The sequence below is a fragment of the Abramis brama genome, assembly GCF_963993115.1.
Source record: "Abramis brama genome assembly, chromosome: 16".
Lineage (NCBI taxonomy): Eukaryota > Metazoa > Chordata > Actinopteri > Cypriniformes > Leuciscidae > Abramis > Abramis brama.
The window spans coordinates 29,736,532-29,880,710 of NC_139978.1; the positions used below are offsets into that span (position 1 = coordinate 29,736,532).

The 144,179-nt window shown below is 37.0% G+C and overlaps 6 protein-coding genes and 3 long non-coding RNA genes across 16 annotated transcripts; 5 read left to right on the forward strand and 4 right to left on the reverse strand.

Annotated features, from left to right (window-relative positions):
• The first annotated feature begins 9,331 nt into the window (after window positions 1–9,331).
• On the forward strand, window positions 9,332–17,240 carry LOC311065989 (N-acetyllactosaminide beta-1,3-N-acetylglucosaminyltransferase 3-like). Its single transcript, XM_084086913.1, has 2 exons — window positions 9,332–9,421; window positions 14,704–17,240. The coding sequence occupies exons 1-2, from the start codon at window positions 9,406–9,408 to the stop codon at window positions 15,864–15,866; spliced, it is 1,179 nt and encodes a 392-aa protein (XP_083943039.1). The 5' UTR covers window positions 9,332–9,405; the 3' UTR covers window positions 15,867–17,240.
• A 3,375-nt stretch (window positions 17,241–20,615) lies between these two features.
• Window positions 20,616–22,540, reverse strand: LOC311098239. Its single transcript, XR_014609421.1, has 2 exons — window positions 21,292–22,540; window positions 20,616–21,163 (listed from the first exon to the last, which is right to left on the reverse strand). It is a non-coding gene; the product is annotated as an uncharacterized lncRNA (long non-coding RNA).
• Window positions 22,541–26,755: 4,215 nt separating this feature from the next.
• On the forward strand, window positions 26,756–34,194 carry LOC311098356 (N-acetyllactosaminide beta-1,3-N-acetylglucosaminyltransferase 3-like). The gene is made up of 3 exons (XM_084138512.1): window positions 26,756–26,926; window positions 31,835–31,897; window positions 31,988–34,194. The coding sequence occupies exon 3, from the start codon at window positions 31,996–31,998 to the stop codon at window positions 33,148–33,150; it is 1,155 nt and encodes a 384-aa protein (XP_083994638.1). The 5' UTR covers window positions 26,756–26,926; window positions 31,835–31,897; window positions 31,988–31,995; the 3' UTR covers window positions 33,151–34,194.
• Window positions 34,195–46,181: 11,987 nt separating this feature from the next.
• On the forward strand, window positions 46,182–51,481 carry LOC311098240. 3 transcript variants are annotated; one of them, XR_014609422.1, is made up of 5 exons: window positions 46,182–46,550; window positions 46,815–47,003; window positions 47,410–47,485; window positions 49,589–49,654; window positions 50,710–51,481. It is a non-coding gene; the product is annotated as an uncharacterized lncRNA (long non-coding RNA). The 3 variants fall into 3 exon arrangements; XR_014609424.1 differs by having other exon boundaries at window positions 46,196–46,550; window positions 46,811–47,003; XR_014609423.1 differs by having other exon boundaries at window positions 46,196–47,003.
• Window positions 51,482–53,082: 1,601 nt separating this feature from the next.
• LOC311065790 lies at window positions 53,083–56,572 on the reverse strand. 2 transcript variants are annotated; one of them, XR_014602976.1, is made up of 8 exons: window positions 56,530–56,572; window positions 56,361–56,433; window positions 56,206–56,278; window positions 56,048–56,094; window positions 55,609–55,699; window positions 55,418–55,516; window positions 55,078–55,201; window positions 53,083–53,489 (listed from the first exon to the last, which is right to left on the reverse strand). It is a non-coding gene; the product is annotated as an uncharacterized lncRNA (long non-coding RNA). The 2 variants fall into 2 exon arrangements; XR_014602977.1 differs by having other exon boundaries at window positions 56,361–56,429; window positions 56,530–56,571.
• Window positions 56,573–68,474: 11,902 nt separating this feature from the next.
• On the forward strand, window positions 68,475–75,102 carry LOC311065917 (uncharacterized protein). 2 transcript variants are annotated; one of them, XR_014602993.1, is made up of 8 exons: window positions 68,475–68,624; window positions 72,817–72,951; window positions 73,030–73,113; window positions 73,192–73,280; window positions 73,366–73,468; window positions 73,552–74,112; window positions 74,314–74,498; window positions 74,574–75,102. XR_014602993.1 is itself a non-coding variant. In XM_084086770.1 (7 exons), the coding sequence occupies exons 1-7, from the start codon at window positions 68,598–68,600 to the stop codon at window positions 73,859–73,861; spliced, it is 663 nt and encodes a 220-aa protein (XP_083942896.1). In that variant the 5' UTR covers window positions 68,475–68,597; the 3' UTR covers window positions 73,862–73,919. The 2 variants fall into 2 exon arrangements, 1 of the variants encoding a protein (XP_083942896.1); XM_084086770.1 differs by lacking the exons at window positions 74,314–74,498; window positions 74,574–75,102 and having other exon boundaries at window positions 73,552–73,679; window positions 73,765–73,919.
• Window positions 75,103–95,329: 20,227 nt separating this feature from the next.
• On the reverse strand, window positions 95,330–117,277 carry jak3 (Janus kinase 3 (a protein tyrosine kinase, leukocyte)). 3 transcript variants are annotated; one of them, XM_084086764.1, is made up of 25 exons: window positions 117,158–117,277; window positions 112,915–113,124; window positions 112,481–112,598; window positions 110,257–110,374; window positions 109,909–110,054; window positions 109,472–109,772; window positions 108,201–108,323; window positions 107,837–107,994; window positions 107,634–107,745; window positions 106,603–106,783; window positions 106,253–106,377; window positions 105,555–105,686; window positions 104,609–104,696; window positions 104,259–104,383; window positions 103,143–103,281; window positions 102,369–102,517; window positions 102,036–102,186; window positions 101,235–101,368; window positions 100,602–100,791; window positions 100,389–100,513; window positions 100,114–100,286; window positions 98,546–98,663; window positions 98,232–98,345; window positions 96,937–97,096; window positions 95,330–95,809 (listed from the first exon to the last, which is right to left on the reverse strand). In XM_084086764.1, the coding sequence occupies exons 2-24, from the start codon at window positions 113,099–113,101 to the stop codon at window positions 96,977–96,979; spliced, it is 3,327 nt and encodes a 1,108-aa protein (XP_083942890.1). In that variant the 5' UTR covers window positions 113,102–113,124; window positions 117,158–117,277; the 3' UTR covers window positions 95,330–95,809; window positions 96,937–96,976. The 3 variants fall into 3 exon arrangements, with proteins under 3 accessions (XP_083942890.1, XP_083942888.1, XP_083942889.1); XM_084086762.1 differs by having other exon boundaries at window positions 107,571–107,745; XM_084086763.1 differs by lacking the exon at window positions 117,158–117,277 and having other exon boundaries at window positions 107,571–107,745; window positions 112,915–113,142.
• A 423-nt stretch (window positions 117,278–117,700) lies between these two features.
• On the reverse strand, window positions 117,701–126,049 carry slc5a5 (solute carrier family 5 member 5). 2 transcript variants are annotated; one of them, XM_084086766.1, is made up of 17 exons: window positions 126,025–126,049; window positions 125,316–125,464; window positions 123,504–123,924; window positions 123,061–123,126; window positions 122,764–122,815; window positions 122,569–122,636; window positions 122,091–122,245; window positions 121,873–122,013; window positions 121,571–121,700; window positions 121,379–121,467; window positions 121,191–121,303; window positions 120,467–120,537; window positions 120,281–120,367; window positions 119,982–120,184; window positions 119,755–119,849; window positions 119,019–119,104; window positions 117,701–118,743 (listed from the first exon to the last, which is right to left on the reverse strand). In XM_084086766.1, the coding sequence occupies exons 3-17, from the start codon at window positions 123,855–123,857 to the stop codon at window positions 118,693–118,695; spliced, it is 1,761 nt and encodes a 586-aa protein (XP_083942892.1). In that variant the 5' UTR covers window positions 123,858–123,924; window positions 125,316–125,464; window positions 126,025–126,049; the 3' UTR covers window positions 117,701–118,692. The 2 variants fall into 2 exon arrangements, with proteins under 2 accessions (XP_083942892.1, XP_083942893.1); XM_084086767.1 differs by lacking the exon at window positions 125,316–125,464.
• ccdc124 (coiled-coil domain containing 124) lies at window positions 125,338–136,037 on the forward strand. The gene is made up of 5 exons (XM_084086773.1): window positions 125,338–125,429; window positions 126,605–126,776; window positions 132,089–132,281; window positions 133,194–133,299; window positions 135,080–136,037. The coding sequence occupies exons 2-5, from the start codon at window positions 126,618–126,620 to the stop codon at window positions 135,279–135,281; spliced, it is 660 nt and encodes a 219-aa protein (XP_083942899.1). The 5' UTR covers window positions 125,338–125,429; window positions 126,605–126,617; the 3' UTR covers window positions 135,282–136,037.
• The last annotated feature ends 8,142 nt before the right edge of the window (window positions 136,038–144,179 follow it).

Genomic DNA, 144,179 nt, shown 5'->3' on the forward strand with positions numbered 1-144,179 from the left:
CATTTACATCAACCTGCATAAATACGCCGTCAAGCACCATCATAACTATGCCAAACCTATGGGCGGCAATGTAGGGGAAAGGATAAAGCCATGCAGCCAATCAGAATCGACAACAACGAATAACACGAGTGACTTCCTAGGGCGCTCACACAAGGGGCTAATCCAGCACCCGGAAAGCGTACCTTCCCTGGGGACCGCCATTGGTTAGCAAGCCATCATCTGCTGTTGGCATTCCATTGACTCCTATTCATTTTGGCGTCACTTTGACAGCGAATAACTTTACATCTGAGGCGTTTAAAGTCTCTATTTATCCGTTGTTTATTTCTAAAGAAACACGACAATGTATAAAAGGCTCCCATTACCTTGTATCTTACGTTATGACCCCGCAGAAACAAACAACGCGACTCTCTGTCGCACAGTAGAGAAATTACTGTATAGACAGGAGGAGAAGCTCAGAGGCAATCGGGGAGACGTGGAGGCATAAAGTCCGATAAAGTCAAGGGAGAAGCCCATAGAGAGTCATAAAGTTGCTCCTGCTCCTAGCTCATGGACAGCTCCTACTCACGCTTTCCGTCTCTGCAAGATTCGGAAGGGAATGATTCAGATTTCTCTTGGCACAGCTACTAGAAGACTTACAACTGTCAGACAGGTTGCTCACGTCACATCTACGTTGTCAAGCTCAGTTTGAGGCTGCGCAGTACGCTCAGCCATCAGGAAGTGAGTGCTTCTAATTGACTTCACTTTTCTCCGTTGAAGTCTATGGGGTCGCTGTGTCCATTTCTTTTACTGCCTATGCGCGCACATGACGTTAAGCATTTTCTGGCGCATAATGTGACGTTTGAGAACCTAAAACCCCATTTTCTGTGATTAAAAACGGGATTTTCGTGTAAATGAGAGGCCAAACCGCAGGGAAATATCTGCGTCTTATCTTCGTGTAAATGGGGTCTAAGCAGTTTTTGCAACCAGCTACATATTTTAAATCAATTGAAAGTACCCAGCTGCAACAGTCGCGCTTGGCCAATGACGTTCAAACATGGGAAAAAAGGGTGGGCACTAACGCCATATAAACCACCGCTGACGTCATTGCATTAGAACCTTTTTCCTTCATGACACCTGTCTACTTGAGCCTGCATTTGTCTTTGATCAACGCCTCCTCAAAGTGGATTATTACTCGTACTAGTGGCCCCGCTCTGGCAGAACAAGTGTTGGTTCCCAGGGATGGTGCAGCTGCTGGCAACAGTCCTTTGGCCAATTCCACTAAGAAGGGACCTCCTTTCCTAAGCGGAAGGGACGATCTGGCACTTTCAATCAGTCCCACCGGCCAATCAGTTGGAAGGAACGGCCTAATTGTGAAGTTCCTCCACCTCCCCCACTTCCAATTCCATCATGGAATCTATCCACAGTCCTTAGGGTGCTTCGAGACCCTCTGTTCAATCACTTCTGATGGCTGAACTCCAACCCTTTACAATTAAGACTGCCCTGCTGCTAGCCTAGTCAAGCGAGTCGGCGACCTGAAGCCGCTCTCAGTGGACGTGTCTTGTCTTGAGTTTGGACTCAATGACAGTAAAGTCATCCTTAAACCAAGGCTCAGGTCATAATGCTCTCTGCTCTTCCTGCTTCTGAGATTGTCATTACATCTACTCCAGGCAGTTTATATGAAGAGTATATTGAGCACTCTAGCCAGTTCTGTGAGTGAAGCATATTGAAAGGGAATGTTTCGGTTCCCTGAGATAACGGGAACGAGCATTGTATAGCTGGCCGTTGATTTCCGTCAATTGCAGGGTTCCCGCCTGTCCTTATGTCTTAAATTCACTTTTCATAATTTTAAGGTCGTAAATATCTCAAATAGTGTAATAAATGTCTTAATTTCAGATGAGGTGTATTCACCTTGTGGAGCCAAAGCATGTTCCATTCTGCACTATAAGCATTCTGTAATCACTCTGCTCCGAGCCACTCCGGGTCTTCCATTCCTGCTCACGGAAAAACTGCTCCGTGTTCACTCCATTTGAAGTTATTCTAATATGTTTATTTTTTATATCATGGACATCTGAATTTATAATACTATATGTATCATTTGTAACGACTGAGACAAATCAGATACAAGCATTTATTATAGTTTAACAAATAATATTTAAAACTCACTCTGGGATCTGTGGTCCCATCCCCCCCAACAAGGGCAAGAAGGTCTTAGTTACCATGACCACGATCAGATAAGTTGGTTTTATTGCTGTTATAAATATGGTCACGTGGTCGAGACAGAGACAATGGGGAAGACAGAAACAGACTTTAAAACAGACTTTGCTGCATTAATCTGATCTATAAATGAACATGCATCCCATAAAATTGTGTGAATACTGTGTATTTTATGATAGAACCAACGATCAATGTAACCTCACCTATACCATGTTTGATCTCTATAAATTAGTACTTTGAAGATCAAAATAATTGTGTACATGATATGCCGATAGCAGCGCAACATATTAGTATTACAAGAATCTTAGTTTCTTCATCAGAAACCAATCCAGCTGCACATGCAAATGAGCATGCTTAAAACAAAGATTCATAAATCAACCACAGAGGAATTTTCCCGCTTGGAAATTCCACCCTTCAGGGGCCTTTCAACATCTTCTTTCAATGCATAAGAAGTCCATCGCAACTCCCACCATTTGCTTTGCGTGTCCTCTCTGGCCCAGGGCCGGCAGGCCACAATCTGCACTCCAGCCAGAGCAGAGTCAAATACCATACAAGTTCATCATATCTTCTTCATCCAACGGAGAAGAAAATGATTGCAACTTCAATGCTTGACACTCAAAGGAAACATCAACATCCATGATCTTCAAGAAATGTGTCCGCTGCAAATGCCATGCAAGCATACATTTAATGAGGTACTCTGAAAATGATAAGCTGATGGTTCTTTTCATAGTTAAATGGATATTTCCCATAGTTCCATTTCCTGCTCCCGATTCCATTCTGTCACTCACCCTTTTACCCATGTATGTATGTATGTATGTGTTTAGATTGGTTATGTTTGTGATTTAGTTAATAAAACTTGTGCACAATACATATTTGGTTCTGATTCTCTGCTTGCAACAAAGTTTACTTTATGATTTAGATTTTGACTACAGGTTCTTAGTAGTACTGTACAGTAAGAAAGACATTTCCCTTCCCCGGAAACTAATATTTCTTAGAATTAATAAACAATTCACGCTGAGTGTTCATGGGACGAACAAGTAGGTTGATTGTAATATTAATTTTACTACATTAAGTTAATTATATTAACTGATCCAAATATTCATAATCAATTATAACCAGTTATACGGATTACATAAGAGATTAGTCTTTCTATTCGTTTTGAATTGTTTTGCTTAAAAGTAGACATTTCAAGCTATATATATATATCTATCATGCCTGTGAAGTGGCCTATAGAGAGCCTAAGTCCCTCCCCTCCTGTAAAGGACTCTATTTTGTGAAGTTAGGTGGAAGGCTAGTCCACTACGGAACTCTGGCAAGAAGTGTGACAGGAGACAGAAGATTGTTAACTGTTTATCTCTTCAGAATGTGTCAATATACAGTGAGGAAAATAAGTATTTGAACACCCTGCTATTTTGCAAGTTCTCCCACTTAGAAATCATGGAGGGGTCTGAAATTGTCATCGTAGGTGCATGTCCACTGTGAGAGACATAATCTAAAAAAAAAATCCAGAAATCACAATGTATGATTTTTAACTATTTATTTGTATGATACAGCTGCAAATAAGTATTTGAACACCTGAGAAAATCAATGTTAATATTTGGTACAGTAGCCTTTGTTTGCAATTACAGAGGTCAAACGTTTCCTGTAGTTTTTCACTAGGTTTGCACACACTGCAGGAGGGATTTTGGCCCACTCCTCCACACAGATCTTCTCTAGATCAGTCAGGTTTCTGGGCTGTCGCTGAGAAACACGGAGTTTGAGCTCCCTCCAAAGATTCTCTATTGGGTTTAGGTCTGGAGACTGGCTAGGCCACGCCAGAACCTTGATATGCTTCTTACAGAGCCACTCCTTGGTTATCCTGGCTGTGTGCTTCGGGTCATTGTCATGTTGGAAGGCCCAGCCTCGACCCATGGCCTTAATGCTCTAACTGAGGGAAGGAGGTTGTTCCCCAAAATCTCGCAATACATGGCCCGGTCATCCTCTCCTTAATACAGTGCAGTCGACCTGTCCCATGTGCAGAAAAACACCCCCAAAGCATGATGCTACCACCCCCATGCTTCACAGTAGGGATGGTGTTCTTGGGATGGTACTCATCATTCTTCTTCCTCCAAACACGTTTAGTGGAATTATGACCAAAAAGTTCTATTTTGGTCTCATCTGACCACATGACTTTCTCCCATGACTCCTCGTGAATCATCCAAATGGTCATTGGCAAACTTAAGACGGGCCTTGACATGTGCTGGTTTAAGCAGGGGAACCTTCCGTGCCATGCATGATTTCAAACCATGACGTCTTAGTGTATTACCAACAGTAACCTTGGAAACGGTGGTCCCAGCTCTTTTCAGGTCATTGACCAGCTCCTCCCGTGTAGTTCTGGGCTGATTTCTCACCTTTCTTAGGATCATTGAGACCCCACGAGGTGAGATCTTGCATGGAGCCCCAGTCCAAGGGAGATTGACAGTCATGTTTAGCTTCTTCCATTTTCTAATGATTGCTCCAACAGTGGACCTTTTTTCACCAAGCTGCTTGGCAATTTCCCCGTAGCCCTTTCCAGCCTTGTGGAGGTGTACAATTTTGTCTCTAGTGTCTTTGGACAGCTCTTTGGTCTTGGCCATGTTAGTAGTTGGATTCTTACTGATTGTATGGGGTGGACAGGTGTCTTTATGCAGCTAACGACCTCAAACAGGTGCATCTAATTTAGGATAATAAATGGAGTGGAGGTGGACATTTTAAAGGCAGACTAACAGGTCTTTGAGGGTCAGAATTCTAGCTGATAGACAGGTGTTCAAATACTTATTTGCAGCTGTATCATACAAATAAATAGTTAAAAAATCATATATTGTGATTTCTGGATTTTTTTTTTTTCGATTATGTCTCTCACAGTGGACATGCACCTACGATGAAAATTTCAGACCCCTCCATGATTTCCAAGTGGGAGAACTTGCAAAATAGCAGGGTGTTCAAATACTTATTTTCCTCACTGTACATGTCCAGCATTATACAGCTATTAGCCATAACTGAGGTGGTAGAATGTGGTTTAGTCTGAAATAAACAAATAAATATATATAAGAATATAAATGAATACAGTAAACAAAGATTCACCTCAGTATACATCATCCATACATGTTTATATTGTCCACAGTGCGGCAAATAGCGCTAAACATATGCACGTGAATTACACTGGCATCACTCGCCTCCGAACACATTAATCACCACATAATAACAACAAGCGGATATACAGCTGCGACATGAAAGTGTTAATATATCACGATATAAGAGCTAAATATAAGGATAAATTAACTTACATTTATGCACGCACATTTACCACTCGTAGAAAATGGCGGCAGAAACGAAACTGAGAGAAAACCATAGACCGTATATAAACTGGACACAGCGACCCCATTGGATTCAACGGAGACGAGTGAAGTCAATTAGAAGCTTTCACTTCCTGATGGCTGAGCGTACTGTGCAGACTCAAACTGAGCTTGATGACGTAGATGTGACGTGAGTAACCCGTCTGTCTTCTAGTAGCTGTGACGAGAAATCTGAATCATTCCCTTCCGAAACTTGCAGAGACGGAGAGTGTGAGTAGGAGGTGTCCATGAGTTAGGAGCAGGAGAAACTTTTAGTAGGTATTCTGATTAATTACTTTGTCATTTTGCCTCCATGTCCCCCCGATTGCTCGCGAGCTTCTCCTCCTGTCCATACGGTAATTTCCTACTGTGTGACAGAGAGTCGCGTGGTTATGACGCAATCGTTAGCCTATTTTTACAAAAATTGCTTCTACGGGGCCATAACGTAAGCTACAAGGTAATGGAGCCTTTTATACATTGTCGTGTTTCTTTAGAAATAAATAATGGACAAATGGAGTCTTTAAACGCCTCAGATGTAAAGTTATTCGCTGTCAAAGTGACGCCAAAATGAATGGGAGTCAATGGGATGCTAACAGCAGGTGGGGGTCCGCTAGCCAATGGCGGCGCCCGGGGGTGGTACGGAAATCGAGCGCTCAATTACCCCCCTGGAGAAAACTGAAACCGATCTGGCGGAATGCACGTCAGCGCGCTGTACGTGCGTAACAGCGTAATACACATTAAAGGGCTACCCACATAGATATCATATATAAACGCTAGATGTCTTGTGCGCGCTGCTGGCCAATGGAGGTCGATGTCCGCACGTGGCGGCCATCTTGCCACAGACAGCTCGCTCACTCGTTTAATGGTGCATGTACTTTTAAATAACCATAACTTGCTAAATTTTCTACCGATTTTCAAACGGTTTGGTTTGTTATAAACGTCAGAGATGTAGTTATGACACTGCATAAATACACTGCATACATATGAATAATTATAACATACATGTTCAAGCATTCGTTTGTAAATCCGTCAAGATTTCAGCGAGATGCCTGTCTGTGCCTGTGTCACCTGCCTGTGACAAGATGGCCGAACGGTGATGCCGGTGATAAGTGACTGCGCCATAAGACATCTAGCGTTTATATATGATATCTATGGCTACCCATACCAAATGAATAAGGAATTTAGTACACCTCCGCTTCCGGCTCATGGGACCTTATTTCGGAAAAAATATGTATGGTAGGCCTAGTCAATGGCGAGAGACAACTTATCTTTTTATTCCATCTGAACTGTGCCCGAATTACACATATGATGTTTGTCAATTTATCTTTTAAATTGACAAACATCATATGTGTAATTCGGGCACAGTTCAGACGGAATAAAAAGATAAGTTGTCTCTCTTTATGAAATTATGAAAGTCAAGAAAGTCGCAGTTTGTCATAAAACAGGGGCCGGTTGCACCAGCTGTGCGTAAGTTATAACTTAGCCTAGTTTTGACATAAATGGACACTAAGTTACGACTTGCGCACTTCTAAATATTTTTGCGTTGCACCATTAAACTTAGTTGAAGCGTAACTCTACGTATAAACTAAATATTTACGGCAGCCTCCGATCAGGAGTAACGGATGGAATAAAATATCAGACAGACTGAACTGCATCAATAAGCTCTTCTCTTACCTGACAGACTTCAATTATTTAGACATATATGATTATGCTGAAATTTACACTCGCTTACATTTTAAGAGAGAGAACATTATGTGAAAAGATTACTTTGTTAGCGGCTATCTTTACACGAACCCATCCTAAACAGCACACCTGTGTGCATCGGTCCATGTTGTGCATGTCAAATATCAGTCATAATCAGTAAATGTAATTTCTTATGTTTTTTGTATCAATATTTATTTATTGATCCTTATTCATTTCATTTCAAATACAGTTTCTGAATGTTATTTACATATAAAAACACTTATGCTATTCATGATCAAGTATCGTATTTAATGGAAACTTATTTTTACCGTTAGTAACGTGAGGCAAAAGAATGAAGGATAAACTGAAATTCACAGCATTTCAACACAACATCTGCTCACGTATTTGAAGGCTGCTATTGGATCATCGAGGCTAAACGTCATATTATGCGACTACGCATTACTTTACGGAGACCTACTAGCTACGACCTACTAGCTACGTTCTGCCTTACGAACAAATGGTGCAACGGAATAAAGTTCAGAGTTAGTTACAAACTAGCTAGTAGTTACTAAGCCTCTAGTGTGGACTTTACATTCCAATTTAAGAAAGAACTTACGAACGGCTGGTGCAACCCTACCCAGAAGAGTAACATTTAGTTTTATGTGAAAATCGCTCAATGAACTACATCTCTCGTCTCGCACTACGTCACCATCCGTTGCTCCGTATGCACTGCAGTCTGGTACAAAACACTCAGGCATGACGGCGTAACGTTACGATTATAACGTAAGAAGACTATAGAAAAAATGGCAGACGTTAGCTTCAGTAAAGTTAGCTTCATTCATTGAGAGAAAAGGTATGACGTCACGTGCGCTTTTTGGGTTTGTAGTCTTTGTAATTATACGTATTTTCACAGTCTTATACCTCAACAGTTTTACATCAAACTGCGACTTTCTTGACTTTAAAATGTATCTTTTAAATTGACAAACATCATATGTGTAATTCGGGGCACAATTCAAACGAGATCAAAATATTTGTTGTCTCTCACCACTGACTACCATACAATATTTTTCCGATATAAGGTCCCATGGTGGTCAACCGGAAGGGGAGGGACTTAGGCTCTCTATACGATGAGACGAGCTCCAGTTCACGTGCACTGTAATATCGCGCTGGTCCTGCATGTCCTGATTATATTGTCTGCTATTTGCTTCTTTTTTTATTTGCAACCTATTTGCAATTGGTTGATGAAACATCAATTAAAATTAAGATTCAATTTCTACAAAATGAAATTCACTTGGAAGGCTTAGAAAGGCTTTATACAAAACTAAACTTAATGAAGTGGTCAAAATCATGTCTGACCCACTCCATATGTCTCCCGATATATATTGCGCTATTTTACTCATGCTGTTCACTTTTCATAATCAACATAGATACAATTAAAAAATAACATTATATTATTTATTTATAATGGCTAGGTTATAAACAGATATTATATTATGTATAGTTTGTGATATTAGCTCACTTTTCGGCAAAAGCTCTGCTGGCTTTTATTATTTGAGAAATAAAAACTTGTGTTAAAGTTATGCAAATGGTTAATTATTTGTATGATTAATTGCAAAGAGTCAAGTCAAGTAAAGTTTAGATTGTTTTTAGCCATTAGATTGAAAAAAAATGATGTGTAAATAATAGAAATACAGTTCAAAATGGCCTTTCTTTAAATGCAAATGTAAGGTAAAGCATGTGGCCACTCCTAATTACAAGACGAAGATAAAATGCTCTTAAACTGGATGTGTGACAGGCAGTGTTGGGAAAGTTCACTTTCTACATGAACTAGTTCAAAGTTCAGTTCACAAATTTTAAAATGAACTAGTTCAGTTCATAGTTCATACTCAAAATTTTGAACTAAGTTCACAGTTCCAAAAATGAACTAGTTCATAGTTCTTTTTTTCCATGTTGCTGCGAGATATTATTTTTCAAAATGATTGCCACGGCCCATATACCACAGACAATTATTTTATCAGTTTTAACACTGAAGCTATGCGTCAGAGTTTTCCCATCCATCCTCACCGACCTTGTCATACTCGTTTTTCATACGACGCCTCCTTGCTGCTTTTTGATTTGTAACGTAAGTGATGAGTCGTTCATGAACGATCCATTCATTGCGTCTGTAACGTGACAAATGAAAGACTCGGAAGGTAAAGTAATTATTTATGTTCCCTGTAAACGATTTTTGACTGCATTATAATGATTTCTTAATTCAGAATATGATCAAGATTGCGTAGGTGGATGTGTTCTGGGAATTTGCCAGTTAACAGTAGCCTATAACATTTAAAGCCCCTTATGCTTAAATGAACGAAATGACTCGAAAAAAGATTTGTTCATTTTGATGAACGAGATCGAACAAGAGAGTCAGTAGACACTGGTGGCTGGTCGTAGACACTTTCGCCTGGAAGGCTCTATAGAAATCTGGCACTTTATTGAACGAAGTTGAACTGAGAGAGCGTGGCGTTCACAGACACCAGAATGAACGAGTGATGAACACTGGTGACAGGCTGTGGAATGGGGTTTAATTGCCTAAGGAAAATTTTTCAGTCAAAATATATTTTTCTTTAACCCCTGGATTCAATGCTTGTTCCAGTTTTCTCAGGGAACCAGGGTTAGATTAGTAACTTAAAAGTTCTTAGTAACTGGTTGAGGTAGGGTTAGGATGCTTATTTTGATGCTTATTTTGCTCTTGTGTTAGGTAGCAAGCACGTGCTATGTCAAACATGATGTTTCTTTTATTTGCAGCTACTCAACTGGTAACATGTAGCAGTAGCCTACTTTTATAGTAAATTTGTTGCTAAGCCCAAAGAGTCTGTCCTGTAACATGTCATGTCATGCAACGCGTTTCATTCATGAATCTTTACATGAGTTTTGAAAAAAGTGAAAGGTCCACAAACTATATCAGCTTTGTTATAGTTTCTTTTAAACTACTGATTCTGACCTGGTTTTGCTTAAGGACCCAGATTTTATATTTTATGGCAAAACACAATTGAATATAGTAGCCTATATAAAAGTAAACAAAAATGTCCATAAAACTGATCAGTGAAATGGATTTTATAAAATACTAAATGATTAACATTGACAGGCTGAAAAGGAAAAAAGATCATTTTGTATAGGCAGCACATCAGGTTTTGAGACACTGCTTATCTTTAGGCTAAACCACATTCCTCTATGACGGCAGTATAGCTAGAGGCTCCACAGTTTATTTCCTCATTAACCCTCATGTGGTGTTCATGTCATTTTTGACTGGAGAAGATTTTCTTTTTCCTGAAAATACTAGTTAATGTTATCGCATTGAACTGAAACTTAGTGACTTTGTTCACAGAGACTATAACAACTTGTCCAAATTTTTATTTATTTATTTTTACTTTTTTTGTGTTGTTTTTTTCACCTTGTTACACCTATGGTGTTCCCTGTCAAAAATGACAGGCCTACACAAAATAGCTTATAAATCCCTTGTTATGCTATATTATCCCCAAAAATTGGATTCAATCTTTTTATCAACTTGTTTTCTTTCAATTAGGACTGGTTTTGTATTCAATTTTCAAACAGTTTAATTGTAGGAGTCATTTATCCGAGCTTATGCACCTCAGTTTTTGAGTGAAAAAAGCATTATTTGTTAATAATTTTGGCAATATTGAGAAAAATATGAAAATAAATTGCACTGTTGATCACACTAGTCTACTTTAATGTTTAACCAGGAAATTTCTTTTGAAATGCTTTTATTTTGTACAAAATGACACAGAGTCACACTTGTGGTGTTCCCGGTCAAAAATGACGAGCCTACACAAAATAGCTTATAAATCACTTGTTATGCTATATTATCACCCAATATTGGATTCAATCTTTTTGTCAACTTGTTCTCTTTCAATTAGGACTGGTTTTATATTTCTATTTGCATCTGATTAATCGTAGGCCTCATTTATTTGAGAGTAGGCATCTAATTTTTTTAGTAAAAAAAAACATTATTTTTGAATAATTTTGGAAATTTTAAATAAAATCTGAAGAAAATTGGCACTGTTGATCACACTAGTCTACTTTAATTTTTCACCAGGAATTTTGTTTTGAAAAACTTTTATTTTGTACAATATGGCACAGAGTTACACTTGTGGTGTTCCACTGGGCCATTGAGGGCCATTGTGGGCCATTGTTTCAATCCAATGCACAATGACCAATGCATCCAATGAATGGAACAACACAAAATATGTATCATTTTAAAGCTTAGAATCTCAGCTTTTTAATGTTTAGATACTTTGATCAACTCCTAAGGACTGCTGAGTTATCACTCTAAAACTGAGTGTACCCCCTGCAAGCGCCACCTAGCTGCGAAATAAATAATCATAATATTTTTCAAAACTATTACCTTGATCAACTTAAAATAGGTGTCATTTGAAAGCTTAGAGTCTGAAATTTACAATTAATGTAGCCAATTTGATAAACTCCTAAGTAGTGCCGAGTTATTTGCTGATAATTAGAAGAAAAAAAAAAATCATAATTTATAAACTACTTTTTTGTATTACATTCAGCAATATGTCAAATACATCATACAGCTCAGATAGTCCTGTGTCATATGTCATTTGAAAGGTCTCAATGAGTAGAATACAACAAGCATAATTGTTTCAGGCTTTTTACTAAACTTGAGCTAGGTTTTTCTAAAAGAAGCCCTTCAAGAGACCCATGTGTAAACCATGTATGGATTCTGAATTTTAGATACATTTCCGCTCGTAACTTCATGAAACATGCTCCGATTGTGGAAAATGACACATCATTATTTACAGCAGATGCTTACAATTAAAATGAGTCCATACTCAATATAATCCATCACTCAGAACTAAAGATATTCCTCATGGAGTTCTAACACAAAAAAATACCACGACAGCTCTCGACCTGTGGTTAGAAGCATAGTTTCTAGTTTGCATGACATGTGGACTTAATAAATCCTCATCTTGAGCAAAATAAGCAAGCTGACATTCAGTACAGCTTGTCTTTTATTTAGAATACATACAAATGTTATTTACGTCTTTTAGTTTGTCAAGAGATTTAAAGCAGCGCCCCCCCTAGCGCCCTCAATTGGCCAGCCGCCCCTGGCTGTATCCGAAATCGCATTCTCTCTTGTGTTGGTAGGCTTATATATTTTGAATAAGTAATTTCTTCACAACCGCTAAAAAAGTATGCTCTAGTAGTGCGAGTGTTTTTAGTTAGTGATGGGAAATTTCCTGGTTGACACAAATACACCCAGACTGTGTTGAGAGAACTGTAGCGTTTGCTTCTAGAACCCTTACAGCGGCCGAAAGGAAATACTCTACGGTTGAGAAAGAGGCGTTGGCTTGTGTCTGGGCCGTAGAAAAGTGGCGGCCATATTTGTGGGGTCGACACTTTACGCTAAGAACTGATCATTGTGCGTTCACTAGACTATTGGCAACCAAAGGCATTGGCTGGGCCGGTATGCGGGTCGCCCGGTGGTCGGCACGCTTGCTTTGCTACACATATGATGTGATCTAACGATCCAGGCTGCCATTACCGACAGGAAAGTGAAGTTCACTTAATTTATTAGTATTTAGTTTCAATATTACTTTAGCTCTACGCTTAGTCTGACTCCAATTTCAAATGGTAATCAAATTTAGATTGTGTTTCTTATTAGAAAATAACCATAAATATTATGACTTAATTTAGATCTTTAATTATTCTGAGTATCCCATACTTTCAATTATTCATTCATTAAGGGACCCGATGCTGCACAGAGTCTGGATCTCACAGACAGGGACGGACTGACAATCTGTGCGTTCTGGAAAAGTCCAGAACAGCCGTCCAACCGAGGGCCGTCGGCACAAAAAAAAAAAAAAAAAGAGTAATAAAGCAATATGAACAGCGAACAGCAGGGGCACTAATATGATCACTTATATGCTACGTGTAAAAACAACAACTGAGGAAGAAGAGTCTGCCTAGCCACTGACAGAAAGTTAGTTTTATAAGGCTGCGCTTTTAAATTTGCTTACATTATATTTGAATAGCAGTGGTCTCCAACGTGGTGCCTGTGAGTTGCCCGCTAAACACATTTACTTGCCGTCACAACTTGCCGTCGGGGCTCCAGACTTCGAATAAATGGTATAGCTTAATTTTGCGACCTTTTCAACTAAAAGTTTCAAGTTGAACTTTTGCCTCTACAAAATTACCCAACTCTCTTTGATTATACGCTGTCATTTGCGTTGTGTATGAGAAACATCAAATGGCAAACGCAGACACAGTATTGCCAGTCTAATCTTGGTCAGAGGGTGCAGGGTTTGCTAATACCTCTTTAGTTGGTTGCCTACTGCTCACTCATACAAAAAAGTGTAGTTTATTTAGCCATTTCCGTACAACTTGCCAAGTCATTGATAGACAGAAATCAAAAGGTCTTCAAATGACGTGCCTACTGCTCCGTTCATATGCGCCTTTAGTTTGACCTATCCTGGACACAGATCTGCGGTAGCACCAGCCTCCTCATAATCTACTAAAATAATGATTTCAGAATACTTCAGAATAAATCAAGATGTAATATTTATTTGTCAGGTAAAAAATTATCATGCCAATTACACAAGTAAATGATTAAAAGACGTAAAAGACGTTAAAGACATAAATGGGCACTAAGATACAACTTACGCAGTACTAAATATTTTTGCGTTGCACCATTAAACTTAGTTGAAGCGTAACTCTATATATATATAAACTAAATATTTACAGAAGCCTCTGATCAGGAGTAGGCTAACGGTTGGAATAAAATATCAGACAGACTGAACTGCATCAATAAGCTCTTCTTTTACCTGGCAGACTTCAATTCTTTAGATATATATGATAATGCTGACATTTTCACTCGCTTACATTTTAAGAGAGAGAACATTATGTGAATAGATTACTTTGTTAGCCGCTCATCAATACGAACCCTTCCTACAGTATGTGCATCTGTCCCATTGGTCCCTGTTGTGCATATCAAATAAAATCAGTCATAATCAATAAATGAAGTCGAGCTTAGGATAGAGAAACATAGTATTTATAGTCATATGGATAATCACTTGATGCCTTTCCCACAAGTTTCGATTAGGTTAACAGAACAGAAAATTGTATCAGACCATGGTATTCTGTTCTTTCTGCAAATTAGTTAATTTAAAGTCATTATCTTTGACACATTGAGGCTGATTTTTTTGACAGGACTTCACTGCAACAGAACATGAAAACTACATCCACACAGGGCACAGAGCACTGATACAACTTCTAGACATGATTCACTGTAGTAGTTTAACAACAGAGAGCAGAATTTAAATTTTTAGCTGAATATCTCTTTCATTAATTCAGTTTCATGGACAGCCTTGAATTAATATTTTGTAATTAGGTCTGAAAAGTCCTTGTTGAGAGAATGTTTGTTAATACTGTGAATTGTGTCTCTTTTCCTAAACAGGTGTGAAGATGAGAAAGAAAAATGCAGAGACAATAGTATTAATTCTCACCGGTGTTGTGTGTCTTTTCATTATTATGAACAAAAATGACACTGAAGACGACGTGATATCAAATAGCAAAGACACATATGAGATGCTCCGTCATCAAATCCATTTGCCCAGATCCAAAATTTTCCAGCCTTTGTCTTCACGTTGTCAGCAGAATATGTCGGCTTATACTGTGACTGGATTTTCTACTCTGCCAGGTCATATCCAAGATTTCCTGCTTTACCGACACTGTAGGAATTTTCCCATGCTGCTCGACCTGCCTAATAAGTGTGGCGGACCCCTGAACTCTGCAGATGTCTTCCTTCTGCTGGTCATCAAGAGTTCTCCCGAAAACTACGACCGGCGAGAAGTCCTGCGGAAAACATGGGCTAAGGAACGACTGCACAAAGGTGTGTGGATCCGTAGAGTCTTCATAATCGGAACAACTAAAACTGGCTTCGAGAAGCGCAGGTTGAATAAGTTATTGAAGCTGGAGAACAATGAGAACGAGGACATTTTACAGTGGGACTTCAATGATTCATTCTTTAACCTCACACTGAAGCAGATCCTTTTCTTAGAGTGGATGGAAAGATGGTGCCCACAGGCTAGATTTCTCTTAAACGGGGACGATGACATCTTTGCCAATACGTTTAACATGGTTGAGTATCTTCAAGGTCAAGAGGACAATGATGGAAGTAAACATCTCTTTACCGGGCACCTCATCCAGAACGTAGGGCCTATTAGACGCTCTTCAAGTAAATACTTTGTCCCGGTGCAGGTTCAGGAGTCTGAGAGCTATCCTCCTTACTGTGGTGGAGGAGGCTTTCTTCTCTCAGGCTTCACGGCCAGAACAATCTATAACATGTCTCACTCTATAATTCTACTGCCCATTGATGATGTTTACATGGGAATGTGTTTGGAAAAGGCTGGCCTCAAACCTACATCCCACTTTGGTGTAAGAACCGCTGGTCTGCATGTCCCAGCTGAGAACGTTGACAAATTTCACCCTTGCTATTACAGAGAAATCATTTTAGTCCACAGATTTCTGCCGCACATGATTTTTGTGATGTGGGATGAAATACAAAACCCACATTTGCAATGTGGAAAGACAAATTCCTCTCTTCAGGGAAGCCCGTAAACAAAAGAAAGGGAAGCATAATTGCTAGAATTGATGTAATCAAAGAATTAACTTTTTTTCTACACCATGTTTTACCATGTCACTTCTCAAGAAAATGATTTGGTGTATTGTGTTGCACTTTAACGGAAATGAAAAGGGTGGTTGATTACTTTCTCAGCAAAAGAAGTTGGTTTTTATTCTTTCTTTTAAATAATTAGAGAGTGCTTATGGAGATCTATAATCTATATCTTTCCTTTTTTAAATCTAAGTGCATGAAGTGGCGTTCACTTGCACACAGTCTATGCATTAAATGATTGCTGCAAAAACAAATTAAGTAATTTGCAAAAAAAGTATAATTAAATAATAATTATAATTAAAAGTATAATAATTTCCATCATTTCAGTTCTTTTGAATCAAAGTGGTTCGCAAATTCAGATGGTTCATCTGAATTATTCATTTCATGAATCACAAATCTGGAACGCAAAATTCACTGGACCACGTGCAAGAAGTTCAGTAAGCTTTAATGTGTGTTTTCAAATTATGACAAATTATTTTGATAGGCTACGTTTTGACATGATAAAGTTTGTTAATTTGACAACTCTCCTGTTCTCTAGAAATGTTTGTATTAAAAAAGGCGAATACCAAGAGTATTGTAGTAAAGAAAAGAAAGAAAACGTCTTTTTCTTACTTAACCTGTTAAGTTGCAATCCCACTTTTGAAAAATCCCCAGAAATGACATACCCAAACTGAAACAGATACAGTTCATGAACCCTTTGTACTAAAAGCACAAGTATGATCTCGTTTGAAAGCTGACACCTGGCAGTTTATTGTAAATGTAGAATTAATTATTGTCATAATGACAAAAATTGTTATAAATAGCTTCAAAGTTTTGTAAAGTTATTAGAAATTATTTTTTATGAAACATCCTCATGAAAATAAAATTGAAGTTGGCACTGGAGCAATCTAGAAATGCACTACAGCTAAAGCCACATGTCTAACCATTTTATGTTTAAAATCTGAAGATAATAAGTCCAAAACTCTGTATTTAGTTAAATGTTTTTCAAGACCATGTCAAATGACTTTATTTTGATTTGACGCTAAAATGCTACTGATGTTTATTGTCATCTTCTAACCATCTATCCAGTATATTGTCTTTATTGTTTTGTGGTGCAAACGAGCCCCATTCAGTCTCAGTCTCCCCCTGCACACATTCACACCTCTCCAGCATGGTTATGGCTCTAAATATGCATTTCTTTTGTCTGCATTATAGTTACTAACGACTGGCTATTCACAGGCTATTCATATGGTTTCAGTCCCTAATTTCTTTTCTCAAAGTTCACCTCACATTTTAAACTGTATCAAATGCATTTCTTGAATAAAGAAACATTTCAGTAAGCATTCAAAAAATAATAAAAGTATAACTTCTAGGTGGCAGGTGCACCTAGGGCTAGCTAGCATGTTAGCTTAGCACACCATCAATACACGACAATTTATGAGATTAAAACCCATGTTTGTGCTACAAACTTACTTTATAAAGCAAATCGAGTATTTTAAATAATCTTCTGTGATCTAATTTGGCTTCAGATAAAAAAATCAGACAGAAAATATACTATTGGATAGTGTTCTGCACAATGTTAGTCTATATAGATTAGCATTACATTATAAATATAATCTATTATTATGAAAATACCTGGCATGGCTTGAAAAACACAGGTAACTCAAATATCATTGCAAACATGTTTATTGTCTTCAAAACGTCTGTATCTGCATGTTACAGCGCAATCTCTTGTTAGCTTAGTGTGTATCAGTCATAGATATCATATGGGTCATTCCTGGTATGCGGTGACATTTTGGCTTCATAAGTGTTGGAAAAAAAAGTACATGATTTTCATGTTTTTAGCATTCTACCAAAATAGTGACATGTTTACCTATAAGGAATACATATTGGTCAGGGACTCAAAAAATAATAATTATGGGTAGATTGTTCAGACACTGTCCATGGAAATATTCCACCCTGTTAGGGACATATACATAGTTATCACAACATGTTAATAATGTAAATGTTAAACAATAATGAACTTTTCTTGGGTAGTATATGTCCCTTATGCCATCTTATAAATTTTTTTTCTTCTTGAAACAAGCAAAACAATTTTTGATGAATAGTATATGTCTTGTTTATTAAAAACAGGTACTTTTTGTGCCCATTTTTGCAAATAGTATGGTAAATAATAATAAAAAATTTGGCTCAAAAACATATATTATGCTGTTCGTGCTCCTCACCTCACAAAATAAAACAGAAGTATACCAAACATTTAACAGTGCTGTCAAATTATTATTTAAAATGACTTGTCTAACAGGGTGGAAAGGAGCATAACAGGGTGGAACGGAATATAACAGGGTGGAACACCAGTGTTAAAAGGTTCAGTGTATGAGCTTTTTGTCATTGTCCTGCATGGTTTGCCATCAGTAATGTTTGGAACTGCACCTATATAATACTGTTTCAAAACAATAAAATAAAATTAAAATCCAAATTTCCTTTGGGGGAGGGACACAAAAAATAACTATGTGGTTCCTTATCACAATCAATCATGGTGGCAAAACAATTCTCTCTTCAGATGGCTAGAGAAATATTTACAAATTAGAGAAGACAGACATAATAAATTACATTTTTATTTATTTATGTCTGATTAAAAAATAAAGATACTATAATTAATTTGAATTAACTAGATTAACAAACATATACAAAATTCTATTAGAATTTCCACCCTGTTAGTTTCACATTCCACCCTGTTAGGTTTATAGACCTAACAGGGTGGAATCTAACAGGGTGGAAAATTCTGAGCTAAGTTAGTCATAGCTCTTTGAGTGATTAACATTTAGCTAGCTAACCTTCTACAGATGAACAGAACTTTTATAACTATATCAGATTTGTTTTTAATTTTTTTTGATAGGACAAACATTCTCAATAACATAGCCTAACAGGGTGGAACATAAGGGTGGGACAAGCAGGATAACATTTCAAAAACTAAAAATAAAGTTAGGAGTGAGAGTTGAAGCTTTCCTCAGTTTGTACAGTTGAATTCCAGCGGGAAAAATAAATGATGTCACTTCTTGAAAATGGTCTCAATGAAATTGCAGTCAGATTTGGAAGGCAGAAAAGTACATACTAACAGGGTGGAAGATGACTTCAGGGATGCAGTAATTGAAGAACATTTAAAGAAAAAGACTTAAATTTTCACATGATTTATATGTATGATTAGAGGCAGTTTAGCCTAGTCAATAACATAATTTAAAAATATTTTGAGGTTTTTGCCATTTCATGGTTTATATTTTTTGCAGAAGTTGATTACTGTGCACTGAGGACATGATAAAATTGAATGCATACATCAATTAAAATTGTGTAAAATACAAAATAGTATTTTTAATGTCTATTATCTCTGTTTAAATGGTAAAGAATATTTAAATCTACAATTTAAGCCATTTATTATAAATATGTGACTCATTTTAGAGAAAATATGAGTAAATAAATCATTGGGACAGGAAAGTCACCGCATACCAGGAATGACCCATATATAAACACTAGGGCTGCGTTCCAAACCGCATACTCAATGAGTAGGTACTTAATTTCAATAAGTACTTACTTAACGAGCGCTAAAAGAGTAGGTACTTTATAGCCAGATCTCGTTGAGTATGAATGCGAACCGGACATCTGCCATGTTTACGTTATCATGTGACCTACGACGCGTTATCACACGCGCAACAACTTAAAAGATTCGAACGGACACGTTTAATTAATCTATCTGTAAATATCTTGATATTGCTTAAACTTGCTCATTTTGTGGTCTTTTTGAAGAAACTGCTGCCCATTTATTTTGTGAATACATTTAGGGTTGATTTAAGTTCTTATATTTAACCCTACTAATGTGACCCACCGTTTTATCCTTAACGATATTATTTATTTTTATTACGAAATCCCAAAATTGTCATCTCTTGAATATGTTGTTAATTTTATTTTATTTAATATCCAAACATTTTCATCCACAAGCCAAAGTGGCTCACTGCTTTATGTATTCCTCTTTTTCTTGTTGAAGTTAACTCTCGTTTCATCCCTCAGGCCTATAAATAACAAAACAAAAAAAGCTTTTTTTTTAAATGTATTATAATGAATTATTTAAGAATATATAAAGATATTCAACCTTGTAGGTTCTTTATCCTGTGTAAAAAATCTCATATATGTATGCAAACCCATAATATATATATATATATATATATATATATATACCTCACAACATCAGTAACTCGACAGCCCTACCTAAAATGGTTTTCCTCAGCGTTTGTAATGTCTGCACAAAGGGCAGCTGTGCGAAGATTCGCCTTTGGAGAAAACTGTTGATTTTGTACTCGAAAAATTTAAGTATCATTAATATTAAAAATTAATATTACCCCAGAATGAATTGCATTGCTATCCCACCCCAAAACATAAAATAATAACAAAGATAAATGCTAACCAATACTTAATTATATTACTTTTTACTGAAAATGATTTCAATAAAACAAACAAAATGTAATGTATATCATATGACATAGCTATGCATGATTGAATACACTCTAGATGTGTATATAATGAACATATCTACATTTTCTTTCAAACAATTAAATAAAACATTAATTAAATAATTATATTTTATTTACTGACAACAATGAGAAATATTAATAAATTAGTAAAAGAATGAATGAAAGTCACCATCACACAATAAACAAATGCATAAGTCAACACATGAAACAAAGCTTTATTCAAACTACAATCATGTATGTAGGCTACAGGCGCTGAACCCCACATCCTTCTGCCATCTCAACACAGCGGTTCCCATTCTGCGGCTTTATTCTGATGACTCAGCTGACCGCCAGAGGTGAGCCGTTCCCTCGTGTCGGAGGTTGTTGCGTGATGTGTTGTGCTTCACAATCTGAGGCAATAAGAGCAGGTGGAGTGATGGAGGGTCTCGTAAGGGCAGGTGGAGTGATGGAGGGTCTCGTAAGAGCAGGTGGAGTGATGGAGGGTCTCGTAAGGGCAGGTGGAGTGATGGAGGGTCTCATCCATGGCACCGTTTCCAGGATTCAGCTCTGGGCTCCTCATCCTCAGTGCTCACACCAGCCTGCTGCCATTTCAGATCCTACAAAATGCACAAACATAACACAAAAGCAGTAATTTTAACCGCACAATGTCATTTGATTTCAGTATTATTTAGAAGACAAAAAGTTTTTTTTCCACAAATGCCGCCATCATCTTTCCTTGCAGGTCCTGCTCCACCACAAAAGATCTGCAGCAAATGCACAGAAATCAAGAATCAGAAAGGTGCTGTAATAGCTCTGTTTGAAATTACAATAATTAAAATAAACTACAACTTAAGATTTAAATAGTTGTTATTCATTTCTGTAGTATACTCACTCAAAGCCTTCATCAGCCACTCTCCACCAGATCAACACACATCTGTTCATCTGACCCTGTAACATCCAGACAAGATCCACGTTACCTCTGTGATTTATGAACTCAACACTACATTTACATGTTGAGGTTGTTTTAACTTTTTATCCAACATAAATGTTCCTCAATTTATCAACTACTAATGGACAAATAAAATAGATAACTTATGTTTAACGTTAGTTACTTTATAGATTTGTTCTACATAATAGCACACATTCATCACTCAGATGTCTATTTCATGTTGTGATATTTCAAGATTTTCCTGTCAGATGTAAATAGACATTTAAAATAAGCGTCTTTAAGATGTATATGGCTTATGTAAATCCACTTTAGAGACGTAACTTACGTGTCTTTACTGGAGCTCCCCTGTTACCTAACGTTATACATAATAAAACGTGTTTTTACAGCAAAATCACAACTATACTATACTGTGTAACGTCTTTACACCTTCAACAATTCAACAGTTTACTCTACAGTAGTTCAACACATGCAATTTTAACAAAAGGAACCGTGTTTACTCACATTTGAAAGCACCCGCGTCGCTGATCTCTGCGATATTTGATAATGACGTTTGCTCTCGCGTGGCCTCCTGGGATAGAAGAGTATCCATCGGTTGAGCACTCGAAAATCTGGCCGGAAGCAGTAAGCCATCCGGGAACTTCTCGCCTACTCTTTTATGAGTACTGATGTTTCGAACGTACTGCTTCCTTCACGTACTGTTTTCGCCTACTATATAGTAGGAAAGTAGGCATATTCGAACGCACTTAAGTCCGAATCTCGCGATAATTAGTACGTCACCCAGGTAATTCTCGCCTACTCTTTTGGATTCGTACATACTTTTTCGCTCGCCTACTCTTTTTCCCATACTAAATAGTAGGGAAGTATGCGGTTTGGAACGCAGCATAGATGTCTTATGGCGCAGTCACTTCCGGCATCACCGTTCGGCCATCTTGTCACAGGCAGGCTTAATGTAAAGTGAATGATCAGCACGCACACAAATCCTCTTATCTCGCTGAAATCTGGACGGATTTACAAACGGTTTGGTTTCTTACAAACGTTATTAACGTGGCGATAATTCCGAATGCTTGAACATGTAAGTTATAATTTTTCATATGTATGCAGTGTATGTATGCAGTGTCATAGCTACATCTCTGACGTTTATAATAAACCAAACCGTTTGAAAATCGGTTGAAAATTGAGCAAGTTATGGTTATTTAAAAGTACATGCACCATTAAACAAGTGAGCGAGCTGCCTGTGGCATGATGGCCGCCAATGTGCTGACGTCGACCTCCATTGGCCAGCAGCGCGCACGAGACATCTAGTGTTTATCTATAGGCTTGTTTGAGATGCGCCTTGCCTCGCCTGAAATGTGTGCGAGAGTAGGCGGCTGCAGTGAAGGGAGGAGTGAAAAAAGCGCAGGCAAGCCGGACAGATCTCTCTTCTCGCAGTGGATCTGACACCTGCGAGATCAAAGATGGATATCGCGGGATTCACCCACGTGCACAGTGTTGCTAATAAACTGGATGTAATTCAAGTTCTGTTGCTTTTATATGAAAATAAATAATGAACAAGACACCCAAAGTACTTGTTATTTAATTCCATTCCAAATACATGTTTATCAATATTTTTTTCTTTAATACAGACATATGTGTTTTTATTTATTTTATTTTATTTTATAAAAAAATGAATTGCATAACCCAAAGAGATCGCACTGTCAGATAGTTTGGGAATATTCACACATAACATATACACATAAAACATGATTAGAGTTTTAAAATCAAACATTTTAAAAGAGAACAATACATCACAGTTGTTTAAACCAATGAGCATTAAGCTGTGTCGTCAGCAAGTCGTTTCCCATCGTGCTTTTGATCAGCGCAGTCAGTGGAGAGCAACTGCGCTCGACTGCAGAATCCGACACGTGCGCCTTGCGCTCGCGAAAGATTTTTGACATACGTCAGCATGACATCAGAGCAAGGCGGACCGCACTCGGACACATTTCTAACCGGCATGCATCTCGCGCTGATCACCGGTGATCGATTCTGCGCAGATTTTGCCCATCTCAAACAAGCCTTATGATATCTATGGTATCAGTGACGTCCTGAATGTCACATGATTATGGCACTTCTTCATGTTCTATATAATGGACTATTTTTGTGCAACTTTGCAGTGCAAAACCGCCAAAACTTGATTCTGAGATCGCATGCAATGCGCAGCTCCGCAAAAGAATTACGTATAAACAATACTGTATGCTTAACTAAATGAATTGCATGATTTATATATAAATAAATAAATATATATATATATATATATATATATATATATATATATATATATATATATATATATATATATATACTTACACACAACTGCATATTGTAATTTGAATAAATAAAACTACTAACACAAAAATAACATATTGAAAGGTCTGCTGCTGGAGACTTGCCATTGGCTGTTGTATTTGAATAATTAATGAGGTAGGTCTTTGCAAGGTTTGGGTGCTGTTTTGGGATGTTTTAAGTCATTTATGAATATAATTATATTTCAATTTACGTTCTGTGTAATAATGCGTTGAATAATGAATTTTCTGAATCATTTCTGAAGATAATGTGTTATGCATTTCTAGTGTTACCGTTGTAGGGATTACTTACTGTTCCTGTGAGCTAAGTTCTGCTGACACCTCTTGATTAGAGAGTGAAATTGATCACAATCGCAGACATTTAATATAGTTAAAAAGTTAAATGTAAGTTTCTTTTATTGTCCTGTGCATAATATATAGGGGGGCCCAATAAGTCATTTGGGGGGGCACTACCCTTACTAAATAAGGTTAGTATTAGATGTGTTGGGATTATTCTAATTTAATTCATTCATGGTCTCATACTTTTTCTTGACTTTCAAAAAGCTTTTGATTCCATAGAACACAAATTTCTTTTTCGCACTCTAGAGTTATTTGGATTCGTTAAATCATTTATTGATATAGAGATATTAACATCTCAGTGATCGTTAACTTTGATACGTCCAAAAGATTTGACATCCATCGTGGAGTCAGACAGGTCTGTCCAATCTCCCCGTTTTTATTTCTTTTAGCCACTGAACTACTTTGTCTGAGGTCTGAGGTTAATCAACCAAAATTAAAGTTTGATAGGAATTTCTATATTTGATCGTGAGTCTAAAATTGCACAGTTAGATGACGACACCACAATATTCTTGGAGGATAAAAAACAGTTACCTAATGCTCTGGAACTGGTGGAACAATTTTCATGTGCTTCGGGTCTAAAACGTAACATTTCGAAATGTGAAATTATCTCAATTCATGATATAGATGAGACATCATTGGAGGGGATCCCAGTTAAAAACTGTGTAAAATATTTAGGTAGGCTATCCATATCACTAAAAATCCAGTTACCAGACCTCTTTTAAACTTTTCTGATAAAATGACAAAAACTAAAAACGTCTTTAACAACTGGCTTCAGAGAGATCTTTCCTTTTATCTAAGGTGGAAGGGTTCTCTCGCTTTGTATACCCTGCTCTCTCTCTGTTTATCAATGATAAAGATAAGGGAAATTAACAAAATATTTTGGGATTTCATTTGGAAAAATAGGCCTCACAAATTGAAAAGAGAAGTACTCTCTAATTCCAGAGGTGAAGGTGGTCTTGATTTTTTTGGATTTTGCTGATACTATAAACACCTTTAAAGTAAACTGGCTGAAAAGATGCCTTGTGAATCCCGTGTCGTTATGGTTTTTCATTCCTAATAATATCTTCAACAAACTCGGTGGCCTGTCTTTCCTATTAAAGTGTAACTTATTACCTAGCAAGTTACCCATTTCCTTATCTAACTTTCATCAGCAATGCCTTCTCTCGTGGAAATTGTGTTTTGTCCATAGCTTTTCCCCCCACAAAGTTCTCCTTTGGAATAACGCGGATATAACCGTTAGAAATAAGTCTCTCTTTTTTCCTAGATGGTTTAACAATTTTTGATGCATTATGATGATTTATTCAAAGATATGACTTAACCTTGTTGTTATGCTTTTCTTTTTTTTAATGTATAATTACATAATGTGCTGTATGCAAATCCAGGATATTTATTTATTTTTATTCTTTTCTTTTTTTTTCGTATCATTGTTTGTTCATTGTAAGAGATGCAACCTTGCTTCACTTCCCTGAGCTTGTAATTATGTGTAAGTTAATAAAAAAAATAATAATAATATTTTGTTGGTAGAACCAGTTTGCAACAATTATTAGTTAACACTAATTTGACAACACTCCGGAAAAAAATAAATAAAAAATGTTGTAAATACTGTCTTGCCAGGACTTTTACATGCTTTTTTACATGCAATTTCTACAAAACGAAATTCACTTTAAAGAAAGGTTTTATACAAAACAAAACTTAATGAAGTGGTCAAAATCATGTCTGACCCACTCCATATGTCTCCTGATGTACATATTGCGCTATGCTGTTCACTTTTCATATAATCAACAAATCAAATAAAAAAATAACATTATATTATTTATTTAGAATGGCTAGGTTAAAAAACAGATATTATATTATGTATAGTTTGTGATATTAGCTCACTTTTCGGCAAAAGCTCTGTTGGCTTTTATTATTTGAGAAATAAAAACTTGTGTTAAAGTTATGCAAATGGTTAATTATTTGTATGACTACATCACGAGTCAAGTCTTTAGATTGATTTTAGCCATTAGATTGAAAACATTGACGTGTAAATAATAGAAACGCAGTTGGCCTTTCTTTAAATGCAAAAGTTCTTTGAGTATTTCATTTGTGAAGGTCAAGTATGTAGCCTACTCACTACTATAATTACAAGAAGAAAAACTGCTCTTAAACTGGATGTGTGACAGGCTGTGGAATGGGGTTTGGCTGAGGAAAATCTTTCAGTCAAAAGATATATTTTTTTGCTTTAACCCCTGGTTCTTAGTTACTGGTTGAGGTACAATTTAGACCATATCTTGCTTATTTTGCTCTTTTGTTAGGTAGCTAAGCATGTGCCATGTCAAACATGTAACATGTAATTTTGTAGTAAATTTGTTGCTAAGCCCAAAGAGTCTGTCCTGTAACATGTCATGCAACATGTTTCATTCATGAATCTTTACATGAGTTTTTAAAAAAGTGAAAGGTCCACAAACTATATCAGCTTTGTTATAGTTTGTTTTAGACTATGGTTCTCAGTTCTGACCTGGTTTTGCTTAAGGACCCAGATTTTATAGCCTATTTTATGGCAAAACACAATTGAATATAGTAGCCTACAAAAGTAAAATGTGCTTAAAACTGATCAGTGAAATGGATTTGATAAAATACTAAACGATTAACATTGACAGGCTAAAAAGGAAAAATTATAATTTTGTTAGGTAGGCAGCAGATCAGGTTTTGAGACACTGCTTCTTTAGGCTAAACCACATTCCTCTAGAGACAGCAGTATAGCTAGAGGCTCCACAGTTTATTTCCTCATTAAGATGAGAGAGTTTCAGCAGTGAATACAGGGATGGTTGTTAAAGCGTACAGTATTTCGACATAAACAGAAACAGTAGCAAATGTTAGGCAACTTTTGACGTCATCCGAAGAAGCTAATTAACGGTCAGGTAAGATAAAAAAAAAACTAAATTTACTTTTGTTGTTTTTTTCAAAGATAGGTAAAAATATCAATGTTTTAATTTTAAATGCGTTTAAATGATTTTGGGTTTTGACCGTTGCTCTTAGAAAATTAAACTAATGCGACGACAAGATGTGCTGCGTAGTCTAGGCTCTTTTGTAGACATTATGATGATTCTTAAGCAATAGCCTACGTTGCGATCGTATGGATCGTAGGCTAGATCGTGTGCTGTGTTGTGTTGTGTTGTGAACGGCTGTCACGGCTGAAGGTCGTCATATAGGCACACTTTTATAAAATGGTTACCACTCAATACAATCATTAAAGCCAAAAACATATTTCAATACTACTTTGATAAAGTAAAATCACTAAATGACTTTCCGCTGGAAACCTATGAACAGCAACAGAATGTCCCATCTTATTGAGCTCACATAAAAACAACAGTAGGCTAGCCTATTGGAAACTTTCTCATATGGTGTGTCATATTTTTTTTTTAAACACAGTAGGCCTATATGTGATATTTCCTTATACACAAATTGTTATACTTTTATAATGGCTATTATTGTAAGTTTAAATATTATTGTTCAGTAAATAATATTTTAGTTTAGTGTGTGTGTGTGTGTGTGTGTGTGTGTGAGACTTTCGACATCGGGGAAGTGATAAATAGGCTACTGTCTTTATCAGTGAGTCAGTAGCAAAGACATTTATACACAGAAATAAATAGCCTATTATTAAATGTCTGTTTTTATAATGAAAGGGACTGAAACAAGTCGAAAACGCATTATCTCTTGTGTAGGTAGGCTTATTTTGAATTAGTAATTTCTTCACGACCGCTAAAAAAAGTATGCTCTAGTGCGAGTGTGTATAGTGATGGGAAAAACAACTGAACCAAGTAGGCTATGTGTTCTTTTATCCATTTTCAGTGCTTGTTTTGTTTGTTCAGTGGATGGCTCCGCTAAACAGACCAATAAGAGACTATTAACTACTATTATTCCTTTTAATTGCACTAATGTCTAATTAAAACGTCTACAAATGTATAAAACTGATCAGAGATCAGGTAAAACCCATAGACGCTTGTTCAATGGTTCGCTGCTGGGGGCGATCTGAGAGCGCAACGCGTCATAATCTGAAGACCACGCCCACCAAGGGGGAAAACAATCCAACCATCTCCACTGACTTGCATTGCGAGAGCTCCTCCTTGTCATTTCTTGCTTCTAACAAAAGACAGAATAATGCCTAAAAGCTGCTATGTGACAAGGTGTACCGCAAACAAGCTAAGAAACCCAGAAATAAGTTTTCATAAGCTGTCGACCCCAAAAAACGAGCGTTTGAGGACATAAAAGTGGAAACTTTCTCATAATTATGACTTAACATCTCGTAATAATGAGAAACTTTCTCATAATTATGACTTAACATCTCGTAATAATGAGAAACTTTCTCATAATAATGATAAACTTTCTCATAATTATGACTTAACATCTCGTAATAATGAGAAACTTTCTCGTAATAATGAGAAACTTTCTCGTAATAATGACTTAACATCTCGTAATAATGAGAAATTTTCTCATAATAATGACTTAACATCTCGTAATAATGAGAAACTTCTCATAATAATGACTTAACATCTCATAATAATGAGAAACTTTCTCATAATAATGACTTAACATCTCGTAATAATGCTTTCTCATAATTATGACTTAACATCTCGTAATAATGAGAAACTTTCTCATAATAATGAGAAACTTTCTCATAATAATGAGAAACTTTCTCATAATTATGACTTAACATCTCGTAATAATGAGAAACTTTCTCGTAATAATGAGAAACTTTCTCGTAATAATGACTTAACATCTTATAATAATGAGAAACTTTCTCATAATAATGACTTAACATCTCGTAATAATGAGAAACTTTCTCATAATAATGACTTAACATCTCGTAATAATGAGAAACTTTCTCATAATTATGACTTAACATCTCGTAATAATGGGAAACTTTCTCGTAATAATGAGAAACTTTCTTGTAATAATGACTTAACATCTCGTAATAATGAGAAACTTTCTCATAATAATGACTTAACATCTCGTAATAATGAGAAACTTTCTCGTAATAATGACTTATTTTCTCGCACTTCTACGCATGCGCAAAGCAGCGGAGCAGAAGGGCGTGCCACGCTATAGCGACATCCCCTGGTCAAAGCCGTGTAAATGCATCACAGCAAACATGGCACGCTCTGCAGTGAATAACATTAATGATAAATGATCAGTATATGAGACAGGCTTCCATACTAGATAGTCTTTTATTCATTTGTAATATTCATTTGTATTTTTGTGTATGAACAAGCAGCAACACAGAAGGGTGATCCATGGATTTCAAATAGATGGAGGAATGATAAGACAGCACACCTTTCCAAATCTGTTTAAGAACACTTCATCTGGAAATCTGTGTAAGGGTCCGTTCATACAGAACGCGCTTTTTCATTGCTTTTCTAGGCATACGCGCACTAGACGGACGTTGCGCTCGCTCTTCTGCAGCGTCTCGCGCATGACACGGCGTTCTGAATACGCGGCGCTCAATTGAAAAGAAGTTCAGCTTTTAAAAACACGTCTCGATTTTGCGTTTTCCCCCATTCCACTGCCCACTTATGTGTAAATGTCCCCAAAGTCATAAACATCTTAAAGGTGATTTCTGTATTGATATCTTCCAGATGAACCTGCACATCAAATATCCTAGAAGCATCTGCAAAATACGTGTTATATTAACACACATACCCATATATTTTATGAAAATGTTACACTTAAACTTGACGAATAAATGTAATATTCCAACTTTAATCTGATAGTTTTGTAAATTCATGTAACAATTTCCATCGGTGTGCACAAGCAGGCGTCCTTCGTTATCGCATTCCACTTTCACACCTTTTCGTGCGCATGGAAAAGTATGGAAGATATAGGCCTACTGATGATTTTTAATTGATGTTATTTAATGATACTACAGATTGCACTTCGTAGATCTCACTGACTTTAATGAAAACAACTGTTTTGCAGAGCGTGCCATGTTTGTTGTGATGCATTTACACGGCTTTGACCAGCGGATGTCGCTAGTGTGGCACGCCCTTCTGCTCCGCTGCTTTGCGCATGTGTAGAAGTGCGAGAAAATAAGTCATTATTACGAGAAAGTTTCTCATTATTATGAGATGTTAAGTCATTATTACGAGAAAGTTTCTCATTATTATGAGATGTTAAGTCATTATTTCGAGAAAGTTTCTCATTATTATGAGATGTAAGTCATAATTATGAGAAAGTTTCTCATTATTACGAGATGTTAAGTCATTATTTCGAGAAAGTTTCTCATGTATTATGAGATGTTAAGTCATAATTATGAGAAAGTTTCTCATTATTACGAGATGTTAAGTCATTATTTCGAGAAAGTTTGTCATTATTATGAGATGTTAAGTCATTATTGCGAGAAAGTTTCTCATTATTGTGAGAAAGTTTCTCATTATTTTGAGATGTTAAGTCATTATTACGAGAACGTTTCTCATTATTATGAGATGTTAAGTCATTATTATGAGAATGTTTCTCATTATTATGAGATGTTAAGTCATTATTATGAGAAAGTTTCTCATTATTATGACTTAAAGAATCTTTTTTTTTTTTACTCAACGTGGAGGAAACGGGCTTCCATAGGGTAGGAGACGATTTGTATAGTGACCACCTTCCTTTGTGTGCCAGTTATCTATAAACTCTTAAAAACCTTATTACCCTTTGTTTTACTTATTTGGAAATGAGACATTTGTACCAGTCGCCCTGAGACATTTCAAATGATAGGCTACTAAACATGTATAATACTCGATGATAATCATTCACATTAAACTATATATTCTTGGATGAATTCAGGTGATCTTAGCATGAGAGAGAGGGTGAGGGATGAGGGAATGAAATGTAGATGACTCGGAGGTGAGACTTTCGTCTTGATAGTGCACAAATGTTAATTTCCAGCAAGGTCCTTTGTCTACTCGAGGAGTGGTCGTTCCCCAACCAGTTCTTCCAGTTTTTCTAGTCTTACAAACTTGCCAGGTGTCTTGCTACGGGCACGAGTAAGTGCAGTGCCAAGTTTGACGTTGTTTGGATTAGAAATGCAAAAGATATCGTTAAATATATCGGTAAAAGAAGCACACATTGGCTTTTGCCGCTCTAGCCGCTGGCCACTCCCCCTCTCACACTGACACTGAGCACAGCGCAGGACCAGAGGCCACTCCCCCTCTCACACACACACTCAGTGAGCACAGCGCAGGACCAGAGACAGAGAGGGTCGAAGAAAGCAGGGGAGCTTAAGTAGCGTTTTCTCGGAGTTCACTGTCTGTGTAGCCTTCTCCCTGAATCGTCGCGACTCGCGCTTATTCATTTGAGGATGTTAACTGAATCTGTAAGTCAGCTACACTGTTTATTTATGAATATTTTATTTTATTCTGGTGCGCTTAACGTTATTGCTACTGTGTAATAGTAGCCTATGCTATTCACCAACTAAACATATCCTATTCAATGCGTTCACAGTCTCTTTCACGGCCATCATTTGTAGTTGCACACAAACTGTTTGCTCAAGCGTAGCGTTTTCTCAGAGTTCACTGTAGCCTGCTCCCTCAATTGTGTAGTTCAATTTTCCATATTTGTTGTATGTCATTATGTCAGTATCAGTATTTGCTTTCTACCATGCACAAATAAAAATGTCACTGAACTTTTGCTGTGTAATTGTAACAATGAGCACTCAAACACACCGAACCAACAATTAGCCTACTAAAAACACACACAAAAACTGATTTTGCACGAGCACTTTGCACTTGTAAATGCAAATTCTGATGATCCTCATGTTGATTTTCAAATCTGTATGACTTCTGCAGATCACAAAAGAAGTTTCCCGGACAACCTCAAATTAAGATTTTGTGACTTGGTCTGAAATAAAGGTATAGTATACATATATATACATACATGAAAATCCTTGTTGAGAGAACTTTTGTGTTCATACTGTAAATTGTGTCTCTGTTCTTGAACAGTTGCAAAGATGAAAATGAAATACATGGAGACAATAGCATTTATTCTCACAGGTGTTGTGTGTCTCTTCATTATTATGAACAAAAATGACATTGAAGACGAAGTGTCATCAAATAGCAAAGACACATATGAGATGCTCCGTCATGAAATCCATTTGCCCAGATCCAAAACTCCCCAGCCTTTGTCTTCACGTTGCCAGCAGAATATGTCGGCTTATACTGTGACTGGATTTTCTACTCTGCCAGGTCATATCAAAGATTTCCTGCTTTACCGACACTGTAGGAATTTTCCCATGCTGCTCGACCTGCCTAATAAGTGTGGCGGACCCCTGAACTCTGCAGATGTCTTCCTTCTGCTGGTCATCAAGAGTTCTCCAGAAAACTACGAGCGGCGAGAAGTCCTGCGGAAAACATGGGCTAAGGAACGACTGCACAAAGGTGTGTGGATCCGTAGAGTCTTCATAATCGGAACAACTAAAACTGGCTTCGAGAAGCGCAGGTTGAATAAGTTATTGAAGCTGGAGAACAATGAGAACAAGGACATTTTACAGTGGGACTTCAATGATTCATTCTTTAACCTCACACTGAAGCAGATCCTTTTCTTAGAGTGGATGGAAAGATGGTGCCCACAGGCTAGATTTGTCTTAAACGGGGACGATGACATCTTTGCCAATACGTTTAACGTGGTTGAGTATCTTCAAAGTCAAGAGGACAATGATGGAAGTAAACATCTCTTTACCGGGCACCTCCTCCTGAACGAAAAGCCTATTAGACGCTCTTCAAGTAAATACTTTGTCCCGGTGCAGGTTCAGGAGTCTGAGAGCTATCCTCCTTACTGTGGTGGAGGAGGCTTTCTTCTCTCAGGCTTCACGGCCAGAACAATCTATAACATGTCTCACTCTATAATTCTACTGCCCATTGATGATGTTTACATTGGAATGTGTTTGGAAAAGGCTGGCCTCAAACCTACATCCCACTTTGGTGTAAAAACCACTGGTCTGCATGTCCCAGCTGAGAACGTTGACAAATTTCACCCTTGCTATTACAGAGAAATCATTTTAGTCCACAGATTTCTGCCACACATGATTTTTGTGATGTGGGATGAAATACAAAACCCACATTTGCAATGTGGAAAGACAAATTCCTCTCTTCAGGGAAGCCCGTAAACAAAAGAAAGGGAAGCATAATTGCTTGCTGGAATTGATGTAATCAATTTTGTTTTTAATCATTGAATTAACTTTTTTTCTACACCATGTTTTACCTTGTCAATTCTCAAGAAAATGATTTGGTGTATTGTATTGCACTTTAACGGAAATGAAAAGGGTGGTTGATTCCTTTCTCAGCAAAAGAAGTTGTAGTCTTTGGTTTTTATTCTCTTTTAAATAATTAGAGAGTGCTTATGGAGATCTATAATCTATTTCTTTCCTTTTTTAAATCTAATTGTATCAGGATAGTTAATTAAGTGTAATATGAAGTGGTGTTCACTTGCACACAGTCTATGCATTAAATGATTGCTGCAAAAGCAAATTAAGTAATTTGTAATTTGCAAAAAAAGTAAATAATTTCCATCATTTCAGTTCTTTTGAATCAAAGCGGTTTGCAAATTCAGATGGTTCATCTGAATGATTCATTTCATGAATCACAAATCTGAATCGCAAAATTCACTGGACCACGCGCAAGAAGTGTCTGTTCAAGTAAGCTTTAATGTGTGTTTTCAAATTATAAATAGGACATAAATTATTTTGATAGGCTACGTTTTGACGTGATAAAGTTTGTTAATTTGACAACTCTCCTGTTCTCTTCTAGAAATGTTTGTTATAAAATGCTGTATCATTTGGATTTTTTCATGGTTTTGTGTAGATGTATCTTTATTCTCTTAGTTTGCTTTGTTGTTTTATGCACCAGAGATCCACTGAAGTAGGACTCACTCACTGAATCATTCAGAGCAGTTCCCTTGAGTTTACTCTTACATAGACTTCAGCAGCACCTCACCATCATAACCAGCTGTGCTGTTATTGATCAAATTACTTGTACTTTTCATATTGATTTAGTATCAATTAGTTAATACTTACATATTTTTCTTTAGTTTTTTGAGCCAAACTTAAGTCAGACTCCATCAATGTATCTTTACTTTTATATCTGTGAAGGTTGGATACATTATGCAACACGGAAGAACCATCAGAGATTATAAAATATGAGGATTTTTGTTTTGTGCAACACAATGTTACATTTTGTTCTTTCTTGGGTGGAGGATAAGATATTGCAATTTATGACAAATTAAATGACAGACCAGTGGTTCATCCGATCCTGGCAGAACTTTGATCAATCAATTTTGCCAGGATCGGATGAACCATTGGACTGTCATTTAATTTGTCATAAATTGCAATCTTTTAAACGATTTGACATATCGGCACAAAATTAGACGGATCATTCTCAACATGTCCTGAAGGTACCTGAGAAGTTTGAACTTAGAGCCACTTAGTGTTCCCTAAGTTCACAACATTTTAACATTAGAAAAAATATGAATACAAAATTTCTGTAAAGTCAACTCGGTCCAAAGATCATCTGAGCCAATTTTTGTTAGGATTAGACAAAATTTGAAGGATTATAGCAAAAAAACTGAATACAGTATTTTTCAAACTGGCAACTACTATAATGGGTGGAGTCTTATTGTAAGATGTTGAATGTGGGAAAAGGAAGATGCCCATTCTTCTGCTGAATCCTCTATGGGCTGGTTCGTTCTGTCACGGAATGGTGAAATAGTGAGAGAGGATTCAAGTGCAGGAAAATGAATGTTTATTAAGTAAATAAAAAGCAAAACAAAACTACAAACAGAAACTCCCCTGGGGGAAAACAAGACCTGCATCTGGCAAAACTGGAAACACAAGGGAACATCAACAAGGGACCAGCACAGGACTGCAAACATTATGTTTGAACCAATAATCAGAACAAAAGGCAGTTGAAGGATAACGTGTATAATTCAAATATTTGTCTGACTCCAATATAATTAATCTGACTCCATTAAAGTTGTTGTTATTCTTTACCCTCTTATTCTGTAAAGGTAAAGGTCTTTCTTAGAACTGATAGGAAAACGTAGGATTTAACCTGAACGTTTAGATAACGAAAGTTATAATCAGTTTAGCTTTCAACATAATCAGTGATAAAAGGAAAGATTCTCAAAGCCTTTAAAGCAGGCAAAGTTATTTATTAAGTCACATGTTTAAATATACAGACAGTAGAATGGAACAACATACTGTATAGAAACTTAGTTGTAAGAAATAATGCAATAATGTCATGCAGAAGAGGCCGTAAAAGCCTTTCTTGTAGTATGAGGTTACGCACGGGTAGTGGCGGGAGTGGCGGGGTTAAAGCCTTTCTCCTAGATCAACAGTTACCTTTCCTTCTTATACCCTGAGCAAAGCATTGTTAAACATGAGTGGAATACCAACACCAAACCCAACCGACAGGAAACCAAAAGATGAGGCAAATGAGTAGTGATCAAGAGGGGGAGAAGAACATTAACATATTCTCCTCAATGCATGTTTAACCATGTTTAATAGTACCTATTAGGATACTTTAATATCTCTATTAAGTTCACCACCATTAATTTCAGTTTATAGGCTGTCAGATGAGACCAAACATGGCATAGTTACATATTAGAACACACCAGTAAAAGTAGTTGAAAGCATATGTCCTGTGAAGCAAATGGTACAGACGTGTCATTGAGGTGCAGACGACTCTGTCTCTCCCAAAAGAACCATCCTGTGCCTGGAGTGTCCCAACAGTCCTCAATCAGCATATTGATGAAACCCTTGTACTAGATAGGCATTAGCATACTGTGATGATGAAGGCCATTGTGCCATGTTTAATTCACATGTATACCTTTAAAAGGTTTTTTGAAGTACTAGGGCAGTAAAGAGTTCTGCCCATATTTGCTCAGCCCTACAGGACAAATTTTCATAATTTTCCTACTTAGGGTTCATAGGGATGCCATAGACTCCCATTCGAGAGAAATAATAATAAAGAAAACAAGTCCAATAGGGGCTACAGCCCATTCAGAGCTTGGCCCCTAAATACTCTGGGTGTTTCATTTTGGCAAAGGTGTACAGCCTGCAAAACCTTAGGGTTAAAAAGGTTAGAACTAGTTTAGACTATAGACTTTTAATTAAAATAATGTCAGAACTTTTTGCTGGCTTTTTGTTAACACTTGACCATTAATAGGCTTTTAGAAAACCAAGTCAAGCATTTAACTACTTCACATCATGAATTCCTCCCCCAAGTTTAAGTTACAGGAAAAAAAGAGAAAATCTTTGTTCTCAGTGAACAATTTAGCTCATAAAAGACATCAGGTTTATTGTTTTATTACAATAATAGTTCTGATGATAAATGAAAAGAACAAATCTTCATCTCACTCCATCCTATCGAAATCAGTTCTATAAAGCTCTTATGTAAAGCTGGTATTGTATAAGAGTAGGCTGTAAAATGTGTACTTTTGACAAATTAGGGAATTTGTGAACTTGGGATTTGCAAATGGATTGTTCTTTTGAGGCAGATCATTTCAAATAATAGCTTGATCCAGTTCACAAGCTAGTGATTTGTTCACATATGAAGAGCCAAACAAGCCAGAATTCATTCTTCTACCCTCACACACATACATTCTCCTTTGAAATAGATACATTTCTACTCTCATACTTATACATTAGGGTGACCATACGTCCTGTTTAACCAGGACATGTCTGGCCAGGATTTCGAGATCGCCCAAAATGCCCGGGATTCGGCTTTTGCTTTCTACAGTCACCATTCATTATGTTTACATTATTACATTATTTGACACTGACACGTACGTGCCAGCTTTGCAGGTTATGCATTCTGCTTCACACGGATCCCGATCAAGACGAAAACACAGGAATTTTCTGGCTTGACCGGACTGCGGTCCAGCCAGCCGCGGTTTGAAAATACACTGTCAAGCCAGCCGCCAAAAAAATGGGTGTGCGCCTATTACTATGATTACGGTAAATTCAGGAACAGCAGCGAGAGAACCTTTTTCATCTGCGGCCGCGCTGTTGACTGTCATGCGGGAGATCGCGATTTGACAATGTTTAAAAGAGATAAATTTTCAGTGTACTCAATGTTTTTGTAAAGAGAGTTTACAGTTATAAAGTTAAATAGCTACGTTAAAGGCAGGGTAGGCAGGATTTTTCTAAAAAACTTTTTCCCAAATTTGTTTAAACTGTCTTTATATACCAATAGCCTACATAATTAAAATGTAAGTACTCTGAAAAAGAGAGTATAAAAATCGAGTGTCTCTAGTCCTGTCAGGGCTGCAATAAACACAGCTACTTATTCCATTCACTCCCACCCCCTCCCTTCTGGGCTCCTTCCAAACCCACCCCCCCCCCAAAACACATGAACGCGCGATGCCGACCGCTCAGCTGGAGGACGCGTTTGCCAGGGCTGAGCGGAGAGGAGCGCAGTGCATGTAGTGACATCATGTCAGAATCACATGTAATAAAATACCTAACTTTATCATTATGAATATAAACAACTAACATGGCTGTTAGTACTCACTATCAAGCAAGCATATCGATAATGCAAAGTTTAAAATATATTGAGTTTGATTCGCCGTCACGTCTTCCATTGAGGAAGCAGAGGCTGAAGCCTCGGAGGCGGACCCGTCCATCACCCAAGCTGAAGTCACCGAGGTAGTCAAGAAACTCCTCGGTGGCAAGGCACCGGGGGTGGATGAGATCCGCCCTGAGTACCTCAAGTCTCTGGATGTTGTGGGGCTGTCTTGGCTGACACGCCTCTGCAGCATCGCGTGGCGGTCGGGGACAGTGCCTTTGGATTGGCAGACCGGGGTGGTGGTCCCTCTTTTCAAGAAGGGGGACCGGAGGGTGTGCTCCAACTATAGGGGGATCACACTTCTCAGCCTCCCTGGGAAAGTCTATGCCAGGGTACTGGAGAGGAGAATCCGGCCGATAGTAGAACCTCGGATTCAGGAGGAACAGTGTGGTTTTCGTCCCGGTCGTGGAACACTGGACCAGCTCTATACCCTCTACAGGGTGCTGGAGGGCTCATGGGAGTTTGCCCAACCAATCCACATGTGCTTTGTGGATTTGGAGAAGGCATTCGACTGTGTCCCTTGTGGCATCTTGTGGAGGGTGCTCTGGGAGTATGGGGTCCGGGGCCCTTTGCTAAGGGCTATCCGGTCCCTGTACGACCGGAGCAGGAGCTTGGTTCGTATTGCCAGCAGTAAGTCAGACTTGTTCCCGGTGCGTGTTGGACTCCGGCAGGGCTGCCCTTTGTCGCCGGTTCTGTTCATAATCTTTATGGACAGAATTTCTAGGCGCAGCCAGGGGCCGGAGGGGGTCAGGTTTGGGGACCACACGATTTCATCTCTGCTCTTTGCGGATGATGTGGTCGTGTTGGCCTCATCAAACCAGGACCTCCAGCATGCACTGGGACGGTTTGCAGCCGAGTGTGAAGCGGCTGGGATGAGAATCAGCACCTCCAAATCCGAGGCCATGGTCCTCAGTCGGAAAAGGGTGGCTTGCCCGCTTCAGGTTGGTGGAGAGTTCCTGCCTCAAGTGGAGGAGTTCAAGTATCTCGGGGTCTTGTTCACGAGTGAGGGAAGGATGGAACGGGAGATTGACAGACGGATCGGTGCAGCTTCTGCAGTAATGCGGTCGCTGTACCGGTCTGTCGTGGTGAAGAAGGAGCTGAGCCGCAAGGCGAAGCTCTCGATTTACCGGTCAATCTACGTTCCTACTCTCACCTATGGTCATGAGCTTTGGGTCATGACCGAAAGGACAAGATCCCGGATACAAGCGGCCGAAATGAGCTTTCTCCGCAGGGTGGCTGGGCGCTCCCTTAGAGATAGGGTGAGAAGCTCGGTCACTCGGGAGGAGCTCAGAGTAGAGCCGCTGCTCCTCCACATTGAGAGGGGTCAGTTGAGGTGGCTCGGGCATCTTTTCCGGATGCCTCCTGGACGCCTTCCTGGGACGGTGTTCCGGGCATGTCCCACCGGGAGGAGACCCCGGGGAAGACCTAGGACACGCTGGAGAGACTATGTCTCCCGGCTGGTCTGGGAACGCCTCGGTGTCCCCCCGGAAGAGCTGGAGGAAGTGTCGAGGGAGAGGGAAGTCTGGGCATCCCTGCTTAGACTGCTGCCCCCGCGACCCGGCCCCGGATAAGCGGTAGAAGATGGATGGAGATAGATGGATGGATGGAGTTTGATTCGGTAACGAGCTAGTAACATAAGGCAAAGCTAAAAACAGGTTGCATTGATAGGCTACACGTTTTCCCATTACCATCAGTTACACTGTGATGAAGGTGAATTTCATAGCAATTTCACCCAAGAAAGACTGTGATTCATAACATATACGGTGTTTTGCATGTAAGAGCTTCCACGATGAAAGCACTGTTGGCTCTGATGAGGACTAACATTACACTCCGGAGACAAGTAGCCTACCTTTCTACCTTACTAGTTCCTTTTTTTGCCTTGTTTGCCTTTGCTGACTGTATATGCAGGTAGGCTACTGGGAATTTTGACTGCTCTTTCTCTGCCATAATTGTGATTCTTCCTAGCTTCCATGCCTCTCTCCGTGCCTCTTCCCCTCCTTGAGTCAAACGGGTGCGTGCATGTTTGCAGCTGCTGTAGCAGCCAGGGGGGCAGGGTTTCATAAAATATTGAAGCTTCCCCGGGCACCGCCATTGATTAGCAGACCCCCACCTGCTGTTAGCATTCCATTGACTCCCATTCATTTTGGCGTCACTTTGACAGCGAATAACTTCACATCTGAGGCGTTTAAAGACTCCATTTGTCCATTATTTATTTCTAAAGAAACACGAAAATGTATAAAAGGCTCCATTACCTTGTATCTTACGTTATGGCCCTGTAGATGCAGTTTTTGTAAAAATAGGCTAACGATTGCGTCATAACCACGCGACTCTCTGTCGCACAGTAGAGAAATTACTGTATGGACAGGAGGAGAAGCTCGCGGGCAATCGGGGGACATGGAGGCAAACTGACAAAGTAATTAATCAGAATACTTAGCAAAAGTTGCTCCTGCTCCTAGCTCATGGACACCTCCTACTCACACTCTCCGTCTCTGCAAGTTTCGGAAGGGAATGATTCAGATTTCTCTTGGCACAGCTACTAGAAGACAGACGGGTTACTCACGTCACATCTACGTCGTCAAGCTCAGTTTGAGTCTGCGCAGTACGCTCGACCCCCAGGAAGTGAGTGCTTCTAATTGACTTCACTTGTCTCCGTTGAATCCAATGGGGTCGCTGTGTCCAGTTTATATAGGCTGCATCCGAAATCGAATACTTCCCTACTATATAGTATGCGAAAAACAATACGCGAGCAGAGTAGTATGTCCGAAATCATAGAATTCAAAAAACAGTAGGCGAGAAGTACCCGGATGACCTACTACATCCGGCGAGATTATGAAGTGCGCATACGATGGACACTTTACTATCCCATGATGCCACGGGAGAGGAGTTGTCGTCGTTATATTTGAAAATGGCGGAAAACGGAGAAGCGGCTGTTTTCAAGTGCAAGTACTTTACAAAACACTTTTTGTTTATTTGTGGTTAAATTATAGTCGTTTAACATCATATAAGTAAACGATTGACTTGTTAAAAGTTTAAATAATGTAAATCGAGGGTACAAGTTTGTGAATTGGCTGTAAAATGACAATTTTATCATTATTATTACCGAACAGAACGAGCTAATGCCTGTCAGCTAAGTTAGTTAACACTGTTTTATTTAAACAACAACATTGTTTCTCAGTTAAATGAGAGAGTTACAAAACTTTTATTTTTTTTATTTTACAACGATTTTATTTCTCCTTTACCAGTGTTGATATGTAATATGTGTTGGCTACGTAGCAAGCTACTGTTTCGAGTGTAACGTACCTCAACTTGTCCATGTAACATTAATATTAATATAATAATATAGATTGACCATGGTTCATCACTAATGTTAAATTCTGTGTTGATTTTGCAGGGGCTGATGAACACACCTGTGTTCTTGTAGAGTGGAGAGTGGCTAATGAAAGGGAGGAAAGAAAAGAAAGAGCGACGAGAGCATGAGGAGAGACAAGAACAGGAGGCCAGAGAGAGGAAAGATTCCTTCAGCTTTTAGAAATAATTGCTAAAAAAATAATAATAATAAAGAAAACAAATGTTACACACTCTCTTTCCATTTATTTGTTAGTAAGTTCATTTTGTAATGCTGTTTTAGCAAGTTTTGTTACAAAACACTTAATTCCCAGGGATTTACAGTAGTTAGATTGTCAGTTGTAAAGTGTTTAATATGTGGCATTGAGTAATTAATATTTTTAAAGGGTGTTGTGTGTGCACTTATTTTGTGGCAGATTCCAGATGTTTTTTTAAAACAAGCAAATTGCAGGTATATCTGAAAAATGAGTGCCGCACTATAGAGAAATACCCACACTCCAGACACCTTTAAAATGTATTTGCTTTATTTTTGTATCTTATTTAACTTTTAAATGGATACAGAATACAAAGCTTAAAACAAAATCACAAAACTTTGGCACAAAGTAGTATAATAGAGCTTAAAGCACCACCAAAAGCAAAAGTTTAAAAAAAATTTTTTTATTAAAGTGTCATCTTGAGGGAAGAAAATGAACTTCAGCAGTAAGGTAACCTTCACAGGTTTCTAAAAGATCTAAAGGGGCTTTCTTACTAACAATCTCATTTGTTGGGCATCGCTTTAAAATAATTCAAAATCTGTTAACAATAAATATATATAAATCTATATATATACATATATATATACACACACACACACACACACACATATATATATATATATATATGAATACTTAAGATGTAAAAGCCTCAAAGTGCCATCTGAAATTTTCTTCTAGTTTGATTATTTTTATCAAGCTTGTATGTTTATGTTCAGTTATTTCACTTTAATGGCAATGAAAAGGACCTATTAATTGTCAATTAAAGTGAAATTACTGAACCTAAATAATAGCCTACAAGCTTGATAAAAATGCTCATTTTAGAAGATTTTTTTTCTTTTACGTCTGAAGTCTTCATATATACACATGTATGAATGTGTGTGTGTGTATTGTATCTGACCTCAGTGTGTTACCCTACTGTTCACTGTGTGTGTGTGTGTGTGTATATTATATATTGCATGAATGAATCAACAGAGATAAACACGCATACAATTGATTCATTCATGTTTATTCATTGATGGTATATCACAAGCAAATGAATTACTTTTTCCTTACCAAAAATCAACATCTGTCATTGTTCACAGGTTTGTGTGTGTGTGTGTGTGTGTGTGTGTGTGTGTGCGAGCAACTGACCGACGACTCTGAATTGTGAGCACGAACGACGTAAAAACGCAGACGAAAGCGGAGAGAAGAACTAAAAACATTGCAGTCAGTGCAACGGGCTCTTTAAATTTTCGCGCTGATGTGACCGCGCATGTTACGTGACAATACCAACATGGCGCATGTAGTACGTCCGGACCATAGGTCCGGACTCCATTCATACTAACTGTATTCATACTATTTAGAACGTACTTTTTTAACGGTCGCGAAGTACATTCTATTTGACCGTTCGCAAAGACCCGCCCCCCTTAGTTACTGTCGTGTCGCTATGTCCGACAAGCTACCAAGCTACGCCGTTCTCATGCCACACCATGTTCTCATGCAGTGAAAAATACATCGCGGAGCAGAGAGGAGACTGACAACACGCTGACAGACAGGACAGAGCAGGTTACTTTTCGGTTACGTTTGATATTAAACATATTAAACAAAGTCTCATCTTTCAAATTTGGTCATTTTTTAAAAGAAATTTTAACAATAAATACCGTTTTGTTGCTCTTTAATGTGCCGTGACAGATCGCTGTAGACTAGAGCATCAGTTAAAGCTGCTCGTGAACCTATCATCTCTTCCTTCTAGTTAATTTATAGCCTCAAATAAACATGAACAAACACAAAAAGGAATGTTGTTTTAACCACAGAAAGGCGTCAGTACACTCCGTTTTTCAAGTTCAAATCCTCCTATGTTAATCTACTAACTCTCCTGACTGCTTTGTCGGACAAAATGGCGGATGGCGAAGTATCATTGGTCAGATCACCTGTCAATCAAGCTCCCTGCGAAGGGTCAAATTAAATGTAGTACCTACTCACATAGTACGCGATTTCGGACGCAGCCATACTGTCTATGGTAGCAGCAGGGGTGGTAGCCATGGTAGCGAGGGAGAGTGACAGTCGCCCAGCCAATCATTTCATTCGTTCCGAATGGAAATAAGTAGCTGTGTTTATTACTAATATCAAAAGATAATAGTATTAAAAGACACAACACAAGACAGTAAATCATTCACAATATGTTCTGGGATGCATGTTGATTTCATGTTAATCAGTTCATTGATAAATTAATGCGGGAGAGTCTGTTCTAATATCTGTGGGTCTTGTGGCAGAGGCCCGGTTCACATTGCTAAGAGTCATAAAACCAACTTATCTGATCGTGGTCATGGTAACTAAGACCTTCTTGCCCTGTTTGGGGGGATGGGGCCACAGATCCCAGAGTGAGTTCTAAATATCATTTGTTAAACAATAACAAATACTTGTGTCTGACTTGTCTCAGTCGTTACATTTGGATCCCTGTATGTTTACAGAACTATGACAAAAGTATGACCTCAAACTGACATAGCCTACCTTGTGCACAAAGCAAAAGCCAGATGTGTTTTTTATTCATACCATCAGTGTGTAGTTGGCGCATTGTGTGCTTATTAATGTGATGGCTTGTGTTAACTGTTTGATACGAAAATACAATTTTTACGAAGGTCTGAAGAGTTAAGCAAGGTTTATTAGCTTTTGCAAGAGAACTACAATGTTTTGCTGATTTGGTGAAAGGTTTTCATATTTATGTGTAGAGTTTTGCAAAAATAGCCAATAGTTACAAAAAATTAGCTTAAGCCATCAGAAAAAACTATAATTACAGTTTTTTTCAGTCGCTAACAAGCGTTTGTCCAACCAATTGTCACATTTTCAAAACTCTAAACACAATTAGCACAGCAACAGTCTTTTGTGGCCATACCATTCACACATTTCATGTCGTTTTCACACAATATGCAGTCAGTGAACACATTTCCACAATGCTTACATTTTCTTAACAGACAAGCTATACCTCCCAACAAAATTATGGATTGTTTTTGTAGTATTTACGAATGTTAACACACAACATCCCACAATAGCAAAAACAATATTCCAAACCTTAGATACAGTATAAAAATATAAATATAAATATAAAAATATTCTGCAATGATATCAGTTCAAAACCAATATATCTCAGCTGATAATAAACAAACAATTGAATAATTGATGACACACAGCTGATTTATGTTGGGTAAATTGGGCCAACCACAGCTGATGCCAGTCTGGCATAGACTCAGTGGCAGGGGTTATTTTTTTCTATTACACTGACACTTATACAGTAAAAGGAGGACTTTGAGGAGTGATGTTTTTGGAAACAGAAAAAGACAAACACTGTAATGTCTGGACGAGGAAGAGTAAGAGCAAGGGGCCCAGGGAGAAGAGCAGGCCCAGTGAGAGATGCAGTTAGAGGTGCAGGAGCAGTGAGAGGAGCAGGGCCAGGGAGAAGAGCAGGCCCAAGGAGAGGGCAAGGTAGAGGTGTAAGAATGCATGGTGGTGGCATTCCAAGGGCTGCAAGAACAGTAGTCAGTGATGAAATTCGTGCCACTATCATTGACCATGTAATCAACCACGGTCTTTCACTAAGAGAGGCTGGTGAAAGAGTGCAGCCCAGTATGAGGCGGTCAACGGTTGCCTCCATTATACGCATCTTTCAACAAACCAACAGGTAAGTATTGCATTTTACATGGATTGTTTCTATTCTCACTTGACATGTCAATAAGGTCATACAGTAATTCATATGTTGAATTTTTTGTCCCTCTAAAGAATGCAACATCTTCCACCCTCTGGGAGAAGAGGAAAGCTCCTCAATAATGATCAAGAGCTTGCCATTGTAGAAATGGTTGTTGCAAATAATGCAATAAAACTGCATGAAATTCAAACTAGAATTGTGGAGGACCATGAGATATTTGACAATATCGATAGCATCAGCCTCACAACCATTACGCGGACATTGTCTAAACACAGAGTGCAGATGAAGCAGCTCTACACTGTAGAGGTATGTCCAGGTATAGTGTATATTCAATTCAATGTCCAGTTCTATAAGCTTTGCACTTTGCAAGTAGGTAACCTACACAGTAATAGGTTACAGTACAGTATGGTATACAGTGATGACATGATTTACATAAACTTTGTTTCAGAGAGTTATGGAATTGGAGGCCAACCAGGCCCCTCATGAATTCATATACATACATGAGGCAGGATTCAATCTGGCCAAAAGGTGTCGACGTGGACGAAATGTAATTGGAAAAAAGGGCCACAGTTGATGTGCCAGGACAGAGAGGGGCAAACATTACCATGTGTGCAGCAATTGCAAATGCAGGATTACTCCTTCACAGATGTCAGGTTGGACCCTATAATACCGAGCGCCTCCTTGCCTTTCTTAATGATCTCCACCAGCGCCTGGTTCCAGAGCAGGATCAGGAGGGTGAAAACATGAGGACCTTTGTAATTACCTGGGACAATGTGGCTTTCCATCATTCGCAAGCAATAACAACATGGTTTGAAGTCCATCCAAGACTGGTAAGTCTCTTCCTTCCACCCTATTCACCTTTCCTCAACCCCATAGAGGAGTTATTTTCTGCATGGAGGTGGAAGGTTTATGACCATCAGCCACATGACCAGAGGTCCCTCCTTTGAAGCCATGGATGCTGGCTGCAGGGACATCACAGTTCATGATTGCCAAGGGTTGATCCGACATACCAAGCGGTTTTATCCCAGGTGTATCGCCTTGGATAATATCAGATGTGATGTTGATGAAAACATGTGGCCTAACCCTGAAGATCGCAGAGATTAGATACAGTAATTTTGTGTGTTTTTTTTTTTTTTAGTTCCCCCCCCCCTTTTTATCTGGGCTTTTTGCTGTTGTTTTTTTGTTCAGAATGCTCTTGTGTGTTTCATGGATATTTTGTTCACTGTAAGCAATACTGTAAAACTTTTTCTGTTCTATCATACCGTGTTTCTACTGTATCTCCTGTAGTAAACAGTAAACTACACTCTCAGAAAAAAAGGTACACGGTGGTACAAATAATGTTCCTCAAAGAACAGTTTTGTACCTTTTCAATAATAGTACCTTTAATGGTACAGGAAAGACCACTGATGATACTGTTTGGTACCTGTTAAGGTACAATTGAAATGAAGGTACATAATTGTTCTCACATCAAGGGTACAGTTATGGACCAAATTACTATTTCATTCATGATTGGTTGCTGTGTTGAGTATTTTGCATAGCAACAAGACACTGATTGGTCGAAATCGCTTCAGCCACGGAAATTTCCGAACTGACAGCGGGAAGCAGCTACACGGCTGCAGTGCGGTCGAGATTATTTTATCAAACTTGAAGAAGACGAAATTTAAAGGTGAGTTCTTATAATTTATGTATATATTTAGTTCACAAGTCTAAAATATAAATGTTTCAGCCACTTAACGTTATTTTAGCGAGTTGCTTTGCTCCAAATGCTTTTTAGCCATTTGACTTGTAAGTTATAACGTTACACTTTTTAATTTTTTTAATGCAATTATTGACTATTATTAAGTCATCACGTGTACAATATATGGCGTTTGTTCTCCATTATCCACCATAACGTTAACTGTTAAATGTTAACTTTGCTATTAGCAGCTAGGCGACATGAAACTGATTGCCCAAGGTTGCTGCAGCCGTTACTGCATTTTCAAATAGACCGGAGAGCGGGAACTTCGGGAAGCAGATTACGAGCACGGAGCACCACCACAAGCCATGGCCTCCGCCCTCGTCAGAAGTACTTTAGTGGCTGGACTCGAATTATAAGACGAAGAGAAGAGGAAATTCAAAGGTGGGTTTTATGTTTATGTTTAACCAAATAAAATGTATAAAACGTTACAGCTACTCAACATGATAATAGCGAGTGTAACGTTAAATAGCTTATTTGTACGAATCCAGTCAGTGATAGCCGTCTGCATAATTTTTAAAGCAATTGAGTTTCTGTGTCGTAAGTTCACATTTAAAACATTATTGTTGTAAATGAATGCTCAACCAGAGGTGCCCTGCTGGTGTAGCCTACTTTACATTAGTCCACAATGCGGTTTTGGAACAACGTGATTGAGCGCCAACGAACAGTGCGCAGATAAAATAGTTGATCACTCGTTCTGTTTTTGAATGCGATTAACGTTACCGGATTCTGTCCTAAGTAATATAAAGTTACATGTCATATACTCAGCTAATGTGTCTTTGATTTTTAGATCATGATGGGGTAAACTGCATGGTAAACTGTCAGTGCTGGTCATCTGAAAGTCTTCCTGCGTCCTCAGCTGTGAGGCAAGTATCAGTACAATGTGTTATTTGAGTTTCTTAATCTTATGATATTCTTTTTTCTGATGAGGTTGAATATTTCTAAGACAAAATGTTTGCCATAATGACAGAGTGATGTCAATCTTGATAAAGCACAACTGCACTTCAAATGAACTCTGAAAGATTTCGGTCACTTAACTGAAAGTATATTCACCTAAAACTCTGACACTCACAAAGTATGGTAACGTTAGCATACCGGTACCAAATGTCAATATGAAATGTAATGTGTAAAATGGCAATGTATTTCTGTATTTATATTTACATTTTCTATATGATATGTGCAACATCTGGAGCAAAAAAATATTCAAAATCAATAATATAATAATTTGCATTACTACACTAGCTTTAACATAAAATTAAAACATACATTGAATTTTTTTTAAGTTCAAAAATAGAAAATGAAATGTATTACAGAAATTAGATGTTTAAAATGTTCAAGCAAATATTATAGCAAAACTGTAATTTAGGTTATTTTTCCTAGTTGCTTTTACACTCAAAGTTAAGGCACTTGATGCAAAGATCATCTTGGAATCCTTTTTTTAAATCCAGATTGAATTTTGCCACGTTCATCGTGGGTATTTAATAAAAATGCAATCATAAGTGTCTTAACTGTGAGTGTAAATGCAATTAAGGAAAATAGCATTTAAATTATCATTTTGCTACAATTTTATGTTGAACATGTTAAAGGGTTAATTAGTTCACCCAAAAATTAAAATTCTTTCATCAATTACGAGCTTTCTGACCCCCCATAGACAGCTAAGCAACTACCACTTTGATGCTTTAAAAAGTTCCTAAAGTGATTGTAAAACTAATCCATATGAATTGAGTGTTTTAGTCTAAAATTTGTGCTGTATGATGAACAGGTTGAATTTAGGCTTTTATTCATCAATTCACATCAGATAATACGGTAAAAGGAAGCTCTAGCATGTTCCCTTGACATGCGAAAACAAATGAGGTTCATTCTCGTGTGTTGCGCAGCACGTTTGAGAAAGAGGTTTGTTCTCACGTGTCAAGCATGTTCGGTTGAGCTTCTGAAATCTGTTTATCATATAAAGCGATCATGTCTTATGAAAATTTGAACTACGGTAAACTGCTCGATTCAAAAGGATTGGTCTTACGATCTCTTTATGAACTTTTTGAAGCATCAAAGTTTTAGTTGCATGGACTGTCAATGGGGGGACAGAAAGCTCTCAGATTTCATTAAAAAGATCTTCATTTGTGTTCCAAAGATGAACGAAAGTCTTACAGGTTTGGAACAACATGAGAGTGAATAATTAATGACAGAGTTTTTTTTAATTTTTGGTGAATTGTGCCTTTAAACATCTCTAATCATTTTGTAATATGTTTAAATTACCGGTATATGTTAAAACAAGTGTAGGAGATGGCTAATTTAATTATATTATTGAATTTGAATTGTCACTTTGCCCCAAACATTGCACATATGGTATGGAAAATGTAAATTTAAATAAGAACATTGCCATTTTATATATTACATTGCCATTTTGCATATTAAATTTCAAAATGTCTTTTGATACCTGAATGCTACCATAATAAAGAGATCGTAAAATAATTTGAATTGAGCAGTTTAGTCCAAGTTTTTCTGTAGAGATACAATCATTTTATATGATGAACAGATTTAATTTAGGCTTTTATTCACATAAAAATATACATCAATTCACACATCAGTTGCGGTAAACAGAAGCTCAATCATGTTTGCTAAACGTGCGAAAACCGATGATGTTCATTCTCATGTGTTTTGCAGCACGCTTGAGCTTCCGCAAGAACCACTGAGGTTTGTTCTCGCTTGTCAAAGCAAGTGCGGTTGAGCTTCTGTTTGTTCAATGTTTAAATGTGATTAAAATCCTAAATTTAATCTGTTTATTATACTAAGCGGTAGTCTCTTCAGACATTTTTTACCAAACTTCTCAATTCAAATGGATTAGTTTAACATTTTACTTTTCTGGGTATTTTATATGAAGCTTTAAGTGAATCATTTAAAACTTTGTGGGAAATGTAAAAATGCAGAAAGTTTTTTTGTGTGTGAAAATTGTTTTCTTATCTGCATTTCAGTTATTCCAGAAAATGGACCGAATGCATGCTGTGGTTGATTTAAGGTGTTTCCAGGATTCCTTAAAGGTATAGTTCAGCAATTTTTTTTAATTCTGTCATTAATTATACACCCTCATGTCATTCCGAACCTGTAAGACCATCGTTTATCTTCGGAACACAAATGAAGATATTTTTGATGAAATCCAAGAGCTTTCTGTTCCTCCATTGGTAGCCTACGCAACTAAAACATTCAAGCCCCAGAAAGGTAGTAAAGACACCATTAAACTAATCCAAGTGACTCCAGTGGTTTAACCTCAATTTTATGAAGCGATGTAAGCTTTGTTTTGCCAAAAAAAAAAAAAAAGAAGCATAATTTACCTCTATATTTACAAAATAATATAATCTAAAGCACATTCATGGAACAACACCCGGTCTTGAGTCAACACAATTCGCATGCGTCGTAGTGCTCCCCCTAATAAATAAAGTGTTAAATTGTGTTTTTTTGCTAAAACAAAGCACCTGCATCGCTTCATAAAATTGGTTAAACCACTGGAGTCACATGGATTACTTCAATGATGTCTTTCCTATCGTTCTGGGCCTTGAATGTGTTAGTTGCATTGCTCCCAATGGAAGGACAGAAAGCTCTCAGAATTTCATTAAAAATATCTTCATTTGTGTTCCGAAGATGAACAAAGGTCTTACAGGTGTGAAATGACATGAGGGTGAGTAATTAACAAAATAATTTTCAGGTTGAGGTTTTTGAGGTTGTTAATTTGAGGTTGGCTAAGCTGAAATCCGTTATAGAAGCACATTACATGGATGCCAAACGAGATGTTGAAGGATGTGTAGTTCACCCAAAAAATGAAACAGTCAATGGGGCCCCATTGACTTCCATAGTATGAAAAATATTCTATGGAAGTTAATGGGGCCCCATCAACTGTTTAATTTTCGATTCTCAAAATATCTTTTTTGTTCAAGTTAACAGATTTGGAAAAACTTGAGGGCGAGTAAATGACAGAATTTTCAGTTCTAGGTGAACTATCCCTTTAAGTCTAGAAGTGAAATTTGAGCTTGTCATTGGAAGTATAAATTTAATAAATTTACATCTGTCTTTACTAATATTGATTCTTCATTATGTTCAGGAAGAACCGGCTATCTCAACTCACTGTGCAGATCTTGGGAATGTCTTGACTGGACGTGTCTTCAGTGAGAGGAGAATCTTCAGCAGTGTAAAAATGGAGGGATCTGAAATTGCCGAGCAGTTCGGTTGGATGATGGTGTTTTAAAAAGTTAAATAAATGCAAGGGTATTGTGTGAAAAGTGGGGGGAAAAAAACAAGTCTAGCTTTGTTGTAGATAAGAAAATATATTTTATGTACTGTAACATTTTTGCATTTTAAATTCTTTCAAATCTTTTTAAAGAAGTGATATTCTGTTAATTTTGCTAAGTCTTTATTGTATTGTGAAATCTTTGATGTATTTACACAAAGATATACTTTACTGTAAGTTGGAATGAAAGTATTCAAATGTTCATATGAATTTGATATGTATTTACAGAAATTATTAAATTGATGCCTTTTTGATTCAGTTGTTGAATGTGCTTGTTATTCAATAGAAAAATAGCCTTTCTCGTAGGAACAAATTTGACACAGTTAAGGTACAAAGGGGCTTGTCACTGGGGCGGTACCTTAAGAGATCAAATTTGTACCTTTGATAAAAGGTACAATATTGTACCAACAAGTTTTTAAAAACAAAAGGTACATTTTGGTTTGCCCATGGTACAAATCATGTCCTTTAAGGTACAAACTGGAATGGAACAAATTTGTTCCTCTATATTAAGGTACAATTTTGTACCAGTAAAAGGTACCGCCCCAGTGACAAGGGTTTGTACCTTCTTTGGTACAAAATTGTACCTTTTTTTCTGAGAGTGTAGAAAAAAAAACTGATTTGCTTTTTACTGGAATGCTTTTGAATGTGAACATTACTGTACATATGGACATACAGTTCCCAACCAAGAAATTTAGTGTAAAAACGGTGGATTGCATGTTTTGCATGCAAATACCTGTAAAACTGAAACATAAAAGTCTGCAGTTTTTGTAATGTCAATAGCCAGTATTTTGAAACCTGGTGTACTTTGATTGACTGCATGTACCTTGTGAAGTGAAAACAAGTGTTATTCTTTGACAGAATAATTTCAATTTGATTAATTTCCAGTGTTTTGGTAAAGTTAGTGTGTGCAGAGAAAGATGTGTTCTATTTTGAAATGAAGAGTTAGTATATATTTAACAAAATGTGTTTTTGAGAAGAAAATTATCCATTTGGCCAATTGTGTTTTGTAGGTGTAAGTCTGTGTTAAGAGTTTAGAAAAAGTATCTGAAGTATGGGTAAGCGCTTGTTAGCGATTGAAAAAAACTGTAAGCAGGAAGTCACACTCAAACCCAGAAATACATATGCAAAACATGCTCAGCTCTTCATCACAACTTTACAATGATGCATTGTAACAATGACTGTTTACAATGACTTTACAAAGTAATCCTGTTTTCTTTTCAAGTACAGTTTTTACTTTTTGGAGTTAGTAGCAATGAACATGAAATCAGAACATGAAATCAAATGTGTTTATCAATTTTTAATAATGTACTGGAATGCACTGACCAATTGCAAAGAGAAACAGATTATTTTGTGCATGATAGGCTACACTGAGATCTCTGTGATGACATTCAAACTCTATGTGGATTTCTGTCAGTCTCAAGATTTGTTGAGGATTCAAGTCAAGAAATAGAGTAAATACAGTGGAGTCCTTATATGGATGTCTAAATGTAGTGTGGACTGCTTATGAATCCAGACAAAGAATCAGGTCTGAGAACAGTTATGTCCTGTTGCACACACAGAAGAGGCTGTTTTTCTGGTGGCACATATAATTTTTATTTCTGTCATGTACAATCTGCAAATTCAACAGACAGCAATAAATTTGTTTTTGTTTCACAGTGTTGAAATAGCTGGCAGTGTGACTTCATGTCAAAAAGTGAAACGCTCTTTCAATAAACTCACATTACACATTTATCTGATACTGTATGGTCACAGAAAATGAAACTGTGTATTCCACCAAATAAAACAATACTGACATTAACATTTCAGTAATCAGATAAAGCTCAATTAACATACACCAACTCTATACAAGCACTTAAAGGCAGGGTAGGCAGGATTTTTCTAAAAAACTTTTTCCCAAATTTGTTTAAACTGTTAAACTTTATATACCAATACATAAGAGAGTATAAAAATCAAGTGTCTCTACACTGTAAAGAGGTTGCTGTAAATTTTACAGTAACTTACTGGCAGCTGGATGCCAGTAAGTTACTGTAAAATGTTTTACAGTATTATTACTGTATTTTCACTTACAGTATACTGTATCATTTACTGTACTTGCATTTACAGTATTATTACCATATTTTCATTTACAGTATTAGTATTGAGGTGTTTTTTTTTTTTTTTATGTTTACCCCACCCCCCCAAAAATCACAATAACTCACAAACATTTGTCCTTATAATATTCTTTTTAATCGTTGAACATTTTGTTTTAGAAGTACAAATTACAAATCTTGACCTTTAGGAGCCACTAGCTGAAGAAAAAAAAAGGCAACATCTCCAAAGTCCATAGAATTAATCTCCTGGTGACCATTTGTATCTGTAGCATGGCAAAAACGTACACACACTGAAAAGCAAAACAGGCCTTAAAACAATAAAATACAGTCAAAGTCAGTGTTGTGTTGTTACATTTCAGTAATTTTGCCAGTCAAAGTTGACAAGCTCTCTGATGAGAAACACTGAGGGTTTCAGTCTGATGCTTTTCTTTGGACCTTTCCAGATTTCCATCTGATCTGTGCCTTTGGTGTTTGGTGCCATCAGGGTTGACTCTCAGAATGAACCTGCAAACACAAGCAGGGAAAAATATATAATTTTTTCAGACCGGTGTTGGCAGAATTTTCCCTAACCCTCAAACTTGATGCTGCATGTACTTTGGCGTTAATAAAATCACTACATCTGATTCTGAATCCACCTACAGTAGTGGTGGGGGAAAAATCGATTCTGTTCTGTGTTGCGATATTTTGCGCACGCAATTATATTGATACAGTAGCGCAAAGTATTCCAATATAGGTTATAAGGCTGTGACGGTGGCAGTTTTTTTTACCACTGCGGTGGTAATGGACCAACTACCTGCTGTGGTTGGGGGGTTATTATGAAAATTGAAATAATTTTTTTTAGTTTATTCGAGCAAAAAAGTCTTTATTTGAGCAATTCCGTCAAAGAAGCAACACAAAGCCTGTAAAGCATTCAAATACATATCAGTAAATATTAGAAACTTACATAATAGAAAAGTTAAATCTCAAAAAAAAACAAAAAAACTTTCGTTTAATACTTCCACACAAAGACACGTGATTCCACATGAAGCCATACCGCTCTGTGCTTTGAGAGGGATGACACGAGGAGGAAAGAGACCATCTATCTATTTTCTGATATCTTCATGTTTTCTACTTGTTGTAAAAGGTATGAAAAGTGAATTTAATCTTCCACAAGGGCAAGACATTTAAGCTATGTTTGAAATTGCGCTGCCAAAGAGAGCGAAACTAAAAATCAAATAAACTTGATGCGCCGTACATGTCTAATAACAAGCAAAAACTGTGTTGAAATGAATCTGACGTGCAAGTAAAAATGTAGGCTATCTGTCCTACAACGTTTTTCTACTTTACCAGAGTAAAGAATGTGAATGTAATAGGCCTAAATAAAAGCGAACCAAGGAAGAAACGTTTATAATCTCCTTTGAAAATCGAGACGTAAGTGAAGATTTTGGGAAAAAAACAAGGTATTACATGCAGGGATGAGTCACAATTTTTGGATATTCGATTAGTTTATTTAATTATAGAATTATAGTATATCGAATAGGTTGTGTAATTATTCTCTAAAATAAAAATCTCCATGTTTTTGGTGCTAATGCGGTGGTGACGCGTTCATATAATTACGTTCTGTAATAAGGTCCTGTGTCCTGAATGTTCAAGGACAAAGTTTTTTCACTAGCCTCCAGTAAATGTGTAGAAGATGTTCACAGATTTAATGTGACATTTGAAGTGAGTTGAGCAGTCTTATTTTTTGTAATGTCTTTGAATAATATGGGGGACATGAATCGCAATATATCGCAGAATCGAATCGCAATACTTGCTGTATCGCAATGTTAGGAAGCGCAGTAATATTGAATTGTGGCCCAAATATCGCAATACTATCGAAGCATCAAATTTTTGCCAATTTCCACCCCTAACCTACAGGGATGGTATTACCCCATAATACATTACATTAAAATCATTAAAGCTTCATTCTTTTTCAATACATTCCTGTAGCTTAGATTTCCAGGGAATGGATATACTAATACAATGTAAGTTGCTTTGGATAAAAGTGACTTCCAAATGCATGCATGTAAATGTAATGTAATGTAAAAAAAAATATATATATATATTGGTTTACCTGATTCTGCATTCGACAAAATAGACAGCTAATGCTGAAGAGTCGTCTGTTAGCAGTTGTAACTGGATGATGATTCTGCCCTTCATTGTCAGCATCCATGTTTTTGCTTTGAGAACAGACTCTCCTGAAACAGACAAAGTCACAGCAGCCTTTTAGTGTTATAGTTTACAGAAAAAACTAAAATACAATAACAGAACTTATTACTAACAACAATAACATGTGGGGTGAAGATGAGGTAAGATATAATGTTGTATGGTGTTTATAGTTTTTAATCAATTAAACAACATTAAAAATATTAGTTAGCAAAACTTTGCTATATTGATAATGGTATATTGCTAACCCTTTCCTCCTCCTTCTCCTCTTCCTCCTCCAACGTCAACCCGTTCTGTGTATTAGTGGAGAGCGTCAGCAGTGATGTACAGTCCAGAGGGAATGGCCGCTGCAAATTCAAAATAAAGAACAAAAAAGAACATGTTTGCCTGCTTAACTAATGCATACTTCAGCTAATTTAGTTGATGTCATCTTACTCACCTGTAGATGTTATCACCATTATGAAGGCAATCACAAAAAAGACTCCAAAATACACCTCCGACATTTCAGACGACATAATTCAGACCACAAACTTGAAAATAAAACAAAAGATGAAATTAACAATGATGTTGGATAAAGGGTTAGTTTACTCAAAATTGTAAATTCTGTCACCATTTACTCACCCTCAACTTGTTCATAACTTCCATTAAATTATTTAATGTGCTGTATACAAAAGAAGATATTTTAAAGAACATGAGCAACCAAACAGTTACATCCAAAGTATTTTTTCTATTATAGAAGTCCATGCGGACCAGCCACTATTTACCAACATTATTCAAAATATCTTATTTTATGTTCAGACGAAAGAACTTCATGCAGGTTTAGAACACGTTGTGGGCGAGTAAATGATGACATACATAATTTTCTGTTTAAGGTGTACTACGTTATCCCTTTAACTTAGTTTTACTCAGTATTTACGTTGTACATCTGCCAAAAAGTTGTGAAAGAGGAGACAGAACATACCAAAGTTATTATGCTTCTCTGTTTAATAAGTTTACTTCGGCTAATTTAGGTGAAGTTGACCATAACGTTACATACCAGTTGATGTTATCACAATGAAAAGGCTCCAACACACTCCATCGTTGCAGATGGCATTATCCAGATCACAAACCTGAAAATAAATCATATAGGCCTACGTGAAAATATTGTTTAAAACCCGCACTTTAACAAGGGTTTCGTCTATCTCACTTTACCTCAGTATTTCACGTTGAGTTCGCTGTTAGCTCGGTTAACGTTACCGACGACTCCGCCCGCCTGATGAGCTAACTTGCATTAAAGAGGCAGAGGAACACACAACCATTATTTTTTATAGTTTTAACTAAAGAATATTTCGGCTAATATAGGTGAACTTAACTTACTCACCAGTTAATATTATCACCGTGACAGCGACCCGGCCGACAGTCAGGGAAAAAGACAGTAATAAAGGCACCAAAAAACCATTCTGACGACAGTCAGGAAAAAAAGGCACTAAAACCATTCAGACGAAAACAAAACGATACATCATGTTAGTTTGCTGTTAACATAAGTAAAAACATTTGAAAATGTTTGTTTTACCTTTTTGGTGAGTTACATGATCTTTTGTCCGTGCATTAACTGCCACTTCACCCCTCAAAAAAACACTTGAAAAGAAATCCCTCTTGCCATTGGTCAGTTTTTCGCGGGCAAGTTCACTACTGTAAATTGATTTACAGTAGAGAAGAATTACAGTAGTGACCCTATATTTTCCCATAATCCTTTGCTGTTTACAGTAACATACTGTATACATATTTTACAGTATCTTACTGTACATATTACAGTAAAATACTGTTCAAATTACAGAAATCCGTTACAGTGTTATTATCTCTTTGATACTATGTATTTTATTATAGAACCAACGGTCAATGTAACCTCACGTATACCATGTTTGTTCTCTATAAATTGGTACTTTGAAAATCGAAATGATTGTGTACATGATATGCTGATAGCTGTGCAACATATTAGTATTACAAGAATCTTTCTTAGAATCTTTCTTCTTTCTTAGAAACCAATCCAGCTGCCATTGCAAATGAGCACGCTTAGAACAAAGATTCATAAATCAACCACAGAGGAATTTTCTCACTTGGAAATTCCACCCTTCTCATTGGTCAAGCAAACCCGGAGGGGTGGGGCCTTTCTCAGGCTTTATTAGAGACAAATCCACAGTGACCCGCCTCTCCTCTTCTCTTCTAGCCTCTACTGCTGCTTCTTCAAGTTGATACTGTGGCCACAATCTGCACTCCAGCCATGAGAACAGCGTCGAAATAACCATGCAATTTCATCATATCTTCTCCATCCAGCAGAGAAGAAAACGATTGCAACTTGTGCAACTTGTGACATTTGACACTCACAGACCCATCAACAAACTCAATTTTCAACCACTTCAAGAATTGTGTCCACTGCACAGACCATGCAAGTATCAATTTAATGAGGTGCTCTGAAAATGATAAGCTGATGGTTCTTTTCATAGTTAAATGGATCTTTTCCATAGTTCCCTTTCCTGCTTCCAGTTCCATTCTATCACTCACCATTTTACCTATGCATGTATGTATGTTTGTTTAGTTTAGTTATGTTTGTGATTTAGTTACAGTTTTTTCTGATGGCTTAAGCACATTTTTTGTAACTATTGGCTATTTTTGCCAAACTCTACACACAAATAAGAAAACCTTTCACCAAATCAGCAAAACATTGTAGTTCTCTTGCAAAAGCTAATAAACCTTGCTTAACTCTTCAAACCTTCGTAAAAATGGTATTTTCGTATCAAACAGTTCACACAAGCCATCACATTAATACGCACACAATGCGCCAACTACACACTGATGGTATGAATAAAAAACACATCTGGCTTTTGCTTTCTCTGTGCACAAGGTAGGCTATGTCAGTTTGAGGTCATACTTTTGTCATAGTTCTGTAAACATACAGGGATCCAAACTTCAAGTATTGTTGTTTATTTACACACATCAAAACAAACAAGTCAAGTTTTTCCAAGTCAAAACACAAAATAGTAATTTCACAGAGAAAAAAAAAATCAGTCTACATCATGTCGTCTCTCTGGGTCCGGCCACAAAATTTCGTCAACATCACATGCAATGTCCTCTAGTCCAAGGCACTGGGGAAAATATCTTCTGGAATGCAGTATCCAGGCCTGACATGATGCCTGGTCAATATCCCCACATGCCTCCTCCATTGCCTGTAAAAGGGCTATGCGTTGATGGGGATGTCGGTCATAGACCTTCCAGCGCCAGGCAGAGAAGAACTCTTCAATTGGATTTAAGAATGGAGAGTATGGGGGAGGTTGAGTACAGTGAAGAGTGGGTGATCTGTAAACCAGTTGCGGACCAAAGCAGCCCTATGGAAACTAACATCGTCCCATATGATGACGTATCTGGTCTGCTCTGGTCTCTGAACATTAGTGAGCATGTCATGTAAGGTGTCCAGGAATGTAATAATGTGTGTAGTGTTATATGGGCCTAGGGTTGCATGATGGTGAACAACACCATTTCGACTTATAGCTGCACACAGTTATGTTACCACGTTGTCCTGGGACATTGATTATGGCACGGTGTCCAATAATGTTCCTGCCACGTCTCCTTGTTTTAGTGAGGTTAATCTCACCCAGCCTCATCCACAAAAAGCAGCTCATGACCCATGGCATCTGCCTCTAGCTCCATCACTCTCTGGACAAGACAAAACAAGGCCCATGCACAGCACTACAGTATGCACTTCCAGATTCAGTACCAATGATACTATATGATACTATAGTTTACCTGCACATAGTCATAACGCAGTTGTTTTACACGTTCACTGTTTCTTTCAAAAGGGACTCTGTAGATTTGTTTCATTCGGATTCTGTTGCGGGAAAGTACACGAGATCATACAGAAATGCTCACATTGTGTATGTTTTGGAAGGTGGTGTCATCCTCAATTATGCGCTGCTGTATTTCTCGTAGCCTTATGGAATTATTTGCAATCACCATATTGACTATATGGGTCTCTTGTTCTGCAGTGAACATTCTTCCTCTGCCCCCAGCATCTGGACGTCTAGCAATTCTGTAAAGTAACAATTTCAGTATTTTTACATGTATGGTATTGTTGTGTTTCTCATTAGAGTATGGCAGTGCTGCAAAACTTAGTGCAAAGTGACTGTACTAACAGATTCTCTTTTCGAATTGTCCTTATGATGCTTGCTACAGTGTAGCGGCTCAAGTTAGGCTGAACCCGTTGGCCAGCTTCCCTCAGGGTCATTCCATGGTTGATTACATGGTTCACTATTGTAGCTCTGATGTCATCAGTAATTCTATTTCTTACTCTTCTTACCCTTCCTCTTCCCCCTCCTCGTCCTCCTCTTGCTCCTCCTTGTCCTCTTCTTCTAACTTCACCTCCTTGTCCTTGTCGTCCTCTCCCTCTCACTTCTTCACCTCCGCGTCCTCTTCCTCCTACTTCTTCACCTCTGCGTCCTCTTCCTCCTCCTCCTACTTCTTCACCTCCGCGTCCTCTTCCTCCTCCTCTTCCTCCTACTTCATCACCTCCACGTCCTCTTCCTCCTGCTTCTTCACCTCCGCGTCCTCTTCCTCGGCCTCCTCTAATTCTCACTCTTCTCACTCTTCCTGCTCCCTCCATTGTACTCCACACGGACAGCTTACCTGTGGCTTATTTATAGTGCTTAGGCTGATTGCAAAGTGAACTAATTATCTAAAACAGTTTTCACATGTGACAGTGTGCCAGACAGTTGGCAAAAGAGTGTAAATAATAGCCATACATGTGTATAGTTTTGCTAGGAGTGTGTTGATCATTTGGAAATTGAGTGTAAAGCAGTGAGTTGTGTTTACAGTTCCGCAAAAAGAGTGCTGTGCAGTGGATTGTACCTACAGTTTTGCAAAGTGTGTGTTACAAAATTGCAAACTGAGTGCAAAGCAGTGTTTGTGCTTTTTAGTTTTGCAAACTCAGTGAGTGGTTTTGCTATAAGTATTAATAGTTTTAGAAATTGTGCTATAAGAATCACGGTTTGGGTTTAAGCATTCAGAAAAAACTGTAATGAATATGGATAATGAATACCAAATATATATATATATACATATATATATATATATATATATATATATATATATATATATATATCTCCTGTGAAAGGAGAGTGTGTGAGAGAAGAAGTGTAGCCTATGTGAAAGGAGAATGTATGTGTGTGTGACAGCAGAAATGTATGTGAAAGGAGAATGTATGTGTGTGTGCGCGCGCGTATAGAAATGTATGCATGTGAAAGGAGAATGTAAGTGTGTGTGAGAGTAGAAACGTATGTGAAAGGAGAATTTATGTGTGACAGTAGAAATGTATGTAGCCTATGTGAAAGGAGAATGTATGTGTGTGAGAGTAGAAATGTATGTATGTGAAAGGAGAATGTATGTGTGCGACAGTAAAATAATGGATTTTGATATATTATCACGCCTGTGAAGTAGCCTATATACGTTGAGTTTCGGTTCATTTATGAGACGCGCTCTAGTTCACGTGGACTGTAATATCGCGCCGGGCCTCCATGTCATGAATCTTTACATGAGTTTTGAAAAAAGTGAAAGGTCTAAAAACTATATTATTATAGTTTGTTTTAGACTACTGGTTCTGACCTGGTTTTGCTTAAGGACCCAGATGTTATATTTTATGGCAAAACACAATTGAATATAGTAGCCTACAAAAGTAAACAAAAATGTCCATAAAACTGATCAGTGAAATGGATTTGATAAAATACTAAACAATCAACATTGACAGGCTGAAAAGGAAAAAATATAATTTTGTTAGGTAGGCAGCACATCAGGTTTTGAGACACTGCCTTTATCTTTAGGCTAAACCACATTCCTCTATGACAGCAGTAGGCTGTAGGCCTATTTCAAGGACGTAAACAATAACATTCCGTTGGAATGCTACTGCGCATGTCTGGCCCTGAAGCATTTCCGGTGGCGGCGTTTTTAAATCTCAGGTCTGTGAAAACAAGCGCATAACTTTTACGTCTAGCGAAAAGGCAACAGTTAAAGTATTTCCAAACACTGAAAATAAACGATGATTGGAATTACCGGACCCTTTAAATAAGACTTTGATGCGTATAATTTTTACACAGAACAACGTTTGCCTGAGTAGTCCGATTGGGTGTTGCGGCTGCTTGCGTGTACACGAGAGATGCGATAAAAGCCTATCGCAGTCTGGATACTTACAATTAATTTCTTAGCAGAAAGGTTGGGAACATTCGTTCGTAAAATGTTGATGACATCTGTCTTGTGTTTGGTGAAGATGAAGCAAGTCAAACAGCGTCAAAAACATGGTTTGTCCGGGGAGGTTACGAGTGGGCATTTCACTTGCATTTGCTGGCATATCTATGCAAATATATTTATATTTATTTGTACAGCGCTATTCAAAATACATAAAGTTTCAGAGCAGCTTTACAGAACATGCATGTACCGGTATATTACAATGCTAAATGTACGCTAGTAAACGGACTTCAGTAAAAATCGCTTTAAGTTATGCCAGTACTCATTTCATTCGTTTCCAAATGTGTGTGCTTAGTTGGGTGAAGTGTGTTGCTGTGGAACGGTGTGCGAGAGGGTTTAAATGTCCTATCTGAGCCCCTCATGTGGTCACAAATAAATAGAAGGTGAAAGCAATGCAATGCTGGCTGTCTTTTTTTCTAATGCATAAACCTGTATTAGTCATTTAAGAGAAATGTATACGTGAAGATTAATAATTGTAAAATTAAGAATAAAACATACTTTTTAGGTCCTTGAAGGGAAAATGTTATTTTATGGTTAGTATAGTCACATACAGATTTGCTAGCTGTGTGTGTATTTATGTAGTCAACATTTGAAGTGGATCAAAAAAGTTAATCAAAGTTGTCCTAAGACAAGAACGGGTATTGTTCAAAATGAATGTTAACTTTGATGAAATGTTTTTATCCACTTCAAATGTTGACTACTGTATATATTTAAAAATACATAAACAAAAGAAACATCCTCTCACTTTTAACAGCTTTTATTTCCAGCAAATTTCTTAATGTGTAAATAAATACTTGTATGAACATAATCTGCTTCAACAACTGAGACAACAACATAAAACACATTTCACAGACTTTTTTTGACAAACAGAAATGGAGTTATGAGTCCCTGAACAAAGGGGGGTCAATATCAATCCTCAAGGTCTCGAACACATCTGGGGGTTCATATGTGTGCAGAATTATTGATTTTGCACGTTGATTTTCTGATCATATATTTTTTTCTCCAGACACATTTTTACTAATTCCAAACCACATTAATCTTAACTACAATTCATTTTGTATTTAATAATTTATAAGTGATATAGAATTGTTCATCAAGGCTGGAAATTAAAAAAACCTTATATTCAGATGTGCATAATTATTAGGCACGTTTTCTTTTACAGTTAAAATAAGCCAAAAGAGAGAGGTAAAGAATACACACAAAAAAAAACACACTTAAGAATCACAAGCTGAAGTGTAGTAAAATTATAAAGAATTAATCTTCCAGAATCTGGCATTAAGTTTTAGGAGTTCATTTTTAAAAATTAACTCCCAAAACTTACCGATGAAGATGAATTCTTCAAACAGTGGAACAAGAGGATGTGATGCTGGTCCTTCAAGAGTCAGTCCCAATCTGTCTGTCCATAAAGCCTATAAAAACAGTCTTCATGTATTTTACTACACTTCAGCTTGTGAACCCAAGTCTCTGAGATCCTGATATCTTGTTTTTCTGGAGACTCCAGGTAAGTTGCAGTTCTGGAAAAATGGTGGCGCTGGAGACTAAAGGGTTCCTGATGGTTTCACACTTCATTATTTTGCAGTTAACATGTGTCTTTTCTTCTCCACCTGATTTTGTCTGACCCTGCTGACCCAATGAGGATTTCACTGTCCAATGGTCATGCTCCTTCTCATGGGCATTTAATAATTTGTGACTTTTCAGTCTGAGTTAAATCTCTTTTTTGGCTTATTTTATCTGTAAAAGAAAACGTGCCTAATAATTATGCACAACTGAAAATAAGGCGTTTTCATTTCCAGTCTTCATGTACAATTATATATCCCTTAAATATATTAAATACAAAATGAATAGTAGTTATTAAGCTTAATGTGGTTTTGAATTGGTAAAAATGTGTCTGAAAAACAAAATATGATCAGAAAATCAAGGTTCCTAATAATTCTGCACACACTGTATGGTCACATGTGGTTTGGCTGTCGTTCCTGTCTCCCTGTAGTAGTCTTGGACGTCTTAAATTACAAATGATGGCTTTCCTATTGAAGACAAAAGCAGAAAAACAATTATTAACTTAATCTGGTTAATGCACAATATTTAAGAACTAATGCTACTATTGTGTACTATAGTAAATGTTGGAATTAATATTAGCCAAGCTTAAGTAATGAAAAAAAGTTTACCGTTACCTTTTGTAAACTACTGCAGCACACCATTCAGGTGGTAACTATTATACAGTATACATTCTGTAATGCGTTACTGCAGTTGTCAACTAACTAGACAGCTAGCCAACAAATGTTAACTCCTACTTAATTACAGCCCACAGAAGACAGAACATTTAGGGGAAAAGACGGAAATAAAAGCTTGGCCTATTTTCACTAAATTACACGCGTCAAAATGCTAGGTTTATATGTAAACAATAACGAACAGAGCTATCTTAAATTATGCTGCAGCATACATAAACAGTTAACGTAAAGAAATAAAAATAATCCAATGGGGGTGGGAGTATTTTACTTACCAGAATCGAAATGTGTGCTGTATATTGCTAGTTGCGTATTCAGCCTTCTCGCTTCACTGATGCAATCCAGGCGCGTTTTTCAGGAATTTAAACATTTTAATTTAAAAAAAAAAAATTCGTTTCGGGCCAGAAGGAGGACCCAACTAATGAGCAACAAGGACCTAATTTTAATTTAGATATTCTAAATAGCACAAATAGTGTAAGTTGCAGGTTAACCACCACAACCAATTAATGTGTAAATTAAGTGCTCAATATGTATATATGTAAACATTTCTGTCTTAAAATGCGTTAAAATAACATTTATTGGGGTTTCTTCAAGGTAGCGCGTTTTTACAGCAACTGGGTGATGACGTCATAGAAGGAAGTTGCATCCATACTCTGCTAGACTCCTACTGTTTGTGGCTTGATTATGGAGAACGACTGGGAGACGGAGGAGGTGGGAAACTAGTGTTGTCAAAGTACTGGTACTTCGGTAGGCTACTGAAAATGTGACGGTACCAGCATTTCTGTAGTACCGGGTATATTCGGTACCCAGTAAAAGGCAGCTGCGTTTAGTCGCTTGCATGTTTATCTAAGCACGGGGCTCCAGACTAACTTTTATTACTATGACCACTGCAGCCGATATCACGAGTGTCTGTGTATATTAAACTGCAGAAATACTATTTAAATATTAACATTGCATGTTCTGTTTGTCTCTGTGTGAATGAATGGCGCAGACGCGCGGTGTCATTTACCTCACAAACACACACACACACACACTGAAGCACGAGTGATGCGCGCGCTGTTTTCAGTCTAGCTGCTGCCAGTCACGATATGATGACATGATGAAATTCATCTCCAGAGCCACTCTGAGTCATTTTACCGTTTCATTTGAGAAAAACGATCGTCATATCATAGTTACACACACAGAAACTCAAAGGTCTTCACGGCAACCCGTCAAAATAAAAGTTCGGTTTAACTTTGCGTGCATGCTGCCTGAACCCGTTTGTTTTGCGAATAGCTTACTCTCATTTCCACAATATTATCATACTACTCCTATTTCAGGCAGGATCACGGTCCTCTTGAAGCCAGCACACACGATTATGTTTACAATTGAGTTATTTCAATATAACTGCTAGCCTACTTGCCATTAGACTACAGTGACTCTAGGCTTGGAGTTCCTTTTGTGACGTCACGCACAGCCTAGTGGAAGGGAGAGGGAGTGCTAAAAACCACTAAAAAGTACCAACTTTTCATATTATATTCAGCATTTTGGTATGAAAAACATACAAAACATTGGTGGGAGGTTCTTATCTTTTTGTTTATTGCATTTTCTTCGTGAAAAATTTTACCTGCAACTTACACTTTAAGCACTTCACGGAGGATGAAGTCCGTGTAACTTACGAATCTACGAGAGTCCGGTCGTAGATATCTTACACCGCAGGCCGTGCTTTGCAGGTTTTCATGGAACAACTGGGGGAGAAGTTAAATCAGGCCAGACACAGACGACAAAAAGACGTGTCTGTGGTGTGAAGGAGGAAGCAGATGTTGAAAATGGAGTGTTGATGCCGGTTCGGGAGTGATGCCCTGACAAAACATGTTTATATTGCACTTGATTGTTATCTGATTTCCACGTCATGCACTTTTATTTATTATTATTAACTGTTGGCAAATTAAAATTGTTTGTAGAAGTTGTTTTCTGTAACTTTCTTAAAAATGAGTGAACACGGAGCAGTTTTTCCGTGAGCGGGACTGGAAAACCCGGACTGGATCAGGAGCGGAGTAATAACAGAACGCTTAGAGTGGAGAGAGGAACATGCTTTTGCTCCACTCCAGGCTTTGATCACACACCCCTAAGCAGGGTGAATCACCTCGTCTTTCCCATTCAAACTAAAATTAAGACATTTATTACACTATTTGAGAAATGTAAGCATATTTACAGCATTAAAATTATGAACAGTGAATTTAAGATATAAGGACGGGGGGAACGCTGATATTGACGGAAATCCGTCGTATACTCTCGTAGCGACTGAGAACTTTAATCCCTGTATATTATGAAGTGTATTACTGAATATAAAATTACATACATTATGATATATTAGTAAATATATGTCTCACATTTTTAAATATATGAAAATTCTTTATGTATTATTCACTATTGTAATATTAACACAATATATTATTCTGTATATTTTCAAATATACTGTTAAACCATTCAATATATTGATCATTCATATATAGGGAAATATATTTTCTTTTCATAAGGGGACCCGACAGTAAAATGTGATTTTGTAACATCATGATTTTTTAAAACATGTAATATCACTCACTTCATTCATGTTTTTAGTCTAACCATTTTTTTAATTATTTGCCTTAATTTCATTATTAGACCCACTAGCAACGTTAGGTCAAATTCACTGTAAAGATGTACCATTCTTAGTTTCATTCATGGTGGTAACATGAAAAATGAGCCATAATCTAGTCACTAGTGGAAGATTGCTGCAATCTCCGGGACAAACTAACACTAATAACATGAAATTTTAACAAAAGCCACTAGATTTCAAACATAGCCTACAATCAGACATCATTTCTATTTATTTATTTATTTAGTTTAGCTATAGTAAGTGTGAGCTTAGTCATCAAGTGCCATGCCATTTAAATGAATGGAACTTTTTTTTTTTTATGTAAGCAAACGTCAAGAATAATTTGTAACCTTTGTCCAATTTCGATCTTGTCACAGCTCCATGAAAACTATCAACAAAACGGACAACATCTGCTATTCTTACTTTTTTCAGATATATTAATGACAGAGAAAACAAGCTGTTCACAGTCCATTTTGAGAATGAATGGCGTAGCGGGCGGCGGCGCGACCGGAAGTATCGTTACCCTACTTCCGGTCTCGGTCGCCATTTTGTGAAATAGGCCTATGCTGAGTCCCAATTCGCATACTATCCATCCTAAATAGTATGCGAAACTAGAATTAGTACGTCCCAAATCGTAGCATGTTGAAATGAGTGTTCCAAAGATACCCGGATGGTCTACTATTTCCGTTTAGAATTCGAAGTGCAGATCAATGCACACTCTTACGGCTAATATTGCCCACAACCCATTGCGTGCGGGAGGGAAGAGCTTTGCGGTGATTGTGGTGATGTAAACCTGGCAGTCGGATGCAGCAACGGAGATGCGCCCTCACCGCATACTGCAGTTTTTAAGTGTAAGAATTCAAATGTTTAACCCTAATAAAAGTTATATTTTATTGTCTCGTAATATTAATGGGTTTATGTTGTGCCAAAAAAGTACCGTGTTTATCTTGTAGGGTCCGATGAAGATACTGAGCGCCTCATTGCAGGCTACAAAACAATAAATAAAAAGGCTCTACAGTGTCATTCAAGTGTCTTTTTTATGTATTTATTTTGATGTTTCTGTCTGACTTATTTGTAGTAATACTGTGGCTGTACAAATGTTAACTTTATCAGTCCAACCAAAGAAACATGGTTACACACATACACTTTTACTATAGTAAAAGCATGGTTCATTTTCATCGGGGTATTTTTAAGTATTATACATAAGTATAAGATTAAGTATAAAATACGTTAAACAATAGTTACACTTTAAACTTTAAATATTTTAACTCAGAAAATAGCTTTCGTTACACATTTGCACATGAACGTCAGAACCAGCCGCCTCACAAACGACCTGCGTCTGGTTGATCTACGACGACGACGCCCTGCTTCACTCCTCAATTTGGTAAAACACATTGTAAATGTATTGTGGAAAAAAAGATGGGAATAGTAAATAAAATGATATTGGACATATAAGAATGAATGAAATGTAAAATGTTTTGTTAACAGTCGAGGTGTGCGTAACTAGGCAACCACGTTCAAGTTCACGTTGCATGACGTCATCGAAGTATGTCCCAGAACGTGCATACTCTTTTGCTACACACTCAAAAGTATGTACTTTTTCCTCACAAAAAAAGTACATACTTTTAGGTCGTAGTATAAGTAGGCGAATTGGGACTCAGCGCTATTGTTTTGAATGCGCTCGACAACTAACCGGAAACGTCCTAGGGCCAAATACGTCACTTCCTTAAACAGACGAAAGGCCGTTGAAATCATAGATATCATATATAAAGGCTAGATGTCTCGTGCGCGCTGCTGGCCAATGGAGGTCGACGTCAGCACGTGGCGGCCATCTTGCGGCAGTGCGCTCGCTCACTCGTTTAATGGTGCAAATACTTTTAAATAACCATAACTTGCCCAATTTTCTACCGATTTTCAAACGGTTTGGTTTGTTATAAACGTCAGAGATGTAGTTATGACACTACATACATACACTGCATACATATGAAAAATTATAACATACATGTTCAAGCATTCGGAATTATAGCCACGTTAATAACGTTTGTAAGAAACCAAACCGTTTGTAAATCCGTCAATATTTCAGCGAGATATGAGGATTTGTGTGCATGCTGATCACTCACCTTAATGCACAGAGCACTGACATAAGATGGCCGAACGGTGATGCCGGTGTGATGAACAATCGAGTCCGGCTGAAGAAATGGGTCCGGGCTGAGGACCCCATTAGTATGCCAGTAGTATGCCTGATCTAAATCTGTTCTCGCGATAACTTGTAGCTAACGTGAGCTGTTTTAGTGTTATTATGTGGTAGCTTTATGTAGAATGCTAAATCCCGCTGCTATATGCAAGGTAAGATTGAATTAAATTTTATATTGTATATGTAAATCGTGTATATTCTATAGCTAATATTTAAAATCTCAAGTTGCGTCAATAGCAGGAGAAAGACCGCGAAATTTAAAAATACTACTGTTATTGTGTCACGAAATGTAGTTTTAAGAGTTTTTCAGTCGATAATGTAGTTGTTTAAAGCTCAAATATGTTGTTTCTTTATACAGATAGCGCCTATTTAAAAATTTGATCTGACGTTTTCGGAGATGTGAGATCCAAGGGATCACCGGTTGCTCAGCGCTCATGTATCCCGCTTGGAACAGCCTTACCTCGGCTAGAGCTGCTGCTGCTCTCTAGTCTAGTGGAGTGGTTAAACATGAGATATAATTCGTCTTGTGGGACGATCTTTGAAATCATTAATCTATATTTTGTTCCCTGGCAAATCGTTTTGGCTGAGGGCAAAGTTTTAGTTTCATAACTTTATATAACGTTAAATTATTTAGGCTTTTTATCTTTAACGTTGTAGCCTGCTGACTTATGTTTGACTGAATCGTTTAATTACTTTATTTCTTGACTTGTATGGCTACTTATACTTTCATAATTGCTATTATTGATCAATAAAACTGAAATTTAACAAAAAGAGACAGGGTTGTGTCATTTTATTTTATATAGCCTATGTAAGAATATTTTAATATATATATATATATATATATATATATATATATATATATATATATATATATATATATATATATATATGATATCACCAACATGGCATGGGAAGTATTTCAGAGTATCACTGACAAAGGCTCAAAAGAGTCCATGACTTTCTAAAAGATCTTTTAAATACAGATTGTTTGTGTTTTTGTTTTACTTTTAGGACTGGAGAACATCTGGTAATGAGATGTCACTTTTTTCTGTTTGTTAAATGCTTAGTTACGGTTGGGATCTCTGCAAAGGAATACCTTCTCACAACATAGCGACACTTTTTAGTTAACTTAATGAATTACTAACGTAATGATAGCAGTAACACCAAAACGTACTTTGCAAGATTAATCGCTGTTTTATATGGATTAACCCTTTCATGCATAGTGGTCACTACAGTGGACAGCTATAAAAATAAAAAATTCTTAAATTTGCACGGGTTTTAAAGGCATAGTTGCACATCATCCTCTTCAGTGGACCCACCCTGGTGCATCATCCTATATATTTAAACCAAGTGGCAAGCCGTTGTGCTTCGATTTTTTTCCCCCTCCAAACCAAGATGGCAAATGGTCAGTCAGAAATGCCAAGTTGCTCCGGAATATCCACCCATTCCTTCTATCCTAGGAGACTCTTGTAGGTAAAAAAAAATATTGCAGCATCAAGCAATATCTAATGAGTCCTATCAAAGTTGGGTCATTATACGTAAACGTGCCATTTTGTGTCCCTTAGAAAAAAAAAGCTCTGTAAATCTTAATAAACCATAAAACAAATAAAATATTTTATAATTTAGTTTCCATAATATGTCTAATAATATAAGAATAAATTAATTTCTGTTTCTTTTGTTTTTAAAGGATTTTAATCACATTTTTGTGCACAGCATCTTGCAGAAATGTTGAAAATGGCATGTCCCTCAGTATGATTTTTCTACTTCTCCTGGCATCATCTGCCTTTCATGAAGTTGATGGTAGAAGACAAGTGTTCTCTTCTTTTCTTTGAGTTCATGTAATATCTGAAAGACAGGGACACGCTCATTGTGTCAGCCCTGTTACCAGAAAAGCATACGTTAAAAAGTTATTTGTACATATTTAAAAAGGGATCTCCATATCTCAGCTCAGGAGAGGTGTAGAGAGCCAGGACTTGCACTCATCTCTACGCCTCATCGCCCTCTATCAGAATCCAAGGTTTCAAGAAGATCCGAGAAACTTTATTTTTCGACCCAAAAAAACTATAAGGCCTACGCCCTGTCGTTTTTTTTGGGTCGAAAAATAAAGTTTCTTGGATCTTCTTGCAACCTTGGATTCGGATAGAGGGTGCTGATGCGCAGACAGGAGTGCAAGATTGGAGGCTCTAGAGCCTTCCAGAGCTGAGATATGGAGATCCCAGGTAGCATTTGTTACACTGTGCAAAATAGTGGTTTCACGGACAGTGGAATTTTGGGATGACACTTGGTGCTACGGATTCAGGGGAGCCCGCTGAGTGCTGATAAACAGGTTTCATCAAAATATTTCGAAAGCTGAGCTTAAAAACCACCGTGTCCGCGAAGCCACTATTTTGCCGCCAAATAGTGGTTTCGAGGACACTCATTTTTATGCAAATTAAACACTGAAATGACTTGAAAATTAGTGTGATGTGTTCATTTGAGCGTGCTTAGTACAGTGGGGGTGGTTTAATTAACGAGAATTGATATCACACATGACGGGAGAGCAAAAACACATAAATGTCCCAGATCCAACCTATTCAGAGGATGCAAAATAATGGTTTCACGGACACTGCATTTTTTATGCACATCAAGCACTAAAATGACTTGAAAATGAGTGTGATGTGTTCAGTCGAGTGTGCTTAGTACAGTAGGGGTGGTTTAATTAACGAGAATGAAACTTTTTTAAACACCAAACTTTTCCGCCCGCTCCAGGGGGCCGTGGCGAGATGGAAAATGTCTCCCCCTAGTCGATCGGCCCTTTCCAAGCGGTGTTCGCGAAACCACTGTGGCAAATGCATTCATTTAATGGGTGGGTGGGAGTTTTATAGAAAATTTGGCACGGTGACCCCTGGGCCCGCCCCGATCGACATACCGAAAGCGCCGGTCTGTAGAGCGAAGGCAAAAATATTCACTAACCCTAACCGTAAAACTAACATTTTCAGCCTCTAACATTAATTGGCTAGTAGGAGTTTTATAGAAAGGTCCCAGGGGCCCCAAATTCGGCACGGTGACCCCAGGGCCCGCCCCGAGTGCCATACCAAAAGCACAGGGCTCTAGAGCAAAAGTGAAAAATTTCAGCTGCTATTGGGGATGCGAAAGTGGACTGACTTTGGTGGCAGCGATATCTCTGGAACATTTCTCATTTGCAAATGCCTTTGCATTTATTTGTGCAATGAGGTTGATTGTGGTGACAAACTTTGAAAGTAGTGCATATAACCTTAATGTATGTATGTGTATGTAAACATGAAGGTACTTTGTTTTTGTTAAGGTTGTACACAACACAGTGTACGTGACATAAATGTGTATGATACATAAATCTTATTTATTAGGCCTAAATATGTATATAAATAATAATATATAAACAGATATATATCTGATTTCGTAATGTACGTTATTGTAATGCGTTTCTTTACTCGTAAAATCAAAAAGTGATCTTATTATGTAATGCATGTTACTTGTAATATATTACTTTACTTATAAATGAGTTATAAATGAGAAGAGTTGTAAATGAGAGACAAATTCTTAATGAGTTTGTCTTATATAAAAGCCCTTAAAGTGATGAAAAAGAAGAATGCAATAAATAGTGTTTGCATTAAAGAAGAATATGATTTACAAAACAAAAACACAACCAAGCCCCTTTAACCTTTCAATCTTTTTTGTTTAATACTATGATTATCATTTTTCTTGTTGTATTTGTATTTCTTTTATGCACCTGTTCTGTATATTCTAATGCAAAGATGTAATGATATTGCCATGCCGTTTGTACATTACAAAAAAAAAAAACTATTAGAGATAATGTTTTTTTACCATCTACAATATTTTTGCACACAACGAAAGGGCAATATATATATGTTACACAGGTTTTTAAAAACAATTTAACGCGACTCATCAATGGAATAAATGGAATAAATGCTTTGTGGGATCTCCATATCTCAGCTCTGGAAGGCTCTAGAGCCTCCAATCATGCATTCATGTCTATGTCTCAGCACCCTCTAACAGAATCCACAGTTTCAAGAAGATCAGATAAACTTTATTTTGCGACCCAAAATATCTATAAGGTATTCTATCTTATTTCTATCTTTTGGGTCGAAAAATAAAGTTTCTCGGATATTCTTGAAACTGTGGATTCTGTTAGAGGGTGCTGAGACATAGACATGAATGCATGATTGGAGAAATTTTGGGACTCAAGCGAGCCCTCCATATGCGTCCAATGGCAGCTTATTTGTATGGTCATTTGTACACGAACCTCCTATATGTACTTCTTATATTATTCAACAACATTTTATTGAAATCTACTATTTCTTTTAGATTCTTGACACAAGGATTGCACAGCTCTGTAAAGCACATGGTGGAACTGCTTTACAGGTGCACACGTTCGTTCTCTGGTGGCGATCCTTCACTATCAAGAACCATGTGGATGACAGTCACATTTCTTGTCTGAAGGTAAATGAAAATCTATTAATTAAATTTCAGTGGCAGGGGACACATTTACTTACTTATTTACTTAAAAATATTTTAAAGGACCTTGATGAGAATGACACAGTCCTTATTCCAAGAATTGTTGGTGGACAGAGCCCCGAAAAGGGAAACCACTTCATTTTGTGGGTATGTATGGATAAAAAAATACATTTTTGCTCAACAGTTGTTACTCTGGTTAAAGCGGTTTCTGTTTATGTTGTAAAGGTCTTGGATGGATTGATGAATCGTATTCGAGTTTACGACCCCACTGGCAACTACAAGTCAATTTCTGCGATGGACCTGGCTATACTATGGTATTATGTGCTTTGTAAATGTTAAAATTGTGATCTTTATTTACTAATGTACATGTATTAATTTCTTTTTTCTTTTGTACAAAAGCAATGCCTTCCGAAATACTTGGGACTTGGGAAAATGGACTGTTGAGTACCCAGAACAGTGGAGGCTGGCTGACTCTAACAACTGTGGGGTTTTGGTTTGTACAGTAAGTTAAAAAAAATGCTTTTATTTATTTATTTTATTTTATTTTTATCTACATTACTTTAACAACTGTGTTTATTGCATTAGATGGCAGAAATGGAGGTGAGGGACAGATGGACCTCTATGAAAAACGAGGTGATACAGGGAGAAGATCTGTGGCATCTGAGAAGATATCACGCATCATCAATGGCAGCATATGCTGTTCAGCATATGACGTATAAAGAAATGTCTTTCAGAAAATTATATAAATCAACTTAAAAGTTTAATAAATCAAGTAGATCGTTGATTTTTTAAATTTAGGACAGTCGAGGAGGTGGAAAAAAAAGGAATTTGTTCTCTTGTCAGTGATGCTGAAATTCAGGCACATATAAGACCTTACAAAATTTTAAATGGCTAGATATTGTTTGCTATACTAAATATTTTTTTCAGGAGTTGTTTCAAGGAATTGTGAAAGGCTTGGTGAAACCCACGTGGAACAAATGGTGGCAAATGAAGACTGGGAAAATGGCAAAACCTAAGAGCTTTCATCCAGCCTTGTCAGCACATGCCGAGGAACTTTTAGGACACATCGACAACATTGTGTTTGAGCAGAAGAAGGACAAAAAGCTTGAACATATCGACCTTGTAATGTGTGAATTGATTCCTGAGGTAAGCATTTTATGGGATTGTGTTGGTACAAATAAGTACTCGAATTTTTTATATCACCAAAAAAACACATCATTTTCTCACCCTGGTATCATTTGATAATATGTTGGAAGAAACTGATGGCTGATTTTTATATGTTTTTGTGAACTAACTCATTAAACTAACTCATTAAGTAATTACTTTTTTTTATCTTTTGTTGTACAGATCAGCCTTACAATACTGAGACGAACGGAAGGTTTCAGTCACTTTTGGGCTGATATATCTTATCTTGTGGAGTGTGTCATTAAAATAGCCTTTTAAGCCAGTCCATCCATGGCACCCAGGTTCAACGAGCTAACTACGTCTGAAGCTGCGTTGCACCTTTGGGCTTGCATATCAAAGCAAAAACAGTGAGTGATGTTCCATAGCACTAAGGACTGCAAGTGTACAGTTGCATGTGACGTGTTGTTTGTGTGTTTTTACAGAGTTCCTCAAGTCAGTCCATGACACCTAGTCCAGCCTCCTCACCTACCAGGTCACGACCGCACCATCTAAAGGGGAAACTGACTGACTGCATCATCTAGGCCTTAGGATGGTTCCACAAAGAATTGACTGCACATACAACATGAATTTACTTCAAACTAAAGATCTGACTTTTCATACAGCAAAAGACACTGCATCTATTTGTGTCTCATTAGCTCTCAAAAAACTTTAACCTTACAGTTCATTAAATATTTTAACACAGCTAACTCAACATTAATTGTTTTTAAATCTCCACAATGTATAGCCAGAGGACTATCACAAAAGTGTTTAGGAAAGTAAATACATACTAGAGTATGTTTGTTTAAAGCTGCTTTGTATTGTTGTGTATTTTAAAAAGCTCTATAAATGTCCTAAAACGATGTGCATTTTGCTTGTAGTTTTGTGTTAATAAAAATGTAATATATTACATCTCATAATTCAGTTGAATTCATTATGTATTGTATTGTGTAATTTAATTAAATTTTTATATAAGTTTTGGTTCTCTCATTTTATTACATTAAATGTTATTGTGTTGTATGATGTTCTGTATTAAGAATTAATTCTGACATAAATCATATGCATTAGTACACAAATGACATGCTTGTAATAAAAAAGCATTTTATGCCCCATTGCTTAATAACAAATAACTTTGTCACAAAACATACTTTAAAAATGTTATTTCTTTCAAATAAAAGATTATTATATGAATTAAGGGGTTTGATTAATTACATTAAAAATTGTGATTCCATAATTTTATTATACTGTTCTTTAGTCAAGGCTAGATTTAATATTTATACCCACAAAACATAGCTAGCATTCTGTAATTTATTTAAATGTCTAAACTGGTAATACGAAAAATAGTAATATACACAAATAAGCATTATTTTAAGAATATTTTAATAAATAAAAGTGTACAAAATAATTACATAATTATAATTGCATTACGAATGGCTGTGAATATGGTAAGGCAGTATCAGTGCAGTATAAGCTCAGGAAAAGCTCATAGCACGAATCACGATCATCGGATAACGTTAGCTGTATGCTATGCTATTATCTAAGCTAACTAAAAAACAATACCAACGAGAAATGTTTAATTTCACAATCTATAGCTTCGGTTAAATACTAGTATATGAAACGTATACTTTAGAATACATTAAATACATTAATGATTCGTTATAACGTAGTACAAACGTCTTCTATAATAAAGTGATTTTGTATGATTTGTAACCAGGCACTAAAGCGATTACCCATAAAACGGGCTTTGAGCCAATCGGATTGCTTGGGTCCTCAGCCCGGACCCATTTCTTCAGCCGGACCCGATTATTCACCACACCGGAAGTGACTGCGCCATAAGACATCTAGCGTTTATATATGATATCTATGGTTGAAATGGTTAGGCTATAGGCTGACGTCATGCAATCTAAACTCCGCCATTTTGGCAGTCAACCAGAGCGGCTTTTGCGTTATCGATAGCGGTCGGATCGAATAATAATTCAAAACAATTACTATTTCAACATGGTGGACAGCTGCTGTGCGCCTGGATTCCAGAACAGGTGGAGGAAAGCATTTAAAAGCATTTTAAATGCTTATGGAAAGTGTGTGAAAAAAATGTGTTTTATGTTCAGTCACAATTGTGACCGGTGGTGGGATAATGTGTTAATATCAGTTATATATATATATATATATATATATATATATCAGATACATTATCCCACCGGCTTATGGTTGGACATAAACACAAATTTTCACACACTGTCCATAAACATTAAAAAAAAAAAAAAAAAAAAAAAAAAAGATTATTTCAATGGGCTACTAATGACACATCATTCGGATATTTTCATGTCTGGGAAAAAATTGGGATTAAATTATTAAGATTTCATACTGAGTCTACTGTTCTCACAGTGATATTACTATCCTTGCTACCAACAAACAAGGACAGCTAGCGTCGATAACAACACAGTTGACTTGCCTTTCCAATGACGACAGAGCAGGGGCTCGTTCTTCGTACGTTGCTTATTACATCCGAGATCAAATGACACATCCAAGATGATATCATCGTGCTAATCATGATCCGGCTAATTGGGTTCTTCGAACACACCTGTTTATGATTAGTATCGCTGGATTGAGTTATCTGAGATAACTGCGCGTTCATGCGCTGGTTTAAAAGGGGATATGTATCGATAGTAGAAACATTGATCAGCAACGCTGCGCGCACAGTTTTTCTCCTCAGCAGAGCAAGATAGTCGAAGTTTATTCGGAATTTTAATGTTTAATCAAAACGCCAGGGAACACCTCAAAGTCTGCAAAAGCCAGGAGAGAGGGCTGGCAAAAAGTAGCAGACAATTTAAATCCGTTAGAAGTGTCCATGTTATTTGTTTTTATCACTTATTAGCCTTATTTGTTTTTTAATAATTGCATAATTACTTTGTTCATTGTAATGTCAGAGTCACCACTCTAGAACATGGGAACAAATAAAAGTGAAGAACAAAAATATTCTACATAAATGGTAATTTTTAGTTATATTATAGTCTCTTCTCTTCTATAAAAGGCACTGTTAAATAAATGGTTGTCTGTTTATAAAAGCAACCAAAAAAAAGGCTGAGAAAAAAATAGAAAAGATCTTAGTAGCCTACACTGTAAAATATTTTTTGCTGCATTAAATTAAGGCCGTATAGTCATTTCAACTGTTAAATCTTGAGTAATGATGAATTGCTTTGACTTGTGAAAGTGAAAACTGATAAACTTATGTTAATGTAAAAATATTTTGCCATGAGTTATTGATCACATGTTTCCCAAGTGTAGTTCATTGTAATGTCATTGTGTTTTCCTCTTTTGTGCAATTTTACATAATACACCAACACTTGTATCTGTTCCCAAGAAAGTGGCTGAAATATGTGCAGTAAATGGACATTTTCTAACTTTCCAAAAGAAAGAAAGTATAAGACTCTGTAATGTCCATTTGTTTCCATTGCACTGGACAGTGAATAAACCCTCTCAGATAACTGTCATATGGAGGAACTAGCCTACCTGCAAGTGCATAAATAACTTTACTTAATTTATACTTGTATGCTTTATGGCTGCAATATAAGTTGCATCCACATCTACAGAAAGGCCTACAGAAGAGTCTGCACAGACAGAGGAGACATAGGCCTACAGGTGGGCAGTGTATAGCCAACTTTTTCTTTTTATTTGTTGAATGAGGCATGTGTATAATATCTCTTGTTGCAGGCACTTGACCACTGGCTTTTCTTTACAAAGAACAATTGAAATAAAACTCAAGGAACTAAGCATATTTGTCTTTTATTAAACATTAATGAAAAGTGTTTTTTTTTTTTTTTTTTTTTTTTTTTTGGCAGTGTTGTGTAATATGGCACATGCAACAATGTCACAGGCCCTGTCAGGTGTGCAACCCCAGACTTTTCAGACACTGAAATCTTCCCTTTAGTTAGCCAAAGTTCATTTCATTGTGTGCCCTTGTCCTGGCTAGAGCTGCATTGTAACTGGTTTGGGTCAGGGAATGGGGTCATAAAACACCTGTCTGCAGGCAGGAACATGTCATAATCACCTATGAAAAAATGCAGTTCTGTTAGGATCAGCATAAGTGTATGTAATACAGTGAGCTTGATATTTAATTGTGGAACTTTCCTTACCACTTTCAAATAATGTGCATAAATGTGAAATTCTTAAGTCATGCACAGATCCTGGCCATTTTGCTTTCACATTTTTGATATGGAAGATTTTAGTCAACTGCCTTTTTTTTTATTTGATATAATATTACTAATCTGGAATATTAAGAATCACAATAGTAACTGGGCTGCACATTTACATTGTGAACCCCCTTTCTGTTCACATAATCCCCTTCATTGAGGCCTTGATGGCAGTCTGTGGTAGCCTATGGTACCAATCACTTTAGTGAAGCCTGAGTGACATATCTGTAATCGGCATGGTCATGATTGTATGATCTTCATAAAAAAATATGATAGCCTAAAAAATAAATTAAAAAAAACTGCTTTACAACATTGGGTCTTAAGTGGCTTGGAAATGCCACAAAAAACCCTAAAACTGTTTTTTAAACCTAAAAGCGACAAAAAACTACAATCTCACGAATCACGAGAAAAAATATATATCTCAGAAAGTGCACTATCGCGCTGCGCTGGACTTCCCGTATCAGCTCCGCTTATGAAGCCGGGATCTAATCCTGTTAACATGAAATAAGCCTGCTCCCGAGCAGCTTTAAGTTTGCGCACATTTTGCTATGACAGCAAGTCCAGAATGAGCGTTGAAGAACCAAACAATCCAAGATCATGCCAAATCGCCAACAATCAAATCCAGCTAAGTGAGTTAGCGACGTACGAAGAACGGACCCCTGCACACAAAAACATTTGGTATCACCAACACTCAAAACCAAAATAAATAGTGTTCCAACCAATCACCGACAGGGGTGGGTGTTGTGAGGTTTTCGCGTGCAGCCGTCATAGGCAGCCGTGCACGAGCGCAAAACCTCACAACATCCACCCCTGTCGGTGATTGGTTGGAACCAGGTTGGAACCATAGACTGTAAAAGGTTGGAACACTATTTATTTTGATTTTGAGTGTTGGTGATCCCAACTGTTTTTGTGTGCAGGGGCCCGTTCTTCATACGTCGCTAACTCACTTAGCTGGATTTGATTGTTGGCGATTTGGCATGATCTTGGATTGTTTGGTTCTTCGACGCTCATCCTGGACTTGCTGTCATAGCAACAGGTGTGCAAGCTTAAACCTGCTCGGGAGCAGGCTTATTTCATGTAAACAGGATTAGACTGCGGCTCTGTGATGAGGCGTGATAGAAAAATGGTCCCCCACAAGAAAATAATGGCAAGGCCGCAATAGCACTTCTTGTGCAAGTTGTTTTATTGAAGAGAAAAAAAAAATATATATGCAAAATAATAATAAAAAAAATAAGCGAGATGGGGAAACCTGGAGTAAAAATATCCAGACAGCCCTTGGCTGTTACATCCTTCTACAGAAAGGTAAGTACACACAACTACCATCCCTCAGAACAGTCAAACAAGGCTGACTTTTAAAGCAGAAGCTCCACCCACATGGATTCATCCACATTCTCACAGAGGTAAGTATTATAGATTTACATACATTTTTATATACATAACATAAGTGTCAGAACATCCATATACACATTCACATTGTATAACATTCAGCACTTAAATTTTATATATATATATATATATATATATATATATATATATATATATATATATATATATATATATATATATATATGTATATGTATGTATGTATGTATGTATGTATGTATATATATATATATATATAATACTATATATATGCACATAAACCTCATTCCTTATCATACATGAATTAACTCAACCCTAAACAAACAACATTTACGACAGTCCAGTTACCAGAGTGATCGCGCATGCGCAACACGGGAATTTACTCATATATACCCTTCTGGTTCGTCACCGGGGTTTGCCATTTGCTTCCGGTAACATGGACAAAGACGCAACACAAACAAACAACTAATGACGAGATAACGTGCAGATAAGTACAATAAATATGTATTGCTGAACTTATCTGGTGTTTGTGTGTGTTTATTAAGGGATATAGGATAGAATGTAGTAATGGAGTGGTCATGAGTGCGTTATGTATGAAACTGGAATGTTAACCTGACCCTAGTGTGCACCCAAGGGTAGGATAAACATGCAAACGGTTGAACAGTGAATCATATGCATGTGTGAATACAGTGCTGTCGCGATCGTGACAGAGCCCTCTGTCACATTACCTCCCTCCTCTCCTAGATTGACGAACCCGGCAATCTGGATAGGAAGTCAGCCGTTAGGTTGTCTTTCCCAGGACGGTGTCTGATTTTAAAGTGATAGGGCTGCAGTGACAGGTACCATCTTGTTATCCTGGTGTTTCGATCCTTCATTGAGTTTATCCAGGTCAATGCTCGATGTAAAGTTGGTACCTTGGTCTGTGATGATCTCATCAGGGATTCCAAATCTGGAAAACATTTGCACAAGAGCACTGATTACCTTGGCAGTTGTGATCGATCTTAGGGGAAACGCTTCAGGGTACCGAGTAGCGTAGTCACACACTACCAAGATGTACTGATGACCAAGACTGCTCCTCTCCAGAGGTCCAACTATGTCCATTGCAATTCTTCTGAATGGAGTGGAGATCACCGGCAACGGATACAGAGGTACTCTGGTTGACCTGCGAACAGCACTGTTTTTTTTGACAAACATGACATGTGGCACAGTATGTGAGTACATCAGAATACATGGAAGGCCAAAAGAAACGGGAACTGAGTCTTTGGTATGTTTTCTGGTGTGCAAGATGTCCTGACCATGGTATAGTATGTGCAAGATGTAACACCAGAGACCTACAACATTTTGGAACGACAAGACGTGTAACACCATCAGACATCACATACAAAATACCATTCTGCAAAACATATGTTTCAGCCCCAAGAGTTTGTACTTTCCTCTCATCATTACCTACTTTGGCAAACAACGGCTTTAAAGTAACATCATCCTCCTGTAACTGGGCAATTTTGTCTGGAATTTTCCAATCTCTGCCCTCTAGACCATCGGTTGAGACGTTGGGTGTTGGCATACCCAAATACTTTGCCATTCGGCGTTGCCGACGTGTTTTTCTAGGTTTGTTACAGCTCTGGATCACACTATCATCCAAGTCTGGCAGGGGTTGTAAACCAGCATTGGCATGAGCTCGTGTGACCACTGGACATGATACCACAGTTAAAGTTTTCGTGGATTCATCACACCGGGTTAACAGGTCATTCAACACTGGTACATCCCATCCTAGAACCATGTCCGCAGGAAGTCTATCAACTACCCCAACACACATCAAATACATTTGTTCATTGACATTCACTGTAACCTCAGCTGTAGGGTATTTAACTTTGTCACCATGAACACATTGTACAGATATGGTCTTCACATAGTTAATCACACTTTCAGGGACACAACCACGTTTAATCAATGACATTGAACTTCCTGTGTCAACCAAAGCTTTCAAGGTCTGTCCATTCACAGAAACTGTGCAACAGTGCATAAAGAGTTCAGAACTGTCTGTATTGTCGCCCCCCCTTGGCACATAGCAGTAGCTTGACAGCTTAGGTTTGCGCATTGGGCAATTAGCAGCTTTATGACCCTGTTGTTGACAGTAAAAGCAAATCAAACTTTTCATAGAAACATTTGCAACAGTACCTTCTTTGTCCTGCTCAGTCTTTGAAGTACCTCTTATCATCATTGATGGTTGGTGTGGTCGCCCTCCTCGGCGTGCGTTAGCATACTGCATTGCTAGTCGGGCTGCTGTCAGTCCATCTGCAGGCTCATGCTCCTTCACCCACGTACGCAGATCATACGGCAATACACGCAACAACTGCTCAAGAATAATCAGTTCACCGATTTCCTCCTTGGTGCGCTGTTGTGGCTTTATCCAACGAGCATACAGTCCCTTCAAACGATGATATATCTCAGTGGGTGTTTCTCCTGGTTTCGTAGAGGTCTGTCGGAACCGCTGTCTGTAAGTCTCTGCTGAAATGTCAAATTTTTCCAGTAACGCTTCACGTAGCTCCCCATACTCCATTGAACTCTCCTCATCCATGGCGATGTACGCTTCAAGTGCCTTCCCAGTAAGCAACGGCACAAGTCGACAAGCCCACTCTTCCTCTGGCCAATTCCAAGTCCGTGCCAAATGCTCAAATCGATGGAGGTAGTTTTCAATGTCTTCCCCCTCGTGATAGGCTGGCATTGCAGGTTCTGAGCGCTGTACTGTTGGCTGTCTTGGTGTCAGACCTGACACTGTTGGTGCATCTGCTCCCAATGGCTGTCGCTCTGGTGACGTCATCTCCTGGTGACGTCATCTCCTGGTGACGTCATCTCCTGGTGACGTCATCTCCTGGCGCCGTCTCATTGGAGTAGGAAGCTCCATTCGGGGACTCGGACTCGGTGTCGACCCAGGTGAAACTGGTGGCGTTCTCTGATGCTGCAGTGAATCCCTCAGGCTACGCAGTTCAAAGAGTAGACCCTCTTCTCTCTTTTGCTGTGCTGTCAGGAATTCTCGCATCAGGCTTACCATCTCGTTCGAGGATGATTTTGCGACTGACTGTTGTCGTGACGAACTCCCTTTCGCCTCGGCCATCTCCAGCTCTTCTTCCTCCTCCTCCAGCACAGAATCCCCGCCCGTATCCTCCTGGACAAACTTGTGCTGTGATCGCAGACCCTTCCTGGTCCGCCTCCCCATGCTCACTGTCTTGCGGCTGGCCAATCCCACTTCTGACACCACTTGTGATGAGGCGTGATAGAAAAATGGTCCCCCACAAGAAAATAATGGCAAGGCCGCAATAGCACTTCTTGTGCAAGTTGTTTTATTGAAGAGAAAAAATATATATATATGCAAAATAATAATAAAAAAAAATAAGCGAGATGGGGAAACCTGGAGTAAAAATATCCAGACAGCCCTTGGCTGTTACATCCTTCTACAGAAAGGTAAGTACACACAACTACCATCCCCCAGAACAGTCAAACAAGGCTGACTTTTAAAGCAGAAGCTCCACCCACATGGATTCATCCACATTCTCACAGAGGTAAGTATTATAGCTTTACATACATTTTTATATACATAACATAAGTGTCAGAACATCCATATACACATTCACATTGTATAACATTCATCACTTAAATATATATATATATATATATATATATATATATATATATATATATATATATATATATATATGCACATAAACCTCATTCCTTATCATACATGAATTAACTCAACCCTAAACAAACAACATTTACGACAGTCCAGTTACCAGAGTGATCGCGCATGCGCAACACGGGAATTTACTCATATACCCTTCTGGTTCGTCACCGGGGTTTGCCATTTGCTTCCGATAACATGGACAAAGACGCAACACAAACAAACAACTAATGACGAGATAACGTGCAGATAAGTACAATAAATATGTATTGCTGAACTTATCTGGTGTTTGTGTATGTTTATTAAGGGATATATAGGATAGAATGTAGTAATGGAGTGGTCATGAGTGCGTTATGTATGAAACTGGAACGTTAACCTGACCCTAGTGTGCACCCAAGGGTAGGATAAACATGCAAACGGTTGAACAGTGAATCATATGCATGTGTGAATACAGTGCTGTCGCGATCGTGACAGAGCCCTCTGTCACGATCGGAGCTGATACGGGAAGTCCAGCGCAGCGCGATAGTGCACTTCTGAGATATTTTTTTTTTTTCGTGACTCGTGAGATTGTCATTTACATTATTTATTTGTTGGAAACGGACATTTATTTTCGACTTGTCGGAGTCGGGCTTTAACTACAACACAAACTGTTTGCATTGCCCCTAAGATTATTTGCGAGTGGCTCTTTCCTTTACGCTATTGGAGATGCGGAGAACTTGATGGAAAGTGCTGTCTGTCGTGTCATTCGGAGTTTACCTGGCGCTTTTAGGTTTAAAAAACAGTTTTAGTTTTTTTTTCTGTGGCATTTCCAAGCCACTTAGACCCAATGTTGTAAAGCATTTTTTTTAAAGCATTTTTTTTTTTTTTAGGCTATCATAATTTTTTATGAAGATCATGCAATCATGACCATGTGCCACTCATGCTTCACTAACGTGATTGGTACCATAGACTATAGGCTATAGCTTACAAAACTATAATATATAAAACTGACATTTGGATATTTGACTTACCAGTGACAAAATGTTTACTGCATTTTTTAGTGCATACTGAGTGTCAGGATCCCAATTTACCCATTTGTTCCAGCCTGTACCCACTTTTGTGTCCTTAAACGCTCGTTTTTTGGGGTCGACAGATTATAAAAACTTATTTCTGGGTTTTTTAGCTTGTTTGCTGTACACCTTGTCACACAGCAGCTTTTAGGCATTTTTCTGTCTTTTGTTATAAGTCATAAATGACAAGGAGGCAGCCTCTCGCAATGCAAAGTCAATGGAGACGGTTGGATTGTTTTCCCCCCCGGTGGGCGTGGTCTTCAGATTATGACGCGTTGCGCTCTGTCTCTATGGCAATGGGCGGTTTTGTTTTTTTTTCGACGCGATAAACCAATCACAACAGACTGTGGTGTATTGCACTAACTGAAATGAAAAGGGTGGTTGATTCCTTTCTCAGCAATAGTATCCTAGTTGTAATCTTCATGCTTGTTTTTAAATAATCAAACAGTGCTTCTCAAGATATGGAGATAGAAATATCTGTATTGTGCGCTTTTAAATCTAATTTAACTTTATCAGTAGAGTATATTAAGTGTAATATGATGAAGTGGCATTCACATGCACACAAAGCATTAAATGATTGCTGCAAAGGCAAATTAAGGTTTTTACATTTCTGATGTGTACTCTGAAATTACAGTGCTGTGGGATACTTCTGCTTACTTTGAGTATTTTTGTTTAAAGTATATTGTGTTTTGCTTTACTCGTTTCGAGGAGAAACTTAATACTGTTACTACTGTTCGTAGTAATAGCAAATTACAACTTCAAAGGTCAAACACAACACTGAAGAACAATCAAAGAACTTGTTAGGATGTGATGCATATTCATAGTATGCCAAACTTTTTTGAAATATTTGGTTTCCTCCTTTTCCCTCATAACCCTAAAGCATTTTTTGGGGGGAGGGGGTCTGTCAGTGATTTAGCCTAATGTAGCCTAAATACTTTTTATTATTCTGTTAATTTCATTGTTCTGAATTATTATTTTTTTGCACAAAGTTTGCAACAACTTATTTTTACTTTATTTCTTACCTTACATCAATGCCATTTCCAGTTTTTACAGTTATACACACTATAACTGATTCAGTTGGCCCAATTTCCCAAACCATTCTTTCAGTTCTAGAAACAAAGACATGTTTCTCAAATCGTTTAAAACATTTCTCCTGTTTTCACACACATTCCAATTTTCTCAATGTTTTCTGCAAAAATCTACACAAAATACTCTCATTTTGCACAGGTTTAACCATGTTCTCATTCAGAAAACACAAGTACACAATATATTTAACTCAAGTTTCACACTGTGAACTCAAATAGCACACATTTATCCATGTGTATACATTAAGTAGCAAAACTGATGACACACCAATCAGAATCTGAGTATAATATAAATAAGGCCATGTGGGATTATGTGCTTTGGAAAATGAATCTGAATCCTAGTGGTGGGAGACGAAGAGGAGAGGAAAGGATAAATGAAGGGGATGGGGTCAAAGGACATTTGTTCCTGATGAAATACAAAGCACTAGTTGACCATGTTCTTGTGCAGGAATGACCATGAGGGAAGTTGGTTTATACCCTGCTGGAAAAACCAGCATAGACCGTCATAATTTCCATGCTGGTGGACCAGCATGGTCTTGCTGGTGATACTGGTCTACCAGCAAGGTCTCATTAATGATGCTGGTCTACCAGCATGGTCTTTGTTTGATTTATTTTAGCTCATTATTTTGTACACATTTATGCAGCCAGTACTTACAATGTCCATTTAATAAGTTACTTGTTTATTTCTACGTTTAAATGACTGAAATAGAAGACAATTAAATAGAAATTAGGCTAGCAATGTCAAGGAGTTCTTTAAGGGCAGTACATTAATATATTGTAAAAACTTGGCCTGCAATACAACACATACCACTATATCAATTTTCATACAAATGCATTACAATAAATAAAATAAAACTAAACTATAGATTCTTGAACATTAACATCCGTTTGAAATAAGTTTTATTATTGCAACAGAATATTTGCACGTTACATTCACATTTATAGGAATTACTTGATACCATTGCTACCATGACAATATATACAGTGCATTCAGTATTCACATTAATAAATTATCATGCTTCATCTCCCTTGATACTTAATGTGTGAGATGAATACATGCCTCTTTAACCATCTACATTTTCTAGCCTTTGTGGCAATATGGCCAGTAACAGTCAGTTAACAAACTTTGTATGAGTATAATATAAGAGATTACATTAACAGTGTTCCTACAAGCATCCGCTGACAATGTATTGTGGAGGATGTTTAATCAAAAAGTACACTGCAGTAACTTTATAAAGCAGTTTGTTGGAGAAAAACCCTTGAAAGACCACCTCATCTGTCAAACATGGTGATTATAGTTTCAGCATGGAAGTTCACTGACCTTAGGGATCAGTATTGTCACAGAATAATATAAATTTATAGGTCCACTCACTAGCCCATGGCAAACCCACACTTGTGATTTTGCAGGGCCTTTCCATGAATGGAACTGGTTAAGGTGTCATTAGATGGCCTAAATGTGAACTTGGGTCATGTGATAACAGGAAGTGGTGGTGGAGGGGTGTTTGATAGTGATGATAAGCGACAGGGCTTATCATCACTATCAAACACCCCTCCACCACCACTTCCTGTTATCACATGACCCAAGTTCACAGTGTTTTTTCTTTTCTTTTCTTTTCTGTTTTTTTTTTTTTTTTCTGGCCTTGAGTGCGAATGTCCTCCTAGATATTTCTTCGGCCTTCCGCTGACTACTGGTCGTTGATTTGAAATGACTTTGACCCCTTTGCAGTCGACGCTGTGAACGGTTTTGGTCTGGAGTTCACAGACTGTGCATGTCTGTTTCCAAATATTCGTTGAGCCTCTTCTTCCGGGTCCTTGTTCTGTCAGTAATGTAGTGTTTCCCAATGGCGTCAAGTCATTTCACATCAAAGAAGGCCAAAGAAATATCTAGGAGGACATTCGCACTCAAGGCCATAAAACAGAAAAGAAAAAACAGACAGGGCTTATCTTCACTATCAAACCCTATCAAAATAGAATTACTGCTGATACCAGAAGGCCTAGGTGCTTCACATAACATGGTTGAAGTACACCATTCAGGACTGGCAAGCTGTAAAACAGGAGCCATGCTCGCCACTCTGAGGCAAGACAGATGATGTATGAAGTTGCAGACAACCAGTACTGTGATCTTACCATTTCTACTGTAATTCTTTGAAAACAGTCATGTTGCAAGCCATCCATTTTGACAGTTGTTTCAACAAGTGGTTGAAAGTGATGCATTGTTACTGTATTCATTTGTCTCCTGCGGACTATTATGTACATGCTTTAGGAATAAAGCCTTGCTATGCATGCATTATTAAATGTTCTTGTAAGAATTAAAAGATTCAGACATAGTTCAATTTGATGTACACGTTTTATTAATTTGAAAGTTTTCGAATCCTTTGGGAATAAAATATATAAAATGACTTGATCATGATTAATGTTCCTGTTACATATGAAGATCATGAACTGACAGTCTAAACTGTGAAGCACAATATTCAGTACAGAGAAATATACGTCTCTTCAGGAGTTGTGAGATCCAGTCAGAGTCTACTTTGCTTTATAAGTATATAAATATAAGTGCAATACATCAAGTGAAAAGTTAAAAAATGAATTGTGTTCAGTCCGGTCATCAGTAGACCTCTCTGTTAGGACATATAAGATTTTGTCCTGATATTTAAAGTACTAAAACCCTATAGTACAAGAGGTGCAGACAGAGGATGTGGGAAATTAAGTGATGGTATTTGAATAGAGTTTACTGAGTAATCTTAGTCGCATAATCTTAATTACCTCTCTTTGATAAGTACCTTTGTCTTATCAGCATAAAATCAGATTTGCCTATTTTACTAGGCAAAGTCAAATTAATGCTTCACAATATTGTCCTGTGAGACCTTAAGATGACAATAAAAAACCTTATTTAAAAACCTTGAGATTACAATACAGCATAAGGAAATGCATGTTGAATATATTGGTAACACTCTACAATAAGGTACAATAACTAAGTTAACATTAGTTCATGTATTAAATAACCATGAGTTTGTTAATCTTTGTTAACGTTAGTTAAAAATACAGCTGTTCATTGTTAGTTTACAGTGCATTTACTAATGTTAACAAGATTTTAATGAAGTATTAGTAAATGTTAACATTAACAAAAAAATAATAAAGGCTGTTCACGTGCAGTTCATTATTAGTTCATGTTAACTAATGAAACGTTTTAATAAAGTGTTACCAATTAAGACATAAATACAAAAAAAAAAAAGTATAAAAGAGAATAAAGAAACAACATGAATTAAGATGTTCGTGACTGCTATCCAGATGTCACACCAAAGGTGAGTAATCCTGAAAAATGCAGGGAAACAAGTGTTAATAATAATTTAACATCATACACAAATGGCAAAAAACACTGGCTGCTCATTAAAATAGGTCTATTCACTATTTAAAGAACAATTTCGATGGGTATTGACCACAGATGATTGTTTTTCAATCATTAGCGTGATTGTAGCTGTGAGAGCTGTCTGTACCTTCAGCTAAAATACAACAAAACAAGCATCATTCTTCTTCATTTTTGACACGATATGGGACATCTGATTACAACAACACTTGCTTACATCAGTTAATAGTTAATAAACTATTGCTTCAACTGATCTCAAACTTCTTTAACTTCAGTTAACACAGAAATGAATGATTAACTGCACTTACCTCTGCTCAGCCATGAACTGGTCGAAAGCTGGGGCATGTTCAAGTTCAAAACGGTGCGCAACGTTTTGCTACGGTTTCCGGGTTGAACGTCATGTTTCCTGGAAGCGGCGTGCACCGGTGTGCAACGGGGTGTGAGATACGTTTTCTCTTGTTTGGTGGGTGTGTCAGAACTGCAGTCCAATCAACAACATGTATATAAAGCACGTGGTATTAAAGTGAACTCGCACAATGGGTTTAAGGAAAGTATTACATTTACAAATGTGTTCGATGCAGCTCGGTATACGCAACAACTGAGGATATTAGAAGACATGTTTGTCGAAAGTTTTATTGTAAAAAATATAGGATATCAGCATAATGATGTAGTTGTTTATATGTTTAGCTTCATTGCAGTATTGGTAGGCCTATAAACAATGGTAATTAAGTGCTTTTCCTAAAAATGAGAAAGAAAATACAGGGTATTAAAACAGTATGAACTACATAAAGTCAGTATGTGAGGCTAAATAGATGTGTTTTAGTCTGAATTAGGTAAGATGTGTGCTTCCATTTCAGTTTCAGCAATCCCTTCACTCAATTGGGATGTTCTCTTTTGTTCTGGGCGGCAAGTGCAGTAACTGTAACATCGGGCATATTTTGTAGTATTAAACACATATTTATACCGACTTCATCAGGCTCCGAAAATTCTTCACAAAGAACACAAAGAATAGCCTTCTCAGCTGCCATAGTTGCAACTCTTACGTCATCAGAACAGTGTGTTCAACGCATCACCGTTTCTGTTTAAAAAACGTTGTGCAACGTTTTGTCGGGGCTGAACGCAGCCCTGATGAGGTGACATGTAGGTAGGCCCGCCCTCACGTGATACTGATTGGTCGATTGATAAGCTTAAATCTGATTGGCTAAAGAGTACCTGCTCTGTGTTACAAGTGTTATGCTGCCAGGAAAGTCTCAAAAACACACACACACACACATATCTAAGGCGATTCGTACGTGAATGACGATTTGCACATTCAAATGCAAGGATACACTCGTACATTTTAAACATTCAAAGGTTTTTGTGCACAGTTGTATATCTACGAATTGTGTTTTGCATTTGTGAAATGTATTTTATGATTATATAATTTTATTTTGCGCATGTGAATTGCTTTTTGTGAATATATTTTTTTTTTCACGCACGTGGATTTTTTTTGTGTGTACGTGAATTAGGTTTCATGCATGTGAAATTGTCTACGCATTTGTGAATCATGTTTTTTGCGTGAATTATATTTGAGACTAATCTGCTTCCATAACTTTCAGTCTACTTTTTATGTACTTCTCAGAAATATACTTTATGTACTTCTCAGAAATATACTTCAAATTCCACTTAAGTATACTTGACTTATACTGACAGAAAAGTGTAAGTATATTTGGCCTGTACTTGTTGATCGAGATAAACTTATATGTATAATTAAGTATTCTAGGTATTCTTGGCTTGTACTTGTGTTTACTATTTAGATTTTTTTTTTTAAACATAATATTACACACTGTCTTATAAACTAACATGTTCAAGTTTATATAGTAACAAGCTTTCGGGTGGAATAGCTTATAGAGATAAATAAAATAAGCATGGAACTGAACTTGATCTTGTAATTCCCTTACGAAAAATAAGTTTATTCAAGTGTTCTATTAGTATATTTCTTTTCAACTAAAAAGAAGAAAGCATACTTTCAGTCTACATTTTATATACTTCTCAAAAATATACTTTATGTACTTCTCAGAAATATACTTAATTACACTTAAGTGTACTTGACTTATACTGAAAGAAAAGTCCAAGAATATTTGGCCTTTACTTGTACTCAATGTTTTGATCGAGATATACTTAAAAGTATAATTAATTTGATCGAGTAGCCTATTAAATATACTTTTTTTTACATAGTTTTTCATACACAGTCTTATGAAACTTACATTGTTTGAAAATATTGATATAAAACAGATATGTTTCTAATTCTGCGTATCTGAATTTTTGTGTAGGCTAGTCCACTGGTAGTGTACATAGGAATTTACTCTAATTCTACTTTTTCCCACCATTGACTGAATTTTCCAGTGTAACCCATGAAGAGAAAACGACTGTGAAGCTTTGGGGGTGTTGGACTCGATCTACTCCATCTGTGTTTTGATCACGTTTCTGAATCTGATCAAGGCGTAGTCTTTGACAAAAATTTGATTTTCTCATCTTTTTCATTTAAAATTTTGCCTTTCTTTATGAAACTTACCAACATTCAAGTGTTGATATAAAAAGGATGCATGAAGCTAATAAAATGTTTTTAAAATTAAAGTACAGTTAAAGGTATTTTTCAAGTAATAACTTTTGAACATAGTAGTATAGGCCTACTGCAAGTGCAAAAATTATATATAAATAGTAAACTATAAGTATAAAGTTAAGTTCACTTAAAGAAAACTTGTAGTATAAAACTACTAAACTAGTAGTTTACTGAGAGTACACTAAAAGAAAATGTCAGTAACCAAACAGTTAACTGGAACCATTGACTTCCATAGTAGGAAAAAAAAAATACTATGAAAGTCAATGGTTCCAGTTAACTGTTTGGTTACTGACATTCTTCAAAATATCTTCCCTTGTGTTCAGCAGAAGAAAGAAATTCATACAGGTTTGAAACAACTTGAGGGTGAGTAAATGATGACAGAATTTTCATTTTAAAGTGAACTATCCCTTTAACTACAATTAATCAGCCTTGATAACAAGTGTATTAAATTGACACTGTATCTTTACTTGGAATGCACTTGCTTGTAGACTGTACAATTAGGGTCTATTCACATGTTCTTATCCCCCTTCATCCATTCATTCCCTAAATCACTTTTTCTCTTTAGGGTTGTGGGGAGGCTGGAGCCTTTTTCCCTCAGCAACATTTTTAAATTGCCTGTTCAAATACAAATTTGTTTAATGCTTTTTGTAGAAGATTTGTTTTTGAGAAATTTACATAGGCATCATGATTGTTCATTTTAAAGTTTTAGGCAATTTTATATGAAAAATCAAGAAATTATTTAGAAATTCTACTAATATTTACTTTAATATTTACATTTACAGAATACAACTTTACTTTTTTTCATGGTAGACTAAGAGGTTAATAAAGTAGTGACATGTACATGATGTGAAATTAATAGTAACTTCCTGTTTTCCTTTTCAAGATTACAGATGATGTCTGCAAATGGCTCCAAACCATCAACCAGTGATGGAGGCAATGGAGTGCCTCTTTGCTACTTATTTCATATTCAGTGTGGAATACCCCAAGCACATCACTCACACAATGCATTTTGATGAGCACTACCTGTTTAAACTCTCCAGCAGCTAAAAAAAACTGTCTGTCCCAGTGCTCAAAATGTATAATCAATTATCATAATACTTTGATATGTCATGAATAGTGCTAATGTAAATTTGTAAATATGAGGCGATTGATGTTATTCTGAAATGCTGATCTGAATTTGAATCTGTAATTACAATTCTTTATGAGTGATATTAATGTAAATTTGTAGATTTGAAGTACTAGATGTTCTGAAATGCTGATCTGAATTTTAATCTATGTATTCACATTCTTTATGAGTGATATTAATATGAATTTGTAGATTTGAAGTACTTCTATATCTGTATATTTCCATTGTGAGTTATATTAATATGGATTTGTAGTTTTGAGTGACTTGATGTTGTTCTAACACTGATGGGAATTTAGATAAATCTGTATATTTGCATTATTTATTAGTGATAGATTAATGTAATTTTGTACATTTTATGGACTTATTTTGTAATATGTAGATGTAGGTGAAACTCTATTTTCATTATTTATGAGATATTTTTTAAATGGTTGATGTTTTAATGTTGATTTGTACATTTAAAGCCTTGAATACTTGAAATTACAGTAGCATTCTTTCAGTAATAGTAATTATTTTTGTTAATATAAATAAATTACTAGTTCTATGCACTTTGGGTGTGCTTTTTTTCAGTATTCATGGGTGACTTTTTTTATGTGAATTACATTTTAGGGTCTTGATGTTTGTCAATAATATGAAATATTTAATCCGGAAAGGACAAAACAAATGATAATGAATGAACCCCTAAAAGGTTCCATATAGAACCTTTTTCCTGGTTACAAAGAACCCTAAAGGGTTCTTTTGATTGAACCCTTAAAAAGGGTTCTATATAGAACCTTTTAGGGGTTCCAAATACGTAGCGCCTTTTAAGGTTCTATATAGAACCTTTTCTTCTAAGAGTGTGGCTCTGAAGTCCCTCCAGGAATTCCCTCAGCAAAAAATGCTGCTGCACTGCTAGACACTGGATGCTATTTAGTTATTTAATATGTCAAATGTTTGTAAAGTCAGGTAGCCTACACCCATGATATGCTCAAGCCTAACCTGATTGAATTATGTTTTTATATTTAATTTTCAGCTGCTGCCATGTTCTTTTAATACCCGCAGGATTGCACCTACATGAAAATTAAAATGTGACCAAAACGGTTATAAAAATGCTGTCATTATAAAAGGTTTCTAGTGTCAATGTATTGCTTGTTTTTTTCTGTTTACATTTCATGGTGTGACACTTCTCTTCTCCCATGATCGAACATAGAATGCTGCTACGTCAGTGCTGCCAAAGCGTCAACAAGCTTCCCCGTACTTTTTGACAAGCGTCCTTGACAGGGCGGCCAGAGCTTCTTTGCAGCTCAAATCGGCGGCGGTGTGTACGTACAGTTGGTCATTAACAGAGGCCATTGACTAATCCTAGATCAATAGGATAGCTCAATAGGAATCTCGCCTAGGGTGCCAAAAAGGCTAGAAACTGCCCTGGCCTAGACTTCTGGTGGTATGGACTTAACGTAATCTACTAGATTATGTCGATGCCTGTCTTGTTATCCCCCTTGGGGTAGTTTTGTTTGTGTTTTTGTTTTATTTTACTACTTAATTAAAGATCCTTCATTTCCTGCACTTGAATCCCTGCTTCACCATTATTCCACCTGTGACAATTTCTTTATACTAAGACCAAGACAAAACATTCCCCAATTTGGGGAATAAACTTACAATAGGAATTTGCATTGACTAGAGTTATAGACACAAGGAGTTCACACCTTGTCGAGGAACTGGAGGTAATTTGGAGGAAGGACCCTGGGAAAAAGTCCACACCCAATAAGCAAAGTATATCTAAACCCTTATTACCATTTGGCTTACCATGTGGAGATGAGACCATTGTACCAGTCGCACTGAGACATTTTAAATGATACCAACCATTTCTGTTAGCTCACTTATATTGACATAGAACACTATAATTTTATATAATCTTTATAAGTGAAGAGAAGAATGTGTAAAGAGAAAGAAGTGGGGGGAGAAGGAACAAATGTTAAGGAAGGACAGGAGGGAAAGAAGCTTTCCCGCAACTTCACTCTGTGGGGTGTGGAGACGAATGGCATTATTTGTGGTGTCCATATCTCAGAAGATCAAAGTGTCTGAGGTTCTTTTTGTCTTACACAAGTCAGGAAACAGGTTGCACTCATGATCATGACAAGTGGACATTAGGAGGAGCAAGAGCAACACAGAAACAAGCAGAAAGCACACAGAAACAAGCCCCACATCATATACAAACTAACAAAAAATAAACCCCTACATCCCTTTGGACGTAACAACTGAAATTAAAGATGTCAGTGAAAACATCTGCCAGCTGTTCTGCACATCCTCTGAGCACTTTGCCAGAAATGTTGTCTGAACCTGCAGCCTTCCGTGGTACACAGTACATTACTTGGTCGTCAGATTCGGGAGGAGGGGTTGATCTTCCTCGCCATGGTGTCATTCTGTGCCTCAAAACATGTAGTCGTTCAGCACATCTGGGAGGGAGGTATCACTGTCACATGCAGGTGGTGTTGGCCTATAGTTGGTGATGGCTTGCATGCCATGCCACATACAACGTGTCACTGCTTTGCCTCTTTGATGGCCCGGGGCAGTTTGGCCCTTGCTGTTCTTAGTGCTGCTTTGTTGCCTGCTCTGAAGGCAATGAACTTGAAGTATACTTATTTTTTTGTAAGGGATGCTATTTAGTGCAAGACTCACAAAGTAGGCTATTTGCACTTAGTTGCACAGTATAGCAGGTATTGCATACATCACAGCTTGGCTGTATACAAACGCATGAAGATAAGGGAATCAAGTTCAAAAGTCTTTAATAATCTAAAGTGAATATAATCACAGCGAGGCAGGCAAACAAAACATAATCGTAACATAGACGAGACCAGACAACTAAGAACAGAAACACAGGAACTTAAATACAGAAGTCAAACAAGGTAATTATTCAAACACATCTGAACAGATTGACAAATCAAATTAACATCCATGACAACAAACTAACTAAGAAAGTGTAACCTGAACAAATCATAACTCTTTATTACTGTAATAGTCTCTTGAGTAAGTTTGTAACATATTAACTCTGTTATAATGCACATAATTATGGGAAAAATATAACTCATTTCAGGTGATGCAAGTAGCTTGACTCTCAGACACACTCTGACTGCTTGTATGAAGTGTTGTCCGTGCTGCATGCTCTGAGTTCACTCTCTGCGATGCTAGGCAAATGACTTGCTGACATCATTTGGTGTGGCTTCCTGAAGTGGGGAAAACCTGTCCTGTCTTTAAAGAGTGAAGACCATATATGATGTGGGCTGACAGGTTATTTCAGTTTTGAATAGTCTTTTTATGGGAGTGCCATTAAAAGAAACAGGAAAACCTGGTTTGCCTTTTACTGCACTTATTCAGAACTTAAAGGGATACTCCACTTTAAAATGAAAATTCTGTCATCATATACTCACCCTCATGTTGTTTGTAGGAAAAAAATATACTATGGAAGTCAATGAGACCAGAAACTGTCTGGTTACTGAAATTCTTCTAAATATCTTCCTTTCTGTTCAGCAGAAGAAAGAAATTCATAAAGGATTGAAACAACATGAGGGTGAGTATATGATGACAGAATTTTTATTTTAAAGTGGAGTATCCCTTTAGGGTTCACCAATCTCGGTCCTGGAGGGCCGCTGTCCCTGCAGAGTTTAGCTCCAACCAGCTCCAACACACTTGTTTGAAAGTTTCTAGTATGCCTAGTGAGACCTTGATTAGCTGGTTCAGGTGTGTTTAATTGGGGTTGGAGCTAAACTCTGCAGGACAGCGGCCCTCCAGGACCGAGATTGGTGAACCCTGCTTTAATACCATCATTGCAAAATAAAGCCACAACAATAAAAAGTGGTGCCTTAAGGCCTATTTATACTTCTGCGTCGAACTCACGCCGTAGCTACGTCATAGGCTGTGTGTAGTGCACGTACCCTTCGGCGTACCCTGACGTGCACCTCTCCAAAAATGTAACAACGCGTCAACTCTATGCGGACGCAAGCGCTGTGATTGGTCTGTTAGGACCACTCCCCGTTTCACATTCTCCCTCTGCAAGTGTAATTGCACGTCAACACGGACAACGACGCAGAAGTATAAATGAAAACCAACGCATTGCCTACAGTGTAGAGGCTCCGGCGTAGGTCCGATGCAGAAGTATAAATCAGCCTTTAACTATGACTATTTCTTTGTGATGACAGAGGAAATCCAAAGCATTTTATAATGGAATATGACTGAAAGGGGTAGTGCCAGCTCTGTAAGTGTACTGGAAACTACTAATATACAAACTGTTCTATGGTCTGAAGTTCAACGTACTAAACAGTAAAATACTACTGTAAGAATGTCCTAAAATTACTCAATTGTATTTTAAATATACATACATGTTGAAAATACAGTGGTCTGTTTAGGGTAACTCTGACTTTACCCCTTACATCCCTCTCTCTCATCTAACAGGATATTCTCAATCAGGTCCTGTAGAGTGGAGAAGCTCGGTCTGTCCTCGCTGTTGAACTCCCAACACTGCATCATAATATTATGCACCTGAAAAAAAAAAAAAGTAACACTTTACAATAAAGTTTCATTTGTTAACATTAGTTGACTACATTAGTGTCAGGGGCATGTTTAGTCTTATTGTGTTTTCATTCATGTGCCTATGTTTCTTGTGTTTCCTTGCAGTTTAGTTCCTGTTTCCTTAGATACTGATTCCTCCCTGGTTAGTTTCACCATATATATACTCCTTGTATATATGTTTTGATGACTGCAACACACTACAAAAAAGTTGGGACAGGGGCATGTTTACAACTATGTCACATCACCTTTTCTTTTAATTACACTTTTTAATTTTTCTGGAATTAAGGATACTAATTGTTGCATTTTGGTTGAATTTTTGCCTAATCTCGCCTGATACAAATCAGCTCAAAATTCTGTGGTTGACATCCATACTGGATGTCTTACTTCCTAGGAAAAATCTTGATGGCAGTATATGTCTCTGTACAATCCCAATATACGCGACCACGTCAATGCTACCTTCACACATATGCAAGTCGCCCATGCCGTTTGCACTGCTGCACATCCCTATACCATGACAGATGTTTGCTTTTGCACCTGTTGCTGAGAAAAATCTGGATGGTCCTTTTGGTCTTATAGGGACTAAGAACTCGAAGTCAGTTTTTACAAAAAACAAGCTGAAATGTAGACTCATCTACTCATCACAGTCCACATTCTGGCAGAGAGTCTTTTGGATCATCTGAGATGAGATCGCGCCCAGAGAACTCTGCATTGAACAGATGTATAGCTTTCTCCTTGCGTAACAGAGACTCAAGTGGCATTTCTTGATGCAGCGGCAGACTGAAAAAACGGTTTTCCAAAGAACTCCCGAGCCCATGTGGCTGTATTTAACACCATAGCATGATGGTTTCTCATGCAGTGCCATCAAAATTCAATTAATTTGGTCAGTGGAAACATTGGAAATCTTTTCTTTGTACTTTTGGCAGTTAAATAAAGGTTCAAGAGAATTAACAAATCAAAGATTCTTGATTTACAAAATGTTCCAACTTTTACGGAAATGGGGTTGTATATGTTTGTTTCATGGACTTGCTGTCTATGTACAATGTGTCAAAATTCGATTGCTTAACGTGACCGATACAAATGCATTCAAATCTGTTTTTATTTGTACCTTTGGTGGACACTGAGGTGGCGCTGGTAACCTCCAGTTATTCTTGAGAAGATTAAGAACATGGATGGCCATGGATGAACTCTGGACATAACTTCCAATCTTCTGGATACACAACTGCATGAAATGATTTACAATAAAGCAGGTTTATAAAGTTAATACATTAAAAGATTTGGGGCAACATCCAGTGAGACAATGATAACAGAATATTTTTTATTTATTATTATTAAAAAGTGACCAGTGAAGCTCACGGTGACAATCATTCATCCACTCCTCATACAGTAATAATACCATTACATGGAGTTTAATTCACTCACCCGTTTGGGGTTTCGACTGATGTCACAGTAGGATAAGAGCTCATGTAGAACAATGCCGAAACTCCATACGTCTGACTTGTGGGAGAATTTCAGTTCTGAAATGGATTCAGGCGCATACCTGAACAGGGAACAGGACATGGAAAAAACAAAAAAAGAATGAAACACAACATATAACAAAGTTTGCCAAAGTAAACAGATTTAACTAATAGACCAATCAATCTCTGTGCAAAAATGAAATAATGATGCTGCCATCTTTCTAAAGTAATTTGTATACCCCTGTAATTGGCTCCAAATCTCAGGTGAAAATAGTCATTTTGACCCCCCTCTACAAAATAATGGATTATTCAGTAAATATACATCCATGACATGTAACATTTTGGCTTTCTTTTTTTCTTCTTTATGTATTTCTTTCACCAGAATTAAAAAAAAATAAAAATAAAAATAATTGCCGGGGACCTCTGGTTGAGTTGACACGGAATGACCTGGTTGCTTTGGGCACAGTGTGAATTGGCCTTTATGTGTACTTGTTTGTAAAAAAATATACAGTATTTGCACAATTAAAACATTAACTTTCAGTGCTATGTTAACTGTTGGGTTAAATGCACACAAATCAAACTTTACAATACAGGTGCACTAATATGCATGATTTCATGCTTAACTAATGCCCAGATAATGAGTTAATGTACAGAAGCCTATAGCTCATGAAGAACTAAGACATGATTGCCACATCAGCACCTGTTAAAGAGTCTATCCGATTAATAGATTAAGTCATATATGAATTGTTATTAATTCAATGTGTCATCATGGATTAATTCCATATAAATATCTAGTATGAACTTATAGTGTAAATTAATGTGTTAAAGGAGTAATTCACCCCAAATAAAAATAAAAATTCTGTTATCATTAATACATACCCTCAAGTTGTTTCAAACCTGTATGAATGTCTTCTGCTGAACACAAAAGAAGATATTTTGAAAAATGTCGGTAACCAGGCAGTTGATGGACCCCATTGACTTCCATAGTAGGAAAAAAAATACTATGGAAGTCATCAACTGTTTGGTTACCGACATTCTTCAAAATATCTTCTTTTGTGTTCAGCAGAAGACATTCATACAGGTCTGAAACAACTTGAGGGTGAATAAATGACAGAATTTTCTTTTTAAGTGAACTATCCCTTTAATTACCACAATGCGTCAAAGCTATGTTTTTCAACTTCCAGCCGTCTGTTTTAATACATCATTAGCTAGTTATGATTACTTGCTGAGACACATGACTATTAACTTATTATTAAGTAATGTGGCATTATGGTTATGGGTTTTGACATCCACATTAATGTTTGAGATTTGTGGGACAGTTGCACAGTGAATGTATTGTCAGAGAATGTGTTTGAAGGATGGGTAAGTTGGGCTGCACACAAAAACCAGCATACAAGAATCATACGAGTCATACATTAACTCAAGATTATCGGAACATTAGTCTAATATGCATTAGAATTAATGCATATTAGTGCACCTGTATTGTAGTGTTACCCTAATCCTAAACTCCCAAGAGCTTGATGTAATTGTCACCAGAAAATAGGGCTTTCTCCTGGCTGCGTGACACGGTAGTACTCTTTATCCACTGGGATGATCTTCGTAAGCCCAAAGTCAGCGATTTTCACCAGTGTGTCGCTGGCGACTAGGACATTGCGAGCAGCTAGATCACGGTGAACATAGCGCATGCTTTGCAAGTACTCCATTCCCTACAAAAGAGTTACATTTCTGGTTAGATGTGTAAAGTTCCACAAACCAATTCAAAAGAGCTAATCTGACCTGTCATCTGATTTTAAAAAGTCTGTTTGTACCTTACAGATTTGTGAGGCAAAGAGCAACAGTTTGCGGGTGCACACATTCTGTCTGTGTTTCTCCATATATCCGATCAGACTGCCGTACGGAAGATATTCCATCACCAGTTTTGTGCTAAGTCGACCTGTGACGAGTTAAAAAAATAAGGAATGTTGGAATGGGCAGGCTGTACAGATTGGTAATTGGTTGGTAATTATTAAATGTAGTCTGACCTGCACTGTAGCAGATGCCCATGTATTTGACAATATAGTCACAGTGCAGGGAGCTGGTGGTCTGGATCTCTCTCTGAAAGTCTGCCATGTTGGCTTGTTTGTTAGCCTGAAGTTCCTTTACAGCAACCAGATCTCCAGTGTTATCACCCAACGGATCATATCGACAAAGTTCGACGCTGCCAAAGTTACCCTAAACACACACATGCACACAGTTAAAACCCATCAGTCTTCTTTTTCTTTTTTTGCTCAGAAAACCAATAGTCATAATCATCACGTTTGGTTACATGCGAGCTGTAATGTATGAAATAGCAAAGTATATCAGCCAGTTTCATAAACATAGCCACTATGTTAAGACTGTGTTTTAAGAACTAATCTAACCAAGGGGTAATCAATGGGTCTTACTTTTTGGATTCAAATTAGACCAATCTACATTTTTATGTAACTGCTTTTAAAAAGTTATGACAGTCTTTTCTAAATGACTAACTTGTTAGATTGTCAGATCATTAAAAACACTTAGTTTATTATCACTAAGGGTATTCTTAACTGCTAGGCTTTGCTGCAACCGGCTGCAGAGCTGTGTTATTACATGTACAACAGCGCCCTCTATGGGTGGAATTTTTCTCCACATTGTACCTTCCCCAGAATGGAGATGAATCGCAGGTATCTCTCCTCAAAAACATCCTGTTGTTGCTTTTTGAAGATGTTCGGTCTTCTCCAGAAGCCATCGCTCTTGGGGAGTGTGCCAGTCGCATGAAGGATCTCATAATCTACAGAATGACGATTAGAACTGTCATGATGGCTGATCATAATGTTCCCACATGTTTTAGGACAAATCTAACCCAGATGTAGGAGTGATTTTTTATAAACAGTTTTGGTAACAATGAAATCTTTAAATTAAAATTCATGGAAATAATTATTATTAAAGTAATATCAACATAACACAATAATAATAATGATAATGGATGTATTTAATAAAGTAAATTGATTGCACATTTAATATTTGAATATACCCCTTAAATGTCAAACATGAATAAATAACACTTACTAATAAAATCATTATGTATTAAATATTATTTTTAATATTTAAATTTTATTCAATTACTTTTGTATTAGTTACAACATTTCATATTTATTATATAACAGATGTAGGCCTATATATTATTTAATTAATAAATAAGTGGAAAATAATAATAAATGTAAAGCATGTATTTAATGATAATATTATTTATTAATTATTAAATATATTAAATATATACATATTATTCAACACTTTCGTTAATTACATTTACATTTTTTTATATTAGAGATTTATTGCTTACATTAATTTTATAAAAGGGATAATAACAGTTTCATATGTGAAAAAGAAAGCGATCTTCCAGATCACAAACATCAGTGTCATTGTGAGAAGGGAGCTGGTGTACATCTGTGTGTTACCTGAAGTGATGAGGCTGTTTAGTTGTCGGATGATGCTCCGGCAGGACGGTCTGAGCTCAGGCTGGTACTGCATACACTGAGCGATCAGGTCGGCCAGCTCAGTCCACTCCAGCGCGGGCAGGTTTGAGAAGTGCTCATAAAACTGCTGCTTCTGGATACAAAGAAGGACAGCAGCTGTTCAGCCATAGTACAATGGTGGAGTCACATTGCCTGAGTATATGCGTAGCTCTCAAATTTTTTGGGGTTGTGGTTATCTTTATCCAGAATGTGTAACATCATATAGAAAATCTGCATTTAATTTATGATTCTATATTAATTGTGAGGTGTATGTACTTGTATGAGGTCCAGGCCCTGCAATGGAGCTTCTCCACCATTGAAAATCTCCCACAGCGTTGTTCCAAAACTCCACTTGTCACACTCCAGTTCGATCTCAAGTGTATCCAGAACCTCCGGGGCCACCCATGGGATTCTGTCCAACACCACTGGATTCACAGAAATGTGCATTTTATTCTTTTATATACAATCATGTTAGGGTGTAATATAATATTCAGCAAGAATTAGAGAAAAAAACACACAAATCCAGTGGGCAAAAAGCTCAATGATTGAGAAAAATACAAAAAATAAAAAGTTGGCACAACACAGCTCATAAATAAAAAACTAATTGGTAACAATTTACTTAAAGAAGGTATTCATATATACGTTATAATGCATTATATAAGTATTATATAAGTAATTGTAACCACGATCATAATACATTATAATACTTTATGCATTAAAACACATGACAAACAACCAATTTCAGATGTAACAAGAAATCTTCACATATTATAATGCCTTTTGACTTTGGTAACACTTATTTATGAAAAGATATAATGCATTATAACATACATTATGCACATTATTTATTGCATGTTCTCACCAAAAGGGAATTTTCGAGCCATGCATGGTGTAATTAATTCCTAATGAGAGCTAAATAAAGAATCTATTATTATTCTCTCTAGTATTCATTTAAAATACAAATTATTCTAGAAGTCTAGAAGAGTAAATTAAATCGATTTTGTTCATCTTCATTGGTTTGATATTCATCTAGTTGCTCAATATAATTACCCTCTTTTCCCAGCATTGCCATGCTGATGCCAGGGTCACTCAGTTTAATGAAGGGTGAGTTATCGGAGGAAGAGTCACCCTCTCTGGCCAACAGCAGATTCCTTGCACAAACATTCCCATGTGCAATATTCTTCTCCTCCTGCATATGACAGACAAAAAGAAAAATGGTTTTTAACCACGGCCGAAATAGGGCTGGGATGCATCCCCTTGAATACTGAGAACAGAAGTCAATCAATATGAGTTTTTCAATGAAGGATTCTTGACTCTGCAACTTTTGTGGTTGTTTTTTGGTTCTTCTCAATTCTGAATATTTTGTTACATTCTTTCCAGAATATACATACCATAAATACACTTTTCTATTTTATTTTTTGTGAAAGAAATTAATAAGTTTATTCAGCAAGGATGCATTAAACTAACCAAAAGTGACAGTAAACACTTTTACATTATTACAAAGAACTTTCTATTCATCAAAGAAATCTTTCTATTCATCCACCCTTATTATTGATGATAATAATAATACATATTTCTTGAGCAGCAAATCAGCATATTAGAATGATTTCAGAAGGATCATGCGACACTGAAGACTGGGGTAATGATGTTAAACATTTAGCTTTGCCATCACAGGAATAAATTACATTTTAAAATACATTCCAATATAAAACAATTATTTTAAATTGTAATAATATTTCACAACATATATGTTTTACTTTATTTTTGATCAGATAAATACAGCTTTGGTAAGTAAGCATAAGATACTTCTTTCAAAAACATGAACAAATCTTATTGAGGCCAAATTTTTGAATGGTAGAGTATATTGTATCTTAGATTATAGGGGTTTGTTCTCATATGTACCAATATTAAATGTCTAACTGAAACCAAAAAGACATTATTTTTATGTTATTGCTGATAAATGGCCAATATTCAAAATCTCCTTACAGATTATTTAACCAAAAAATAATAGTTTTCAATGTTTTAAAATGTAATATTCAGTATTGACTGATAAATCAACCAATACCAATAAATTAAAACTGATAACTGATATGGTCCTAAATATACTGTAGTTCTGTATTTTGTCATTAGTAGTCAGTTTAACATGCATGGATGGATATGTCTCACCAGGAAGTTGAGAGCACAGGCCAGTTGTTTGGCCACGTCTAGTTTCCAGCTGACTGAGACAGACGTGCTCCTCTTCAGGTACAGGTCCAGTGCCCCGTGCTTCACAAACTCCTGCACCATGATGTCTGCGGGGGACAGGGAGGACACACTTTAGTCACATGGTTGCATTCACAGGTACTTTGACAGGCAACCAGCATCACCAACGACACTCCAGGCCCACTTAAGAGTTCAAGAAGAGTTAAAGAGCTGAAGTCATTACACAGACTTTTAATTGCTTTTATAGGGTTTGTCCTCTTGTGTTTAGACTTTTATAAAAGAGTGACTCCTAAGAGTGCTTTTACGTGACTTACTTTTGGATTTGTGCACGCTGATGCCATATACCAGGAGAAGGTGCTTGTGGGAAATTTGACTCATCAAACTGGCCGCCTCAAAAAAAGACTTTAAAACAGAAAAAAAGGCATAATTAAATGGCTGAAAATACAAAATTGCTGTAATTAGGGTTCCTACACATTTTCCATCTCAAAATTTTCACATTTTCAGACCATAATTAACATTAATGGTTCTTACAGCATTGGCATTATATTTGGTATATAGTAGTCATCTGTAAATATTATTTTCTCAGGGTTTTATTGGTTTTCTCAAAGTGACAACATGCATTTATAAATGATGAGAAGAAACCTAAAACACTTTATAACCTGCATGTATTCATCAGTTTGATCCTGCAAATGTGGTTTGATTTTGCACAATTACCAAACAGGAAAGTGCAGTCTGAGAAAAGTTCAAACCTTTCACACATTCATGAAAGACAAATTTTGCGTAATGAAAATGTTGTTGTAATGAACAATCATTAAATGATCACTAAACTTTTGCCATGAAAACACCCTACTTGTATGATACACTTATTTTTAGAAATTCTTAATTTTATATGTTAGAAAACTGAATAGGGGCAATTTTTCCACACTTCTCCAGACCTGGAAATTACCCAAATCAAAATTCCATACTTTTCCAAACTGCGTAGGAACCCTGTATTTACACAAGCTCTTTATTACATGTCACTTTTTAACATTTTGGATTGCATATGGCCAACCTTTCAAAGTTCATTCAAAAATCTGAAGCTTATTTCCAAGACAAGTTGAAACTATGGTACACACACAAAACATAGTCATGGATTTTCAATTAATGGAAAATGCAATATTCTCAATGGCAAAGAGCATATTCGAGTAAGAGTTTAATAGGAAATTGTCTTTTAATTGCAAACAACCATGTTCAGCATATGTTCCAGGAATGAAAACACACCTCCCAGCAGTTTTTATGATTTGCATCCAGGACCTTCAGAAGCACCTCCGTGGAGTGTGTCACCCCGTCCCGCTGGTCTGTCTTACTGCCTCTAAAGATATGCGTGAAGGAACCTTGGCCTAAGCTTTCACTCTGTTAAAAGAAAAGGAAGGAGCTTGACTTGAGTTGTTTTGAGGTTAGACATTTTGTTGTTAAAATTCATCTTTTGACCTCCCTAAAATAAAACACTTTCAGTCAATTTTGAAAATAATAAATAACAAAGATGAATTTAAACTGCCCCTATTATGCTTTTTCAGATATAACCTTTCACACAGTGAGGCCTGGAAAAGTTTGGTTTGTCGACATGTCGAGAAGATGCTGTTTGCAGCACTGCAAATTCACTTTTCATGCATTTCAAAAGGATGAGGACTCATATTGGAATTGATACGGAAATAACTATGCCATAGTTAGTGTTTGTATCACTGTATCAAGTGCTCAGAGGAGAGTGGGCTTGAGGAAAGGAGGGGCTTAGTGAGACAAACCATTTTAAAGTGTTTTTTGACCTTGGATGCATGTAAACCTATTGTAGGAGACCTCCAAAACAAAATTAGGAACCTTTAAAATAGCATAATAGGGACACTTAAAAAAAAAGTGGTGATGCCTTTAAAAAACATTCATGAAAATATATTTAAACCCTTTATAAATTTGTATAAATGTACCCAGATGAGGTCCTCGTGTTTAATCATGTGGAACTGCATGTGGCTCGGGTTTTGTCTCTGTAACATGGGGGAACTGGGCATCTCAGCCATACTGCTGTTACGAACAATGATCATGTTGGTAAGTTCTGCAGAGAAGACAAGAAATAGCACGTAAAAAATAAATTAAAAACCCTTTAAATATATATTAATTTTCTGGTGAAGTTAATTTAGCATTTTAAATTCTGGTGGTTACTTTATTATAACAAAAAAAAATAATAATAATAATTAAATTCCAAATAACTCCTGCTTTCTAACTTTTATAAAAGATAAACACAAAGCACAAAAGCAAATATTTCACAGAAATGTTCTACCTTTAGGTCTGGGTGGGCAGCACTTGCCCAGGGTGACGGGGATGTCTGACATGAGAAGTGTACTGTGCTGATAGAAGTCTGTGAGCTGTCTTAGACTGCAGAATGAGCTGTGGATCCCAGCCAGGCTGAACTTCTCATTTTTCTCTATCAGGCAGTCCTTGTAATCCATTCCCAGAGGAGTCTGGTGGAACATCCAGAAGTTAAGAAATATATCACTGGAGTTTAGTCATTAACAATGCAGCTAATTTGTAGAACTAAAAAAAGGTCATGCTGGAGTTGTTTCAAAATTCACATTATAATAATACTAAGGAGCACTGTTGGGGAAAGTTACTTTTAAAAGGTAATTAATTACATTTTTTAGTTACTTTTTTATATGGAAAGTAATGTGCTACATTACTTTTTCTCACCTGGTTGAGGCTTGCTCTTTTTCTAGGTTTTTTATTTTATTTTTATTGTTTTACTTTAATGCAGCAATGCATTCAACAACATATCTTAGATAACACACCATCGTTTTCTTTTAAAACACATTTAGAATATTGTTATATTCTGCCCACTTAGAATATTTCCTAACCCCTAGAACTATGTATGCCGTACAAAATATATATTCGCATTATGGATTATAATGCCTACTGTATAACTCGTTTTATTGAATTCTTTTCTTTTATTTGTTTTGTACTTTTTGACTGTTCCTGCGCACACATGAGTGTATAAAGTGACTACTTTATGGAGAAGAGAGAATTTTAATTCGGTGGTTTAAAAAATGTTTCAGCAAATTAATTAAAATGAAAAGTAATGTGCATTACTTTGCATTACTTTGCTCATTACATCAAAAAAAGTAATCTGATTACATAATGCATGTTACCCCAACATTGCTAAGGAGTGATCAATAAAATGTAGTTCTTCATGAATCTGATACAAACTCATGTGAAGCTTGCAGTTATGAGTCATGTGCTGTTTTAGTTACTTACTGTTAGTGAAAACCCAATGCTTGGAGCTTTATAATGTTTGTATGAGTCCAGCAAATCTGGTACCTGTATGCAAACAGTGAGGAAGTACTTGTCAAAGTCCTTGGGACTGTGACGTAACAGGAACATCCCATTTTTGGCTCCAGCTTTCTTAAGCTTGTGCACTGCAAATTCTGACCTTTAGAAAACAAAAAACAAAAATTCTGCTTATTATTTAGTTATTTCCTTTCTAATTTTACCAAATGGGCATATATGAAATTGTGTAGTACGTGATCGGGCCGTGGCAGTAATTCTGTATGTCCTCCAGTAAGCTTGGCGGGGCCACCTCTGCGCAGAAATAGTGAGTCGAATCTGTAGTCAGTCTAAAATATCCATCAACCAGAGATACAAAGGAAAGAGCCTCAGTCAGGGTGTGAAACTCAGCCTCCTATTGGTGGAAAGAGAGAAAAAAAAATGTTATATGAATGGCTATGTAATGTAGAATTCAACATAAAGAACTTTGTAACAATCACAAGTTACAATTTATTATACTTTCATAAACCTTGGTTAATCAAAATGGTAGATGAATCACTGACAGAATTTGTAATACTTTAAAAAAAAAATGAATTTAATAAATGAATGCAATGCCACTACCATGCACTGGTCGTCCTGGCGTGTGAGGGTGACCACCCTTCCTTCCAAGGGCATCTGCTCTTGACAAAGACGCTTAATACTAATGTCTGTGATCTGGGGGAAATCACAGAACGTCTGCCATTCCTGTGAATGATACCAGAGGTAGCTCAGTAAATAACAGAGCGCAAGTCTAATGTACTGTACATACCGCTTAAATGTTTGGAGACGATTTTGAAAGAAGTGTCTTATGCTCACCAAGGCTACATTTATTTGATGAGAAATACAGTAAAAATTGTGATATTGTGAAATATTATTACATTTTAAAATAAATGTTTTCTATTTTAATATATTGTAAAGTGTGATTTATTCCTGTGATGCAAAGCTGAATTTTCAGCATCATTACTCCAGTCTTCTGTCACATGATCCTTCAGAAATCATTCTAATATGATGATTTGCTGCTCAAAAAACATTTCTGATTATTATAAATGTTGAAAACAGTTGTGCTACTTAATATTTTTGTAGAAACTAACTGTTACATTTTTCTTTGATTAATACAAAGTTTTTATTCTTTTGTAACATTATAAATGTCTGTAACTCTTCTCCACTTTTGATCAATTTAATGCATCCACGTTGAATAAAAGTATAAAATTAAATAAAATTAATGAAATAAAATTAAACAAATAATGTAGTTTTATAGATATAGATTTATGAAGAGTTATCAGTCTCTTGTACTTCACTGACTAGTGGAATGTACATTTTTGAAAGCGTGACAATTAGTTTAAATAAGCAAGATCGCATGTTTAATTCATTAAGATTCTCATTTCTTTTTAATTAAGTTAATTTTTCCAATTAAACACTTTTGATAATTTACGTAATTATTTATATTTTTACAACTCCTGTATAGGAGGCGACAAGAGACTGCATTCATGAGTACATTCAGGAACTAATCTATTGGCTTTATGGGGGAGTCATTGAGTCATTCACTGAACCGATTTATTCAAAACACTCATTCATTCATGAACAAATCAAGAGGCTGCGTTTATGAGTGACTCAATGAATCATTCACTCAGCAGTTTCGTTCAAAAACACTGATTCGCCCTACTGTGTTTTGTCCATTCCACTGTGGCTTTGTTAGGAACTATTTTCTTTGGTGGAGCAAAAATAGACAAAGTAACTGGCAATATTTCATCTAAAATGTAAGTTACTCAAAATTAACCTCTTGTTTATTGAACTTTTGTATTAAAACATCATCACACCGGCTAAATATCACCACGGCTACTCTTCTAGCCTACCTGGCTCTCCGTGGTCTGTATCTGAATCCCTCCCTCTCCAGACACCTGAACGGCTCTGACCCTCTGCTGCTCGCTCTGCTCTAACCATCCAGAGTGATGTAGAGTGAAGCTTTCTGAACCATATGCCGGCTCCAACACACTCAGCTCCATCAGATACTTGAGCTTCAGGTTGCGTTCTCCAGCCGAGCATCTGGCCAGCTTCTTTAGGAAGCGCTTCAGGGTTTTGCGGATCTGATACCTCGCTAGGCGACTCATGCTCTGTATATCTTGTCTGTGAGTCTCTGGGAGGCAGGACTTGTAGCTGGAATAAGATTTTTTTTTTACCATGGTTAATGCAGCTTAAACACTTAAATTATGTTGAATGAACAGAAAATCTCTGCATAGGTCCATCCATCAATTTATTGGAGACTTTCTCCGTTTCTCATGTTGTAACACACCTTGTTGTATTGCAGATCTCACCAAGGCTCTGGTTCCTCTCTTTGGCCATACGCCACAGATCTAGTACTGCCATACCCAAACATTCCTGCTGCAAACTCAAAGCAGGAGAAATCCCGCCACACCCAGACACAAAATCACTGCGGGACTGAAACAGGGAGACAGTACAGTCAGAGGGGAAGGAAAATGATACTGAACAGTTGAGTCAGCATTTTAATGCCAGCTTTTTTATTATTATTTGAATCATATCAATACATCATCAGGATAGAGGCACATAATGTACATTTCACATTCACATATGGTTTTGAAAATTTTGAGAAGGCAATGAAAAATTGTGCTATACTGTATACCTGAGCAAATAGATAATCAATGACGCAGTAGTCCAGCGCAGCACAGATTCGTCCTTTGCTGAGACTAAAGCGGTACGATGCTCTGGACCCTTGACCGAACCAGTTTGAGAAGAAAAATCTTTAACACACAGAGAAAAGCTTTACAATCACACAAACAGATTATCTCTTAAAACACACTTTTCACTCTCTCACTGTTTAATTTATCTAAAATTAAAATTAAAAGGGAAAACATATAAATAATAACAATGATTGCGAGTGTTTAAGTTTTTATAAATTTATTGTTTATTTGTCAGTTTTATTTTAGTCATTTTATTACAGTACTTTTATTAAGTTTTTTTTAAAGTTTTTCATCTGATATTTTTACTTTATTTCAGCTATTTTGATTAGTTAGTTTTAGTTTTAGTACCATAACAACACTGCAAGCAATGGCCAACAATGCATTTCACTGCATCACAGAAGAATTTTGTCATTTTTTACGTAGACTGCCAATGGAGAAACAGAAATATATTTTAATTTGTGTTCTGAAGAAGAACAAAAGTCTTACATGACATGAGGGCAGGGACGTGCACAGACATTTTGAGGGGCAGGGGCTCAAGTGAAATAAAGGGCACTTCTCATAATTATTATTTATTTATTTATTTTTAAACAAAAAAGTATATATATTAACGCAACTCTGACTTCCTTTTTAAAAAAAATTATTTAAAAAGTTAATTAATTTTATCTTCCTCAAACTCACACAATTGTTTCATTTTCAAAAGATGTCTACAAAATAATCAGTTCACACAGAAACCATGGTCTCCTTAGTATTCACTAGGTTTATAGAGCAGCAAAGCAAACCATTCCACAATGTGCATGTTTTGAAAACATTTTCTATGCTACTAGTTTCAAGTATATATTTAGAATAACCTAAATAACTGCATCAAGCAGAGGGGCGTGTTTTACTATTCATTTGTTTATTTTTGCACAAGGCACTACATCATTTTAATTATTTTGGTGTTATCAGAATACATAACACTTTAAAATCAACACAAATATTCACTCTAAACTATTTTGTTACAGATAGCAAAATCTGCTAATTTATTAATTACTCATAAATAAAAAGTTAATTTATAAATATGGCTATTTTTAATGTTTAATGTTAACTTATTTCTACTCAGTTTTATTTATTAATGTACCAGATGCAGTTACTCAGATTTACTACATTTTTTAGAGTGTATCCTCCATCTGTTTGCATCTGTAGATTTCTTCTAAATTCACCAATTTAGATTTCTAAATTTCAGGGGGAAAGACTCTTGATGTAAGTCATTAACTGGGGACGTTCTGTATGCAAATTAGGCGTCAACTAGTTAAAATGCGCACATTTGCATCTAATTGACAGGGCAAAATAGGATAAACAAAATAACCTATCTGGTAGTGATATATGCTTATTTTATTATTAACTTATTTTATTACATGGCTTGGTTGAATTCCAATGTAGAATGCGGTGTGTTATTTCTTGATAACAGACCGCTGTGCGGAGTATAACAGACCGTTGCCATGAAAAACAGAGCGTTGCTATGGACTCACAGGATTCTAACCGTAGAGACGGAGCGTACTATTTTCTTTAGCGGAAGCAATACAATCGCGCTTCAGAACTCCTGACCTGATATTTAGATATACTATTCTTCAATAAATATATTTGTTTGACAGGGAAGCTGTGCGCAAACAGGAATATATATTATTTAAAAAAATAAAAAAGCACCCCAGAAAAAAGGGCACTTTCTCTCCAGGAATAAAAAGGGCAGGTGCTCAAGCCCCCTTTGATGTCTATGTGTGCACGTGCCTGCATGAGGGTGAGCAAATGATGATAGAATTTACATTTTTTGGGAGACCTAACCCAGTAACTTCTAGTATGCTCTTCACAGACACTATTGTCTTCTTGGTAACCAAACATTTTTGTTTGTGATGGAAATGACACGAGTAATGATTATTACTCTTTCATTTATTGAAAGAACATAAAACATAATAGTATTTTTATGACAAATGTATAGCCTACATTAAAATCTGGGTCAGGGAGAAATACCAGATTATATTAAAATAATATAATCTTTTCATAACAGGCATTTGCAAATTAAATTTAAATGAATGACGTGAATAGGCTAGTTAAATAAGGAAATATTCCCAAATATTCAGTAAGAGTAAGCTATTTATAAATAAAATATGATTATTGCAGCAGTTTCTGTACCTCACTCTGTAGTGGACCTTGATGGTCTCCTCACTCTTAAATACATGAGTTGGTGGATACCAGTATGAAAGATCTTCTGATGCCAGAGCAAACAGGTTGTGGAACACAGGAAGAATTCCTAAAAATATAAATATTCAATTCAGGTTATTGTAATATTGTTGGTGCACAACTATTTTAAAATTTAATTATAAGATTACACATGAGCAGATTATTGCTTAAAGTTTAACTTCTGCTTTAGTCATACTGAATCAGGAATCATCAGATCAATCATCATCTTTATCATCAGCAACACCTCTGCAACATTTTTTTAAAAGCTTTGTAGATGTTATAAGGGAAGCAGATAAAAAAAGTGAAAAGAGTGTATATATAGAAGCTTTTGACCTTTAAAAAACAGGCATCATTATTAATCATCTTAAACACGTTAAACGTCTCACCGCTGGCTTTTGCAGCGAGCATACACACACTTTCAGCTGTGATGTGTATGGTGGGGATAGTAAAAGTGGTCTCTGAATTTAAGCAGGGGCTGTAGTACAGATGGACCTGCAGGGCAGAGTCACAGCTGGACTTCTGACTGCCGGCCCTTTCGCTCTTCATCAAGGGCACCTCCTCCTCTTCACTCATGGTGTTCTCACCAAAGCAATCTCCTGATTGGACGAAAAGAACTAGAATATTTTTTTCTCAACAGATGCAGATGTTTATTGACTGTTCTTTCTTTCCAATTTCCAAACTCAAATTAGGATGTTATTAAAATAAGACTAATGGTTATTTCTGACAGAAAGTTAATTATTCTGACGTTAGAAGCATTAAAAAAAGTGATAAAATAAGATAAATAAACCCTCATGTTCTGTTTGGGGCTTTTTGAAGCTTTTTCAACTTTTACAAGAATAACATTGTTAAGGTATTAAAGTGCCCCTTTTATGCTTTGTCAAATATTACCTTTCACACAGTGTAATATAGCTGTTTGTGAATGGTTTTAAAGATCGAAGTACACAACAAATAAAGTTATGGTCTCCTAAAAGAAAGAATCAATTCTGAACTGCCTGTAATGAGTCATCAGCAATTTCAGTCTCACTTCTTTTTACATATTCAGACCTTATGTAGCCCCGCCCCTTTTCAGCGCTGCGCTCGTTGTCTTTTGACTTCTGGTCTGTATTTTCACAGCGATTTTGCGTGTTTATTAATGAACGGCTCGTTTTAAAATCTTCCCGGTCTACTGACATTTGTTAAGTCATCTGCTTTAAACATTACAGCCCTCATGATAACTTTCGTTAACTTTACATTAAGTAAATCCACTTCAAAAGCTAATTACTCCTGGACAGCGATGCCATAGAAATATACAGAGCGACCGCAAAAACAGAAGTTAAAAGACAATATTCTAAAGATGGCGGCGCCCTCGTTTCTCTGGCGCATAAGGTCTATACATAGCAATGTAACACATTTGCATAATTCCAGCCTATGGTCTTCATTGATTGCCCGCGAACAACGTCTTCTTTGGCCCGCCCTCAAACACTGTAGTTGTACAGTAGCGGAAGCCTGGAAGAGTTTGGTTTGTTGTTAACATGAAGAGGCTGTTTTTAGTGCTTTGAATTCACTTCATGTACTTCCAAAGGATGGCTCACGCTCAAATTGATTAAAAAAAACCTGTCGCCATTGTTTGTATCACTGTGAATCGAGTGCTAAGGAAGCCTCCAGAACTGAAATTTAGATATAGTAATAGACGTTTCGTTTCACACACACTGTAAGCGGTAGACCAATTACAACAGACTGGGCTGTCTGACCAATCAGAGCAGAGGAGGCCAATCACAACAGACTGGGCCCTTTGACCAATCAGAGCAGAGTAGACCAATCACAACAGACTGTGCCCTTTGACTACATTTACATTTACATTTAGTCATTTAGCAGACGCTTTTGTCTAGTGTTGTCACGGTACCAAAATGTCAGTATTCGGTGAAAATCCACGGTTCTCGGTACCAATTTCGGTACCAAAGCTTAATTTAGATTAAATGGACATGTATTAAAGTGTATATCGTGTTTTATTTGACTTGACTGTACTTTTTATTTAATCCAAAACTGCGTTCATAATTAATTTTTAAACCTGATAAGAGTTATCCAGCCAAGAATAAGCCTAAAACTGCTTTTCTGACAGACTGATATTAATTGTGAAATTCGGCACAACACCGGGTCTTTTGACAACACTACTTTTGTCCAAAGCGACTTACAATTTAGGACTAAATTAAGCAAGTCATCGTGAAGAGGCAAAAACAACGCAAGAAGTGCTCAAAATACGAAGTTCAGGCATTGTTCAGAGTAGCATAAGCCCGATAAGGGAGGATTAAAGGAAAAGGAAAGAAATATATATATTTTTTTATTATTATGAGGTTAAGTGCTCATAAAGGGCAATTCCGCGCAAAACTGTCACATCCATAACGCCAACTAAATACAATGGCATTGTGTTGGCGTTATGGATGTGACAGTTTTGCGTGGAATTGCCCTAAAACAGAGTAGATCAATCACTACAGACTGGGTCAATTGACCAATCAGAGCAGAGGAGGCCAATCACAACAGACTGGGTCATCTGACCAATCAGAGCAGAGGAGGCTAATCACAACAGACTGGGCCATCTTACCAATCAGAGCAGAGTAGACCAATCACAACATACTGGGCCGTCTGACCAATCAAACAGAGTAGGCCAATCAAAACAGACTGGGCTGTCTGACCAATCAAAGCACAGTAGACCAATCACAACAGACTGGGCCCTTTGACCAATCAAAACAGAGAAGACCAATCACAACAGGGGCACGTTCAAGTTCAAAACGGTGCGCAACGTTTTGCTACGGTTTCCGGGTTGAACGTCATGTTTCCTGGCAACGGCGTGCACCGGTGTGCAACGGGGTTTGAGATACGTTTTCTCTTGTTTGGTGGGTGTGTCAGAACTGCAGTCCAATCAGCAGCAACGTGTATATAAAGCAAGCGGTATTAAAGTGAACTCGCACAATGGATTCAAGGAAAGTAATTTACATTTAATTTAGTTCGATGCAGCTTGGTATACGCAACAACTGAGGATATTAGAAGACATGTTTGTCATAAGTTTTATTGTAAAAATATAGGATATAAACATAATGATGTAGTTGTTTATATTTTTAGCTTCATTGCAAGTGTATGACATTTGGTATAGAAATAAACAATGGTAATTAAGTGCTTTTCCTAAAAATGAGAAAGAAAATACAGGGTATTAAAACAGTATGAACTACAAATAAAGTCAGTATGTGAGGCTAAATAGATGTGTTTTAGTCTGAATTAGGTAAGATGTGTGCTTCAGTTTCAGCAATCCCTTCACTCGATTGGGATGTTCTCTTTTGTTCTGGGCGGCAAGTGCAGTAACTGTAACATCGGCATATTTTGTAGTATTAAACACATATTTATACCGACTTCATCAGGCTCAGAAAATTCTTCACAAAGAACACAAAGAATAGCCTTCTCAGCTGCCATAGTTGCAACTCTTGCGTCATCAGAACAGTGTGTTCAACGCATCACCGTTTCTGTTTAAAAAACGTTGTGCAACGTTTTGTCGGGGCTGAACGCAGCCCAGATTGAGCTGTCTGACCAATCAAAACAGAGTAGGCCAATCACAACGGACTGGGCCCTTTGACCAATCAAAACAGAGTAGGCCAATCACAACAGACTGGGTCATCTGACCAATCAGAGCAGAGTGGGCTTGTGGAAAGGAGGGGTTAGAGAGATTTTTTGTCAAAAGAGGTGATGTGCAATGTATATGATGAGAAAATTAAAGTGTTTTTTGACCTTGGATGCATGTAAAGGATAATAGGGGCACTTTAAAGTTGACTTTTGCTATATGAATACTGATACTGAACTCATCTTAGGCCTCAGCTATATATATATATACATATATATTTGTTACCCCAAACTGAAGCAACTTTGCTATTTTTGATAACGTCAACCCTAACCCTAACGTTTTAGAGAAGTATAACCTTTTGGCATTTAGCAATATCTTTCAAATGGGCTTTAAGTCAAAGGAACATATTAAAAGGTGAATTTGAAAGGCCAGATTTGCAATTATTATTATTATTTTTTAGACACAAATCATTAGGGTCTTCAAGATCCCAAACATAAATACAATTAAGCCCATTTTAAGAGAACTCGAGGCCTATAAGTTGACGTTGACATTGTACTGTAAAGCAGTGAGTTATTGTTAACACCAGTTCTTGGAACCATGGTGGTCATACCCATGATAGAAGTGAGCTCATCGTTTCTCAAGTTGACGATCTGTACTTTCCGTAACAAACTAATTCATGGGTGTTTCCCAAGAGCTTTAGCATATTAAGCCACAAACAGTAAAAGGATTTAATATATATTAAAGATTTTAAGTTAAGGTTAGGTAAGGTAACCAAATTGGTTATCAAATTGGTTTTGATAATTTCATTTGCTGTTAAATATTATAGTTATACATCCTTATACAAAAATACATCTATTCATTGTCCAATAACACAATAACAATAATACATACAAGCAAACATGATACAACGCCACACTCAAAAAAAAAACACATATATTTCATTGGTAGTCACATGACTTCCACTGGCATATTCTTTTAAATGGTAAAGTTACAAGTTGTTTTTCCATATTACGATTCTAATAAAGACAACTAAGAGGTGTTACCTTATTTAAGAAGAAACATTGATGATTTATTCATGTTGATGTGATGAGCTGCGTAAATATAACTCGGCCTTCGCTGTTGTGAGTCTCTGGTGGGAGGGACCAAATGAGACTCGTTTCCGGCAAGAGAGACAAACCGCAAACGCACCTCATTTCCTGACTGCTTTAGCAAGATTGACACCACTTGGTGTTTCTTTACTGGTCGGCCTCATCTGACATCTCGGTTTCTAGACCTGTGATCAGGCTATAAATTGACAACAGTTTCCCCCCCTGCAAATTCTGAAGTTCAAGAATAGTGTATTTATAACAGTGTGAGGGCGAGAGAGAATGAGAGTGTTTGCTGGAGCTGCTGGGGTTGTTGCTTTCTTTACGTGGGAAGACTGAAACTGTGGTTTCCTCTTTCTCTGCTAGTGAGCGGCGGGTTTGTTATTTCCGCCTGCAGAGAAACACTGTAGTTTTTCTTCCTTTTGGCCTGATACAACCCAGTGGCTTATGAAACTTTAATTTAAACTATTTTAATCAGAAAGTATACGTGCACCTGATAGTAGTGTTGACATTTCAGTTTATTGTGAATGTGCATTATTCTACAGCTCATCTCTGTGATACTAGACTACTAACAAATAATACATATTCAAAATATGCATGAATTATACAGCCAACATCATTCAGTACATAAACACTGAAACAGTTTCATATTGATTCTGGTGACTTGGGGCTTTTTAGTACTTTTCTAGGTCTAGGATCCTCATGCTAAAATGAGGAACTAATATCCCATTAATGAGCCTTGTTTTATAGGTTTAGACAGACAAATAATATTCCTGTCTGCCAAAAAACAAATTAAATGCATTATTCTCATTGTAGGTAGTATGGTGTAGTTAAAATCTATAGTAGCATGGTCAATAAAATGGATCTTTATAGTGTGTAACAACTTAGGCTACATATTCTTTTAATTAATTCACACTAATAATCATTAATACTTTTCAGAGAGTTATTGGATCATAGTGATATATCTCCTTTAAAAGCATTCTGTTAATTAAACAAATTTCAAATGACTTTTGTGTGCGTGCTTATGCTCTCTTTTCTTCTAAACTTGGCTAGGAATGAAAGTGAACTTGACAAACAGGTGCGATGCAGGTGTGTGATGAACAGAAATGTATTGTGCGTGATTTTGTACTATGAAAGAAAGCACTATTGTTATACAGATCAAAGAATCATCCTTTGAATCAGGTGGTGATGGTCAGGTATTCAGTAATGCCAATCAAAAAGGAAGATAACCAAATCAGTATGGCTTTGACATATTTGATATGCAAGACTGTACAGAGTGTACCTAGCATGATGTTAAATAGTAAAGCTGTGCCTTTCACCATTTTACTGTGCACAGCCACAGTGCTTCCACAAAAAGCTATTTTAAATTTGAATTAAACTGCATTATTTCTTGGAAATTTAGTTTGAAACTTGACTTTTAAAGCGGGTCCTGCACCTGTCTAAACTTCACCTTTGTTCAGTAAAACAACTTGTTTATCAGCTGTAGCAAATAGTTATTTTGAACTGAGAAGGATTTCGTTGGGATTGTGTGCTGTAGTTTCATTCTGTAGAGACAAGAATAATTTCAGCAGTGTTGGTATTGTTAACTAAAACTATTACAAATTGTTTTCGTTAGCAGAAATTAAATGAAATATTAGATAAAAACAGACTAAACTTAACCAAATTAGAAATGTTGTCTTGGCAACTAACTGAAATAAAAATAAAGCTAAATAAGAATATATATAAAAAATAAAAAATAAAAACTCATTCAAAATATTTATAAATAGTATAAATTTATAAGTTAAATAAGTAAATGAACGGCTACTACCATCTAACTTACCAAGTTATGACAGGACGCATCGCAGGTTTTTTGTTCCAAGTTCCACCGTAATAAACCAGGACTGATAGAATCCTTCTTGGTGGGACCTGCAGTAATTCAGCACATATTCATTTGAAAGTAAAATAACATTTGTTTTAATTATTAAAGCGTTAGGTCACCCAAAAATGAAAATTCTGTCATCATTTAGGCCTCACCCTCATGTCGTTCCAAATCCTTAAGACTTTCTTCCATCTTCGGAACACAAATGAAGATGTTTTTTTGTTTTTTTTACTGAGCGATTTCTGTCCCTCCATTGACAGCTACTCAACTACTATGTTGATGCTTCAAAAAGTTCATAAAGAGATCGTAAAACTAATCCACCATATGAATTGAGCGGTTTAGTCCAAATGTTCTGAAGAAATTCAATCACTTGATTGAATTAATCTTTTATTCACATCTAAACATTGATCAGCGAACATAAACAGAAGCTCAACCATAATGCTTGATGTGTGAGAACAAACCATTTTGTTCATATGGATTAATTTACAATCTCTTTATTAACTTTTTGAAGTGTCAGTTGCGTGGACTGTCAATGGAGGGACAGAAATCGCTCAGATTGCATTAAAAAGATTTGTGTTCCAAAGATGAACGATAGTCTTACGGGTTTGGAACAAGACGAGGCTGAGTAATTAATGACAGAATTTTCATTTTTGGGTGAACTAACTCTTTAACAATACTGTAAGTGAATTTCTCTCACCTGTAATGTAGCTAACCACCACACCTACTAGCATGACTGCACTAGTTGACAGGGCTCCGAAGTACAGGTATGATATTGAATAGATATTTTGAAAGCTGCATGAATTTAGTTGGAAAAAGAAAACTTAGCTCTTGTGCTATTTTTCACAAGTAATTCAAGTCACAGAGCAGTGAAATACTATGCAATTATGGTTAATATAAAATGTGATACAAATTCTACAATCTTACCCATAATCCCGGGGGACTGATGATAACAAGATAGATGATTTAGTGACTGCTGTGGTGCTGTTGAGTGTTGCATTAGTTGATATACAGTGATCAGCACTAGTGGGTAAAACACCCATTATTTGTGGTGTAGGAGGATAAATTGTGCTTCCAACAGCAAGCCATAGAGACAGACAAAAACCCACAGCCACACCTGAGAAAACCCCCTATAGTGTGAGAAATAAATATTACATGGCTATTCATCGAGTGGAGGGATAGAATAATATATGGTGTACACAACAGTGATGTTTATAGAGCCTTACCGGTTTATTTGTGGCTGGAACAAACATGCCCAGCACAAACGCTCCCAGAAGTGGACCATTCACTACACCCATGACTGTGAACGAACCCTGAGGTTATTAGAGTTAAAAAAGAAAGCTGGTTAGAGCACAGACACATAGACTGAAATACAGCCTGATTAAAATCACAGTTATTCCAGTAGTTCACACCTGAAGGACTCCCCAGTCCAGCAGGGAGGAGAGCGCAGCCATTGTAATGCAGCCAAGGCCGTACAACAGAGCTGTTTTACACATGTAAACACACAATAATAACATTAGTTGACACTATAGGTATATTTCTAAACATTATCATGTTGACACCATCTGATATTTGCAGCATCACATCATGCTTTCTTAGTTAAATAAGTGCTGTATAAAAATCTCACCAATAATCTAATTTTAATGCATTGCAAATCCAACATTAAATTTGAATTAAGATGGAATTAAATGTAAATGTATTTTTATGACAATTAAGATTTTTTTAATTAAAAGTAGCATATATTAAAGGCAGCAAATAAATACAAACATTATATAGTTATATTTTTAGAGTTAATTAATTTTATAATAATTTATATAATATAATATTAAATAAATATAATATTATATTTATGTAAATATAATATAACATTATAAAATATATTCAAATAATCTTTTTCCCTTAATTTAAAATAAATACATATCAGCATATATTATTGGCAGCAAACAAATACAAATTATATAAAACATAATATATATATATATATATATATATATATATATATATATATATATATATATATATACATAATGTTATATAACATTACATTTATTATATATATATATAATATATATATATATATATATACAACTCTATGTTTACTTGCACCACAGGAAAGAATAAGAAGTGAAATCCTACATAATGACTTGGAGAGCAAGAGCTGTTTTCTCTGTGAAACAGTGATTAGCCATGGCTTCATTACATCCTCCATAGTAACAGCTGCCATTGCGTTAATGCTGGTAGAGACAGTACTGTGGAAAAAGAAGCAGGTGGTTTATTCCGTTTGTATCAGTAATCAACACCTCACTGAAGATAGTTTCAACCACCTTAAAGTTCCACTGTAGGCACAGGCTAGAAAAAGACCTGGGAAGCCTGGGTGATTCTGGAAAATGTCCAAAACCAAGTACGGCATGTACTGTGAAAATAAAGATAAAGACAGATTTTTGGTTTAAAATTGAATAGTGATTAGTAGGATACAGTAGGTACAGTTAATTCTGTTCATGCATGTATTCACTTACCTGGTCAGGTGCAGATATTCTGCCAGTCTTCAGTGGGTCACAGTTGGAGTATAAAGCAAACATCACAATCCCACAGGTGGCTGCACTGCTCACAATCAGACACAGACCCACCTGATTTACCAGCAGCGCCCTGCAGAACAAGACTGACACTCAGTGGATCTCAGTGAGCAGTGGCAGAAAATACTGTATGTGAGTTACTCAACAATCATTATTAGGAGAAATTGAATGCCAAACAAAACTAAATTTAGTAGACTGAACTGAAGAGATTATTTTAGACAGATTTGACTGATTTATTCTCTCACAGTTGGGCTTGTTTCTCAGTCCTGCATGATATGTAACGCTGTACTTGGGCCTGATTGGCTCCATACATGGATAACCAGACCATTGTGCCGCCCACTGTGAAACTCCAGAACGAGTACCGCCTCTGAGGGTCTATGGCAAAACTGTAACGCAGAGAGGGAATGAGCAATACAACACTAAATAAACATTTAAAAACATTCAAAACATTTACTGTTCATACTCATTAAAATTGATGCGGGATCCATTGTTGGCGATCTCTAAAACTCTGGCAGGCCCTCCTGCCAATAAAGTGCCCTGAATGAAGACTGCAACGAATCCAGAGAGCATGACTACAATCTGAAAAACATCTGTCCAGATTACAGCCTTTATACCACCCTGCAGGAAAACGGAAACATGTTACGTTCACAAACAAACATTTATACACTCATGCAACTGTTTTACTAATTAATCATTCAAATACACAAATCATACACAAATACAGGCCAAAAGTGATATCCAGACTAGGAAAATTGACATCTTCACCCTTTAAAACAAATATCCCCTCCGGACATCACTTTTGGCGACTACAGTGTACACAATTTATGAGAAATATTTGGCCACTTTAAAAGGGTCAAAATAGTCCACCAATAAAGCAATAAAGACTGGACACCAGTATTTGTATTATTCAAATCAGGCAAGATTTCACAACACTGGCCTACCACTGTTGTGTAAAATGTGCAGATGAGTCCAGTTGAGAAAAGAGACGCCCACATATTTAGGCCTGTGGCTTGATTCAGAAAAGAAGAAAAGCTTGATAAGAATAAGGGCAAAATCATATATGGGATCCACTAATGGATTTGCAATGACACATACAATGGAGACTTGAAGCTAAGAAATCAGTTCATTTCTCTTACCCTGATTCAAGATGACTGCAGGAGCAAAGATCACTATTCCAGTGTAGAGAAGCTACAGGAAGAACAACACAATATCAGCATTATGTATCCTTTAGACACAAGCCTAAAACTAAAATAAAACACATTATTATTTTAATACATATTTTGTGCAAACTAAATATTGGAATTAAAAGTATACATATACGATTCAAGGCTTTAGCTTCGATCAGCATTCTACATTTTGATTTCAGGGTACTGCTTTAATAGTATTAACAATAGTATTATATATTTTTTTATGATTATATGAATTCATCTTACTGTGGCTACAATGAACTGCAAACTTCCCAAGAGCTGCATCCCTCTCCCAAACCTCATTCCTAAATACTGACATTTCACACACACACACACACACACACATGAAAAAACGGTGCAGTCCAAAAGTATGTAAATGCTTGTTAGGGGAACATACTAAATACAGAAAATTAAAAGCATCAAAACTTGGGAAATGCCTTTTAATTAGAAAAAAAGCTAATATAAGGAATTTCACAAGTGGACTCAAATCTTTAGACTCCACTGTTTAGTACATGTGTCTTTTTATCACATACTACAGAGAAATTACTCGTCCTCACATTCTTTGTGAAATCCATGAAATTCATTGTGACTCATTGTATGCAATTCATATACTGTATATAGAAAGAGAGTGTGCATATATATAATCATATTGCAAAATCACTAAAGAAATAAATGGACAAAAACCAAACCTGATGTGCGCTGGTGATTTTGAGACGATAAAACACAGGAACGAACACAACTGCAGTAATGAGGGAGTTGAGGGCTTGTCCCAGGCACATATAGAGGAACTTAAAGCCATATAAATATGCCTCAGATGGCACGCCGAGCACCTGGACAGCTGACATAAAGCTGGCACAGAGAGACAGTCCAACCGGCACAGCAGAGAAACCCCTGCCCCCTGTGAAGAAGTTCTCCACATTCGAGCGACCCTGGGTGTGTCTCAGAGACTGGAATAGCCCGATGGCCACCGAAACCCCCAGCATAGCAGCAAATACTACATAGTCCACCAAACAGAAGCCCAAGTTGTCTGAGTCCGAAGCCATAGTGCTCTCTGTTTAGACTCTGCCAGAGCCTAAATGAGTAGAGTCCTTCTCTTCAAGAGACTGTCAGCTGTAACAACAAACTCAGAAATCACAATGCATTCTTAATCGACTCCCTGTTATGTTCTTTTGACTTTCAGAGGTTAGGGCTCACGCAGTGCAAAGTGTCATTTAAGGTAAAAGCAGCTTGAGTTTTTATTTTTTACACACTATTTAAATATTTAAAAAACAACTTACCTTTTTTGACCAAAACAATGCAAAATGAGTTTATGAGTGTATGAAAGACCAAATTCCACATGCCAGCATGTACAGTAATCAACTCATACAGGATAGAAAAAAGAATTGGTTTAAAGATATGTTCACTATCACTGACCAGTGTGGAAAGTGAATGAGCATTCTTTCAAACAGAGGTGGATTTATTTGTCTGGGCTGATAATTTGGATAATCGAAGGCAGTCTGATGGGAGGGGAATTAGGGATTAATGTACCGGTAATATGTGGAGGGAGGAGTATGTTGTGATTGACAGTCATTTGACACCACCGATTCTTTCCTTAATTTTTGTTTAATCTTAAAACATTTTCTTTGCTATGAAAGTCTTGATTTAATATTTTGATTAATCTGACAGATTCAATAAGCACTGAACAAAAATAAACAAAATGTACCTATTGCTTTTTTGGACATGGACATGTGATTCCATCACATTCTTTGTCATACTGTACCATGTAAATACAATTATGTATGGGAATATTAAACATGTTAAGCAAAGTACCATAATGTGGTATTGTTTGGATTCACAGTGTTTAGCAGGATTGAAAAACATCTATTCTGAATGAGATCTTTTCCTTTCTTGTTTTTATTTTTTATACAAGTCTAAGATCACATTGACATAACATGAAATAGGTATAATGAAGAAATATTTTAGATTTTATACTGGTGGTCACTAATCAAATAAATATGTAAAACTGACCATGTAAACTCCTTTGTACAAAAGGTCACATTTCCTTGATTCCACTGAAGCACAAGATGCTGTTTTATTTTCAAATCCTGAATGAAATACAAAAATCCTGAAATTCAAATAAAGCTTGTTATAGGCCCTGCTCATTATAACTAGGATTTATTTCTATAAAAAATGTTTTAAAAGTAAAATATGTTAAAAAGCAATTGTATTGTTAATAAAAAAAATATATATATATATATATATATATATATAAATTAATTCACGTCAAATTAGATAAGAATTGAAAGTACAATGAGAATAACAGCTAGCTAATAATTTGATATCCATAAAATCGAAGACTTTCTCATGACTTTGTTTTGGACTCCACTGTTTTCTGGTTAAGGACTGGAGCAATTAGACTATTAACAGAGTGACTCCGGATGTTGTCGTGTAGTATCACACGTATTTCGATTTTTCTGTACCTGTTGAGTATTGACAAAACAAGCTTAGCGTTCGCTGTTTACCGTAAGCGTGTAGTGGACTGACCGTCGAGCCTCCAGAGGGCGCTAAATGAACCGCTTCAACTGTGGCGCAGCGGCTTGAGAAGAAGAGCGAACATCATCCCGGTGCAGGAAAAGGTTGGTGCTGTTACATTATATATTAGATTCGGTGCCTGAAAATGAATCCGATTAATAAAATTAGATGTTTTAAACGCCCCCGTCTAGATCTGCTTTCATTGTCAGCTGACAGTGTCTGATACAAGCTTGTACATGAATACTATCACTCTCTGAAACCAGAGTGATTAGCAAAGATGCTAACGAGAAGGTTTCCGAAAAGAAAAAAAAGTACAATTCAAATGTTCCTAAAGTTCCAGAATTTTCCCTTTGCGACACTCTATTTTAGGAAATTAGATAATTAAATCCTCTAGCCACGAGACATGTCAGATGATACGTGTGCTGTCAGAACATAAAAAAAACCGAACAGGTGTAAGATTTATGATAAAGTTAATTATATACACACATATATATATATACATAACGTTACATATATATATATATATATATATATATATATACATACACATACACACACAAACACACACAGTGCTGCTAAATGTATATCATAATATATATCAAATAAATCATAATAATTATAATATATATATCGCAAATAACATTAGAATAAAGTCTATAAGGTAATTAAGAAAAAGTGGATGCATATTTTACCGTCTACCTTGTTAATCTCCTCTTTTGGAAGTGCTGTAAACAAAATATTTGGAGTTTAACACTGCCTAGTTAATACCAGATTATGTTAAAGGGTTCACCCAAAAATTAAAATTGTGTAATCATTTGCTTACCCTCAAGTTGTTCCAAATCTGTATGAGTTTCTTTGTTATGTAACACAAATAAAAGATTTGAAGAATTTTGGTAACCAGACAGTTGATGGTTGCCATTGACTTGCATAGTAGGAACAAATAAATACTATAGAAGTCAATAGCTACAAGCAACTGTGGTTACAAAAAAGGGCCTTCAAAAATCCCTTATTTTATTTTATTTTATTGAGGTCTGTGCTTTACTGTGAAATGTATGAGATGCACAGAACATATGCACAAAACCCAATAGAGAGCCCAATAACAACTGGTTCTAAATAAATACTATCGATTCAGCCTCAGGTCATGATTGCCATGTGTTTAGTTTTCAATCTTTCTCTCATTAGTATGTTTATACACTACACATTAATGCCCTTTGTGATCTCAGCACATACAGTATTCTACCACTTTTAACTGGTCATCATCTCTACCTTATCTCCCCAGGGAAGTCCCAGGAATGCCGAAGAAATTCCAGGGTGAGAATTCCAAATCGGCCACAGCGAGGGCCAGGAAGGCCGAGGCCAAAGCAGTCGCTGATGCACAGAAACAGAAGGATCTGGAGGATGCGCTCTGGCAAGATAACGACAAACATGTCATGAAGAAAGAGCAGAGGAAGGTAGGACTGATTTTTTTTTGGTTTAACAACTTATGTCCTTCAAAGCAGGAAATGCAGGCTTCCCATGTCAGGGCTCTGGAAAGTTTAAAATAAATAAATAATCATGCCTAGATATAGGTCCTTGAAAATGTATTTTGTGCAAGAAGTTTTCTGGAAAAAATTCCATATTCCCTCCGGTCCGCTAATGTGTTATTTCGCCAACACTTCGTGGCCTATGCATACTAGCTTGCTTTATTTACGTCAGTTACGCGCATTTACGTGTTGCGTTAAGTGTTTCCCGCGTGAGGTACTTTGTGTTGTACGTTGCCATGATGTTTACATGCGCAAAACTGTAACGATGTATCTTTCAAGGTAACACTATGTAACCTTGCTCTCACTTGAAATGTGCCCCCACATTAAGTCCTTGAATTTAAGGGTATTGGACCTGGAAAGTCCTTGAAGGTCCTTGAATTTGAAGTTAACCAAGGTGTGGGAACCCTGGAAATGTGATCTGCTTTGGGATTGTTTGAAATGTACCATTACTGTGATTAGATTTATGTCACATCCACACCTAATTGGAAGGACATTCTATGAAATGCGTGCATACAGACAGAGTGTAGAATAAACACAAGGTGGCAGTAAAGATTGTTTACTGTTCCTCCAATCCACTTAAAGGGATAGTTCACCCAAGAATTCTAAATTCTATTATTACTCACCCTCATGTCGTTCCAAACCCGTAAGACTTTCGTTCATCTTCGGAACACAAATGAAGATCTTGTTGATGAAATCGGAGCTATTTCTGTCCCTCCAGCTATGCAACTACCACTTTGACGCTTCAAAAAGTTCATAAAGAGATTGTAAAACTATCCATATAAATTGAGCGGTTTAGTCAAAACTTTCTCGAGGCTCGATCGCTTTATATGATGAACAGATTTAAATTAGACTTTTATTCACATTTAAACATTGATCAGCAAATATAAACAGAAGCTTCTTGCGGAAGCTCAAACATGCTGCTTAACATGAGAATGAACCTCATTGGTTCTCGCACGTCAAACAAACATGCTTAAGCTTCCGTTTGCCACAACTGATGTGTGCGTTGATGAATGTTTATATGTGAATAAAAGCCTAAATTCAATCTGTTGTTCATCATATAAAGCGATCGAGTCTCTTCAGAAAATTTGGACTAAACTGCTGGATTCATATGGATTAGTTTTACGATATCTTTATTAACTTTTTGAAGCGTCAAAGTGGTAATTGCTTAGCTGTCAACGGATGGACAGAAATCTCTCAGATTTCATCAAAAAGATGAATGATGAATTTGTGTTCTGAAGATGAACAAAAGTCTTATGGGTTTGGAACAACATGAGGGTGAGTAATTAATGACAGAATTTTCATTTTTGTGTGAACTGACCCTTTAAATTGTTCGACAGTGAAATAGTTTGTCTTAATCAATGCAGTCAGTAGTACCTGGATAGAGATTGCCATCCATTAGAAGCCACAGGAAAATGATGTCACGACGATAGTTGGCTGATGGCACCATACAATTACGAACATCTTAAACTGTGACATCAAAGGCAGCAGATAAGGAAAAATATTAGTCCATTTCACACTTCTTCAGAATGAAAATAGTCACTGTGAAAATATTTATTATTTGCCATTTATACACTACCATACAAAAGTTTGAGGTCAGTGAGATTTTTAAATGTTTTAAATAAAAGACTCTTATGCTCAGGCTCCATTTTGATTTAAAGGGTTAGTTCACCCAAAAATGAAAATTCTGTCAGTAATTACTCACCCTCATGTTGTTCCAACCGCGTAAGACCTTCGTTCATCTTCGGAACACAAATTAAGATATTTTTGATGAAAACTGAGCCCTGTCTCACTCCTCCGTAGGCTGCTATGTGACCGAAACTTGCTGGCCCAGAAAAGTTATTAAAGAGATCGTTAATATAGTCCAAGTGACTCCAGTGGCTCAATCTTAAGTATATCAAGCGACGAGAATACTTTTTGTGCGCAAAAACAAACAAAAATAACAACTTTATTCCACTATTCATTTCCTTCTCTCTGGACCTCTAGTTGGTTCGCGTAGTGTTTTTGCGCAGCGCGTCTGTGTTACACGTCACCACGTAGGCTCACTATTGGCCGACGCCGGTCATGTGTGTGATGCGTGATGACGTGCAACACAGACGCGCAGCGCAAAAACACTACGAGGCCCAGAGAGAAGGAAATGAAAAGTGGAATAAAGCCGTTATTTTTGTTTGTTTTTGCGCACAAAAAGTATTCTCGTCGCTTGATATACTTAAGATTGAGCCACTGGAGTCACTTGGACTATATTAACGATCTCTTTAATAACTTTTCTGGGCCAGCAAGTTTCGGTCACATAGCAGCCTATGGAGGAGTGAGACAACTCTCAGATTTAATCAAAAATATCTTAATTTGTGTTCCGAAGATGAACGAAGGTCTTACGCGGTTGGAACATCATGAGGGTGAGTAATTACTGACAGAATTTTCATTTTTGGGTGAACTAACCCTTTAAATACAGTGAAAACTGTAATATTTTGAAATATTATTACAATTTAAAACATTAAAAAAAAAAATCCTGTGATTGCAAAGCTGAATATTTAGCATAATTACTCCAGTCTTCAGTTTCACATGATCCTTCAGAAATCATTTTAATATGATGATTTGGTGCTTAAGAAACATTTCAGTTGTGCTGCTACTTAATATTTTTGTAGAAACCATGATAAAAAAAAATTCAAGATTCTAAGAATAGAAAATCCAAAGGATTGAAAAGTATCTTCTTCTTTTTTTACATTATAAATGTCATTACTGTCACTTTTGATCAAGTTATTGCATCCTTGCTAAATAAAAATATTAATTCAACAACAAAAATTATGAAAAATTTTGATGGGTAGTGTATGAAAAATAAACCCTCACCGTCAAGATGCTTTTTGCTCATATAATGGTCCAGTATAGTTATAGCAACTACCAGCTGGAGCTAACTACCCATGCTAACCACCAAAACGTTGGCCCCTTTTGTCCTAATTGTCTTTATGATATTGAAATGTTTTTGAGTTCTGTACTGAAAGTACAGAAAATTGATTCCCACCGTGCCCATGTTTTCCATATTATGTTGTCTAACATTCCCGTCATTGGCTGCTAATCTTGTATCTAAATGACACAGCTGTCTTCCTCGCTAAAGCTGCAGACATATGAGTCTGAGTAGCACACAATAGATTAATACATTGCAAGTCAGGTTTAGGGTTGCTCAGGAAATGAGGTCCCCACGAATAAAATGAAAGACGAAGCCTACTGGGTTAAAGTTACACCATCACAGAAGCTCTGATATCCTCTATCAATTATGCCGCATATTGATGAGTGTTTGTTGTCAGTAATGGAGCATGATTTTGAGGCCTGGGTGAGGTCCATGCGTGGATGTTGTGACTGATATGCAGTGATTGTTTGGTTATTATGTCTCCAAAGCAATTTTTATGCCATGTTAAGTGTCAGCAAACCAGATTGCAAGTGATCCACATCAACACATGTAACATGTTTATAGCAGGGGTGTAAAACTCGGTTCTTGGAGGGTCACAGCCTAAAGAGTTTAAAGTGTGTTAAGCGTTCACGTCCTCGTAGAACTCGTAATTACAAATTTTCTGAGAGCTCCTACTTGTGACCACTGTACCACCTGACCGCTTCAGATTTATTTAGCATTGATAGTGTTGCCATAGGAACACATAATTCCCAATCCACGGACGCAAACAGCTTCAAGTAGAACGTCACGTGTTGTCATCATGAAATTATGGTACTTACGACATGGCATGAACGCAGCACAAGTTCCAGCCCTGCTCCAACACACATACCTGTAGTTTTCAAATGAGCCTGAAGGACTTGATTAGCTGGATCAGGTGAATTTAATTAGGGTTGAAAGGCTGTTGTAACACATGCATAATCTTAAATCAGTATTTCACCCAAAAAATGTGGGTCAGTACTATGCAATGCAGCTTGCAAATGTGTTAAAGGGATAGTTCACCCAAAAAAGAAAATGTTCAGTCATCATTTACTCACCTGTATGTTTTTCTCTTTTTCTGTGCAATACAAAATGTGATATTTTGAAAAATGCCTTAGCTTTTTCTCCAATGTTGTTTTGGACCCCATTGATTTTCATTATATGGAAACAAAGAGTTTAATAAATATCTTCAAGAATATCTGTTCTGCAGAGAGAAAGAAAGCCATACAGGTTTGGAATGGCATAAAATTGAGTAAATAATGCCAGAATAATTTCATTTTTGGGTGAACTATCCCTTTAACACATTTGCAAGCTGCATTGCATCGGATTGACGCAGTTCTCAAATTAATTTGTTAAATATTTTTGGAAACAAGCTTATAGCAAAGTGCCATATAAATTTAAATCCTGTTTACCTATTTTGATATGTTTTTTGGGCTGATATAGATTAAGTATTTTAATTATTAGAAGATATTTCGGTAGTCTAAATATTTGAAAAGCAGTCTTTGCTGGCCTTTGGTGCCTTTTCTCCCTTCCCGGCTCTCTCTTGCCTCTATTTCATACATTATTTAGCCAGTGTTGGCATATGTAGTGAGAGTCAGCAATACTGGCATGATGTGCCAGTCTACTTGGTAAGGCACTCTGGTTAGGAGCTCCTCACACCCTGTTCCTTTCCTCCTGTTTCCTCCCATCTCTGCCATCTGATCCCCAGCGTCCTATCAGACCAACGCTGCTGTTATCCCACTGCAGCCATTCTGCTAATTATACCCCATGTCACTGGGACCGCTTTGTGTGTTCGGGAAAGCTCACCTGCACTGGAAACACACTGATTTATCCTTAGCATATTCTATAGATCAGCCACCGACTTGGACTCGGTGAAGATCAGGTTTGGTGACTATAATTTATCACCAGTAGATATGTGAGAATGTCAAGAGAGAGGAACATATCTTGGTTTGCTCTTAAAGCGCGCCCTGCCGTGCGTCTTATCTGTGTCATGCGAATGACATTTCAGCCTCTGCTCGACATCTGAAGGTGTCATCTCATTATGCGTATCTCCTTACTGTTGTGTCACCATTTCTGGGGATGTTATCAACAAGAAGGTGGCTGGTGGTTAGGATGTGGACAGTTAAGACCATGTCGGAACCTAGTAACCATTACTTACTGCCGCGCTGACACAGAGTGACTCTGAGCGGGCAAGAGGCATCTCTAATTTCTTTACTCTGCTCTGCAGTTTACACTTACATTTGCTTAATGACCGTCAGGCTGCCTTGATAACATCGGTCCTGTTGTAATTTAAAAGAGTGTGTGTGTGCGTGTGTGTGTATAGGATGATAAGGAGAAGAAGCGTTTGGAGGCTCTGGAGAGGAAGAGAGAAAAGCAAAGGCTCCTTGAGGAAGAAGATGCCAAGATAAAGGGTAAACAGACAAAAGAAGCCCCCAGTAAAGTGACTCGAGCTCAGATCGAGGAGACCCTACAAAAAGGCCAAAATGTTAAGGAAACCAAGGAAACCAAGGAAAAAGGTAAGGCCAAATCCAATCCAATAACTCTGCTCCAAAACGTACTGTGCTTCCTGTAGGCAACATCCTAAACATCATGAAACCTCATAAGTGACTGATTTCCAGTGCTGTACATAGCGTGTGTCACTCAAAAGGCCCGCTATACTGTATGGGAGATTTGACATGCATTGACTTCAGTGGAGTTTTACATTTGAATGTTGATGAACCAAAACCATGACATTCTAATGAACATAAAAACACACAAATTAGGTAAAATATAATTATTATTATTTATTTTTTTACATTTAATATCATGGGTTATTGTTTTAATGTTTTTTGTTACACTATATTATTCCAATCGTCCATGAAGGAAACCCTGACAAGTTAAAGTCACTATGAAACTGAAGTTGCAACAGATCTTTTCTTCTGTATCATGTCATGAATCAGAGTGAAGCGGATTATGGAAAGGAAAAAACAAAACAATGGTTGATGATTGGATGGAGGCAGATCTGAATATGAGCTTGCTTGTAGAAAGGGGCGGGGTTTAAGCGGACTACAGTAAATTATTGGAGAAGTCCGACATGCATCAACAGCCTTTCGCTTTTACCAGAAAATCAAAAAGTCATTTGAACTGGTGAATTGTTCACATTAAGATCAATAACATTACATTGGTAAAATAAATAGGGTGTATTATCATTTTATGCTGACATTAGCTCTATTTATATTCACACAACAAAATAAACTGGATTGCTTGTCAAAATTCCTACCCGGACTGTTCACATCGAGTGCATTGCAACTGTTTTGAACGCCTCTGAGCAAAGTGTGCACACCTAATCGACAGCCACATGTTGCACTTATTTTTGTGTCTATATTGTTTAATTGTTTGAATTGACATTTTCAGATCGTTTAGTCTAATGTGTGCTTTCAAATCTACAGAGAAAAGCCACTTGGAGATGCCACTTGAGGAGAACATCAATCGGATAGTTCCAGAAGAAGGCACGGTGGAGGCCCGAACCATAGAGGATGCCATCGCAGTTCTCAGGTATCATGCTCTCTGGAGAAATACATTTTTAGAGTTCTCTCTTATTCTACAAACATAATGCAAATATGTATAAAAAAAACAAAAAAAAACATTTGTTAGAGTCACAATTCCCATATTTTTTGCTGTTGTCACAGGGTCCCTGTGGGTTCTTAAAAAGTCTTAAAATGTCTTAAATTCAGTTAAAAAGTTTTAAATATCTTAAAGGTGCCCTAGTGAAAAAACCTACACCAAAATGTACTTTAGTTATCCAGAAATAGTGCTGAGGTCCAACTAAAGGTTAAGATTAAGTACAAAATTAGTTGTTCCAATTTAGCAGACATTAAGTATACCAAAAGTTCAATTGCTTTTATATTAAGTACATAATATGTAAATGTATTTGTAGTATACTTAGCATAAAATAAATGTATTTCAAATATATTTATTTTTCACTAGGGTAGGCAATTTTCAGAGCGGCTAGCAATAGCAAGCTAGCTTTGAAAGCATAAGATCCCAGATCTTCAGAGCATCTCCAAAGCCATGCCTCCTTTAAAACACATGAACGTAACAACGCACAGTCGCACACAGGCAGAGTCTGCAAAGCGTCACAAGAGACAATGTCTCTTAAATTACCTCATGCGTCAAAGCACATAACATTACAATAAAAATGAACATAAACAACTTAAAGAGCTCTGACCTGTACCACTTGACTGCTGCAGATTCATTTTGCCGTTGATAGTGTTGCTTTTGAAACGCACAGATTCGAGTCACAAACCGCTCCGAGTACAATGTTACGAGTTTCCATCTCTTCCAAATTACAGTAGTTATTAGCATAAACATGGTTCAGGAGGAAAAGTATAAGGTGGCTGCTGTTGCTCGTATGCCTAACTCTGCATAACCTTGCGAAACGCGCTGATGACGTGTGATGTCTGCGCGATCAGTGTGTGTGGAGGGACGAAAATATGTACGCTTGGACCATTTTTATACGTTCGTACATTTCCGAACATTTTATGGTCCTACACCTTTCACAGACGATATATAAATACTAATACATTTAGACCATTTAACTTAGTGATTGCTATCAGGATGTGAAGAGACTTTCAACCAGCATAACAAAAAAATTATTCTGGAACAAATCGCCTACCCTGCCTTTAAATGTACAACAAAAGGCTTAATTATCATTTTAAGAGCTCTTGAATTTGAGGATGGAGATTAGGAATCATGACACAGCCTAATGTGATTAAACTTCAGAAGGTATGATTTAATTAATAACTGAGTTCAAAGTTCAAAATGCGGCACTGTTGCGCGTTCTACAGGCTCGTGGTTTCGGAGCAGTTCGCGATCAATTAATACCGCACATTTATAAGCGAATGCTTATGATTTAATGTTGATGATTTATAACAGTTGTTACTTTATGGTTTGTCGATGGTTGAAAGTATTGTATCTCCCTCAACTTTTTGAATAAGCAGCTGGAAGTAGGGAAGCATATACATTTCAAAATAAGAGTCACAGTATATTTCAGGCTTGTTTATAATTAAAAGTCTCACATTATACATACAATTTTTCTGGTTATTGTTCTGATTTTGGTTGCACAATAAACTATATCTGGCATTTACTTTAACGTAAGCTATTGTGGCTTCTCTCTGGGCCGCCCTGTCACAGGAAGGAAAGACTTTAAACATAATTTAACACATTCAGGATATAGATTTTACCAGTATCAACACAATAATCTGTGCATTGCCTTTCTTTAAAGCTAGATTCCATTCTACTTTTGGTTCATGCCTCTGTTTTTTCTGTTTTTCAGCACTAAGGAAGACCTGGATCGACACCCTGAGCGTCGTATGAAAGCCGCCTACGCTGCGTTTGAAGAAGAAAATATGGCACGCCTTAAAATGGAGAACCCCAATATGCGACTTTCCCAGCTAAAACAGCAGCTCAAGAAGGAGTGGACGAAGTCTCCGGAAAACCCCCTCAACCAACGCGTGGCCTCCTACAACTCCAAGTAAACCAACACAATGGCACTTAAAGACTGACCCTCGACGCAGATCCTAATGAATACAAAAAAGGCACCATGATTAATTAGGACACACAAAATTAACACATGCACTGGTGATCTATTCACACCCCTCGCCTCTTACATGAACTCATAGACAAAGTTGGATTATTTAACTAATTATTCAATAAATATCTCATGATGTATGAACAGCATACAACCTAATTTGCTTATCTGCTAGACCACAGCATATCAAGAGCTGCTGGGAAGTTTTTAGTTTTGGTTTGGAGTGAATGCAGAGTGGATTCTTCTCATCTAGCACATGTTTCTTCCTCATAACATGTTTTACTGCAGCAGTGTCAAGCCCATTTATTAATGTCTCCATCTGATATGCTGCACATGAGCTGGAGTGTGGTTAACCTGAGGCAATTTTTTATTTTTTTATTTAGTCTGTGTGAAGATCTTTAGCTTCTGGTTTGAAATGTATGGAGAAGAGAAAGGTGATCTGATAATTGCCCTTAGTTAAGATGATGGTAGGGATTTTTTTTTTGATTGATTGATTGATCTTACATGACTCCTTGTTTTGAAACTGCACTTTGGACCCTGGAACGATGTCTCCACATTCCAAAAGCGAGTGGACTGATAACCGTTGGATTCCCATACACGCGTGTCAAGTAGTGTTAACACACTCTATGCTTTGCTCCGCATCTGGAGGAGGACAAACACTCTCGGTGGTTCTTGGAAAAAAATAATAAAGAAGGAAGAAAGAGTTCCTTTCACTTTTTTTTCTAATTTCCTTTAAAAGAAATGGCCTCATATGATGGAAAGCTGTTTAGTTCTAGTTTTTTGGTCTCCCATTTCATTTATTTTTCAGGAAAATGTTGTTGTCTGTTTTGACTAACCCTAGTTCATTTATTGGATCAAATATTGGATTGTTGACTGCATTTGTCAAGCTGAATCATTTAATCCTAAAGAAAAATAGATCAAACAAATACTTTTCCTAAATTTAAGGGAAACTGAGAACCACAAACCAACCTTGGTCCTAAACTAGCTAACTTGTTCAGCTTAATTTAGGCTAGCTTTACAAGGTTAACATTACAACCCTTACTTGCAACCCGTTATATAGATAAGCATTTTATATATTAAATTATTTAACACACTCTCTCTCTCTCTCTCTCTCTCTCTCTCTCTCTCTCTCTCTCTCTCTCTCTCTCCCTCTCTCTCTCTCTCTCTCTCTCTCTCTATATATATATATATATATGAAATAATTAAATGTTTACATTTTCATTTTATAAATTTCATTTATAAGTCACTTAATTTTTATCTAATGGTTAAAATTATTGCTAGAAAATTACAAACATCATGCACATATAATACTGACATTTGGTTGACAGTGTTGCAAAAAAAGCCAAAAACAAAACAGCACATGGAATAATTAGTTTGACCCCTTGGAATGACTGAACATTTGTTAAAAAAATGTTTTTTAAAGAGTTTCTGGTCTTATACTGTGTATGGAAAGTGCCATGCTATGATGACATTTCCCCTCGTTCAACCACGTTTGCTGCTAATGTGATACTTCAGACATACTGAAGGTAGATTTGCTTTTAATAACGTCTCTGCAGGTGCACAATCGATGGACATAAACGGTCACTGACCCCTATGGGACGTTCCGGAAGGAAAGGAAATTAGCCTGCAGGCTGGATAATTCCCAGTAGCCACCTTTATCCTTGGCAAGAACACTCTTTCGCACTTAAAGTAATTTATGGCCATAATGTGTCATCAAGCAGCGTCACAGTGGAAGAACTGTTGGTCATCTAGAGATTATGCCATGCGATAACCTCTCCCGTTTACTCACCTTTTATTAAACATCTCTCCCATGCACAATGTTTTAATGAATGTGTCCTTTTCATAACTTCGACATAACTGCCTATAAAACAATCATAATGACAACATATGAAGACCTCAAGTACAATTGTGAAACAATAGCTGTTCTTAATCAACCTAAAAATCTCTGAACAGGGGTGTTTAATAGCAAAGATATTACTTGCGTAAGTATGTCGTTTTATTTTTAAACCTATTTGCACATTATTAGTTGTGACCCACTGAGAGTGTTAATTAAAAAACATCCCCTTCCTGCACTCAAGGGCAATGACTATATTTGGCTAATCTTTATTAGCAGCGCTGGTTCGTCGTGATCATTTTATCAAGATCGTTTTGGAGACCAGGTTTCTTAAGAGCAAAATTCTTTGCTGAATGAGTGGTTTTGTCGTAGGATCAAACTCAAAATAAAATAGCTGATAATCTGCGCAGCATGAGAAGATGAATCTAAAGGCACCCACACACTACAAGATAATCAGGCCGATTTTGGGCCCAATTCTCCCCTCCCGAATCAGATTTTCCTGTGGTGTTAGGTGTGCTAAGAGTAACTGAATCTGCTTAGAAGAATGTCGGGACTACGGTGTACATTTTCGGACATCCTCAGACCTCAGTCAAAAAGGCATCATGCCTCAAACTAAAAGGCTTCAGCCATTGGACGAAACGGCATTGCACCTCAGACTGAAAGGCTTCAGGTCTCAGAAAAAACAACGTCAGGTGTCAGGTCTCATACAATTGGGCATGAGGCGAAACAGCCTTTTAAAAAGGCGTCAGACATAAAGGTATTTCTGCTGTTCTATAAGTGCCACCTACTGTCAGAGAGTGGATTTGCATTTTCATCCGCCTCAACCCGCTGACTAAAAATAACAACTGTGTAAAAGTAGCCCATTTCCACAGTAAAACCCCAGATTTGGCAACATTGGTCTGAGGCGCGATGCAGTTTCATCCAATGACTGAAGCCTTTCAGTCTGAGGCATGATGCCTTTTTGTCCTCATGTACACCGTACGGAGCCGCACCGATCTCAAATCGTGACTATCCAACATGTTGAAAATTTGTGATCAGAAATTGAAACAAACGTGCAAGCACTCAGTCGATTGTCACGTGGAACGAAAACATAAAGTCCATGTTCATGCCGTCTCCATAACCTTTTTCTTTATTTCCTGCAAATTTTCAGTAAAAAGCAGTCCAAACACTGTTATCGCCATTTCTTCTTGCCCATTGCCGCCATCATCGTTTACTGTCACGTTTGGCTGGGAGAGATTTTGCAAGTTCACAGTCGGGATTCTGGTTGGTGGTGAATGGAATCAGTTAAGCCGGGTTCACACTGTATGATTTTGGCTGCGATTTGGTCGTCTGAGACAAATTTGTGAATCCTAAACAATTCCTCGGATCCTAGGCCAAAATCTGAAGTCTCTGATCGTTAGTTTGACATGTTCACCGACAGCCGATTAACGGCCATTGCGAACGAGTTGTACCGCAGAATAAATTCTGGCAGTGTCAGAAGATTTGACGCACAGTCCTGTAGTGTAACTTCTCCTACGACAAACATCAAATCAAAAACCAATATGAGCGCTGAACCTGATGACGCAATTAGTGAGACAACAAGAAAACCACCACTTGCTCCACACACATCGTCTTCATTTTATTTCAAGAGAAGGCATGATAAAATTCATGCTAGTGATTGTTTTTGTTTCCTAGCCACAATTTCTATCCCGGATGTAAATGCAGCTCACATCACTGAATGCGTCACGGATTGATAATGTAAAACTCTGGACAAGTCTTCTTGCGTGTGCCCGTTTTTAACGCGTCTTGACTGCTGGACAGTCTGACATTAATGACAACTGACATCCCACAGTGTGACATGGCTTACAGCGGGGATAATGCTTGTACAGTCTTACCAAGGACTATAAGAAATCATGCAGTGTGCACTCGGCTTTAGTGTGTGGTGTGCTGATTTTCACATCGCGGCAATCCACATTCTATAGGAACAGTTCTGTAAAATCTGTGATCATGTTTTCATCATGTTTGTGGTCTCTCACATTTTGAAAATCTGGTGGTAAGTGTGGGGTGAGCCAGCCATTAGAGAGACCCTGCTGTCTTAGAGAGCATCAGGCCCAAAATAGCACGGAGTTCCCTTATCTGCTGAGTCTCAGAGCATCAAAGATTGATGACGGTCCACATCTAAGGCAAGATGCAAAGTCTCATTATTCTTTCTAGTTGGAGGCATTTGAAGAACTTTAATTATAAGTGATTTTGCACCGATTTTGATCAAATCTGTGACACTGAAAATGTTACCTCGGATGTTTTTGCTTCCATTACAGCCCAAGATGCTCTGTGGAACATCTCAAATCATGCTGGAGAACATTATCAGGTTTTGTTTAAGTCTTGAATGCTGCTGTCATTGACATTTAAGGGGACTGGAGAAACACTAGGAAATCCGTATACATTTTTAAGTTTAACTTTCCACTCAAAATGTGTTGAATCATTTGTAATGTTATTTAAAAACAAAACAATGATAATTTGCTTCGAAAACTGCTAAGCATATATTGTTTGTAATTATTTTATTCTTAATTAAAAATTGAATTGGGCAAAACAAACATTTTCATTTTAGTTGACATATGGGGCCCACTGTATTTTTCCACATTTTGTACCATGCCCTTTTAGCATTGCTAAATTATTTAGTGACAAACAATAAAATAACAATTAATTATTTTTTTTCTTTTTTCTTTTTCTTTTTTTTTTCATTTAAAAAAAATCTTAATTTAGAAAAATTAAAAAAAAGAAAGAAAGAAAAATGCCAAACACGCATTATCATTAGTGGCCTTTTGTTGTAAATTCAGTGGCCCCATGATATTTTTCCACATTTTATACAGCGTTTTTCTAACATTGCTAAATTATTTAGTGAAAAACATTAATCAAAAATAACAATACTTTTTTTTTTTTTACATTTAAAAATGAAAAAATATTTTATTAGAAAAATGTTAAACATTATTTTTTAAATTATTGTTAATTTTTTTTAAATTCAAAATGCAAAACAAGCTTATTCAGTTCTTGCCTTTTCTAGTAGACTTTTGGGCCCCACTGTTTTTTCCTAGCACGTCCCTCTCTAAATTATTATTGACAAAGATGAAACAAAAATTACAATATTTCAATCCAAAAACTTGCCTCTTCACGGCATGAAACTGAATTTGCTATAGACTTTTCTTCCCTATTGTGATGTATATGGTATATCCGATTGAAACGGCTTGTCGAACATAAAAAAAAAATGTTGGGCGGGACTTGTCCATCGGGAATTGATTGTATGGTTGTGATTTGCTGTTGCTGTAATGTAATGTAACGTGAATGACAGGTTGTCCCGCCCTAACGGCATTAAACACGTCATCAGAGAAGAGATGTCCCTGCAAGAGGGAGGGGAAGTTATTTTGAGTAAAGATTACAAGGGCACATGAATTTTTAAAAAATCTATAATTTATAATAAATACTGCAATATTTCAACAAAGAAGTAAATTTTAATTTCATGGTGACTTCAAATTAAAGTATAAATAGAGGACCGTACACACTCTTTAATGCACTGAGCACTGCTGTTTGTGTACATGTACATCTCTAACATCCATGTTTCGGTCCAACGCTTAGTGTGATGTGTGTTCGTCTTTTATCTGAGCTGCCTCTGTGGCGGGAAAGATAAGAGGGTTTGGGAAGGCCTTTGAACTGCTGAGCATCAATCGCAGATTTCTCTCCTCGATTTCCTCATCTGCAGACCTCAATGTATTCGACTACCACAGCCAACCTGAGCAGTGGACGCAATAATGATACCCGACGCTTAAAGCAGAAAGTGTTGTGTGCGACATATAGTGTTTTGCTCTCCCTCTCTCTCTCGCTGTGCTTCTTTGTCTCCTTATCCATTTGCATGCCAACCCTTATCAAGCTGGGCTGTCCTTTCTTCAGCCTGCATCCTAATTATGCGTCTCAAAGAGAGACCGGCCGGCCTCCTACATCTGACAAGCGTCTAAGGAAAAAGCTGCATGTCTGATGACTAAATCCTGTTTTCTCGAAAAAGCGCCCGTCACTCACACCTCATGTATGTCTGGGGACCCGAGTATAACGTGCTTGCCGAAGGAAAGAAGGACGCTGCTTTAAGGTAAGGATGTCTCAGTTTACAATTATTAATGCTTTATGAAAGTTTTGTTTTATCTATATGTCAGACCCCTTAATGCTAAATCTTGTATGCAGAGATTGGGCTTTTTGGGAACTTAATTCAGCAATTACAGTTCTAATAAACAGCTGTCATTCCTGAGCAAATGCTCGGGAAAAAAATGACATTTTTATTTTGAGTAGTTACTGTGCAATGTTTTACGTATATTTTTGGCATTATGGCTTAACATGGTAGATTTTACTCTTATTTTTACAATAATGCCTCATTTGTTAGCATTAGTTAACATGAACTATGTGCAATATATTTTTAGAGCATTTATTAACCTTTGTTGATGTTAGTTCATAAAAATACAATTGTTCACATTAACTAATGTTAACAGATTCAAACTTTTGATTTTAAATATGTATTAGTAAATGCTCTAGAAGTATCGCTTACCGTTAATGTTAACTAATGTAGTTAACTAATGTTAGAATAAAAATAAAACCTTATTGTAAAGTGTTACTGTTTAAACAACCTGTTTGCTCAAATCAGATCATCAGGCTGTATTTTTAGACATCTGTAATGTATTGTACATGACGCATTGGAGAAATGTCCTTTATATTTATGACAGACATGCTATTCATCCTTTTAAGTTTGTTTTAACATCTACCAATTTTGAAATGTGTCATGGTATATGGGGAGATATTAAATGAAGGGTTTTATGGTCAGTTTGTTCATATATATTGTAAATGGTTAAGGCGTCATTCCACAAATTAGTGTGAAATCTCTTTCCTGCTTCCCAAATCCCCCCATATACTCACCCCTCCCCCCCCCTTCTCAAAGATAAAGTAATGAACACTCATCTGCTTGTGACAGGGCCTCTCCATCTCTCTCTCGCTGTTAGACAGGAACATGCGCTTCTTCATACAAAAGAGCATCTGTAATAGCAACAGTTAGCTTAGCACAAACAGAAAATAAACAGGAGCAACCATTTTGCAATGTTTTCCTGAGCCATTCTCACGGCATTACTAATCAGTTTTATAGGCCTACTTGAAATTAACACGTTTTAAGTGTTCAAATTGACTCCATAAACTGTAAACTGTTATTTTGGCATCCCTGAAACTGAATATAACAATTAATTTCTATCTACAGACATTTGCTTTATGCAAATTAATCTGCATTAACACAAACCGCTCTAGTGCATTTACGGCTATTGATTGGTGCTGATCTGGAGGCAGTGTTGCTTTTCTTCAAGCCTGGATTTTTCCAAGGAAAATGATCCAAGATCAGCAGAAAGGCAATTAAAGGTAAAAATCTATATTTAGGATGTGTGTTACTTCCTCGTAGCTGTGGGCGAGAAGTTCGAATGCAGTTTAATGAACAGGTGGAACGGCAGGAGGAGATATATAAATAATGCACACTGAGAGGCCTTTATATAAGAGCTGTCAGTTTGATTGCTAAAAGAATTACTTATGTTCACTCTCTTGTACAGGTTAAAATAGAAAACAGATGGCCCTTCTGTTGTAAAAGTGATACCTGGATATTAAATACCTGATAGCCCATAAAATTGCTCTGTTTGTACGGTGTGCTGTTTCTAGGCCCTAAGTGGTTTTACAAATTACAGTCTGGTCGCTATGGGAGGGTTTGATTCTGATGTCAGACTACAGAAATGTGTTGAGATTTCATTTACTTAAACAAAACAAAAAAACTTGCTGTAAATGGTTCTACAACTTTTGTCTCCTAAAAATGACATACTATTCGGTTAACACTTTACATTCAGGTTCAATTTGTTTACATTAGTTAATGCATTAAAGGGGACATATCATGCCAAATGCACTTTTTTAGCCCTTAAATGCATTTTGTTGTATATTTGGAGTGTTTAGAAGTACAGAAAATATGAAATCATTCTCTTCAGGTGCTTCGTTGATATCTTTATATTCTGTTTTGGTCATATTTTTCAACCTGTTCCGATTTTTCTGTTATCTATGACGTTTTTTGAACTATTACGTCACAGTATTTGCAGCGGAACTGCCAAATAAGGACATTGACTTCCGGCCCAACACTTCGAGCAATCCGCCATTTTTATTTCTCGCTGCAATTTTGTAGTCCAAGCTAAAGGATGCAGAAGTTACGAGAGGGTAAGTTAAAATGTTCGGTTGTTGGATGTAGTAACCCACACGCTTCATTACACCGTCTAATGTAGATGAACTGCCGCGCTTGTTACAGGACGCATGTTTAACTGAAAGAACGAGCAGAGAGAGAGACCCGGTCGCGCGCGCGCTCACTCCCTCTCTTCAGAGCCAGGCGAAAGTGTAAACAAGACATCACCGTCTCTAAACTAGACGCTGTCTTGCTCTCTCTCCCTCGCACATATTAATCAAAATAAATCGACACGGTGGTAAAAGGTCGGAAGACCAAAGTTTCATGTGTAAATACAGTACACACCATTGCGATACATCCATATGAAGACGTTGTTCTACAGGTTCGTCGTCTTCATTTTCATCTCGCTCCTGCTCCGACTCTGGCTCGAACATGTAAGGCTGGCTGGACAAGTCTTCCGTTGTTGACATTTTGTTAATAACGTGTGAATAAAAAGTTTCTGTGCCGCTAGATAATCGTATCTCTGCTATCAAACTACAAAAATGGCCGAACGGGGTGGAGTTGAACCGAGTGTGGGCGGGGTATGAAGTGTCTCAATTGTATTTAAAGAGACCGCACCAAAACGAGTTGCTCTCAGACGCACATCAGGAAAGGGGCCTGTGGAGCTATAATAATGAGGAATTCAGACCCAAGCATTGCAGTTCCGCTTTATATAGACTACAAATGTATGATTTATATGTAAAAAGGAACAATTTAAAAGCATGATATGTCTCCTTTAAGTATCACAAACTAACAATGAACAA

What these genes read in the sequence shown, in the direction of transcription:
- LOC311098356 (XM_084138512.1), top strand. Translation starts at nt 31,996, where the DNA reads ATGAAAATGAAATACATGGAGACAATAGCATTTATTCTCACAGGTGTT.
- LOC311065917 (XM_084086770.1), top strand. Translation starts at nt 68,598, where the DNA reads ATGCTAAATCCCGCTGCTATATGCAAG. An exon ending in ATGGACCTGGCTATACTATG is followed by an intron (nt 73,281 to 73,365) that starts GTATTATGTGCT and finishes TTTGTACAAAAG; the next exon opens with CAATGCCTTCCGAAATACTT. An exon ending in TATGCTGTTCAGCATATGAC is followed by an intron (nt 73,680 to 73,764) that starts GTATAAAGAAAT and finishes TTTTAAATTTAG; the next exon opens with GACAGTCGAGGAGGTGGAAA.
- jak3 (XM_084086762.1), bottom strand. Translation starts at nt 113,101, where the DNA reads ATGAGTGAAGAGGAGGAGGTGCCCTTGATGAAGAGCGAAAGGGCCGGC. An exon ending in GAGATCTGCAATACAACAAG is followed by an intron (nt 109,773 to 109,908) that starts GTGTGTTACAAC and finishes ATCTTATTCCAG; the next exon opens with CTACAAGTCCTGCCTCCCAG. An exon ending in AGGGCCTGGACCTCATACAA is followed by an intron (nt 102,187 to 102,368) that starts GTACATACACCT and finishes CTTTGTATCCAG; the next exon opens with AAGCAGCAGTTTTATGAGCA.
- slc5a5 (XM_084086767.1), bottom strand. Translation starts at nt 123,857, where the DNA reads ATGGCTTCGGACTCAGACAACTTGGGCTTCTGTTTGGTGGACTATGTA. An exon ending in TGGACTGGGGAGTCCTTCAG is followed by an intron (nt 120,368 to 120,466) that starts GTGTGAACTACT and finishes TAATAACCTCAG; the next exon opens with GGTTCGTTCACAGTCATGGG. An exon ending in ATGCGTCCTGTCATAACTTG is followed by an intron (nt 118,744 to 119,018) that starts GTAAGTTAGATG and finishes TTGTCTCTACAG; the next exon opens with AATGAAACTACAGCACACAA.
- ccdc124 (XM_084086773.1), top strand. Translation starts at nt 126,618, where the DNA reads ATGCCGAAGAAATTCCAGGGTGAGAATTCCAAATCGGCCACAGCGAGG. An exon ending in TGAAGAAAGAGCAGAGGAAG is followed by an intron (nt 126,777 to 132,088) that starts GTAGGACTGATT and finishes GTGTGTGTATAG; the next exon opens with GATGATAAGGAGAAGAAGCG. An exon ending in CAAGGAAACCAAGGAAAAAG is followed by an intron (nt 132,282 to 133,193) that starts GTAAGGCCAAAT and finishes TCAAATCTACAG; the next exon opens with AGAAAAGCCACTTGGAGATG.